The sequence below is a fragment of the Haemaphysalis longicornis genome, unplaced genomic scaffold (genome assembly GCF_048455015.1).
Source record: "Haemaphysalis longicornis isolate Haplotype H1 unplaced genomic scaffold, Haemaphysalis longicornis Haplotype H1 scaffold_2, whole genome shotgun sequence".
Classification (NCBI taxonomy): domain Eukaryota; kingdom Metazoa; phylum Arthropoda; class Arachnida; order Ixodida; family Ixodidae; genus Haemaphysalis; species Haemaphysalis longicornis.
Genome location: NW_027526295.1, coordinates 8,333,162 through 8,477,340, shown reverse-complemented (window position 1 = coordinate 8,477,340; position 144,179 = coordinate 8,333,162). Strand labels below are relative to the sequence as shown.

At 49.0% G+C, this 144,179-nt stretch overlaps 1 protein-coding gene across 2 annotated transcripts; it reads left to right on the top strand.

Annotated features, from left to right (window-relative positions):
• Nucleotides 1-26,165: 26,165 nt before the first annotated feature.
• Nucleotides 26,166-132,662, top strand: LOC144168727 (DNA excision repair protein ERCC-6-like). Of its 2 annotated transcripts, none has more exons than XM_077697673.1 (20): nucleotides 26,166-26,488; nucleotides 31,536-31,716; nucleotides 32,538-32,649; nucleotides 33,143-33,230; nucleotides 35,604-35,846; nucleotides 39,213-39,336; nucleotides 45,061-45,198; nucleotides 49,866-50,018; nucleotides 51,871-52,009; nucleotides 61,689-61,853; nucleotides 68,630-68,806; nucleotides 79,093-79,209; nucleotides 79,748-79,843; nucleotides 88,891-89,109; nucleotides 89,674-89,784; nucleotides 105,938-106,152; nucleotides 107,049-107,419; nucleotides 110,072-110,194; nucleotides 120,282-120,489; nucleotides 129,873-132,662. In XM_077697673.1, exons 1-20 carry the CDS (start codon nucleotides 26,464-26,466, stop codon nucleotides 130,276-130,278), a joined length of 3,411 nt encoding a protein of 1,136 aa, XP_077553799.1. In that variant the 5' UTR covers nucleotides 26,166-26,463; the 3' UTR covers nucleotides 130,279-132,662. The 2 variants fall into 2 exon arrangements, with proteins under 2 accessions (XP_077553799.1, XP_077553798.1); XM_077697672.1 differs by having other exon boundaries at nucleotides 39,210-39,336.
• Nucleotides 132,663-144,179: the final 11,517 nt, after the last annotated feature.

Genomic DNA, 144,179 nt, shown 5'->3' with positions numbered 1-144,179 from the left:
TGACTAATATTTGAATCCCATCAGCTGGCATGATCTCACAAACCAAATTTGTGCAATTATATATAAAATAAGTAAAGTCAACAGCACTTCTTAGAACGTTTTCAAGCAATTCAATAATATTTCTTCTATAGGGGTCTCAAACCGTGCAGTCATACTGAAGTTTCTAAAGAAACAAACGTAATTTAACGTTTGCTGGAGCATCGGTGAGTTTACGAATAATTAAACACATTTTACGACAGGATGCGGAAACATTGATTATATGCGACTTCCGGCTCAAGCTGGTAGTTTACGCAATAGCTTCGCAAGTAATTCCTGAGTTCCGGGTAACATATTTCCTGAATACGGACAAAAAAAGGTGGCTGATCCCTCTTTCAGAGGAATCGGTAAAACACGAAAGTTAAATGTGCCTTTACAGAATCAGTTGATTGTTTATTCTGCATGGATATGAACTTGCACATCGCTATCTATATTTCGTCGGTATGGCACCGCCAGACTTATCAACTTTACACACTGGATTGCACGCGCCGGAGCACTGCGTAAACCCCAATGAAACCACACGCGCTCGCAAAGCATGCGAACGAAACCGAACGGGTTGCCGGCGATTCATTTGGTGAACTCTCGGTCCGCTGCAGCGAAAGAGCGTGATTTGCGGGGCTGTGTTGTGGGTGTGCTTGGCGATCTACAACCTGCTGGCGCGTCGCTTTCGCAAATGTGCGACCACTGCGTCCCTGCTCCGTGTAATGTACGCCAGACGGTTGCGTTGCGACGTGCTCAGCTGGCGCCAACTCTCGGCGCTCATTAGCATCGTGATGCCCTACCTAGCTTCACCTCTCTTAGACGGCAGCACCGTCAAAATGAAGGAGGTTATTGAAAAGATGTATGGCGCGTTCATAGGCTCGTAGCGGAGTCGGTAAAGCGCCTGGCACCTCCAGTTGCTGCAACGGAGCACGCGGCTCGAATCCTGGCGCAGCCGCGTTTTTCTGGCGCTGTCATTTCCGTGGCGGATATGACGCCAGTCAGATCTTCGTGGATCCCAGCATAAAACATATAAATGTGAGCGGAGTTTTTGTCGAGAATATGAAGGGACCCATTTATGACTCCAGGTGATGATATGACTTCTGATGACTTGTGATGATGATATGACTTCTGAGAAGGTGATGACTTCTGATGATATTATCAGAAATCATGAAATTGTCTGTAAATATCCGAATCTTGGTGTGCTCGTTTGCAATGGAAACAATTCATTACAGAAACTTTAAAGGCAACAAGGACGCCCCCATGGGGACCATAAAAGTAAAAGGAGAGCGTCGGCTATTCGCTCCAATCCAACAAATAAGCAGTAATCAAGGCTGCAAGAAATAAGCGGGAAGTGTAAGAGGCAGTTTGTGATTTTTTGAAATAAATTTGGCCAGATGGCAGGTTTACCCAGTAAGTGCTAGCGGTGGGTCTGACCTGCATGTGTGAGTGATTAAAAAAAAACTTGAATCCCATTTTATGATGTCTCACATTTCAGGGTATACGGCCAGCATGCAGGCATTGTGTACGCGCACCAGTTGTTACAATCCCTCGACCAGTTTCAAAGCCCGTACTTATTTGGAAATCAAATCTGCTAGTGTCGAAATTAGCCCAATGAACTGTAAACAACTGTACCGACTGTACCGGAAATATGGAGCGAAGGACAGTGTAAAAATGCGCCTCGTTGGGTCTCTGTCCAAGTTAATTGCTATTGGCCTGCATGATAGCCTTCGTACGGCCGTTGAGAAAAGGTGATCTTGTTGTATAACACAATGAACGATGTAAAAGCCGGTAACTGCATAAAATTTAAATAACAAACAACGCGGCGCCGGTCGGTGTAAACTACTCCTGTTCTTGCCAGTTACATAAAATCGCTGGCTGCCGAAGTTGCACAGGTAAGTAATCACAAAATAACATAAAACAGACCAGGTAATGTGCTTAAAAAATGTTGACAGGTACGCCTAATTATGTTACTGTAACAAAACACCTACAACTATGCTGCCAATATTTCCGAACCAGATCGTATATCCTGCGTCGCAGAAGTTAAAACGCAAGTGCTCATTAAGTTCACGAAAGATGCGCTAACATTTGCCGCAACAATGCAAACACAGCCCTTGTACATCATATCAGAATGCGATGCACTGAGCGAGAGCTTGTTTGTGCGTAATCATATAGGGCGCTGCTACGCGGGCGCACGGTACGTTCATAGGAGTGCGGTTATGCTTCAAAGTAACAATGTTCTTGCTGCTGACATCAGGAAAAGAGCGAAGGATAGATTTTGTGCCATCGCCCCTTAAAAACCTGAAACAGGTGACCCACCCCGAACACTCCTGCAGCATTGCTGGACATGCACCAGTTTATGAGAAGCGCTCCGATGAGCTTGCGTCTACACAAACGTTACCGCTGCCGGCTGATTACGTCTTGCGAGATCAACATTCACGCCATCGGTACGCTAAATCGACATATGCTGATAGAAATTGCCTAAAATTTTCTCAATTTGTCACAACAGTTGTTTGAACGTAAACAAAAAGTACTATAATGTCGGATAAATCGCAACGCTCGATTCAAGTGACATAGTTGGCCGAGTGTCGGAGTGTCGTGCTTCCGAATGCAGAATAAAATGGTCGTCCGACACGGTCCATTTGTTGGATCCAACATGTCGGACGAAGAAGAAAACAGGCCTTACACACACGCGCACACCCGCGTTATAGTGAACTAGTGTGCCGCGGTGCCCTGCCATCGACGCACTCCCCGTCGTCGCATTCGCCGTGCAGGCTTGTGCTGAGCCCAAGCTCGGCTGCTCGGCTAAAGTTAGGGAGGGAGGGGTGTCGAGAGTAGGCGACGGCTGAAGCCAGTGCGCGCTTTCCGTCGTTCGCTCCCTTTCACACACGTACGCACACGCTCACGACACTTCCTCTTCCGCACCCGCTGCACTGTCGTTCCTTCTGCCCCGCTTGGCGCTTGCCGCTTGGCTTCATTAGAGAGTTTTAGTTTGGCGTGTTTACGCTCCGCTCAGCAGCTAAGCGGAGCGGGAGTGCGACTGCGCATGCGCTCTCCGCTTAGTGGCTAAGCGGGCTAGCGGAGCGAGAAGCACGGTCCGCTAAAACGCAGCCTCAGCGGACCGTCGCGGCCCGCTCCGCTAGCGCGGCGGGGCGATGCGGGCGCCCTCTCGCGCGCGTGCGACGACTTTGCCTATTCTAAGATGGCTGCCACGCCTGCGACGAGCGCCGCGGCTTCAGGCTCTTGTTTGACGCGCAAACCGCGAAAGCGGTTCTGCATCGACGAGGGCTTGTGCTTGCTGCGAGAAGTGGCGACTGCGAACCGATTTAAAAACTACACAGAACTATTCAAGTTCACTGCGACAAAACGCCGCGTTGGATCGTGGCCGTCGAAAAGGATTCGATTGGATCTGGAACGCAACTTTGTTGTCTATTGTGTGGCTACCGTCAAGTCGAAAATTTATTATCATTCATTGTAATTGACCAGTAACGCAATACGATTGCACGTGTCAATACGTAATAAACAAATAAGCTATACGTACTGGTTTTACATTGTTGAAGTGGGGGAATGGTTTTCGGTTCTGTTTCATTACGCCAAGCTTGGTCAGACGGCGCTGCTAGTCCGAAAGGACCGGTCCGCTGCGCATTACGCGTAACTAAAACTAGAAAACCTCTCGCCGCTCCGCTGCAGCTTAGCGGGGATACCCGGAGCGGAGCGTAGCGTAAAAACGCCAAACTAAAACTCTCTATTGTAGCGCGGTTGCTTCACTTTGAGCCGAGTTACGTTACGTATAGAATTTGCCTGTCGATTCCTTCAAACGAGGTATTACCGGGCTCTTCGGACGACAGAAGCCAGGTTACGGACTGCTGCAGGAACTCCGGCTCGCTCAGGGGCACGTTCAAATGTACTCAACCAGCTGATAATCGTTTAAATGAGGGCTTCGTGGAACGATATCAGCGAAAATTATAATTTCAAATAAACTACAGAGCACGAATAAAACATGTCATGGCGCTACCTAACAGTTATTATTATAGAAGCAGATCGTATTATAGAAGCAGATCGTATATATAGAAGCAGATCGTATAAGCTATTTGCGACTGACGCTTTCTAAATGCTCCCTAACGCTCCCCTTTCTTCTGACGCATCTCCTATTTGTAACATTAAATAACTTCAAAAATGGTGGCACAGACCAGTGCGACGATCGTTAGAGGTGACAGGACCAATTCCGTCGAAGTAACGCTTACACGAATCCGAATCGGTCCTTCGGTGTTCTGGGTGAGATGGTTACAACGATGCTTGGCTCGTTCGCTTCCTTGACGATGCGCGCCGATGCGCCCCTTGTTTCTCGTCGTCTTCCTTTTCATTCAGGACCGAAAGCACGGAACCATGTAGCAAAATATCGCTTCCTCAATCGCACAGAACCGGCATCTCTCTGAGTGCGCCTGGCGCGTGCCTAGCGCTTTGAATTTTGAGCTAGATTTTTTGTTAACGATTTTCTCGTCCAGCATTGCTAAAAACGGTTTTGCTCTTTAGCACGAAGGTTCAATCTTGAGATTCAATGCTATCTGCATAGGTTCGAATCTACGCGTCTCTTTCTCCCTTGTTGGTGATATTGCCACAACGATTAATATTCATTGACACGGCGAACGGTCAACACCCACAGTCATCTGTTCTTAAGCTCACCTCTCGTCATCTTTGTCAGTCCACCTTGGAAATCATGCATCATGGACCGACGGCCAGAGAAAGACGACGTCGTTCGCTCTCGGCAAGCGCGCGGACGCTGCTGTAGTACCCATCGAGTTCGTAGCAATAAAGCAATAACCTTAAATCACCAACATCCATTGTGTTATCGGTGTTAACGCAAGAAAATCACCAACATCCATCGTTAACGCAAGAAAATGGGCTGTTACACTACAAGAGCTTATTCCGGTTTGAAATCAAGGTGTTCCAGTTCCTTCTGGGCCATTCTGAGGCCAAGAAAGTCTCTATTGCAGTGATTATTGAAGTATTAAGAGAGGTCGGGAAATAGAATGACTAGGCTGCATGCTCAGGATGCGGTTGTCACGGCGGGCAGTAGGGCCGCATGGAAGTGCTCCACTCCCGTTCGGAGAATAGGGGCAGCAGGGCGCGCTGAACTAAGACCGCGAGCCGAACAATTATGCACAGTAGAAACAGTTATTCAATGCATGAAAAGACAAAGCAAATGTTCCCAAAATAAAACAACAAAATTGTTTGGAAGCAAAAATTGCAACATTCCACTTAGCTCGACGATACCGCGTGGGGTATTAGTGAGCAGGGCCGTCCCTGTGTTTCCAGCGCCCGCTAGATGCAGTGGAAACAAGGGGAAGCACGTGATAGACCCGCAGTAAGCTAGAATGTGAGATAAAAGTGTCAACAGGAAAGTCCCCCCCTTCCCCCCCCCCCCCCCCCCCCCCCCCGTCAACGACAGGCACTGAAAACTGCAAATACTGGAGGGGCGCTTGCATCGAGTGCAGGAAGGGAAATTGGGAGGTGGATATATCGCCTCCGACTGTCCCTCGACGTTGATCGGTTCAAATCCGCACGCTTGCGAATTGCTTAGACGTCGTAGGGGACTCCGGTGCAATCGAAAATGGCGGATGTGGCACGAGCCATGCGTGCACGAGGAGCGGGCTGTTGTTTTCCAGGAGTTTGTCGAGTGCTGTCCTTTTCCAGACGACGTGTTGTGTAGTGGCTTCGTGTAGGGACTGAGCGCGTACTTGGCACGTCCGAAGGTACTTGCTGGCATTTTTCCGGGACGTACTTGCCACTAAAAGGTTGCTCCTTGCAACCTGTACGATGACTTCGTTGAGAATCTGGGTGCCCCCAGTTCCACGGCCTCAGCTAATCTTGCCGCAAGTGTGCGGGCGCCCGGGCAGGTACGCCGAGTCCTGAGCGCGTCATTATAGCCTCTTCGATTTACGGGCGTTCTGGCAGCCAGTGGGCTGTCAGAAGCTTGCTCTCACGAAGTAACGTGCGTCGCCGTGGTTACGTAGCTCACGCGCCTCTGTGTACACTGGAAACCGAAAAATCTAGCAGCCAGCCAACCGCAACGGGCACTGAAGGCAGTGACCTTTTCTGTCGTCTGCTACGGTCCATTAGAACTTGCTTCGGGGCTAGTTGGAACATTACTACTTATACAACACTGCACTAAAACACAACACGTTTGAAATACATACTTAAAGTGCACTTCAAATATGCTTTGTATTTGTACATGTATTTCAAGTGCATTAAAAGTTGCTGTAGGGTTGCAGGCGCCAGCGACGCGGAATGTTTCAAACGGAGAGGGAGCGGTGGTTCCGGGAATAAGGAATGAATGATTTTATGGCAGCCAGCTGGCTCGGAGCGACCGGCCTCTGGGTCAAGTCGCTGGCGTGGGGACACATTAGAGAGTTTTAGCAGTCCGTCCGTTCCATCGCGTACGTAGCTAGCGTGTTGACCGGGACCCGTCTGGGCACTTGGAAATTCGTCACGGTAGGGGGATTAGTTCCGCCGGCCTGCCTTCGCCATGTCCGCGCCTCCTCGCCCTTCCTCCCCGCCCTTTCGCGCGTGCAGGCGCCGACCGGTCTCGGTCAACCCTGTAGCAACGTGACGAACGGAACGGACGGACTGCTAAAACTCTCTGATAGAGAGTTTTAGCAGTCCGTCCGTTCCGTTCGTTACGTTGTTACCGGGTTTACCGGGACCGGTCTGCGCCTGCGCGCGCGAAAGGGCGAGGAGGCACGGACATGGCGAAGGCAGGCCGGCGGAATTACTCCCTCTACTATCGTGACGAATGCCCAAGTGCCCAGACGGGTCCCGGTCTACCCGGTAGCAACGTACGTTACGGAACGGACGGACTGCTAAAACTCTCTATTGTCTCGGGCCGCAGCCGCGTCGTCGCGCTGTTTTGGTCGGCGCGCATGGTATGGTGCAGCTGTGGGAAAACGTTGGTAGTCCGGCGGCTTGAAGGGCATTCCGGGAGCTTGGCGGCAGCTGGTTCTGTGGCCCACTGCGTTGTTTTGGTTTAGCGGAATGGCCGGTTGTAAAACCATTCGGTCCGTGGCCCCGCCGGAGACGGGCAAGCTTGGAGCTGTCAAATGGGGTTAGACAGTGGCAGATTTATGGCGATAGTTCTCCCTTTGTTGGCCCGTCAACGCGCATTGAGGGCGCGCGGGGGTGTTTGTGTAGCGGCCCGGGGTGGAGGCAGGAGATGCGACGCCTGTGGCGGCCGCCGTCTCCTGTTTTCTCGCGTTGATTCTGGCGCGTGGTCCAAGTAACGGGGCATCGCCTGTCAACGGCGGAGAATCTTGGAGGCACGCCGGGTTTCGTTAAGACGGGCGGTTATGGGTTCCAGCTGGTTCGGAGTGGCTGTCTGTTCTTGGACGAGAAGCGTGAGAACAGACGACGCTTTCGTGGAAGCTCGTCGCTTGCACGTGTCTCCGCGGGTTTCTGAGTGTTTGATGTATTGGTTTTGCTTGCTTTTGACCTTTTCCTGTTTTTTTTCTGGTGAGAGAGAGTGTCCAGCGTTTGGGGGTTACGGGGGCGTTGCCCACCATGGTTTAGGCTCGTCCAATCAGGGTCCGTTCAATCAGGGTCCAATCAGGGTCCAATCCGTCCAATCAGGGTGCCAGGTGATACCGATTCGCCTGCGTATCGGGGGTGGAGTCTGAGTAACCCATCAAAACCACGAGACACGACGTCTCGTGGGTCGAATCCTCAAGGTTTAATTTGCTATGCACGGCCGGCGTATTGCCGGGCTAGCCAGGTTCGGCTAGGGAGGATCTCACCACTTGGGTAGTCTTAAGTCAGGGTCCGTCGCTGGCGGAATTGCCGCGTGCACAAAGTTGTAGCTGAATCACTTTATTTCTTTCTTTGTTATGTCTATCCGCAGTCTGTAAATATTCTGTAAATGTCTTCCTCACCAACTATCGTTGTCGTGTCAACAGTGCTGCGACCATGAAGCACCAACGCAGATCATCATCAAGAAGGCTTCTGTCTCTCGTCACAACATTGGCGTCTCATCGTAGAAGCATCAACAACAACGAACCAACATTTACTATTGCATATTCTCTATTTTTAGTAAATGTTGAAAATACTTTATTATAAATGCGGAAAAAATACAGTGCGTTTAAGTACCCTCCACATAGATTAAGAATGCACTGAACGTCATTCAGAATATATTGAAAATGTATTTCTTTCCGCCAAACGATCACAGTGTAAATATAACAAAATACACTTATCTAACTACATCTAGAGCAGCACTCTCAGTATGCCTTAGAAGTATGCAGAAGCATAGAAATATAAGTATACTCCGAATATATTCGAAGCATATTTCAAATGCATTTTACGTTTGTAGAACGAACATCGTAGAGATGCACTCTCAATGCAGGAAAATATTTTATGAAAATTCATTTTAAATGTATCAAAAAAAGCTTTGCCGAAATACATTTCGAGTACACTACAGGCGCTGTTTCAGCTGCTGAATCGTAAGATTCACGTAAAGCATATCTTAAGTGCTGAATAAAATACATCTCAAATGAATAAACGCACTGCAAATTTTTTCTCCTCGATGTTTATTTATCATAAAAGAAACTGAGGGAGATACTTTCGCTTTTAGCGCTGCCTAAGGCAGGCATACAAATAAACTCTGCGTATTAGAGAGAAACTCGGCGTACAAATATGTAAGCGGCGGTGTTGCAGCGCCATCGGCACAGCAAATACATCTAATTCAACGACTATATATATATAGTCGTTGAATATATATAGTCGTTGAATATACAGATTGGGCTGCCTACGAGACTATACGTGAACTTTTTTATTATTATTATTATTTTATTTTTTTTGGGGGGGGGAGGGGGGAGGGGGCGGGGGGCGTGCGGCGAGGGAGCCAAACGAGTGCTGTTAGCAATGAATCTGCGGTTCAGACCTACTTTTCTCCTCATTATCGTTTTGCCATTTTTAACAAAATAGAGAACACGCGCCTGGCGACCACACGGTTACGAGCTTCGGGAAAACGGGGGGGGGGGGGGGGGGGGGGGGCTAGGGGGGTGCGTTTCCGCACGGGAATGACTCCTCCGGCGACGTTTCGGCGCTCCGCTAGCGCTTCTGCACCAATAAATCTCCGTGGCGCGCCGCGCCGACTCGGGCTATCGATTACAACACGACTTCCGACCATGTTGAGTGCGCGGACCTTGCCCGACGCCGCAGCCTCCGTACTCATGTTTCCTCCGCTCCTCTCGCTATGTGTGTTTAGACCCTGTATTGGCATTCGTGAGCTACTGGGGGCCATGTGGCACCTATCTACATTCGCAACAACGTTCTTCAAACATAATTCACTCCTAGGGGTTCTTCTTCCGTTTTTTTTTTTTCTTTTTCTTCTCTCTCTTTCTACAGTACGCGGAATGCGGCACGTGACGTCATTCTGAGCCGCTGAGCGGACCCTGACTCTACCTTTCAAGTTTCCGCTGTTCGACCTTCGTATTCGTCAGTGTCTGCTTCTGAGAACCCCCCTTTCTTCTGCCTCTCCTTTTCTCCCCTCTTTCTCTATTTCTAATTGCCTCCTTCTTTATACTCCTTTTTTCTCCTGTTTTCCTTTTCCCCTCTCCTTGCTTTGTATCGCCGCTCGCCTGGGGAGAGACGTGTGTATGTGCCGCTGAGATTATTGTACATGTTTGCTTTCATTTATTTGGTTTCTTTTCTGGCAAGAAAGAGAGGTAGAGGGCAAAATTCCCCTCTCTCGTGAAGTGTGTATCGTAGAGCATATCCAGTCACTTGTAATTTTCCCTGAAGCAGACCAGACCACTGGTCGAAACTGTCGAAATAAAGTATTTGTTAGTGTTTTCCAAGTGGTCGCACCCAAGTTTTTGAATATTTAAACAGTAGCCAAGAATTCCTTCTCTGCTATATATATATATATATATATATATATATATATATATATATATATATATATATATATATATATATATATATATATATATAGCGAATCAGAATAGGAAATGAGGGACTCGTAGAAATAACACAGAAATAAGGATTGGCAGTCAAGAAGACCTCGGAAAGCAAAGGGGAGGTTGTGGTAGGCCATTGAATCAGATCAAGAATTTGGAAAGAAAGAAAGAAAGCGAAGAAAAAATGCCCGCCAGGTGGGATCCGAACCCACGACCTCCAGAATACCGGTCTGGTGCGATAACCACTACGCTACCGGCGGGGCGATTTTCTCCCCCGCTTTCTGGGGTATTTATGTCAATGTAATTTTTGTTCCTGTGCTTGGGGGTGGTAGCCAGCGCCACTCTGACTTCTCGGGGTGAAGGGGACCTTCTTTTTAATCCCCGCGCCGTGACTCGGCGCGGGGATTAAAAAGAAGGTCCCCTTCACCCCGAGAAGTCAGAGTGGCGCTGGCTACCACCCCCAAGCACAGGAACAAAAATTACATTGACATAAATACCCCAGAAAGCGGGGGAGAAAATCGCCCCGCCGGTAGCGTAGTGGTTATCGCACCAGACCGGTATTCTGGAGGTCGTGGGTTCGGATCCCACCTGGCGGGCATTTTTTCTTCGCTTTCTTTCTTTCTTTCCAAATTCTTGATCTGATTCAATGGCCTACCACAACCTCCCCTTTGCTTTCCGAGGTCTTCTTGACTGCCAATCCTTATTTCTGTGTTATTTCTACGAGTCCCTCATTTCCTATTCTGATTCGCTACATGCATAGCGAGGGCCTCTGCTCTGGCAGTCTTGGTGCCATAGGGAGCTTAAGAGGGTTCAACGCTGGTTGACCACTCTCGACATGTCGTAGACACTCGAGTCACGGCGCGGGGATTAAAAAGAAGGTCCCCTTCACCCCGAGAAGTCAGAGTGGCGCTGGCTACCACCCCCAAGCACAGGAACAAAAATTACATTGACATAAATACCCCAGAAAGCGGGGGAGAAAATCGCCCCGCCGGTAGCGTAGTGGTTATCGCACCAGACCGGTATTCTGGAGGTCGTGGGTTCGGATCCCACCTGGCGGGCATTTTTTCTTCGCTTTCTTTCTTTCTTTCCAAATTCTTGATCTGATTCAATGGCCTACCACAACCTCCCCTTTGCTTTCCGAGGTCTTCTTGACTGCCAATCCTTATTTCTATATATATATATATATATATATATATATTGTCGCGAAGCCCCCCGTCCCGTTTGCTTTTTATATTTTTTAGCATCCCTCTTCGGCCACCGAGGCCCAGCTTTTCTAAGAAACGCAGGCGGAGTGTGTGTGTCGGCCCGTCGGCCGACCGGGGAGACGCAGCTCTCGAAGGGGACCATCGGCGAATCTTGTGTTACACGCGCGCACTGGCGTCTCCGACCCCCGTTGCGCGCCTACGCGGGCCGCTATGTTCTCCGACCCTCGGTCTCGTTCAAACGGCCGCCTGTCTTTTCTCCTTTTCGAGTTTGTATACCTTTACTTTATTCTCCCCAGTAATTCTTTTGCCAGAAACGGGCGCCTTCGAGTCGGAACCTTGTGTCTGTGTTTTTGGTCCTTTTCACTTTGGCGGGGACATGTCTGATTGGAGCTAAGAAGCGTCTTCCTTATTGGCTGCGGGTGTGCCTTAGCCTTTTTCCACCCGGTCCGCACACGCTAGGATGCGCTTTTTCCCCCAATGCGTCCCCCCAAAGCAAATATAACGCGGCCCCTCTGGCGATTGAGGGCGAGACAGCGGCCTGCACCAGCTCACGTCAGAAACTCTGCCGCCGTCGACGTGCCCTCCCGCCGGGAGCCCTTCGCCCGCCAGCTATGTCCCGCTAAGTACTCTGAATCTATTGACTGTCTTTTTCATCTATGTAATAAGTGTAATTGTTTCAAGTTCGTATGTGCTAAATGTAACCCATGTCATCAGTAAAGTAAACAAGTTAACCTTAAAACTTCTTCGACGTCTCGACTTTTTCCTTCCAATCTTCATGCTACAGTAGCGGCAGTATGTAACCAAAATACTACGTTACAAAAGTGGTGGAGGTGTGTGGGCTCTTCGCGCGGGGGTTGGACAGCTTTGTAGTCAGAATCTTAACGGCACAGGCGTTCGGCTCTCCCAGCGAAGGAGCCCCGAAGAAGACCCCCATGCGCCTATGAAAAGGCTGATTTTGGCGCAGATCTCGCTATATTAGAGACTGCTGATATCCGTTTCCTCGGCTCCTTTCCACCGAAGTTAGGTTTTGTCTTGAAGCAAATACGGCAGCCACTTCGGGGTTTGGGGTCTGAGGGAAACGAGGAGTTGAGAGATGTTTCCGCTGCACGACGCTACTCGAAGTACAAACAAAGACACCAGCAGGGGTGCCCGGGATGCCGCGGACGGGGAGAGCTCGCAGGTGTGCGTTCTGCGAATGCGTCGGGTTGGCGGAAGTTTCTCACCACTACTGAGATTTGACTCCTTTCTTTGTAAGCATGTACGATAGCGAATATTTAGTTTTGAAGGCTTCTTTGTTAATTTATCATGTTTTACCTGTATCATTTCCGCTCGTGTTCCTGAACAAGTATGAATGTTTTTTTTTTCTTCGCTTTTATTGTTTGTATCGGAGTATTGAGCGGTTAGGAGCGTCTTATGGGTTCTGAAAGGCTTCGTGAGGCGCCAATGTTTATTTGGTATCATACTTCAAGTGCGCGACCACCAAGTTTTGACTTTTGTAGCTTTTATGTTTAGATGGTTGGCAGTTTTTCTCGGAAGTCATTTTTTTAACCGTTTTGTTGTGTTGGTTTCTAGCAGTTTTCTTGCAACTAGTTTTCGTAGCCGTTCCTCTGTGTTGTTTGCTAATGATTGAACAGGCACTTCGATCTACTTTGGGTGCATTTTGTCATCGCTGACGAGTTGGGCTGTTTTCGAAAGAGTACAATTGAATACAGAAATGTGCCGGGTTAAGTGCCCAACGGTTGCTAGTGCCCGTAGGCTTCCACTTGTTGGTGAGATATAACTCCAATAGAGTGAGCTCCTGTATATAATTTTATTTCTGTCTTGTAGTGCCTTCTTTTGAATTGTTTGTAATCGTTTCTGTAAGGCATTTACTGGAGTAGCGATTGTCGTAACAGTTTTTCTGGGTTTTATTTGAGGATTACTTTTCGTTGGCTAGCGGTTTGATTTATTTGGTGCTATGGTTTATGCAACCTGTGGTCCGAGGACACATTTTGTTTCGCGTCAAGCTCCCCAGAACTGAGTATGCGGACCGGCTAACGGAGCTGGTTTTTCGATCTTTTAGTGTATGAGTTTTAGAGTGTGCGTGCTATTTCTATGTTATTCACGGTGGATGTGTTGTTATTTTCTTAGTGTTGCACGCAAATGAAATGTTTTCGTCTGTGCTGCACAAAAGACTGTGCGCGCGTGAAGTGAAGAACGGAACTCCACTAAGTGACCGCGTGTGCATTGACTGATTCAGCGGAGATAGTTTGTCAACTCCTGTGTTTGAGTCGGTGTTTCTTCTTCTTGAGTTCGTATGCCATGTCATTTCAGTATCACTGTCAGTTGGCGAAAATGTGTTCTTATGTTTTAAACTTTGTGCACGAGTGAGGGCACTCTTTTTTCCGTCGGGGAAGGTGTCGCGAAGCCCCCCGTCCCGTTTGCTTTTTATATTTTTTAGCATCCCTCTTCGGCCACCGAGGCCCAGCTTTTCTAAGAAACGCAGGCGGAGTGTGTGTGTCGGCCCGTCGGCCGACCGGGGAGACGCAGCTCTCGAAGGGGACCATCGGCGAATCTTGTGTTACACGCGCGCACTGGCGTCTCCGACCCCCGTTGCGCGCCTACGCGGGCCGCTATGTTCTCCGACCCTCGGTCTCGTTCAAACGGCCGCCTGTCTTTTCTCCTTTTCGAGTTTGTATACCTTTACTTTATTCTCCCCAGTAATTCTTTTGCCAGAAACGGGCGCCTTCGAGTCGGAACCTTGTGTCTGTGTTTTTGGTCCTTTTCACTTTGGCGGGGACATGTCTGATTGGAGCTAAGAAGCGTCTTCCTGATTGGCTGCGGGTGTGCCTTAGCCTTTTTCCACCCGGTCCGCACACGCTAGGATGCGCTTTTTCCCCCAATGCGTCCCCCCAAAGCAAATATAACGCGGCCCCTCTGGCGATTGAGGGCGAGAGGGCGGCCTGCACCAGCTCACGTCAGAAACTCTGCCGCCGTCGACGTGCCCTCCCGCCGGGAGCCCTTCGCCCGCCAGCTATGTCCCGCTAAGTACTCTGAATCTATTGACTGTCTTTTTCATCTATGTAATAAGTGTAATTGTTTCAAGTTCGTATGTGCTAAATGTAACCCATGTCATCAGTAAAGTAAACAAGTTAACCTTAAAACTTCTTCGACGTCTCGACTTTTTCCTTCCAATCTTCATGCTACAGTAGCGGCAGTATGTAACCAAAATACTACGTTACAATATATATATATATATATATATATATATATATATATATATATATATATATATATATATATATATATATATATATATATATATATATACAGAAAGGTAGGTCATCATATATATATATATATATATATATATATATATATAAGACAACCCGCCGCGGTGGCTCAGTGGCTAAGGCGTTGTGCTGCTGAGCACGAGGTCGCGGGTTCGATTCCCGGCCGCACCGGCCGCTTTTCTGATGGAGGTGAAAAGCAAAAACGCCCGTGTGTACGAGATTTCGGCGCACGTTAAAGATCCCCAGGTGGTCAAAATTAATCCGGAGCCCTCCACTACGGCGCGCCTCATCGCCTGCGTTGCGTCGGCGCGTTAAACCCTACAATCAATCAATATATATAAGACAGCAATAAGAATTGGCAGTCAAGAAAACCTCGGAAAGCAAAGGGGAGGATGTAGTTGGTCAAGGTAAAGAATTTGGTAAATAAAAGTGGAGAAGAAATGCCCGCCACGTGGGATCCGAACCCCCGACCTCCAGGAGGTCGTGGGACGGATCCGAACCCACGACGTTCTGGAGTTCGTGGGTTCGGATCCCACCTGGCGGGCATTTTTTTGAACCCACGACCTCCTGGAGGTCGTGGGTTCGGATCCCACCTGGCGGGCACTTTTCCTCCACTTTTTTATTTAACAAATTCTTTATCTTGACCAACTACATCCTGCCCTTTGCTTTCCGAGGTTTTCTTGACTGCCAATTCTTATTGCTGTCCTATTTTCAACGAGCCCCTCATTTCCTATTCTGATTCGCTATATATATATATATATATATATATATATATATATATATATATATAAATCTAGAGAAAGATAAACTCACAAAGCGCGCAGAAATAGTATAAGTAAAGAGTCGGATACACTTGCTGTGTATCCGACTCTTTACTTTTACTATATATATATATATATATATATATATATATATATACAGTCGAACACGGATATATCGCACACGGGTATATCGAATTATTGTCTATATCGAACTCATAAATTATCCCCTTGAAAATTATGTGTAAAAGTATAGGAATTCGTACGTTTATATCGAACCGCATTTTTCCCCGACATCGGGTATATCGAACGCCGCGCGAGCTGGAAGGTGCTCTTCGGCGGTCGCTGCACCCCTGATTGAGGTTGAGGACTGGCTCGCGGAACTAATCCCCCCTACCGGAACGAATTTGCGCTTGCCCAGTCGAGCCCCCCTACCGGCCGCCGTAGCGTTAGCGAACGGAGCACGGTATGCTACATCTCTCTAGGCACACAAGCCCGAACGCTCGGAAAATGTGACAGTGTGAGGTAAGGATGCCCCGACTGCGCACGTTGTTTTTTTTTTTTTTTTTTTTTTTCGGCTGCGTACGTTCCCCTGCTTGCCGAAAAAGAATTTTTTCTCTCTCTCTCTTGGTCTGTCTTCCCCCGATGTCGTCTCGGGAAAGGGCAGAGGGAACGAAGGCGCTGACGGCCTCCTCCTTCTTTTGCATTTTGCTGCTGTTGCGGCTGTTTGGCGAGTTGTTCCGCACCTTTCGGAGATCACTGCTTCTCTCGGAGATGACGATCGCGAGCGCTTTGTTGGAGTCCGTTCAGAGAGCCTTGGAATTGTTACCTTCAAAGTTTTTGTGGTACGTGCGCGCTGTTCGTCTTTTGCGTGCGTGTTGTGCATTGTGTGCGTAGGCGCAGCGTACTGCTGGAATTTTGTAGTTGTGCAGCCTCGAAAAGATCGAGACCAGCGTCTTTAATTTCATTTCCAGGACGAAGAAGCAGGCCAAGATCAGCGATTTTTTTTTCACGGAATTAAAACGTCCTGTTGCGTCGTGAATGCGGAATTAGTTGCCATTCTTGAATGCGACGATCGGTAAGTGATCTTCCGCCATAGGTGAGGTCTCAGAGCCCATATTTTCTATATCGAATTTTTCATATATCGAACTATTTCGCGATCCCCTTGGAGTTCGATATATCCGTGTTCGACTGTATATATATATATATATATATATATATATATATATATATATATATATATATAGCGAATCAGAAAATGGGAAAAATAAGGAATGGCAGTCAAGAAAACCTCGGAAAGCAAAGGGGAGGTTGTGGTGGGTCATAGAAAGAGATGAAGAATTTTTTGAGTCGAAAAGAAAGTGGTGAAAAAATGCCCGCCGGGTGGGATCCGAACCCACGACCTCCAGAATACCGGTCTGGTGCGATAACCACTACGCTACCGGCGGGCTGTTTTCCCAGCACTTTCTCGGGTATTTATGTTAAGGTATTTTTGTGCCCTGCACTAGCCAGCGCCACTCGGACTACTCGGGGTGAAGGCGACCTTCTTTTTAACCCCCGGGCCGTGACTCGGATGTCTACGACATGTCGAGAGTGGTCGACCAGCGTTGAACCCTCTTAAGCTCCCTTTGGCACCAAGACTGCCACAACAGAGGCCCTCGCTAAGCATGTAGCGAATCAGAAAATGGGAAATGAGGGGCTCCGTGAAATAAGACAGAAAATAAGGAATGGCAGTCAAGAAAACCTCGGAAAGCAAAGGGGAGGTTGTGGTGGGTCCTAGAAAGAGATGAAGAATTTTTTTAGTCGAAAAGAAAGTGGTGAAAAAATGCCCGCCGGGTGGGATCCGAACCCACGACCTCCAGAATACCGGTCTGGTGCGATAACCACTACGCTACCGGCGGGGCTGTTTCCCCAGCACTTTCTCGGGTATTTATGTTAAGGTATTTTTTTGTGACTGCCATTCCTTCTTTGCCGTCCTATATATATAAATAAATATACATATATATATATATATATATATATATATATATATATATATATATATATATATATATATATATATATATATATATATATATATATATAGGACAGAACATAAAGAAAGGAAGTCCTCTCCCTGAAACGTCAGTAAACTTATTTTTATTTTCTACGTCTTTCTCGTTTGTCTCTGTCTCTACTAACCTTATATATATATACATATATATATATAAAAGCACTTGCATTTTGCCAGCGTTGTTACGACGGTATCGCTTTGGAGGCTTTGAAAATTTTCTTTTTCTGACAAATATTGTCCTTAGACGGACAACGCGGGCTATGCTTGCGAGGGCGACCAGCTAGGCGCCTCTCACTGCCGCTCACTACATCCCAGTGTTGTACGGAACGGCGTTCCTGGAACTAGTGCCTTTTTGGAGGAACGAAGTAACGACACCGTTCCATTAAGGGTCGGTGGAACTGTAACGGTAACTTGTTAGGCTTATGAAGGAACGGCAGGAACGGCGTTCCTTCTGGAAACGTTACATCGCTAGGATTTGGCTGTTTTTGATACCAAGGCTCGAGTAAAAAAATCGGCAAGTCGCTACTGTGTTTCTCTTCCTACAAGCGCGTAAATTCGCCCGCCCTTCAGCGGAACGTGCTTTCTCGAAGGTCAAAGGCAGAAGAATAACCACGCAGTGGGACGTAGCTTGTGCTCGCTTTCATGCCGGCTGAGCTTACGCGGCGTACGACAGGTGAATAGCGCTGCCGCGAGAATGCTTTCCACCTATCCCGGTTTGTCTGGGAAGGCCAGGATACGCATCTGGCCGATAGAATTGTTCCGTGCCATGGAAAGGTTTTCAACTCCGAGCGGCGCCGCAGGTACCTTGTGAAACCACCGTATCTGTATGTTGTCAGGCGTAACTACCGCATTAGTGCGCGCGAGGCATGGGTGCGTTGTTGTCGGAAGAGTTGCGCTCGCTGTGAGGTCATTCGAAGGGTCGCCGGCTATCAGTAGAGCTGGGCGCACCGCACTGTCTCGGAATATTGTACTGCTCGAAATTAGAGTACGCGCTGTTACGACTCAGCCCGCCGCTGGTCTTTGCTTCAAGACTCCTCGGCTGTGCAGTGATGGCTCCACTACTTGCGCCTTTCAAGCAGGCCTTCCCTGTCAGTGACTCACACTTGCCGCCGAAAATTCAAGCAAGCTGTGACAAGCCTGGATCTCTGGCGCCTATATATCGGCGCAATTAACCGTCGATGGCGTGCCGACGCAACACGCAGAGACCTGTCTCAAGGACACAGAGGCACCGCGACCGCTGCGGAGACCTCCTCTCTCCCATCTCGGACTCAGCGTGCGCCGCTACTACCGACTGCTCGCGAACTCTGGAAAGAGCGTTGTGTATGTGTGTGCCGTTAGTGTTGGGTGCACAATCTAGAGGGATCGCTTGTTTCTACCGTTAGCGCTTTGGGTATAAATATGACCCCTCCAAGCGCTGTAGTTCATTCGTGTTTGAGCAGTGAATCAATGCTGTCACTCTGCTCGAATCCTGTACTGTAACCTCGCCCGTCGGGGCATTGTTCTTTGTCTTCGGCTCATCTCTCGCTATGAAGTCAACAAGTTACGTTTTGCCTACGGCTTCTGGACTTCTTCACGGCTGCAACATTAGCTTACCGCTCGCTTCAAATCACGCTACCACACGTATGTCGGAGGCGACGAAGCTCGGCTCGGGTATGCCTACCCGTACGTAACAATTGGTTGTCAGCGGTCGGATGACAACTTCGTAACACCTAGAGCCAGCGGTGCAAGATCCAACACCATGGACGTCGAGGCGGCTTCGGACTTCGCAGAATTCACGGCGGTCAAGGGTGAGTGCGGGGACTTTTCTTCACTGAGTTTTACCAGGCTTCTGAGGATAGCTGGTAGAGCGTGTGTTTTTGCCGCTTGGGTTATTCGGGCAAAATATTTTTGGAACAGTGGGAAAGCAGTACTCTAGACCTTCAATGAATTTGAAGGTGTTGAAAAAACCGCAGTTGTTGGAGCTTGCAAAAGAGTTGCGCTTGGATGTTACGGACGCGCTGAGAAAGCCAGAGCTGATACCGGCCATACTCGCTGTTGGAGCTGACGATGATGAGCTGTCGGAATGCATTGAGCGGATCAATGCCAGAGACCGCGAAACACTGTCACATTGTGTGCGCGTTATCGGAACTTTTGTTACAGCGTTTCATATCTACACGTGCATCCACTGCTACACCCAATTTTAAACCCATAGCAGCGTGCACAGCGCAAGTGAAGGACCTACTGCTGGCGAAGAAACGAACGTGCCTTTCTAGTAGGATTTTCCTTTAACTCTTCCTGGCCGTCTTTGAAGTTCTGTGGACGCAGGAGTATCGTTCGTTCAAGGCTCAATCGGTCGTGCAAGACAACAGAATTTCCTAATTATATAAACGGGCTACAGACCGCAGGCCCTCCCAAGAGCATAAGCACACCTCCGCCCTCCGCCTTCCTTCCTTCCTCCCCCCCCCCCCCCCCCATACGGGTGCGCGCGGTTGTCTTTCTTCCTGAATCCACAACTGCTACGCATACATTCTAAAATGTTGCATGAAGGACATTTTGAGCAATCGTCAGCATTTCTTAAGTAACCGAAATTGACCGAGGAATTACTTTGCAATTTTTGCAACTTTGCAATTTTTTGCCATTCTATCCTGTCGTAGCCTGAAACCATGCTTCAGTTAGAGTGTACTTCAGTTTCAACATCACGGTCGCTGTCAACCAAGGAAACTGTGTCATTACTGTTCGCTTCATGCTGAAGCATGGTAGTCTTTGGTCTTTCTGTATGCGGGGCCATGCCAATACGCATGTTTTCTTGGTGCACTCCAGGAAACAAAATGCTGACTTGTTTCGGGCATCGCACCATGCCCGAAGGTTATGCTGGCTCTGCACAGCTGCCCAATCCTCCGTTTTCTGGTGGACCAAGGAGATTCCCAACATAATTTTCATTTCCCGCGTCTCTAACGAAAACTGCAGAACTCCTGTGCGCCCTATACATTCCAGAGCCGCCCACCATGCTCATGCAATGATACTTTTTTATCGTTTAGCTTTAAAACCGGCAGTGTGTACTCGGCTATAAAATGGCAGCGCACGCGTCAGCTAAAAAAGTATGTCCTTTCATTAAAGTTTGAAACCAAAATGGTTGGACCGCATTATAACTCTTTCCTCAGATCTCACGACGAAATTCAAAACAGCAATATTTTGCTCAGATTGCACAGAACATGCCTAACCGCAAGAGTATGGTCAGACATCGTCGTCTTTGCGTTACTATTTCTTCTTGCTAAATATAAAGTTCGATACAGCATCGAATGGTGAACATTGCAATGACTTGCTCTACCTCATCTGGGAGTGGTAACTACTGCTCCGGAAAAGTTACTGGATAGTACACGCCTTCAGGCAGACTATAGGGCATTTATGCACGAAGCATTGAAAACTTGACAGGTAATAATGCAACTATTTGAGAACACCAAGCTCATTACAGCAGACTCTACATTTGGGCTGCGCCGAAATGTATACCAGGTCCATTATGTTACAAAGCACAAGATTCTCATGTCCGCCTGGAGACCTGGTTGAAGCTTCGAAATGGACTGCGTTGACGTTGAGACTCAAAACAGAAGTTCAAATTTAAACTGGCATGACTTGACAAATGCCTATGGCTGAATTATTCCGCTTTGCGTGTGGACTGCTCCTGCCATGTTCGTGTAATTTTCGCCCTAACAGCGCTGTTATTGCGCGTGATGTCTGTGTGTTTATGGTTGATATTTGTTAAAATTATTGCTAGAGACATAATGCTTCTTGTATGTATAATTCATAGCCTCTCGTTTTTGAAAGATATAAGACCTGCGCTACACATAACGCAAGTGCATAGATTCGATGTATACTGCACAGAATGAGCTACATTGGCCTTATACTGCCCGCTACTGTACGGGCGTTGAATGCAAAACATTTTATTTTACATCTTGGACAAGAATAACTAAATAAAAAAATCTCATTCTTACGGCCTACGTCATTTTATTGCGGATGTCACACTCATCATACGATCATACTCCACACGTTGAAATAAAGTAAGTAATTGCATGAAACTATGACCGTTTAATGCAATGTCTGCACAAGGTTCCCGTGCGTGCAATGTACGTCCCGTATCACGGGAAGAGATTTGTACCACGCGGTCTGCGGATTTCCGCCCAGTTTACAACTTCAGCTGGCCAAAATACAATCATAATCAGCACCAATATCATGAGAGAACCTTAAAGGGCCTTTTAAAGACAAAATACAACTTTGTTCAATTGAATAGCAACTAGCCTTTGGTAACTCGCACAGCTCCATTCCAATCACAGGCGTTTTTTCAACCGAAGCAATGCAGCAAATGTCAAACATTTTCAAATTTAGCGCTGCAGTGAAGTGATATCGGCAGTAGTGGTATATATATAGGCCAGCACTAAAACGTAGTTATGAGTGTGTTAACTGCACGTTAGAATTCAAATGATAAGATCAATGGCCCTCTACAATCGCGCAATCATGTTCCTTATTGGCGGTGACTTAAGTCCTTGGGCGCCAATCGTACAAACAAGCTCCTGAACTGTCACAGTGAAATCGCGATGAAATGGGCGGGGATTCGCCATTGCTTCAAACGTTTAATTTAATATTGGCGGTGAGCGCGAACACTGGCGGCGCTGCGAAGCGCGCGCCTCCGTGACGCCGATTCTCGCATTTGTCGTCTGCTTCACTCAGGCTCGCTCTCCCTGCTGTTTCTTTGCGCTCAGTCAACGGGTCAACGTCTGATGCTTGTGCGCACCAGAATTGGCGTGCGGGTAACTTTTATCATAGTAATAGGCTTAAAATCGCATACACTAGCTCCTGGTGTCAGTTAAAGTATAGTTTTGGATACCGCTACGGAAGAAACATTGCCGGCGTCGCCCCATTCCTTGCGAAGCCGGTCCTGTCCGGAGCGCGAAGAGTCGGAGCTAGGCGTTAGCTTCTCAATTAAGCAATCTTTCGAACAAAAGGAACAGTCAGCTGCTAATAACCGACAACAGCGAAAATGGAAGCCCAAAACAAATTCTAGGCCTTCAAGGCTGTTGGCTTTAGCAGAAGGCATTACGATTCCGGGTGATCATTCCTCGTAACAATATGTAAGGTAAAACAGTTTTTGCAACCATGCCGAATGCTCGAACGTGCTGTGTCACATCACTTTACGTTGTCAAAGCATGAAAGTTTGCCGACATGCACTATGGGCTGCAAAAACTGTAGGTTGAGTTCCAAATAACCCACTGTGTATACAGGCGCGTGCTGATTTTATACCAGGCATCTAACCAGTATGTACGTTTATTGAGCAAAACGAGTCACGTCTACGTTAAATATACAGTAACACTATGTTTGTTCAGACCTGGAGGGATATTTCGGTACATTTTCCACAACCATATCTTCCCGATATTCGGAAAACTGCACTCAAGAGGAGGAGGAGTAGGAGGAGGAGGAAAAAACTTTATTTAACAAATAAATCGAGCCGGTTAGTGGGCTCGGTCCTCAGTCCAGGACAAGAGAGTAAAAATAATTTCCTTCAATTCATAGAACGCCATCCCGAGTAGAATAGGATTTGTTCTTTGCGCCTGGAAGGGTTGGAAAACAATAAAGAGCTACTTGGAATTATTATTCCTCGGTTTCTATTCTTGTAATATATGCAGGTATACTATTTATTGCGTTAGTTAGCGAGTATATCATGCCTTCAACACCGTAATCATGTCACCATTGTTCGGGTTGAGAGTCACTTCGTTATGATAACGATATGATTACGATAGAAATGCAGAGCACAAAAGTCGCTTTCGAGTACTGTGAACAACGTTGTTTAGGGCGCGATCGCGGTGGCGTAGCACCAACCTTCTCATTGTATTTGCATGTGAATAAACAAAGCACGCTGCGGATATGCACCTTCTTGCACGCAGCCGTAATGAAGGCCAATTTGTGAAGAAGGGAATGTATGCCATACAACATGAAGGAAATATACACACGATCTTTGTGAGCCTCCCAAACGTCCCAAAACCTCCTAATAAGACATTTGTGACGGCGCAGAAAAATTAATGTGTTGGGCAGAAAAACAAGCAAGAAACATTAATCTGATACAAGACAACAACAACGAAGAAATATAAGAAAGCCGCTTTATTTCCTGCTGTGCGATGCGCGTGTAGGGGCCGCTGCTTGGTACGTAGCATTAGACTGTTGAGTCTTCATAAGATCATCTACAAAATACTGCAGGGAAGCCTACGCATTTTGAATACTTATCGAGGAGCTCTGATCGCTGATCCTCGCGAATAAGCTAGAAAGGACGAGTTACACACGATCTTCTGGCCGATGATCTGAAGAAAGTTGTTCTCTATCTCCTCGTGTGTTGCAAACTTGGGGGGATACAGCTTGATATTATTCAGATGCGTCTGAAGCTTGCAAAATAACTGAGTCACTAGAAATACTCTTTTCAACGCACTACAGCAACAAAGCGGGCGATTTCTAGCACAGGCACTGCTGCCTCTCACAAGCGGAGTGTAGCAGACGACAGCGGCGCGAGTCCCTAAGCCGACGTCATAGCCAGGGGGCGCCACTCAAACATCTCACCGCCAATAGCGATTATTCCTTTGAAGTTTGCGATAAAACTGGTATCATTGTTATCGGGACACGGCAGACTTTTTAATGAACCAAACATGTATTTTATCTTCATAGCCTTTAAGGGCGCTTGCAAACTACCGCGCTTTTACCCCCCCCCCCCCCCCCCCGAACGAAAATCCTGTTGAGTCTTCATATGAGAGCATCTCAAAAATACTGTAGGCAACCCTACGCATTTTGAATACTTATCGAGGAGCTCTGAGCGCTGAACATCGCGAATAAGCCAGAAAGGACGAGTTACACAAAATCTTCTGACCGATGCTCCAAGAAAAGATTCTCTCTCTTTCCTAGCGTCTTGCAAACTTGTGGGCGATACAGCTTGAACTTCAGATGTGTCAGAAGCTGGCAAAATAACTGAATTACGCTTTGAAATACGCTTAATCCACTAAAGCATCAAAGCGGGCGATTTCTAGCACAGACACTGCTTTCCTTACAAGCGGAGTGTAGCAGACGACAGCGGCGTGAATCCCTATGCCGACGTCAGAGACAGGGGGCGCCACTCAAACATCTCACCGCCAATAGCTTCTCACCCAATAGGGACCGGGCAGTAGGATGGGTGGCGCCACCACTCGGCGCTCCCCTCGTCAGTGGAATGAGCCGGTGCATTGGACTACACAGCCTCCTGTTGTTTTTGTCGTGTTTGCTTCGTTGCTTTGAATGTTTTGGTGGTGTTGTGGGCGGACATGTGAGATGACACGAAGTCTAGACAGATTTGTTGGGTTCTTAGATGCAGTAACGGCTACGCAAACTTGTCGGACGCTTCTAAAGTTGGGTATCGGCTACAATGGTATGAGCGCTTTGTGCAGCGATCTACGCTTGGCTCCACCCGTTCTGAGTACGAATAAAACTACTATTATTAGTACTCATTTCTTCTTAAATGCACTAACGGCTACATAAACTTATTTGAAGATTCTAAGTTTGGGAACGGGCTACACTGACATGAGCGCTTTTGGCAGCGCTCTGCGCATGGCTCCCAGTGATCTGAGTAGGAATCAAACTATTACGAATATTAGTATTCATTTGTACCACTTTAAATGATCTTCGCTGGCTTCAATGACTACTGCTTCCACTCCAGCCTTAGCGCTGGGACACCTCGATTCGTGTGCTTTGAAGAGAAAGGCACTTGCGTACGAGATGGATCCGGATTACCGTGTAGCCGTAGAAATGTTGCGGTAGTTTATACTTTCTTTTGGTAACCGTGAGCTTTGTGCCTTCGTTTTTGTTGAGCGACATTGTGACAGCATGGGAGCCTGAATGCAGAAGTGGAACTCCCACGTTTGTGGTGGTCATTTTATCAGCAAAACTTATTCACCCACCCAACTGCCCAAGCTACAAACCATCCCTCCTCCCTTTCCCATTTTACCACCTGCGTAAAATAAATGCTGACACCGATAGTTAAAAATGTGGCAGTGTTAACGTCAGCCGGTGTTTTTTAATGCTTAAGTAATATTTACAGAGTACCTGAAAAATCGTGTAGTGCCACGTCATCGATGTCCGTTGCGGAGTTTTCTTTGTGGAGAATTGTACTCAGTAAAATCGTATAAGCTTTAACGTGATTTTTGGGGGCTGGCACTGAAATAGCGAGTGTTCAGCTACAAATACAGGTAACAACGTACACTGCGTGACACTCGATTCTGGGAAGTAAGGTGGAAATCTGTACGAAAGTGCGCCAGCCAGCCTGCCACCTAATGCATTGAGAAGAAAGTAAAACAAGGAGTGGGAGAAGCGAGCGTATACTATGCTCAACACCACATATCATACCCTCGGTTTTGTGAATATTCGGTTCCCGAGCCTTATCTCGCCTCGTAATCCTGTTAGATCATGCGAAAAAAAGCGCTCACATTAACCACAACGCAAACGCACATTAGACGCACGTATTTGCAAATTTTGTAAGTTATGTTTCGTTGGTGAACGCCCATTTAGCGGTCATTTTAGTGACGAACGATCTCCAGGACGCAAGAAAAAGCAATGGAAACTAATGAGACAGTTGCGAGTCAGCGCTCGTCTTGTGCACTCTTTTCTGTAGTTTGTCTGTTTGCGATCTAACGCTTCCACATGGACACCCATTTGATAAATACAAAGGTGCGTCTTGAGTTGTGCGACCTGGGAAGGGCCTATCAGATGCACTCCGCACGCACTGGGGTACGTCGGCGCCTTCCCATTCTAGCAGACGACGCGCGAGCTATGAAGCAAGGCTCGACGGCAGCGCCGTTAGTTTCGGCGACGACCGTTCCGGCCACGCCGAACACAGGGCGAGTATGGGAAGCTGCGAAACTGGCGAAACCACCAAGCCATCATCGTCATCATCATGAGCCACAAGCGACCTAAGGTTGTCGTCGTTGTGCCGCCCGCGGTGAAGCTGTCGTGAGCGTTTTCCTTTGCGGCGACATGGATGAGAGCCTTGTGTACTACACTTTGTTGGTGCCCCTCACTGTGCCAGTGGCGATGTTCTTCATGTTTTGGGCATGGATGGGCTTTCAAGCGGTCGTCAACAACTGACTCCGTTCCACGTGCGCGCCTGTTGACAGTAGCGCGACAGGTACATACATACATACGTTGGACTCCCAGTGCGACAGACTGCTTGCCGAGATGGGTGAGCCCGAGGAACCGCAAGGTACGTTCTCCTTGGCGAGGGGACTCGCACATCACCAATTTGATGTGCGAACAGCGGAGCCCACTCGACCAGAGTGCGCTCAAACATTGCAACACTGGTCGTTGTTTCTGGTTCTGGGAGTTTCGAAGAGAACGTAACGAAAGTCGGTGATTCCAGTGTAGGCTGGCTCGAGACATGCTAAAGCGTCGTCCCAAGTGGGAAGTGGCGACGAGTTCCGTCCGTTCCCTCAGCGATTTTCATGCTGTCCAGGCCATCCGGTTTTTAGCGGCCCGGGATCGCTTCCCCTGCCCCGATTCTTGGCGCTGAAGAAATCTGCACAGGTGTGCCGGTACAGAAATGCTGCATGAATAACCACGCAGCGGAAAATGACTTGTCGCAAACACCTTTGCCTCATCATGGGTGTTCGTGCTCTTAAATTCGTCCTTGTGGACTTGTAGTGGGACACGACACTTTCACTGCTTACAAATTTCGTGGCCAGGAGAAGTGAATAGTGGCATGGCCAGCAGGCTATGATTGCGATTTCCGTAGTCGAGATTTTTTCAGATCCTCGATAAAGTAGTTGGTGTTCTTGAGTGTCTTGTTAATGTTGTGACAGATGTCCCATTTAGATGTGTTAAAAGAACCACAAGGACTCGTTACACACCGGAATTTGGTTTGGCTGGAAAACTTAATGCCTGTACTGGGGAATAAATCTGGAGGCACAAATTTTGAACCACCGACTTGGTGCGGCATAATGTTTGTGCTGCTGGCGTTTGTTGTTAACCTTCCTCTGCGTAAAACAAAGTTAACATTTTTTGTAAACACCGAGTTTGGCCTAGAAAACCATTGCAATTGATGGCTGCTTTTGTCAGTCGGTCAACCAGTTGGGTGAATCGGTGCTGTTTTGTTTTCCTGGGTGTGTATTGTCTACACAATAGCACATCTTAAAGGATGGCAGGAAGGATACACGTTTGTATCACTCACTGGCCCAAGCTTCCACCCTCATCAACTCTGCAGAGAGGTGCACATTACAAACTGTTGGGCCAATAACTGTGGCTAGTCTGGGCTCGCTACAGACCTCAACACACTTGCTTGAAATTCGCGCAAACATAAAATAGCCTGTAAAGAAATGTTTCAGGTCGTCCTCGTGGTCCCTTTAAATACAACGCGGTAGCAGCTACGACGAGTTCACTGAATGAGAGAAGTTTGTTTTTGTTCAGTTGTTTGTGAGGAGGACTAGTCCTCGTCCTAAATGGCGGCCAGCAGCAGCCCCTGGGCCCTGGCAACATTTTCAGCCAACTGGACGTCTGGGTCTGAGTGGAGCTCCTACGGCTCATCATTTGAGATTTTATGGCCTTGTTGGGTGACAGGTATGCTTGGATCCATATTTGCTAAAGGGGGGGGGGTCGTCCAATTCTGTAATGGTTTCCCTGTATGAGACCATGCAGTCTCTTCCCGACCTCAGAAGAAGCTGCTTGTTGGCTCGGCATGCGAGTCTTTTAGCTGTGTTGTGAGCGGCCTTGTTACTTAGGGAAGAGTGTGCAGGTGCCCATGAAATTCGGACTTCTCTCAGGTCTTAAATTTACCAAAATGCGTCTTCCCTTGAGCAATATGCGCCTGTTAATAAACTGCAATTTTAGAGTCACTGATTATGAATTTAGCTGATGTGGAGGCCAGTGCAATGGCCGATTCCTCAGCTGTCTCGGATTTTGTGATTTCAACCGTTTCGCATACGATTGATTTACCTTAGGCATCTAGAGCAGCTATGGACATCGTATCGCACGAGTCATTATCTGCCGCATCCACATAGCTCATGTCCCGAGATTCTTCTCTTAATGGCTCGCTCTTGTCATTTTCCCTCGCTGTGTTCCAGGTGCATATTTTGGGGTAACAAATATTTTCACCCATCCACGTACTTCCTGCAGATGTCGACCTTGGTGGCTTGTTGGTACGTGTGGTTAATGCCTATAAAAGTGACTCTGTGGGCTTCCATAACTTCTTCCAGTGTGTTGAAGATTCCCTTGTTAGCCGTACAGGTAGGAAGCCCAAGAGCTTGCTTGTGTGCCCCCCTAATGATTTCTTCCAGTTTCGTCTTTTCAGTGGCTCGTAAATTCAGCAACATATACTATATGACTAACGAAATAAGCCTTCTCTAATCTTATGAGGTCTGCCTCCTTCAATCTGTAAAGCTCTAACCACATGGAGTGATTTTGCGAGTGATTGTGGGAGCGACGAACTACTTTTCACCGGGGACCAAATCACTCATCGAATCACTCAGTTCTGGGTCACCAGAAAAAGTCGCTCACCTCCCGGAAGTGGCCTCAGCGACTGGTTAGGGGCACAACTTCCGGCTTAGGGAGAGAACGAGGCGAAGGCAGGGCTGCCTAGAAAAGTACCGCCATCCGCTTACTGGTTTTTGTGACAAATGCACGCGTAAAAAAACCTTGCGGTGCTTGGCCGCAATATTGGGATTGCGTTTCGCTGTCGCGTGCTCGATCTCTCTCATGTGGCTGCCTCGGGGAGCGATTGGGACGAGCCTTTGCGGATCCCCGCTGCATTGCTCGTCCCATTGGACACAAAAATCGCCCCCTGTGGCTACCGCTCCTAATACCGGTTGTCAATCCTTGAATGATGGGCGCTGTACTCTCGTGATTTTATGGCTTCACTGTTGAGCCTATTTGCCTAGTGTTAAAGACCACGATACCTGATGCCTTTAACTATGGGAATAGTTTGGGGTTTCGGTGGGGCTTTTCCGTCGTCCACGCGTTGGCTGATAGAGTAGAAGCGCTGACTTCTGTGGCAAACATCTGAGACCTATGGTGGATACATAGTGCACGGCTGTATTTATGGTCGTAGGCAGCGTCGTGGCCATCACTACCTCCTGTGACTCCAGAGTGAAGTAATCCTACAATCATCATCTCTCAGTTGGACTCGTGAAAGCTGTGTGGGGAGTCGGCATTAGTTAACACATTCTTGCAGTACAGCAACAAAAAAACCAACCATACAAAAAACATTGCACTGAAGCTGGAGGTTGGTCGTCCTTCAGTTCTAGGAGTGCTTGGGAAGCCGGGCGGGGGTTTCCAACCGGGACAGGGTTTCTGCAGTCCACATTGTGAGCCGCTGCAAAGGTTACGGAGGTTTCCCTGTGTCCGTAGGCCGGAGTTCTGCGCGTGCAGAGTCAGGCTTGAAGCTGGCAAGGGGATTCTGCAGTGGGGCCATGGCGAGCTTTCTCTGGAGTTCTTCAACATGCACCACTTGCGAAACTCCGTGTCAGAATCTGGGTGGTGCAAGCACCAGTGTCGTAGCCAGAAATATTTGTCAAGGGCGGGTTATGCACTGCCGACAAAACAGAAAAAAAAAAAAGTGCAGAAGGAAAGATAGCCTGCACGCAAACGTTATTTAATTTTTGTTTGTTTACGATGTGGATTGTGAGCAGTGTTGGCAAAAAAGGCCGAGATGAGGGAAAGACACCGCTCGGAAAATGTCGGAGGGCGTCAGGACACCCCGGATGGCTATGCCCCTGGCAAGCACCTGTACCTTGTTGAAGCGTGTACTGGTGCAAGACACCTAGGGGACAAAAATTGAGCTTTGGTAGACATTTGCCTAGTAATGCAACGCAATAAAATTAAGCATGCTGTTCAAGTGAGCAAGCAATGATGATTTCCACAGTTCTTCCTTTCATGACTTGCGAACTTTCTGGCTTTCTGGCTTTCTGGCAGGCTAAGTGCCCTGCCCCCAGCGGACTGGTTTTTGACACATGAAGGGGTGTCACAAGGGGTGTGCTATGTTGAGTAACTCTGGCTCTCTCTGCTTGCCCGAGGCCATTGCAGCATGCCACGGCTGCTGTGTGCAGAGCTGGGCAAGGGCAGCAGAGGGGCTCCCCGATTGGCTCGCCCAGGAGGCATTTTTCACATGCACGGTGGGAAGAATCTTTGGAGGACCTCCGGAGGGCAGCTTTCTCTGGTGGGCACATGTGGACGCCAGTCAGTGGGGCCATTTTCATTGCTCTCGGGGGGGACGAGGATTCGGTGCCCCCCCCCCTGGTTGAGTAGAGCTGCGCACCAGCAGCTCGGGGTCCTCGTGTACTGACTGGCCTGTGGTGGGCTCCCCGAGGTGGTCGACAGCCGTTTGCACCATTCGCACCACCCTCGTACAACCTGCCTTTCGGACCGCCCACATCAGCTGCCTGCCTCTAGAGCCTTGCTTGCTGGAGGGGAATGTTAGCTGTGTCTTGGGGGGGTACAGGGGTTGCCATCAGTAATACCCCTGTCACACGGGCACTTTCAATCGCTGTTAAACTGAATCGCGATCGAGTTTTCGAGCGCGCTCGACGCACTGCCGCTGCTACATGGCCCGTTTCAATCGCGATCGAGAAGTTGCACCGGTTGTGCTCGTGTACGCCAGATGGCATTAACAATGTACTTGCGGCCGGCGTCTGGTAACTTCGCGTGGTCGTAGGTATACGTAACTGTGTAAATCTTACCGAACGGTTATTTCGGTCAAGTTATTTGACACAATTTGCGGCGTTAGTTGACGTAACCTTCTGTGCCGTTGCTGAGTGGGGACGAGAGTATCGCCGCTTTCGTTCGATCGCGCTTGGAAGCCTTGATCGCGCTTGAGAAACCAGGACTGAGTTCGAGTGGGATTGAGCTCGATCGCGATTGAAACTGCAGTGTAACAGCAGCCCGATCCGGATCGAGCTCGATCCGGATCAACTCAGTCGCGATTGAAAGTGCCCATGTGACAGCGGTATAAGCCTCTCCAGGAGGCTCATTCATAACCTGTGCCGTTCGAATGGGCATAACCATACTGTTGGTGGACGTTAGGACGCAGCTGTCCTGCCTAGTCCCTGTGGCTTTCTAACGGCCGGTCAAAAACGAGCAACTTGAGACCGGATGAATCTCACCTGGTCGGGGGGGCAGATTCGTGGTGCAGGGGTTCACTGACGGAAAGTGTATCTCTCAGCCTCCGCTCAGAGGCGTGGTGCACTCAGCCACCGAGTGAGTGAGGCTTCCGTCAGAAAGCTGAAGCTGAAAGCGTTTACGTCTTGGCTGGCCACCCCTTTCAGCGGCTGCAGCAGGCATGGAGGCCCCCGGGGAGCTCCGGGGCCTGGGCGTCTCCGTGTGCAGCCAGGCGGACCTGGAGCAGGGTGTGCTGGAGCAGGTGCAGCGGGCAGTGCAGCAGCAGGAAGCCGAGCAGCGGCGCCGGGCGCTGGACAAGGAGCGCGCTGCCGTCCGCAAGCGCATCGGGTCAGTGCCCTGGCTGGGGCTGAGGGGGTGGGGCCCTGGGGCACTGAGGAGACACGAGTGAGCACCAACTGCACGTAACAGCTTCACTGGTTAACCACAGACTTGCACTGCTAAGGCTGGACCAAGGCATGGGCAGAGACGGAGTGAACGCAGCACGAATGGTAAAGCACAAACCATCAGCTGTGGTTTTACCACACCTAGCCACCGAGACTACTATGCTGACTTGTCGTGGTTGGTTAGTTCCCAGTGAAGTTGTAAACGTGACGAGTCTGCTGTCAATGCATGGCCATCGGTGGAGGGGCTGTGGTTGTGACAGAAGGTGGCTGCGACTTGCTCGATGGAAACTATCCCAATGAGCGGCTAAGCATTAATTCTAGCATCACGCACCGCTGGTTGTCCTTCCTCACAGGCCAACAGCGCACAGAATTAGTTTTTCTTGCTTGTCGTGCCTGAAATAGATCGTTTGGAGTGATGCTGTTCTGTCGATGGTACAAGTTTGAGTGGCATTTGCAGCCATGGGCAACTTTTGAGCTTCTGGGCGGGCTATGCTAGAAACAAGGGGAGCACTTCTCACCACTGGCCCCATGCACCCGAAACTGGCCTGTGGTTGGCCCCCCTGCGCGGGGGCAGACAGCACGGGGGCAAGTTGGCAGGCTGCGGAAGCACTTGCAACTGCTGCCGTAAGTCATGAAGGAAGCATGAGGGACCTGTTTAATGTATCCAGGGCAAAAATGCAGCCGAGTTGAGTTTCTGTTCCCAGCCATGGCCCTTCAGCAAAGCCACCCTGTGTCCGAGAGCTGTGGCCGGTTCCCCTTGTGCAGGGAGTTGCGGCAGCGGCTGGGCCGTCTGGGCAAGAGCTCGGCAGAGCTGGCGCGGAGCCACTACATCCCGGCGGCCATCTTCAGGGGCCGCGATGCACAGGCCGAGGCACAGGTCGGTCTCTTCTCTCTTCCGTCCTTGTTTTTGCTGCGCTATTTTCTTTTGAAGGCGTCCACACGAGTGGGCAGGAGAGGTCCAGGAAAAACTGTAAGCAGCTGACGTGGCTGCCTGCGGGGACACATGGAAATTGGCCGTTTTCGAACCCCTTGTGCAAATGGTGCTGTGCCTGCCTTTCCGAGCGACGGAATTCAGTGGCTGCAACATGCAAGACGCATTTTGCACGGGGAGGAAGGAGAGCTGGGCTGCCACGGATGTGGTTTGAAGTTGCTCATGCATGCAGGAATGTATTTGCGATGCTGCCATGACGGCTCCAGCTGAGTCCCCTGGAGCTGTCCACTTGTGCAGGGTAGGGGTTTGGGCGAGTGGGCGCGTACGAGGGGCACAAGCACAGAAGGAGGGCGCTCGGTGTTTGCCCACTTGTGCTTCCCGCACACGGGAGGTGCGGTCGACCCTGCCTTGCGACCTGGGCGCATTGCCCCCACCCCAGGCGGAGCTGGAGGAGCTGGCGTCTCGGGAGCGGGACCTGGAGGCCCAGCTGAAGGACGGCGAGCACCCGGAGGGGCCCCACAGCGCGGGTGAGCAGCCGCAAAGGGGGCTCGCCCGCAGGGGCCCGAGCCTTTCGCCCACCGGCTGTTAGCTGGGAGGTGTGCGGTGGCAGCTGTGGCAAACGCTGGAGGGTCACACTTGCCCAGTCCGGCTGTGTTGTGCGGGGCAAAAACCAATGGACAGTGCGGGTCCCTTTTGCGATGAAAAAGATTGCATGGCGCACAGACGTTCCCCAGAGAACTCCTGTCGCAGCCAGCGCCACCGAAAAGATTTTAAACCATACTCAACAGTTATTTAGGTTGTTTTATAAAACATTGTGCCGCAAAATAAAGGAATGAAACTCCTTAAGGATAAATTTAACAAATCTGGTAAGCAGAGGCCGCCAGGGAGGCTGCTTACAACGGGAGCTCCTCAGCAGAAATAGGCACGGCAAAAGGCCAGCCCCGAACGACATGCCTCTCTTTTCGAGCATACACATACCATAACACCAGCCAGAAATTGGTCTCGCACACAGCTTACTGCGCTCTGGCAACCCCTTGGAGAAACAGGGGCTGAGGTGGTCGCACAAACTTGAAAAGTGTCCCCTCCTATGCCCTCCTTTTAGGTTAGGCTGCTGCTTAGGCAGGTCTATCTCCCAGGAGTCTTCAGGCCCTGGAAGAAGCAGCAGAAACTTTGACTGTGCGCGTTTACTAAGTAAGCGGCTATGCGTGCCTTTGGTTTGGTTGCGCCAATAGCTATGGCCAAGTCTAGGGGGCACCAACTGGACCCGTTTTTGCCCCTGAATCAAACCAAATCAGTTTATTCAAACATCCTGGGACGCTTAGGGGTACGGTCAAAAGGCCCAGAAAAGGCTTGACAGTGGTCTGTGCCCCCAACAAGGCATACAGGGGAAAGCGCGGCATATCGGAAGCACTCACAGTGAGTTTGCAGAACGCAGCTGCTCACAACATGGCCACAAAAATATAAGTAACAAAGGCAAAACAATGCCAGGCTTGAAACATGAGTGATCTGCCGTACACAATATGCATGAGATATAAAACAAACAAGAGTATATAAAAAAAAGAGAGAAGACAATGTGCATTACACCAAAACTAAATATGTGTAAGTACAAAAATATGTGATAAGAAAGTCTGGCTTGTTCAACAAGGTTATAAGCCCTGCCTAATTTGCGTTTGCTTTTTCCGGCCGTTCTGTTGCAGAAAATGAGCCAGTGGGTCGCACGGCCGTTCCCTTTTTTCCTAATTCTGCAGCTTGTTTCAGGGAAGTGTGCATTAAAAATGGTGCCAGTATGATTCTGCAATCTTTCGAATGAACCAAACTTGTGTTTTGTCTGCATGGCCTCTTTAAGGTGGGGGGGGGAGGGTATAACATAAGGGGGGGTGGGGGCAAAACAGTAATAGTACAGACATAACAAGAATACAGTGGCCTCCTTGTGGTTCCCATTGTGCCTGCAGGGCAACAGTGCGCCAAAGCAAATGCTTCCTCTCTGTGTTGCTTTTCACGACCTTCACATCCCTGCCACACGCACACCTAATCACCGTCGTTGTGGGTGATGGGGGGTGTTGCTTGGGAATATTTACGCTGGTGGCCTTCCAATCAGGAAACGCATTCACACTAGCTTCTGGTTTCTGGTTGAACAACAACGCTTACCAATAAACTGTAGAGCACTGTGTGAATCACTGGCATGTTGCTGTATCAATGAAGAGAAGGTGAAATACGCTTTGCAGAGCGCCGCCATGCTCGCTGCTACCTTTTTACGCTGTAATTCTCTGGTCAAGGCATCCGTTTACTCTTCATAAGTGTTTGCATTTCGCTCTTTGTTGCTCAGTTTTTTTATGATCAACTCTTACCTGCTTGACCAGTTTTCTGCTCGTAATTCAAAGTGGAACAGGATGACGCACAAGAAACAAGCAATCTGAGAGCACTGTTCATTTCAAAACAACACGTCTTATATTCGATCCTTCCTTTGTAATGCATGCGCAAAGCACACGACGGTAACGTTTGCCTCGACTTTACAAAGGAAGGATCAGTTACGGACGATGTGTCTGTTCAGAAATCAACGGTTGATAGAAAGCATTGTCTGCTTCTTGTCTGTTGTCTTGTTGTACTTTGCCTAAAGCGGTCCCGTCCAACTAGTTGAGCTTTCTCTTTCGCAATTCTTCCGCCTGGCCATTGTGCTGCTTGCTATTGAGGGGTACTGTGACTGGCCCCCAGTTATTTGCAAACTGGTTCAAAGGTGGGCGCCCGTGGGGACACTCCGCTCGGGGACGTGTTCATTGTGGAAGCAGGGCGCACTCTGCCAAGCCTCTGCTCTGTGGTCAAGGGCCCAGCAGCACAGGGGCTGCTGTGGGGAGTGTGGCTGCCTGAGCCAGGCAAGCCTGCTGCTGCTGCTGCTTCTGCAGGGGCCGTCTGCAAAGAGGAGGAGACGGAGGAGGAGATGCTGATTCGGACGGGGCAGATGACGCCCTTCGGGACAGCAGCTCCGGAACAGCAGCCCTCCACCTCCCGCAGGGGGCAGCAGCAGGTGGAGGAAGAGGAGGAGGAGGAGGAGGAGGGGGGAGGAGGAGGAGGAGGAGGATCGGACGACGAGTACCGACCCGAGGAGGAGGAGGAGGAAGCCAGCGAGGAGGAGGAAGCCCCCAAAGGTGAGGGACAGGAAGGCTTGGGCAAGTGGCCTTCCGTACTTGCACGATTCTTGCGCACCCCCCGATTGTAACACGCAATAGAATTCAACACCCGGAAACCACAGAAATAACTTGGTGCCGATTCTACCGTGCACACGAAATAAGGCCCCTAGCAGACGCCGCATAATTGCGCAAAACCTTTAATTGAACATAAATCGGCACACGCTGTGTGCAGCTTCCGCCCTTCCCTGAGGCTTTGCATTTAAACGAGTGCTGACACAAAATTTTGAAGGTGAGATAACTTCAAAGATTGATTGGAGTGAATGGATAGATCATCTGCAAAATATCAGCGGCAAATACAGCCTAGAACATATTTAAAATCAATTTTAAAGTGTGCGAAATGCCACCGAGCAGCCATTGGAGGACCTCACACATGTGACATTCCCGGGATGTAGAGTAAATAAACCACATCCAAACACGTCGCGAGTCGGTGTTGGCCGCTTCCGCACTGCTGGCGTTCTCGCCGGCTCGCTGCTCCGATCAGAGGTCGAAGCCCTTGCTCTCGAGCAACGAACGACCCGATCGTTGGCGGTGGAGGCGCCGGGATTTCGTTGGCTCACCGGGCAGCTGGCCACGACCGAAGTTCTACAGCGATTCCAGCCACTCTATTTTTGTTGCTTTTTGTTACACTGGACGCGAAAACACGCCAAAGGCACGAATAGCACACTGAGCGAGCCACACGGTCGTTGCGCAGGCCAGCGCAGGTAGCTCGAGCGATAGATTGTTATCGCTGCGCGAAATGGGACTCAAATCCCAAACAAAGCAGCACATATGAGAAAGAAGGTAATGATGCGATTGTGAATTGCTTTAAAAGTCATCACCTGCACCACTTACGACAGTGACGGGAGTGGCAATCGAATATCCGCCGCTGTGTTAAGCCTAACACATCTTAGGCATACCTGAAGGTAGACGGGCCGGCTGCTCTCAGCGTGCGTCTGCCCACCTGCTTCCCCAAGTATTGTGTGTCGTTCTCTAGCTGCAACAGCAATTTGCACTCGCAGCGCCTGCGTCACATCCACGGTCGCTTTTTAATTAAGCGCCTCACGAGATCAGTATGTGGGGGCATTCGCAGAAACTGCCGGCGACGCGGATTCGACAGTGCTACGGCAGCTCTGCTCTGTGACATCCGTCCGACGGTCACGTGGACAGCTTTGTTTATACAAAATCCCGCGTTTCACAGCACCCGCTGAAACCGGAACTGCGACTGGCCGCATTAACAATGTCTCTAATCAAACAACCGTCACACGCTGAAGCATATGAGGTTTTCACACGTGATAAGTAGGGCATTAGCTACTTATCGCAACAAAAAAACGATGAAAAATTTTTGTGTCAGTGCCCCTTTAAACATGCAATTCCTTTGTTTTCGTCAATTGCACTGATGCACGGGAAGCTGTGTAATTCCCTTGCGTTTCCGCGAAGATGATTACTCTGCGTTTAGACAAAGCCGCCATCATTCATTGAGCCCCTTCGTTTCAGGTTTGAGTTGGCGGCTTTGGTTTTGAGGTTTTTGAGTTTTGAGTCCAGTAGTAACGTGCAGGTGTGTTTGAACGCCTATTTTCATTAAAAAAGGTGCTTGTTAGAACTGTGCAAATGTGGTAACCGAGAGGGGAACAGCGCAAAACAGATGATGTGCAAGATGAAGAAAAAGGACAACCGCAAGCGCCGACTTACGACTAGATTTTACTTTTCGGCATGTCGCATGCTGTTGAACCCTTTTATAAGAGACATGTACTGGGAAGCAGTTTCTGTCTCTTATGAGAGGTCTCTTATAAGCAGGGTACCATGTTTTCGCCTACTGATCAACCCCTAGTTCAATGTAGGCTCCCCAAGACTAAAATAAGCACGAAAGAATGCTGCAGCATGTTAAAAAAGGTTTATTATAATTTGTTTGGCCCCAAAATTTAAAATAGTTCTGAATCTTTGCTTGCTTTATGGCTGTATTAACAGGGTTTAGGGTTTTTTACGACAGCTTCTTCAAGCTTTCTCTTCTTTCACTGTCTGCAGAGGAAGAAGCATCGTAGATGTTGAGTCTGCAAGCCGGATGAACAGCCAGAGCGTGCAGCTTCTTCCGATGCGTGCTCTGGCTATTCATTGACCACGCGTGCAGCACTCCAGATCTACGATGCTTCTTGATTGGGAGCTCATTGCAGGTATTCTTGGCTTGCGCAGACCTCCCCATGTGCGGTCTCACTTGTACGCTTCGTGGTAGGCTTTAACCACTTCTGTATGTTGCACCTTTATTGCGGGAAAGGATGAACAGCGGAGGGATGAAAAACAGGAGGGGTGAACAGAGTTGAGCTCTGGTTAGTTGGGTAGTTTGGTGTAAAGCAAGGCGAATGCAGGCAAGAAAAGGTTTACTTTCGGGTTGAGGAGGCAGAGTTGTGGATGCCATGGAGTAAGTGCACTCGAGGACAGCGGCAGTGCAGCAGACATGGCAAACACAGGAGGTGAGATTGGAAGTGAGCGAGAGACGGAGGAGGACGGAGGGGCGGGGCTCAGCCACTGCTGGCACGAAGGGACGCTGGCACTGCATAGCCGGCAGGGCAGCTGCTGCACAGATGCACCCTGCGCAAGCACCTCCGCTCCACTTCTTCCTCACCGTGACGATACTTTGGCCACAAACTGTGCCCTCTGTTTTGCTTCCGGGTGTGTTTCCTTGCCAGCCCAGCTGTCTTATGCGTGTTCCCAGCATGCTTCCTTCCCGCTCTCTTAGTCCATGGGGAGAGAGTTTCATCCTGTCGTCACTGAGGTACAGCTTTCTTTATTATCTTGATGTGGTTTGCCGGTTCCAGAGAGAATACCACGGAGGCAAAGCATTGCGTTTGCTTTCTGGGCCAACACAATGCTTGTCTGTGCATGTCACTGGCTTTCTGCATCGGAACACGCATGTACTGTTCAAGTTCTCTGCGGGGCACAAGTTCAGTGCAGCAGACTTGTGAAAGAACCCTGCATCGTGGCTGCCGCCTCTGTGGCATTTCTCTTCTGGGACGTGAAAAGGGGTGTGGGATCGATTGCTCACCCAGCAGAAGGACTGCAAGGTCGCAACAGCGGGGCCCTGGTTTTTACACCTGTGCCTGCCAGGCGGGGGGAACCAGTGCCGCTTCCTTGGAGTCTTTGTGATTCACACTGGGCGCGTATTTACTTGGGACTGGAAGAGTGCTCCGTGGCGGCAGGTACACCCCTGGTGCAATGCAGGATGCTAACTGAGCACGCTTGGGACTGGGGCTCGAGCCCAGGGCCCTGGCGCCCAGAGACGGGCTGCCGAGGCTGGGGTGTGTCGTCGAGCGAAGGGGTTCGAGCAGAGGCCCCCCCCCCCCCGTGCAGGAGGAGGGCCCAGCAGCCGCAGCCAGAAGAAGCGGCCTGCCGCCAGCGGCCGGGCAGGGGGCGGAACCAAGCGCCCGAAGAGGCTGGTGGACGACGGCAACTACGCCGCCTACGTCAAGCGCCTCAAGTGAGTCTGCTGCTGCACCCTGAGCTACAGCAAGCACAGTGCAGAGGACCCGCCAGCATGCTTTCTTTTCTGATGGGCCAGCTTGTTTGTTGTGGGGACGGCACCACTAGCCACACCTGCTCGCATGCGTACCAGGGAGAGGCGCTGTCGATGCGACAATTAGGGCTCACTCAAGTCATGATCCTTTCGTGATCATAGTGACGTGATTCACTGCGCTCTTGAAATTGCCTTGCCTGCATGTTGAGGAAAAGCAAAAGAAAACAAAGAAAATGTTGCGACTTACGTGAAGGCGTTGCTGCACTCCCAGTTAATTTTGTCTGCACAGGATGAATTATTGAGGCTCAATACTACAACCCAATTGTACTTTTGGCAGAAATTCGGTTATAGATTCGCAAACCTGTTTTGATCAGGGTTTTTTTATTAGGGGCGTGCGAATATTCGAAAATTTCAAATATTACTCGAATAATAAATATCTTATATTCGTATTCGCTTCGACAACTATGTATTCGAAACATTTAGAATAATCGAAAGGGTTCGAATAATCGGCTGTTATAGAAAATTTGGATTGATTAGTTTAATTAAGGGAAGGGGGGGGGATGGGCTTTCAGCTTTGGAAAAATGACCAACATTTCGTCTTTTTTAAAGCCACATATTCGGTTTCTACGTTTTCTATCCTGTGCGTTTGCAAAGTTTTTCCGCCGAAAACCGTCGCATGGTGGCAGAAAAATACATAAAAAAATAAAAATAAAAAAGCAAAAAAAACTGCAATTTTTGGAGCACTGTATCTTTGCAGATGAAAGGCAGATAAGCAGATTGCAACAAACTGTTTGATAGCGTGCAGCCCTGCGCATCTGGCCTTGCAATAGCAGAAACTCGGGGAAAAAAAAGTTGTTGAAATCGTCAGCTAAGCTTTGAGCATTACCCGGAAAAGCAGCTAGAATAGAGGCAGCGTTACTGCCATGTTTTTCTGTGCCTTTACTATTGTTTATTAATGACCGCGTTTTCTTGATGTTTGAGTGGGCTACATTGAATTCATTTCGAAGCTGAGTGCGTTAAGCAAGCTGGATCATCACGTTTACTTTGTTCCTGCACATTTTAAGTTTGCTTTGCAGCTCAACACAGTTAGGAGAGCGCCTTGCTTGTGCCCAAAGTAAATCCCTTTCTTTAATTGCGGCGAGTATTTCAGCTGACATCCAGTTGTTTTCGGGGTTTCGAGGTGTAATCTTGTATTCACGCGTAGCTTTTTCTCTGCAAGCATCAAAAACCTCAACCAAATTTTTGCAAATCTGGGGAGGAGGCACGGTGCTTAAAAAGTGAGCCCAATCGTACTGACCTACTCCTGGGATCGGTAACCGAGATAACCTTCCCAGCAGGGGCTTCCGAAAGTGGTCTACACAATTGTGTTAGACTACAACAGATGAAGTAATGGTCTGCAAGCTTGGTTTCTACGATAGCTGATTGTGCCACAAGGTCACCTGCCCGGATGTTAATGTGGTCAATGCAGGACGTTGCCAGCTGTCCCGATAAAAATTCCTCGCGTGTTGGTTTACGAATGAAGTCTTTCATGCCGCACTTAGAATATCAAGATAATCTGCTACTAACGGCATTGTAGGGTGAAGAGCATCAATGTTAATGTCACTTAGCATGCACACGTGTTCATCCAAAGCAAAAGATTATTCTAGGCTGTTCACGTTAGTTCGGAACGCTCGCCCTATCAGAAGAGATATCGCATGCAGCATAGAAAGAAAGAATGGAACATGCGCACACAGATAACACAGACCGGCGCAGCCGGGTGGTAAAAGCAGAACATAAACGAACAAACCCAGTGCGGCAGTATGTGCGTTTATGGGTAGCGTCTGGACGTTACGCCCCTCCCGCCTGGCTCCCTAACCTGCACAGGGGCATAGGTGAATGCATCAGTGGACGCACTCACTGAGCTGCCATGTTGGCCCTGTGAGGACAAACATTATCAGGGTCACTGCAAAGTAGGGGCAAAGTACAAGTGTGTGTGTTGGGCTGAAATGTGGGGCCTGCCTCGCTTTTGGGGGCTTTTCAAGTGCACACCAAGCGTGCAGTATGACCGTGCCCTGGTGTGGCATGACGCCCTGCCCAAAGCGCGCTGCAGGCAGACTTGCCACTCCGACCTCCCAGTTGGCTTTGGCCCAGGCCTTTTGTTGTTGGACCCCTCCGACCCGGGCACTCATTCGCACAGCTGGAGGAAACTTTGCGACTAGTCGAAGGGCGGCGTTGCGAACGGGCCCCCAAGTTTTCCCTTGGATGTCTTTGACAGGGTTTATGTGGGTCCTTGAAAAGCCCGTTTGCGAGGCTTTGAAAGTTCTGAAATTCTTACAGACCCCTGAGAATCGTTCGATTCCATGTTATTAATTTTTAACCCTTTGTGGTCCATTGTCAGGCCCTGCCTGAAAGCGCAACACGGCCGTAGCGGTCCACTGTTGCGTTTCACCTGACTTGGGTGTTAGAAGTTGAGTTTTGTGGTTTTTCTCACTGCGATAGTACATGCGCATTTCTCTTAGGTGAACTCTGTCCGTCATAGCTTTCTCCTTTGTGCACTGAGCTGCAGCGCAGTGTTGAACACGGGCCTTCTGGATCCCAGAGCGCTTTCACGTGCGTGCTGTTTGCTGAGAAGCATGGCCACTTGCTCCATCACGTGCACTCTATGGTGTGTAGTGCACTTGGCGGAAGCGATGACGACTTTAGTGATTACGTGCCTCCATCAGATGGTGATGACAGGGGTTCGACAGGAGCTGTGTGAGCTACGTATCTTGTCGAAAAGCCACGAGATGGTGGCAAAAGCTTTTTGTCTGGCATCTAGGGGCTTCCATTGTGAAAAGTTTGATGTTGAGCCCCACACAGCTGCGGAATAATGGCGAGAAAAAGCAGCGACACCTGCAGCACCACCGCAACCTTATCCAGCAACTGGTGGGTGATCTGAGGGCTGGAGCGAAAAAGCTGCATGTACTGAGGGCAAGGGAGGGCTAGAGGGGACGAGCCAAGCTGCCAGGCCGATGCAGACAAAGGAGCTGCCAGCAGAATGCAGTGCTGTGATTTTTTTCTTGCACAGTTTCTGTTTTTCTTTGCAGTTTTGGACCAGGATGGCCGGGTTAATTTCTTTCATTTATTTATTTGTTGATTTCAATGCCCTGAGGGTGTTACAGAAGGGAGTGCAGGGTTCGCACAGGTCCTTGAAAACCTTGAAAACCCTTGAATTTAGAAGTGTCAATTTCAAGGCCTGGAAAGTCCTGGAATTTTTAAATGGTCCTTGAAAACCCTTGATTTTTCCTGAGAGAATCAATGGCCCTGTCTTTTCACAAGAATTTAAAATGTTTGTTGTGGATTTTAGGTGTAAAAATGTAAAGAAGCATTGTAACAATCAAGTTTCAGTGTATTGCGTGAAATTACGAGTTTGGTGGATTGTCATTTTTACGAGGCAACATTGGGAGCAGCATTCCTCAATAGAATCCATGTCACGATACAATCCAGTGAAAGCCAGCTTCTCGTCTCTATTTTGCATGTTCCATTTAGTCTGCGGACGGCCGCTCATTGCATGTTTGCTGTGCATCATACGCTCCATCTGCGTTTGCTTTTATGTGCAAATGGTAGACGTGTACATACCGTATAATGCGGAATATAGGTCGAGGCGGAATATAGGTCGACCCCCTTACCTTGTAGCCGAAAAATGCAAAAAAAAATAATTAGGTACCAACCATTGTTTTATTGAGACTATAACTTGTTTCGTCTCAGATTACTAATTTAAAACTGTCTGAAGTATCGTCGGACGACTGCTTCTGGCTCGCTGTCGCCGACACAGCAGGTCGTCCTCGGTGCAGTCCAGGGAATTGCTTATGCAGCACTTCTTAAACACTCGCAAGACCATGTCATCGTGAAGCGAGTGCAAATCATGGGACACTCGTGTGCAGACCGTAGCGATAGCCAGTCTGTGCAGGCGGTAAGCAAACATCTTGGGGTATCCATTCGTAGAGACATCGCACGACGCTAGCGGGCAAAATCTGCCCCTTTGTACAGCAGCACAGGTGATCAGAGCAGCGCCCATGAAGCGAGGTCGTCCGAGCGTTGCATAGCGAGAGCTGCCCCTTCAGGTAACGCCGCTAGCAACACTTCTTGGTGATACCGAACTGGCGCAAGGCAGACGCGTCATTGGCCTGGGAAAACCCCCACCCTTTCTTTAAATGCTGCTGTGAACTGGCACCAAGTGCCTAAACTCATTTTGAGCAAGAAGAAAATAGCACGCACACACTCGCCGACAGCGACAGAAGCAACAAAACAAAGATGGCGTCGCGTCCGATTGATGGTGGTGGCGATGGTGCCTTTGGGGTTTGGATGGGCTCGATGGGCTGCCCGGTCGCCAGATGACAGCTGCCAAATGACTGCAATATAGGTCGAGGGGTGACTTTTCGGCAAATTTTTCTGTAAAAAATCTCGACCTATATTCCGCATTATACGGTAGTTCATCCTGCCTTGCAGCAACACTTGCTGATTTAATTTCAGCTCATACTCTTGCTGACAAAGCAGAAGATGCAGGCAACATTATGAAGTTTTGAAATCAAACAGCCTCAGCAAAACACCAAGAAAAAAAGAAGACCTCTAAATGCCAACTGTGAAATAAAAAATAAAGCTGGGGGAGCATTCACGAACCCGTTAGCGCCTATCTAAATGTGCATTAATGTGCTTAGGAATTGGCCAATAACGAAGTTTTCCATTGTGTTGAAAAAGTTATCCATAATCCCAGATAAAACATTAGATGGGGGCCTTGAAAATATGTTTTCTGGTCCTGGAAAGTCCTTGAATTTTTGCTTTTGAAGCCTGTGCGAACCCTGGGAGTGGTTATTAGCGTAAAGTGAGAAGAAAAAACATCAATTGCAGAAAACAAGAATGCAGGTAGTCGAGCATAGATGGAGTCATAAGGGACAAACGTGATTTTCAGTGGCAGCCTTAGATGAAGATTGTACCAGCTTTTGCAGGGGGCAGGCAGCAGCAGTATTGGCCGAACCTGAGGGGACAAAAGGAGCAAGTGAGTTGGTTGATCCTCTTTAGCGAATGAAAGCGTGCGTTTTGTGACACACTGAAAGTGCCTGTCCCTGTAAGCTGGGAAAATGATGATGAGACACTGGGGCTATGTACTGTCTTGCATGCTGCCGTATTCCCACGATTTCTTATCAATTGGAAACCTCCATCTTCCTGTGAACATTGGTGTTGTTAAGGTCCTCGAAAATGCACACACAGAGCATTTTCCCGTGACAAACTGGTGAATTTTGCCGCCTAAACCAGTGTGCACTCTGTTCAGAGTTTCTGCAGTAGCACTGTACTGTGGTGGGGCTGTGTAAACATTGGCTGCGTGTCATCCGCTGGTGTGGCTGCAAATGTCGTCCAAAGAAGGCGCTGTTCTGCCGCTCCTGGTCCACCCATGGGAGGCTGGCACACCGCCTGCTGCGGCCATTTTCAGCATTTTTTTTTACTTCTCTCGCAAAAACCGAGCACGCACTTACTTGCAAAGGAAAGAAACTGCAAACACCAGTTTCCTTAATTATCTTTTTGCGGGCCACTGTCGACAGATACTTGCCGCCTTGGCTTGACGCTTTTACGTCTGGCATCAGTGGTGGGCAGGGAAGAAGAAGTCCAGCTCTGGGACTGCAAGGTGGCCCCGTGAAGGAGCCATGCTCAGTTTGCACTGGGGCTGTCGTGCAGGGAGCACCGTCGGCAGAGGCTGGTGGAGAAGCACCGGCGGATCGTGGAGCAGGAAGGCTCGGAGGAGGAGGAGGAGAGTTCGGTGGAGCTGGAGGACGAGTTCCGCGTTCCGAGGGACATCTGGGAGCAGCTCTACAGGTGGGGGCCCCTCTGCCCGCCTTCCGTGTCGCTCTTGGATAGGAGGCCAGTGTCTGTGTTACTGTCTTAACAATACTGCGTGACAGAAACAAAGACTTAAACGAAGCACACACGACGAGCGCTGAACAGCGCTCGTCCTGTGTGCCTCGCTTAAGTCTTTGTTTCTGTCGCGCTGTATTGTTAAGATGAATCACCAACTAGCCCAATACCACAATTTGCTGTGTTACTGCTCACACAGCGGGCAAAGTTTGGCACAAAGGGCAAACAAAACCCTGGAAATTAAAAATTGAGAAAACCTGGAATTTTACCCTTCTCCTTGAAAGCCACAGAGAGAAGACCCGGTCATGTGACTGGGTTTTCGTGGCTTGTACCAGTGTGGCCTTGCATACTCCCCATCGCAAACGTGCTGTTTACAATTGAAAGCCCGCTTGGGGGCGCAGTAGTGCTGCTTCATAGACCCTTTGCAAAATGGCCCGAGCGCTAGCGGAGGAGCAGTAAGGCGTTCCGGCAACACTGTGAACCGCCATCATGAGGGAAGCGAAAACCGCCAAAAGGCAGCAAACGCAGAGCAGCTAATGTCTGCCGCGGCATAATGATGGCATGCTCTTCTCGTGAAGTGGTTTCTCCCACAACTGGTGGGAAAATTCCCTTGCTGCTCTTCCTTTGTTTGAAGAACTCGGCTGTTATTTGGTGACTGACGGACCCTAGAGATCCTACAATTTCAGCGTCGAATAACCGTTGTCTGCGATGACGAATAGCAGCAAACTAATGCAGGACTTGTTACTAACAATGAATACCCTTACGTGTTGTTGCTGTAAAATATTGTTTACTTGTAAAATATTGTCCTTCGTCTCTCTTGATTGCTGCAATCCATCTTTTTCTCGTCTGCATGTCAGTCGTGATAGGATACATGCACATCAGTTGTGCAAGTTATAAACGTGTGTTGTATCTTCCACCTGTATTACGTAAGCTGTACGATTCGTGCATTGTGTCAGGGGGTTCGCACTTACGTCGAGATTTATAGAAAAGCAGGATTCTAATTCAGTTCGAGTATGGCGTGGTCGCTGCACTGTACGCTAACGCCACGAGAGAACAGAATTCGCATAATGTAAAGACAAAAATAAAGTCCTATAGACCGCATTCCCGATATATACTGTCGTTGAAATGTTGTAACAAGCAGAGCGAAATACACCTCAGGCTCGAATTTTTGACTGCACTGACACAACTCTTTTGCCTGAATGTTTGCATTAGAAGTTCTGCAATCATGATCCGCACGTAATCTGCGAATCACATGCTCTTTTTACTCTCAATTTTATCAAGGAACGTTTTAAGCCTCTCTCTCTAACCCATGAGTTGCCATCTAACAACTCTCTATGATTTTTAGACATAGCTTTCACCTTTCATCCGAACCGCACCTGCTGGGCGTACCAGCCTAGCAGGGTCAACCTCTTCCCCGATTCCATTCAGCTCACTCTAAACTTGTTAAAAGAGGCATTGTGAAGCTCTGCTTCCGCAATGCCCTACATAAGTCGTGCCCCCACCCAATGGTCGATAGTTTGAACAAGCAGTCTTTGAGGCTCTCGAATGCTGGTTATCCCATGCACATACAGATATCGGTAGCGGAAGCTTTGGTCAAGAAGCATATGTCAAAACAATCTCTTCCACAAGAAACGTCATTACCCCCACCTAAATTCGCCGTGGTTCCGTATATTCATGGCGTATCGCACAACCTAAAAAAAGATCGGAGCACGTGCTAGTGTAAAAGTAGTCTTTTCAGCCCCGAAGCCCTGACCCTGAAACAACACAGCAGGGGCTGTGCTCGATCAGTGGGCACCTAAAGGGCAGGAGGGGATCGGGCGTTCACCAAACCCGCGTTTGGAACCAGAAATAGCGTTTGGCACATGGCTTGTGCATGTACTAGTGGCAACACTTCCCCCCCTCAGAAGGCCACTGAGTGGAAAGTGGAGTGGAAGAGCAAGCGGACTGTGCAAATGTTGGGGCATTGGAAATTCTCATCCCATCCTGCATGGGCCATGTTTGGTGGAGGGCAGCTTTTTCCACGCGGGTACCAGGTGGCCCTTGAAACCCTTGTAGCAGCCGATTTGGCTTCGCCCATGAGCTGGTGGCGATTTCTACACCTGGCAAACCTCAAGGTTAAAGAGGGCAGACGGGTCTTTGAGCTATTTTTTTTATTTTGTGAACCAATTTTAATGAAACTGCACAGCATTATGGAGTTCTTTGTGCTGATTTGAAATCTGCAATTATAATTTTTGCAAGTCGATCATGTTTTTAGGTAATTCATGATTAATTGCCATTATTTTGGGTCCCAATTGCAATTATAACCACTCCATACAGAATGAGGACTACCCCGTGGCTAGGCAGACAAATGGCTAAAGAATACAATGTCGGAAGAATTTTTTTGGTTCAGCAATTTTTGATCATTTTACAACACACTGAACTTCACTCCTCCTGTGCTGTGCCAGAAATGGCTCAGAGGTGGTGTCAATTGAACAAAATAATCATTTTCCAAAGCCTCCACTTGAAAAATGTTTCCAGCATTGTATGCTCCACACCTTTAGGTATGAGCAGCTGTACCTGCTCTGGGTGCCGAGATATCCAAGGGCAAAATGCTAGCGTAGCGTTAGAAAAAAAGTTCTGTTTCACCATTGAATTCCGTGCGAACTGAGCTGTAGAGTGCACTTTAACTCTTTCGTTACCGCGGGAAATTGACCAATTTTGAAGGTTCTAACAAAACATTTTTTTTGTGCTATACATATTGGTTAGGCACACATTGCAGTGACATAAAATGCAGATTATTCCACGCGCTTTCCAACGAAACCAGTTTTAATAAGGTTTTCCTAAATAATGATTGCGAAAAAAATTATCGAATTCGAAATTTTTGTCCACGCGTTGAAGAAAATAAGAAAAAGGAAGTTGTGTAGAATAAACGACCAGTAGTAGAAAAAATTTAGAATATGCATTTTGTAGGTAGACATTTAGAAAACCTGTCATAGAAAAAAAAATTGAGTTGCGCAGTACAATTTGTCAGATATAAAAGAAAATGTTAGCCCGCGTGGTGCCCGTGCAATGTGGTGAAGCCCAACCACTATTTCAAATTTTGCTATTTTGGATAGTTCTCTAGAAGAAATCTGGTGGTTTGACATTATTAAAGGCCTAAAGTAGCCTCCACGTGATGTAAAAACACCTTGACAATGATTATGACCGGCACAATATTGAAGGCAAGCAAGCGATGTGAAAAAAATCCACTTGGAGTTGAGAACCAAACTCTTTGGTGGATGCTTGTTGACGTTCTGATGATCACTTATCAGCCAGAACTTTTATTTGCGGTTTATTATCATGTTCTGACTCACTATGGTAGCCCTGCTTGCAGGAATAAGGTACGATGCGCTAGAATCGTGCCCCCCAAACTTTCACCAAGGCGCCGTCGGGCTGTGAAGCGAGTTTAGCTCTACGAGCCTACTACATTGCAGCGCCACCTAACCATCTTGAAAAGAAACAAATACAAGGCTGTTGGAGACTTCGTCAGAATAGACAGTACTACTAAGAAGCGACACTAGACCTCTGTAAATACCCTCGTATGAAACCGAAACTGGCCGGTGAACAGCTGGCGGTTTTTAAGGCCAATTGGAAGTGTTCTCCTCGTCTGAACTGATACCCGACGACTTGGTGTTATCGTTTGACTTTCAGCGGAAGCTCTTATCGCAGAAGCAAGGCGTAGATAAAGTGGAAGCGCGAGCGGCATGCTTGTTTTGAGGAGCAGTAGCGGGCAACGGAGGCGCCATGGCGAATGAGCTTGTAGTTGGGTTACTGCGTAGTAGCGCCAAATATGAATTTCGCAATGCAAAACCGAAACCGAAACTGCTGGAAACTGGTTGAAAATGACAGGCACACTTGCTAGACATGCGGTGGACCATCAGAAATAAGCTTTGGGAGAATAAAGCTGCCCTTTGCCCGAACCAGAGATCATTAGTGAATAGCTGGGGCCATTTTCAAGTAATTATCACCTCTCGACGCTGTCGGATTACAAAGCTGACCGCATTATTGGTATTTGACTTGCCAGGAGCCTTTTGACAAAAAAATATTATGGTAGTGCAGCTTAACCACGATCTGCATCCTTTTTTCTCAAGTGCAGCAGCCACGCCCCCTTCCTCAAAAATACACGCACCTCAGCTCCCAAAAAATGCCGTTAAAAATCTCAATGTCGCCAGAGCGGGAAAATTTAAACTGATTCTAAAAGGGCAGTGCCTAGACTAACCACTGGCCGCATTAGGTGTACGAGAAACAACTACAACATGTTGAAATAGGCAATATAAATCATCGATCACCGGTGATCGATTTGAATAGGTGTGGTAACGAAAGAGTTAAAATGCTATTTACAGTAAAATATGGTGCCTTAGGATGAGGAAATTTGCCGACTGATAGAAAAATAGCCGTGGATACCACAAATGCCATTTTCCAGAAAAGGATTTTTTGACTGTTTTGTGGCCCCAAAGGCGTGTCGGTATATCGTGTTGGGTCCTGGTTGAGGCAGGTTATGAAGCCAACTGGGCTGAGCTGCTTTGCGCTGGGGCCCGGACTGGTGAGGGCGGGAAAGGGAACGTGCTGCCCTGTGGTCATTCCCTTGCACACGCCCCACCCCTGCGCAGGTACCAGCAGACGGGCGTGCGGTGGCTGTGGGAGCTGCATCGGCAGAACTGCGGGGGCATCGTGGGCGACGAGATGGGCCTGGGCAAGACCGTGCAGACCATCGCCTTCCTGGCCGGCCTGCGGCACAGCCGCCTGCGCACCCTGGGCGACAGGTGCGCGCAAACCACAGCCCCTTGCTCACTGTTCGCTGACTCTTAAAAATGCCTCAGTGGCAAACGCGGTGAGTGAGGTGAGAGGGCGCTGCGTCAACTGGGGGGCTGTTTTTTGCGCGTTTTTTTACCTCCGTGGCAGCGCACAGTTGTAAGGGAAAACTGGCCCGGATGGCAGACTAGCCATAGTGTTCGGGTCCAGTTGTGGCTCAACTGAGCCAAGTGCCGTGACAATTGGCGTACCAGTTCGCAAAGGTTGAGCAAGTCGGCGAAGCAGTCAAGCAGCAGGCACAAATTGTTTGGCAGGGGAATAAAAGGTGTGTGGTTCGACGCCGTCCCAGTCCAGCGTGGAGGAGCAGTGCCGACCGTGGGATGGAGTGCCTCTGGCTCTGTTGAGCTGCTGTTGGTGTCCGCTGTGAGAGAATGCGTCCCTTTAGCAGCCAATGACACAGCTTCCACTCAAAATGGGCGCACAGTGGGCCTGCGCAGACAGCCGTCTGGCAGCCGTCGCTGCCACTTCAAAGCAGATAGGCCTTGCGGCTTTCGGCGCCGGTGTTGTCTGGCCCATGTCTAGCCCTTTCCACCTTCTCTCCCGACGGCGGAACAGGTATTTGTTTGTTTGAAGCAGACGGTCGAACGGCCGCCGCACGGCGTTGTTCGCCACCTCTACGGATTCTGCACTCGTTTTTCACCGTATGGAGGTCGACCTTTATGATGCTCGGAGCAGTCTTATTCACTGTCTTATTGCGTTCTTATTTCGGGTCTTATTCGCTGTCTTGGAAGTTTCTGAAAGGCGTCTTATACCCTAGGGAACGTAAGACCCCAAATAAGGCTGCCAATAAGATTAGACTGCGAATAAGGTGGTCTTATTGAGCTTCGAGCAAGCGGGCCGAGGTTTTCTTTTTTCTTTTTTTTCTAGAACTGTCCCTCTTGTCAATGAAAATAAGCACCAGTTTGACTGCTGCTAGCTGTTGATTTCCGGGAGTTGGTTGAACAAGAGGACTCGGTTAAACCCCATAGTGTACAGAGCACCAGTGCTGCCCAGTAACATGAATAACGACCTCAAAGTGCAGTTGAAAGCAAATCTTGAGGCTAAATAGTGTCCACATTTGTGCAAACTTTGGGAAATGGGCGATTATAGGCATTTAGGCAGAAGCTCTAAAATTAGCATTTATAGGCAGTATAAAAAAGCCACCCAAACCCTTCCTAACCTCTAATTCTTGGTCGTATATCAAAATGGCACAATAGGAGCGCTAGGAACAAATTGGGCATTTGCCTAATAACCAGTCTCTAGACATGACTTCCTGTGTGTTCGCACTTGGAAGAACATTGGAATGGTTTGGAATGCTTTCCACGTTTTCGATTGGTGCTGCGTGACTGGAAGTTGTATCGAGTATTGCACTTGGCCGAATATCAGTCTCTGATTGATTGATTGTAGGGTTTAACGCGCCGACGCAACGCAGGCGATGAGCCGCAGCGTAGTGGGGGGCTCTGGATCAATTTTGACCTCCTGGGGATCTTTAACGGGCACCGATATCTCGTACACAGGGGTGTTTTTGCTTTTCGCCTCCATCAGAAAAGTGGCCGCCACGGCCAGCAGTCCTTGTGCTCAGCAGTGCAACGCCTTAGCCACTGAGCCAACGCGGTGGGTTAACGTCAGTCTCCCTGTGCGAAAGGGATTGTAGACAGACTTGACTTGGCACCAGCTGCTCCTTCCTCGCTGCACTTGTGATTCGTGACCACTTCTTGAGCGGAGACTCGCTCCATTTGTGTCGCTCTCATTCTCTTGTGAACGGCAGCTGAAACGTCTTTGCTTGTTGCTCAGTGACAGAAAACTCCCCCTGTATGTCGACAGCTTCCGCGGCCTGGGGCCCGTGCTGCTGGTGTGCCCGGCGACGGTGCTGCACCAGTGGGTGCGGGAGTTCCACCGGTGGTGCCCCCCCCTCCGGGTGGCCGTCCTGCACGAGTCGGGCTCCTTCGCCGGCAAGAACAGGGTGGGCACTCCTCCCTCCCTCCCGCCCCCCTGCGCTCCTCCTGCATTAAGCATGGCTGCGTCGAGCGTGGCCGCTGCCGAAGGCCTCGAGTGCATTGCGGCACTGCAGTGCCACCTCGGATGCATTGTGCTGATTTGTGATGTTCGGTTGGTACAGTTAAACCTCGATGTGACGAACCACGGAATTTTTTGCAACTTCAAGTGTATGCACACCATGTACTCTCACCCTCTGTGTCACAAAGTCCCGTTTACCGAAATTTCAGTGTAATGAAGTTTCATGGAGAACTGGGCATGGAATTTTAGTTGTAGAAGTATACCGTATTTTCTCGCATATAACCCGCACCAAAAATTGAAAAAATTTGTTCGAAAAGTGGGGGTGCGGGTTATCTGCGAATATTCTGGGACAGAGGTCGGCTTCACGGCAATGCACGGCCTGCAATGCAGTCCGCATCCCCATCGTCATCGTCTGGTGCAAAGCCAATAAGAAGCCAACACAGGCCATAGACAGATCCCCTCCATAGCGTGTTTATTCGGACTTTTCGCATGCTTTGTTTGCTTTGGTCAACAGCGTCTGTTGCTGTGATTTGCGTGCGCCTTGTTGCGAAGTTGTTGGGCCCCCAAGTCAGGCGCGGCTGGTTTGCACCGTTGGTCAGCCTTGTCTGGTGAGGTACCATGAGTGGGTCTCGGCGGCAATCTTTCACCGCGAAGGAGAAACTGAAGATCGTAGCTGCTGCGGAGGAAATCGGCAACAGAGCTGCTGCGAGAAAGCACGACGTCGACGAGTCCTGCATTCGTGACTGGCGAAAGAAAAAGGCCTCTCTCGAAAGTGCACACAAGGAGAAGCGAGCATTTCGCGGCCCGAAGCCTGGCGCGTACCCCCTTCTTGAGGCGCAGCTTGTCAAATTCATTGAGGAGCGGAGGAGTCGTGGCCACGCTGTGTCGACGGAGATGGCGCAGATGGAAGCTCTGAGGTTGGCCCGGGAGATGAACATCCCACGCGAGTTTTGTGCGAGCCGTGGATGGCTCCAGCGATTCATGGCCAGGCACGGATTTTCGATGCGGCGGCGAACGACCATGTGCCAGCGGCTTCCCAACGCCTACGAGGAGAAGCTGTTGAACTATCAGCGTTACGTGATCGGGCTCAGGAAGGAGCACAACTACCGTACTTATTCGAATCTAAGCCGATAGTTTTTTTGAAATACTGATATATCAAACTCCAGGGTCGGCTTGGATTCGAGGATTTTGAAATACGCGCCAATTTCCAAGTGAAGTGGTGCACAGCTAGCGCCACCCAGAAAAGAAAGTATTGTAGCCATTACCAGACGAGCCAGTAGCCATTAAGGGCCATAGGCCGCCATTTTGAATTGTGCAGATAGTGGCCTGCGTGCGGTGTAGCGTTTGGTTTTGACAGCGCAAAAAGAAGCGGTGCCATTATAGCGATTATAGTGCCGCTTTTAAAAGAAAGGCTGTTTTAGCTGCGGAGTTGTCGTTGAACGTTCAAGCCGGGCGGGACTTCGGCGTGGATGAAAAAAATGTCCGTCGTTGGAGGACGCAACGGGAGAGGATATTTGCGTGCGCCGCAACGAGGTTGCCATCACCGGACCACGAGAATGCCGTCACCATGAAATGGAGATGGCATTGGCTGACTTCGTTCAGACGCAGCGAGCAGCTGCCCTTCCAGTAACGACGGAAGTGCTCCAGGCAAAAGCAAGGGGGGAGCTTTTAAGGGAACGAGGCTTATCGCGGGCACACCTCAAAGCCAGTCGGGGCTGGCTACAGAAATTCATGAAGCACTTCGGCTTTAGCCTCCGTTGTCGAACCTTAATCGCCCAGAAGTTGCCCGGTGATTTTGAAGAGAAACTAATGGAGTTCCAGCACCGCACCTTCATGTTCAATAAACGTGTTTTCTTTTTGTGAACGCTGACCTCGCCTTTTTGTTCGGCCTACATTCGAGGTAAGTTTTTTTTTTTTTTTCGCGCCATCTGACTTTCGGGGGTCGGCTTAGAATTGGGGCCGGCCTAGATTCGAATAAATACGGTACTTGCTGTCCCAGGTGGGAAATGCCGATCAAACGCCCGTCTACTTCGAGATGCCCATGGACACCACTCTGCAGAAAAAGGGCTCGAAATCTGTAAGCGTGCTGACGGGCGGAAACACCAAACTACGCTGTACAGTAATGTTGTGCGCTTTGGCGGACGGCACAAAACTCCGCCCGTATGTAATCTTCAAGCGCAAAACGCTACCCACTACTCCACTGCCACCAGGGATTGTTGTACGGGCGGAAGACAATGGGTGGATGAACAGTGACCTCGTCGTTGACTGGCTTCGCACGGTCTGGGAAAAAAGGCCAGGCGCCATGTTGGCACGGCGGTCCATGCTGGTGCTGGACTCGTTCCGAGGCCACTGCACTGACGCAGTGAAAGCGCGCCTCGCTGACAACCGCACGGACCTCGTGATCATACCCGGTGGCATGACTTCCATGCTCCAGCCACTGGACGTGTGCCTAAATAAACCGTTCAAGGCCCACGTGAAGCGGCTGTATGCTGAGTGGATGGCCGACGGCCTTTACGCCCTCACACCGACGGGACGCGTGCGGAGGCCAGACATTGCGCTGCTGTGCCAGTGGATCGTGGATGCGTGGGGGGCGATTCCGGCCGACATGGTGCGCAAAAGTTTCAAGAAGTGCGCCATCAGCAATTGCTTAGATGGCATCGAAGACGACTGGCAGCAGCCTCGGATGGCAGCAGCGACAGTGGCGAGTCTGGCGATGATTGAGTGAAACGGAATCGGCGCTGACAACGTTGCGGCGATCGTTTCGAAATAAAGTTCTCCTGTAAACGAGATTGTGACTGTGCAATTGTGACTTCCTAAACGAGTTTTTTTTTTCAGGTAAGCATGCGGGTTATACGCGAGGATTTTTTTTCTTTTTTTTTTTGGGAGTTCAAAGTTAGGGGTGCGGGTTATACGCGAGAAAATACGGTATCTTGGGAGACGCAAGTGCCAAAACGGGGTCTCAATAAAATGCGAATGGTGACACGGGCCGTCCAATGCCGCGGATGCAGCGAGCCACAGAGTCTGTGAGGGAGCTCCTTGCCTACAAACTGCGTATGGTGCCACCGCTTTACCCTTCGTCTGGGTTCGCTCACGCTTGTTGGGTTCCATCGTTCCAGCACGCATTTGCGAATATTTGTGAGCCTTGCACGCGCATTTTTTTCACGCCCGCATACGTGATTGCACAGCGGCGGCGGCGGCTCTCCTGCCTCAGTCAGAAAGCAACTCGCATTTCACACAACAGTGCGAGGAGCCTGACCAGTATTGCCAATGAAGAGGCACCACCCTATGGCAGGAGCTTCAAAGCGCTCGGGGATGCCGGCTGTCTCCGCCAGAGACAATTAGGCTCACCACCGTGCAGGATATTTATTTATTTATTCAGGTTACCCCTAAAGGCCCTCTAGAAGAGGGTATTATATGGGGGGGTGGGGGTAGGGCAGTACAACATGGTGTGAAAACAGCAACAAATGAAAAAGCAGTACTACAAGATACAATGCAACCTGACAACCGCAACAAAATGCAAAACATGAATACGGGCAGCAATTGCATGGCGTTATAGAATAGTTAAAAAGAGAAACAAAAACAAAACAACAAAAGCAAAAAAAATTGAGTTAGTCACCGCAGTGCGCATGAGCTCTAAAAACTTAGCTGAGTCTTTCAATGTCAATGTCAATGTCTTTCTGTGTCAATGTCTGTGGAAATGTGGCAATGTCTTTCTCGGTGGCAAGAAACTGAGGTGGCAAGAAACTTAGCTGAGTCTTTCTCGCTGGCAAGAAACATTTAACGACATAAGCCAAGTTGAACACCAATGATTAATTTTGGGTCAGATTGCAGAGCTAAGCGGTCAGAATCAGAAGAAATGTTACGGTATATTATGCAGTCATCCGCAAAAAGTCGAACGTGTGAAGATAAAAAATTCGGTAGATCATTAATATAAACCAGGAAGAGTAGAGGACCAAGAACACTTCCTTGGGGTACACCAGATGTTACCGGTAAAGAGGAAGAACAAGCATTCATAGCAAAGGTGAATTGAGACCTAGAGGAAAGAAAAGCTTTGATCCATGCAAGAACGTTAGGGTGAATGTTAAGTTGTTCTAGTTTTAGTAGTAATCTGTGGTGAGGAACGCGGTCAAAAGCTTTAGCGAAATCTAAGAAAATTGCGTCGACCTGGCAGCTAGCATCCATAGATTTGTGAAGATCATGAAGAAAACCGGCAAGTTGGGTGTCACATGAAAATCCCTTGCGAAAACCGTGCTGAAAATTGAAAATGATACTGTGACGTTCCAAATAGTTCATGACTTGAGCGTGTATGATATGCTCCATGAGTTTGCAAATGGTACTAGTTAAGGAAATGGGCCTGTAATTTAGCGGTGAGGAACGGTCACCCGATTTGAAGAGGGGGAAGACTTTAGCTGTTAGCCAATCTTGAGGTAGAGTTCCGGTAGACAAAGACTGTGAAAACAGAGCACATAAGAAGGGGGTGATGCTGAATGATATAGATTTGAGAATTTTATTATTGAAGCCAATATCATCTGAGGTGGAAGAAATTTTTAGTTTCTGTAAAAGGGACAGAATACCTGCCTAACTGATGACAATTTCCGGCATGACTGTAGTGTCAAAGCTATGCAATATGGGTGCGGATGAAATGTCTTCTCTGGTAAAAACTGAGGAAAACGCCTGGTTTAAGACCTCTGCGCATAGAGATGTGGGAACTGACGCGCCATGGTTATTGCTTAGGACTATATCAGGATAACATTTGGGGTTAACAACACGCCAGAATCTGCGTGGATTATTTGCAAATATAGATGATAAATGATTGTTAAGGAAATGGCGGCAGGTAGATTTTAAGAGCGACTGATATTCTTTATGGGATTTTTTGTATTTCGTCCAAGAGGTAGAGGTATCTGTTTGGACAACCTGTTTATATAAGTGCTTTTTTTTGTTGTTCAACCGTCGGAGCTGCTGAGTAAATCAAGAAACCGTGCTTCGGTTTCTCACGGTGAGAACAGGTATAAATTTATTGATAAGACCATTAAGTTAATTCTTTAACAGCAACCAGTTTTCTTGAATGGTGCGCTGGAGGTGACCGGGTATGCATTTTTCGTAAAAGGCTGATAATTCATTATTGATGCCATCAAAGTTACCTCTGTTATAGCTCCTAATCGATTTGTTAGTTCGAATTTGATGGACGCTCTCGTAAGCGGCGCATATGATGTTTTACGGTGAAAGTTTTACCCACGTTATCCGCTTTTTCTCTTCATTGCCCCTCTCGTTTGCCCCTCGAGTGAAGTTTCAGCGAGCGGTTTAAAGCGGTCGCTGCAGGAGCTACCCGCATCGCGCGGGTGGTCTCCGCGGCTGTGTCAGCGCGCCTGGGGCTTGCGGGGCGCGTGTTTGCGGGGAAAAATCGCTCCATGCGGTTCACGCTGGTGCCCGTGTAGACGATTAAGCTCCGACAGAAACAGTGTGCCAGGTGCGTATGCGCGCCAGGTTTTTGTTTGCAGGAACTGCTTCACGCGGTGAAAACTTCATTATAACCATGAATTTCAACGCAGCGAAGTAAATTTTACCAACTTCGTTACAATGAGGTTTACAGTTGAACCCCTTTATAAGAGACACGTACCGGGGAGCAGTTTCTGTCTCTTATATGAGATGTCTCTTATAAGCAGGGTACCATGTTTTCACTTACTGATCAACCCCTATTTCAATGCAGGCACTATATGACTAAAATAAGCTCAAAAGAACACTAAAACATGTTGCAAAAGATTCATTCTAGGTAATTTATGTTTGGCCCCACGAATTTATGAAACGGTTCTGAATCTTTGTTTGCTTCATGACTGTATTTACACTGTTTTTTACAACCAATTCTACGAGCTTTTTTTCCATTCCTTGTTTGTGGAAGATGAATCGTAGATGTTGAGTTCACAGGCCTGATGAATAGCCAGAGCGCACAGCTTCTTCCACTGTGTGCTCAGGCTATTCATTACGCTTCCAGGATTGAACATCTGCGATGCTTCTTGATTTGGAGCTACGCGAGTGGGAGAGCCCGCATGTGCGATTGCGCTCCATCCAATGGATGGCAGTAAGCTTCAACCACTTCTGTAAGTTGCATTTCCATTGGCAGGGCTTCTCATCGTCATTTCATAGCTGACTGAACCACTGTGTGTTTGCTGAAGTTATAATAAATAGCAACTGCAGGCGTCTGTCGTCCACCTGTGTTTCCAGAATGAAAGCAACTGCAATTAGTGACCGGTGGCACTGCATCTGAAGTTAAAATGTCTGTTACAAGCGAGAATATTGGTTAAACTTCAAGGATGACTTGTCCCTTATAACTAGGCTTGTGCGAATATTCGGGCGCTTCGAATATTCGAACGAATATTACAGTATTCGAATTCGCTTCGACTCGAATTTAAAATTTCCGATATTTCGAAGTATTCGGGATAAACGAATATCAAAACTTCGTTCAAGTTTCGGTTTCGTTAGGCAAGCCGCAGTGCCATCGACATCAGTCCTACATCTTGACTACATGTGGAGCCAAGACAAGCTAAGCCACATTCAAAGCGTTGTCGCTTCGTCGCAGCCTTCGCGCATGTTCGGCAGGGTAGTCGAGACTCCTGTTTTCTTGATTCAAACAATGAAATTGTTCCCACTGCAACAATGGGAAAAATTTCGGCTCTCGCGAACGGGCCTGCGCGGCCCGGCGGATGATACAAACGAGCCGGCGAGGCGCCCGACTGACGAACGAGCGAGAGACGGTGACGTACGGGCTCTTTCTCTAGGAACGGCCGAGCTGTTGTTTTCTGTTCGCGAAAACGCGCCGCGGACTCCACAGGCGCGCTGACGCCGCCGCGAAACCACCCGCACGCTGCCGGCCGGCCGCGGCAACCAGGCGGCACCTTTGGTAGCGAAGTGGTGCGGGGCGCTCGAGCCACCGCTTCTAACCTCTACTTAAGATACCGCTCAAAGCACACACGAAGTTTCTTGTGCGGTAAACGAGCTAACAATGTGGGCGAAAATGGTGCTATAAAAAATCATCCGCGCCGCGAGTGAAAGCGCCTATGAAATATCTGCCGAGGTGCTAAGCCTAAACGTCTCCTGTGGAGCCAGCCAGCTGTCTCGAGCGCTTCGAAACTGCCGCCCTGAGGTGCACGCCTTCCCATTGGCGCCAGGCTCCTCCCACTGCCACGCGCGTCATTTTCTGACAGGGGCACAGGCGACCGCGAGCGCGGAATCGCCGAGGCGGGCGTTAAAATCGCGCGTGCAACACCGACGCGCATGAATCGCGTGCAAAAACGCTCCTGTAGTGAGCTTGGGCACCGCGAGTGAATAGACGAAAGTCCAGAAATTACCGCTCGGCGACATGGAGGTTAAGAACAAGCAGAAAAACGTCACGGATTTCTCCATGCGAAAGTAAGAAAAGAATTAAACGAAAACTTTTTTAAGTGCTCAATTTCTTGGCCTGTGTTGGTTCATACGAATTTCGGATGATACGAATATTTTTCGCGGTCCCGCGATATTCGTATCATCGAGATTTTACTGTAGAACGTTTTTACCGGAATGTCTCAGTGACACCTGACAGCTATTCGAATTCGCTTCGAAAGTATTCGACCACTAGGACTATTCGCTTCGAATTCGCTTCGAACTAAAATATCACTATTCGCACAAGCCTACTTATAACCAATCTTCTACATCCGATGTCTGTTATAAAAGAGGTCAATTTAATGAGAAAGATAGGGCAGCCAACCATGTGGGTGAATAGTGTCTCTTATACCCATTTGTCTCTTACATCCATGTCTCTTATAACGAGGTTCAACTGTACCTGTATTCCCACCTGTGCTATTGATTAAACTTCTACAGGGGATGCTGTTACATTTGGATATAGCAGACTAGTTTGAAAAGTCCATTGTGGGACTTCTTCAACAGACTTTTTAAGTGCAGGCCTATTCACTTGCAGTGTTTGTATTTCTAATTTACAATGGTGATCAAACAGAAACAATTTAAAACAAATAAAAATAAGTGTGCTTCAGTGAAAGGGAAATTTTTGCTTGCCAAAAGCTATCACTGTCAAGTGCATGAAGTCATTCACTTGCAATATGTGTAAGTGTGGTGTCGTGGCAGTCAGCTGATAGGATTTAAAATTTAACTGTTAGTGCAACAGGTCAGATGCTTATATGGGAAAGGTACCATAACCTAAAGAAGAATGCGTAAGCTTGCATACCGTATAGGCGGCTTAGCAACAAGACCTGTACTTGCACTTTGCTTATGTTCCTGGGAAGGCTATGGAAGTGGTAGGGGGGGTGGAAGAAGTGAAAGGGCAAGGTGGGTAGGGTGCCATGCAGCAGGAGCACAGCAAATGTAAAGAGACTCGTGCGTGTGATTGTGCGACATGTTTGACACGTCTCAGGGGGATGAAACCGCCGAAAAGTCTAGGTTTGTTGGCCTGCAGTACCGACTTGCGTCGGCTGGAACTGAGTCTTGAGAGATGACTCCTATTGTTTCTGTTGTGTTTTTAACGGTTGAAAAGTCCGTCCATGCGCTTGTTCTAGCAGACTTCACCTGTGATTCCATGGATGTAACAGTATTTAAATGGTTCATATTTCTTTTGGAGCAGGCTGAAATCATGGTCTACTGCAACGAGGCTATGCTGTACCACCAACAAACCGACAGGTGCTTCGGGCGCCTTTGAGTGACACACGAACAAAGTTTCCCGAGAAAACTGTGCAAGTAGTGGGGCCCCACACATGGAACCGGTGTGCGCTGGGCGCACTTTGCGATGTGCTCCAGCGTTCCGCAGAGTGCCGTTTGCTAGCCAGGTTTTACGTGTGGAGGGTAACGGATGGTGGGCGTTCAGTTGCGGCAACAGAGAGCAAAGTGCATAGATGCCCAGTGCGTTTGCTGACCGCATCTATTTCAGCCAACTTGCTGTCCAGCAAAACAGGGGAGCACAGGGTAGAGCACAGCACTATCCAATCTTTGTTGTGTGCTTCCCATTGCGGGCGAGTCACTGCATCTGCAAGGATCAGGGGCCCCGTGCTGTGCAGCAGCCGGGTCTGGGCTGCTCTGCCCTCTTCTTCTAGGTTAAAGGGGTTGCAAAGAGAAAATGCATTTGTCTTTGCTTAATTTTGTCTGCTTCATCGGCCTTTGAAGAACATAAATCCCAAATATTTTCACAATTCATTGCTTCTGGAATTTAGGAGGCGCCTCTGAAATTGTCCTTCTGAGGCGCATCGCAAGCTACCATACGCACGTCGTCGGTCGGCAGCGCAACTAGAGTGACGTCACGTCAAATAACATTCGAGAGTTCAACGCGTTCAACGTTCTTTGTGTTTACTGTTCTGTAAAGCTGCAAACCCGATATTTTAAAAATAATGCATCCTTTATTCGTTGCCAAAAAACAGTTTTCTATCCACGTGAGCTGTGTCGTGACCGCTTCAGTTGTCTGGCAACCATTGCAGCAGAACTCAGACCTACTGGCTGTTTGTACAGTTTGTAGCTAGTTTCCCTGCTAAATTTCACGTTCTTTTGCCAAATTCTTTTGCCAAATTGCCAGCTGGCCAATCTTGCGTGTCTGAGGCCCATGTCAAGGGTTATCTGCTCAAGCGTATGAAGAAACGCACCGCCCGTGTGTGCAGGAGAGCCTGGTGCAGCAGATGGTGAAGGATCGAGGGGTGCTGGTGACGTCGTACGCGTGCGTGGCTAAGCAGGCCCTGCACAAGCACGACTGGCACTACATCATCCTGGACGAGGGGCACAAGATCCGCAACCCTGACGCCCAGGTCACCCTGGCCTGCAAGCAGGTGCCGTAGTGTTTGTTCCAATCTAAGCCGAAATACTGATACTCCAGGGTCGGCTTGGATTCGAGGATTTCCGAGTGAAATTGAGGGAAGTGGCGCGCAGCTAGCGCCACCCAGAAAAGAAAGTATTGTAGCCATTACTAGACGACCCAGTAGCCACTTGAGGGGCCATCGCTGGGGCAACGCCTCCTAGAAGAACTATGCCTGGAACGTGAGCCGCGAACTCGCTGCCCTACCCTCTGATTTTGCTGTCCCCCTTCGGTACGAAGGCTCCTGTAAACACGCCGGCCCGTGGCCGCCGGGGGCAGAGCGGCCCGTTTCGCGAGGAGACGACAGCTTGCCGACCGCGCTTTGTCACCGCTCCTATATGCAGACGACAACACTTAAGCGGTTTCTTTATCGCTGTTGCGAGACAACAAATTGCTAAATAAAATGAATTCCACTTTCTTGAAACTCATTTTTTCACGTGAAACAAAGCTTCACACGAATAGCGATATAGTATCGTCTGCTTAGAGCACCAGCTTTGTGTTGGTTTGCGGGAGGTTTTTCGCCGCCTGTTGTTGCAGAGCTTGCAGAGCCAGTGTTCCATTTGATTTGAGCAGTAATGCGGGGCTGTTGTGTACCAGGCTGCTCATCGAGCTGCCGACGGGAGCAACAGGGAGCGTCATTTCTCGAAGTGCCAGCCGATATCTCCTTGCGAGAAAAGTGGCTGCATGCAATAATTACGAGACGCCTTTTCCAGCACTGCAATCAGGGACTGCTCGGTTGTATGTAGCCGGCACTTTCGTCAAACTGACTTCAAGAAAGACTTCACGAGGCGGCTTCTCAAGCCCGGTGCAGTGCCCCGTGTGTTCGGTGAACCGGCTGGGAACATTGCGGAAAATGTCGAGAGCACCGCAGTGGCCAGTGTGTCTGTGAGCCCGACTGTGCCAACCGTACCTGGCAAACTGGTTCCGTGCCTTCCACAACCGGAAAATACGCCACTGGCAACTGTGTTCGGTGAACTGGTGACGTCCGTTCCACAACTCGAAAGCACGACTCAAGGCACAGCGCGAAAGCATAAACGTACTCCCTCAGGCGTTTCTTTGGCACGCGGACAGCTAGGAGGCACAAACGATGGGCCAGCCAAGTCTCCGAGGCTGAACCATGAACACAGTGACGACGACAGCAACATTCAAGGCAGTGATCTCACAAACAATCTCGTCCAACTTCAGCAAGTGGAATTGGGTGCAACAGCCGAGGGTCCCGGTACGTTCAATGCGACACGAATGGGAGTGGTTTATGCTAAGCGTTCACTCAAGACACAGACACCATTCAAACTCTACCCCTCGACGTACTTTGTCCACTGCAAGCGATGGCGCGAGAGAGAGCGGGCACTCAAAACAAAAAACGAGAGACTGAGAAGGACAGTGGATTCGTATAAAGAAGAACTGCTGAAGCTGAAAGAAGCCACGCACGTTAGTGCATTTTTAGAAGCGACGTCCGATGCCGAAAAGGGCAATGCAAAGGCACTCCTGATCGTTGACCTGGTCAGGAACTACCAGAAGAAAAAACCACAGTGGTCAAAAACCACATTGAGACACAGCACCATACTGCGAAATTTATCCACGAAGGCACATGAGTACTTGCGCTCCGAAGACCTCCTGAAGTTGCCCTGCAACAAGACCATCCAGAAGTACATGGGCGCAGTTTCGGGAGAAGTTGGGTTCACTCAGCTAGTTGGTTGCTGCCTTGAAACAGAAATGCAGGCCCTTGGAATGCCACAATCAAAAGTTTGTTCGCTGACCATAGACGAAATGCGAATACGCCAGAAGTTGCAATAGTACCACAAACAACGGGACGCTTTCATTGGCAACGTCGACAAGCTGCAACACCTTGTCGAAAGCTCGCAGGATCAGTGCCTGGCAAACTCTGTCCTGTGTTTTTTGCTGTGCAGCCTCCACGGACGATACAAAATACCTGTGGGGTATTTTTTCACCAAGGGGTGCACAGGGGAGCAGCTAGCAGAGGTCACGCGCCACGTGATACAGATAACGTCGGAGATCGGCTTCGATGTCGTCCGCCTTGTCACGGACAATCGCAAGGTTAACGTGACAGCCATGGAAGTTCTGTGGGACGGAGCGCTGCACATATCCGCTCCGCACCCCGCGGATGCCACGAAGAACATCTTTTTGGCTTTTGATCAGAGCCACATCATCAAAAATGTAAGGTCCCAGTTCCTGGCAAAAGATGTTGGCAGAGAAAAAGAAATATCATCAGTATACCTAAACAAGATCTACAAAATGCAGAACTCAATAGTAAAGCCAATCAGGTTCCTCGCGAGAAAGCACCTGTACCCCTCAAGCATTGAGAAGATGAGCGTTAAGCTAGCCGTGCAGTTGCTGTCAGCCGCAGTAGTTGGAGCCTTGAAATATTTCAAAGAGCAGGCAGGGCACACTACAGATGTGGAATTCGCATCCGCAGGTCCTACTATCCACTTCCTGGAAGTGATGCAGAAATGGTTTACTTTGATGGACGTGAGCAATTGCCAGCAGTACGTTCATTGCAACAACATTGATTGCCGCCCAGTCACTGATATGTAGACGACGAGGGGCTCGATTGGCTGGAAAATTATTTTATCGATTATGTGGAAGATCTGCGGGAGGCAAGCGAAGCTGAAAACTTCTTCAGCAAGGAAACGTGCCACGCCTTACTCTTTACAACACAGTCAAATGTTGGCGGCATACGACTCCTGCTGACTGAGAAGAAATTTAAATTTGTTCTCACTCACAAGATGTCGAGTGACCCTATAGAGGCCATATTTGGATTCTTGAGGCGCAGTGCAGGATGTGATGATGCCTTGGATGTCAGGAGCACAACATGCGATCTCGAAAAAATGCTAAAAACCGGAATCGTAGTCGCTTCCAGTGGCAGCACCGTGCAGGGTTTGGCGACATTCACGTCAACGCAGCTTCTCCCAGTTCAGCAGGCACGCTGTATGAGCACACCAACCACAGACCTTATTTTGAACAGAGCAGCAACGCGTCTGTGGGAGCACTTGCTGTCAGACGGGCCAATTTTCTCTAACCCCGACGTTGCCAGCCTGGCAATGATAGGAGGTTTTATTGTTCACGCGGCAAGCGAGCGCGTAGCCTGAGCTGAGTGCGTCGCAATGCTTCAAGCACCGAACAGCAGTGCTCCAGACCATGGCCTCATAACGCACCAAGACCGCGGCGTTCTTTACTACCCGACGCAGGAACTTGTCAAAGTTCTTGTAGGCCTGCGCAGATTTGCTGACTACGTAGTTTCCCAAAGACGGTCAGTAAAGAAGCCTCTTGAAATGTGGTACCGGACTAACCGCCGGACGCTACCCCCACCCCACCCTAAGCTGACGCGACGCGAAGCAGTGGTGTTTAGGCAGCTGCAAACACGTGCGCTGATGACTCCAGTAATAGCTAAACACATATGCCCGGAGGTGTACCCCAGTGATGTGTGTGTGATGTGCAAGAAGGACAGGGCCACGGCGGCCCACATCCTGTGGGACTGCAGAAGACACCCGAGCGAGGCCAGTGCTGCAGAGACGTTCCCGCCGTACCTTGTCAGTGCGGCGGCGTGCAAAGACTACGTCATACAACACATGGCCGTCCAGCAAGTGTCGGACGCCCTCGAGCTTCAACGCCCGAAAGTGTCACCCCCACCCGGGGGTAGGCATGAGTAGGTGACGGAAGCCGATTGGCCGGCTGACACGACGTGAGGCCGCGTCGCGTTTGCAGGACAAATAAAGATGTTTTCTCTCTCTCTCTCTCTTGAAATGCGTGAAGAGGTCCGTACAGGAGCTCATGAGCCTGCCCGTCTTGAGCTGCGGCAACATTGATTCGGACCACCGCAAGGTTCTGCTGGAGCTAAGCGCACGAAAGCTCGTCAAGCCACTTTTCGCCAACTATGCACAAGGGAAAACCAACACGCATGCTAACGTGAAGTTTCTTCAGAAAAAGCCTTTGTCAAGAAAAATTGTGAAATTGTAGGTGTGCGCCTGCAGTCCCTGAGACATACGTCGTGCCATATAGCACCAACTCTTTCTGCTCAAAAGTGTCTGGAATCCTCTCCAGGTTCTGGGATGAACAATTTCACACACGTGCTGTTGTGGTAGAGCGCGCACCTTTGTCAACAGTGTTTGTGATGCACGTGAACAATATTGCGTGAACACGTACTAAGCCATTCCGAGAACAATATTTTCTTAGACTGAAGACTTTGATTCTCGCGGTCATCATGTGTATCTAATCTTTTGCTGTTTTTCTGTTTCGTTCACCTTATCCTCAATTAAATGTGCTCAAATTGGTGTCTTCCTTTCTTCTCCACCACGCGCGTATTATTTGACAGCACACCAATCTTGGTGTGTATACCGGATTAGGTAAACGAAAGAGCATCAAGACGGGGGGGCGCAGGCCAAGATAGGCACGGTCGAAGTGCCTTCGGTTCGCCGAGCAATGACTAATTTTTCATGACTGCTAAGCGTCGTACCGCAACAACCACAATGGGACGGCACATATACCGAGGCGCGAGCACTCACGGACCGCACCTCGGCAGACCGCCCGACGTGGTTCAGCACGAAAGATCGAATGACCGAGTACAGCGAAATAACGAAGGCCTTCTGCTTGGCTCGCAGAACTCTCCCGCCCCGTGGCCGAGGTTGATTCGAGAACAAGACGTTTTATTTAGACAGCTGCAGACTGGCTCGCTACCCAGCCCGTTACTGGTGCAACGCATGTACCCTGAGAGACCGACACGTGCAAAGGCTGCCGAGGAGAGACGGCAAGCTGCACGCACATGCTGGGTGGTTGCACCAAACACCCGGAAGAGGCCTAGTCAGGAAGGATCCCACCGCGACTGGAAGTAGCCGCAGGGAGCAAAAACCCGGAATATCAGCACTGGGCCGTCCAGCAGGTCATCGAGGCGCTAGCACCTACGGCAGGGGCCCGGCGGATTGGCAACGGTGAGCGGCCCATAAGGAGTATAGAGTGGTTCACTTGTAAGCAATATCGAAGTGCCAAGGAAAACACATCGTTATAACCGATAATAGTTATGAGTGGTTTGCTGGGAAAAAAAGGTCAAATAGAGCTCAGAACATTTTATTTGCATGCGAGCAAGGTTGTACTACTGCTTATTTGAAGAAAAGATGCCATAGTCAGTCAGGTTTGTTTGCTTCACGCAAAGCTGGAGCACATCTTTTTCAAGAGCAATCTGTAGGGGCTTCACCTGGCTGCACTGGAGCCTAGCTGAGTGAAAGGTCCTTGGTGCAAACGTACTCCCTGCGGGACTATCATGTGTTGGGATTTCTGTGAAGTCACTATTTGAATAGGCTGTGCAACTGCGTCGTCAGAGTTGTCGCTTTCACCGCTGTCGGCAGCACGTATCCGCGCATAGTTTGCCTCTTCAGTTAGGCACTGGGACGTTTCCAAAACATCAGCCCTGAATTCCCTTCCGCGAAAAAACGGAGGCAGTTGAAGAGGCACCCAGTGAAATTCAATGCGGTGCGGACGTGACACAACCGGTGAGCAGGCGAACATAGGCAAACGCATGAGAGAGCGACGCCGGCACCGGCAGCGCGAGTTCGCCAGCAGATGCGGGGACGGTGCCAAAGTGGTGGCGCTGAGAGGGGGGTTCGGAAAGAAAACTGCTCTTCCCCTCCTCTTGCCTTCTTGTAGGCGGCGCAGTGTACGCGTTTTCTGAGGGATGCCATCTGCGCAAAGAGCCGGCGGCAGCTCGAATTTTCGGTGCGCACTGTGACTGGATTCAATCGCTGCATCCGATATTGTGACACTCGAGCATACAAAAGTGGATGGTGGCATAGTTGTTTGTCGTTATATCCAGTAGATTGTTACATTAGGTTGTGCGAAGCACCCATGCCGGCAACCTTTCTTTACTTCTCCACTGGTTACATGGGGATCCGCAGGATAACGCTACTTGTCTGTGCCAAGCAGACTGTACCCCAACGTGAGTGGGATTAAGAACAATATCTCTGTTGACACCACCGTTGAGAGTCTGGTTGAAAGGGAGCAGGCGATGCCGGCCAGTTTCTGCGGCGTGCGTGCGCAGTGGAACAAGCCGTGCCACGTCCGTGGCCATTTGCAGTGTGGCCGAGCGAAGAAATTGACAGCTAAACTTTTCAGGGAATGCCATCTGTATGGTGTCGTTCGACTGTGTACCTACGCTGCTACTTTGAACAACGCAGCAAAGTGAGGGTCCCTAGGGGCATGGGAATGGGGGTTTTTGCTTCTGAAGCTTCGTTGAAGTAGTTTGGATGGAAGCAAACATTTAGTGATTTCCTCAAGGAGAATGGAAACTTGCAACTCGTCAAGCATGCTTCAGTGACTATCCTGTAGGGAACTCCTTTCAGGGGCCCTCCCGTGGGGCCCACCACTTCACGACCCACGCACTTTAGAGCCGTTGGGCACGGATGGGAAAAGCTTCGCAATACATAATAATGTTCACAACGGGTTTTAGAAATGTGTCATCTCTAAAACGTTTGCTTGCTAGACAGCTGGTGCCATCTAGAGAAAACTGGATAAACCAAACTGCGTTTCTTCTTCAATCTCAGTAAGGGAGGGATACATTTGTAAAAGAAGCAAACCAGGCCGTTGGGAACATCTGTGTGGACGCGTGAAACGTTTCCTGTCGTACACGATGCTTTTTTATGAGCCCGTCGGTGGCATGTTCCCTAGGAATGTGAGTGGGTGAGTGCCCCTTCCAGGAGCCGCGTATTGTGTGCCAGTGTCGGACAGCGCGATGCCTGCCTGCAGTTCCGCACCACCCACCGGCTGATCCTGTCGGGGTCGCCCATCCAGAACAGCCTGCGCGAGCTCTGGTCCCTGCTGGACTTTGTCTTCCCGGGCAGGCTGGGCACCCTGCCGGTCTTCATGCAGGAGTTTGCCGTGCCCATCACCCAGGGCGGCTATGCCAACGCCTCCGACGTGCAGGTACGCCCTCCTCTTCTCTTCTTCCGCTCTGATTCCTAGGATCACAAACCATTCAACACCTGGGATGTGCAAAGCTGCTAATGTCCAAATTCAGCCTTTCGAGGCTCTGAATGTGCCAAGCCTTTTCATCATCGTTTTTTCTTTTCAAATTCCCAGAAGTTCTCTACTTCTCCAAGCCGTCAGCCTTATCTGGTGGGTTGAAGTCAAAATGACTCACGGTGCCAGCTTGTTAAAAAGCGCCTCACATAAGACAAGTCATTAGTCTCATTCCTGGCAGTCTCGTCTTGCTGCCCCGGACAGAACTACCAAGTGACTGGCCAAGTAGGCGGGCACATTGTTGTTGTCGCTCCTGCACTCGCAGTTCACCTTTCTGCCTTTCTGCCCTCTTTGGCGTTTCAGTCTTACGATTCTTTTTCTCAACAAAAGACATCTCAACAGTAGCAGGAGACAAGAGCTGGAATGCTGGGGCTCACAATTTAAAAATTGCACGCTTGCGGGGGAGCGCCACCTGCTGAACGCAAAACAAACCTTCTTGCGCCATAAAAATGTTGCTGCGTGCGAACAAAGCACAAACCGTACTCCACACTCCTTCCGTGCTCTTTGCGGTTCCGGCTGGTTTCGGCGGCGTGCGAACAAAGCACTAAACGTACTCCGCACTCCTCTGCTCTTGTTGTTCCACGACTTTGCCATTACGCTCCGTGGTTTGTTGTTTGGCTGTGTTCCAACCTTTTTTCGAGCTCCTGATGTGCGCTGTGCAATGGGCCAGCACATGAGCTACACAGGCAGATTAAAACTGGAGGTGGTGGGGCATGGAAACCGGCACTTCAGTGTTGACCCAGTGCGTGTGCGCTACGGGCGAAAACGAGAGGTTTCTGGGCGGTGAACAGCGATTGCCACGTGTTTCGTGGTCCCAAAGACGGGAAGTTTCCCGGTGTCGGAAAAGAAATTTTGGAGGGCCTTGATGGCATGGAAGACAGTGCGCTGTGGGCCGAGAACAAATGTGAAGCCACAAGCGACTTCAGTGAGGAGGACAGCTCCATGGCGAGTGAAGGGCCACTATAGCATGTTGGGAATAAAAAAGTAATTTGGTTACATAATTACCTACGTGTTTTTATGAAAATGGTAAGGCCCTGAGAGCGCTTCTCTTGGCAACTTTATTGCATAAAATTTCAACTTTTAAAAATCTCTCGCAATTTTTTCCCCCATAATGAACCCTCCCCCCAAATTCATGCCGATTTTTCTGGTAAAAAAAGGGGGTTCATTACGTGAGTAAATACGGTATACTAAAAGGTGGCATGGCAATTTGCGGTGATGCAGGGTCAGTTCCCAACGCAAGAAATCGCATCGCAGTGTACGTGCCTTGTTACCGTCTCTTTGAACACTTGCACCCATCTCTCAGGGGCCGAAATGCCCAAAAAGCTCCAAACTTCTGGTTTCTTTTCAATGCATGGTCAACTGGTGAAGTGAGCGCCTTCTTGTAAGAGGCTACAATGGTCATGAGGGCATTTTTGGCTCGTTTGAATTTTCTTTTTTAAAGCCCATGGATTTAAAAAAATGATTTTAAAGGATTTTATTTTTTACAGCATGTCTCGACATCCTGAGCACGAATACGCAATCAGGTCTCTCCCTTGTGGCTCACCATGTTTTCGCGATTATAAGTACCCCCTTTTCTGTGCGCAAGCGCACGTTGTCCTAGTGCACTTGCTCTCCTTGGTGTGGCTTGCTCTTGCTCGCTCTGTTCCCTTTTATTTCCTCAACATTTGCCACATGAAGCATTATTCTCCACACCCGTCTCATCTGGATGCCAGAGCAAGATGCCAGAGCAAGATTTTCCCAACCTCAGCGTCGGAGTAAATATGGTTCCGTGTATGTTGGGGACCACACAGCACATTTTGCCAATCGTCTTTCCCCGAACATTTTGTTATGAATCCTCTGGAAGGACCATGAAGGGCAACAACTGTGCCATTAGGGAAGCTGCACCCGTATCATCTGAGGAAATAATAAGTGTGTGTTTTTGTTAAATGACTCGGTAATTGTTTAGACTAATTTTATGCGAGCAAACACTGTATTGTGGCGGTCCTGCCGCACTATTCACTTTGTAAGCTTTGGCATTGAGCAGTAAACACGCAGATCTGACAAAGGCATCCTGAAATATTGCTACTGGCAGTTTGGCCTTGTGGGGGGAAAAAATTTGTCCTCAGAAAGCGAGGCACCAAGTGTGGAAGCAGAGGTGAAAATGGCTATGTTTATGCAGTCCAAAGTGCAATGGCTTTGTAAATTCTTTTTATGTGAGGTCTTGGCGGGGACATTTCTGGTTTTGAGGTCCACTTCTGCCTGTTTATTGGGACAAAAATACGGGAGTCCCAACGAACAGTCATGTCCCGTTTTTGCAGGAATGCATAGTTTCGATATTGGTGCCAAGCAAGTTGATCAGACCAAAAGTGTGCCGACTCGCTACAAGTATACATTACAAACATGACCTTAAGTGCTCTCAAATATTTGTCCAGACAGTAAACTTTACATCTATTCTTGCCAGAGAACGCCTAGAAGTTTCTAGCCGAAAATGACTTTGAAGAGGAATTACTTTACCAGTTGACCATGCATTGAAAAGAAACCAGAAGTTTGGAGCTTTTTGGGCATTTCGGCCCCTGAGAGATGGGTGCAAGTGTCCAAAGAGACGGCAACAAGGCACGTACGCTGCGCTGCGATTTCTTGCGTCGCGGAACTGGCCCTGTGTTTTCCTGGAGCCACAGTTCTAGCGTGACGCTTTTTTTTTTTCACATTGTGAACTCGACGTGGACATCAACCTGCTGTGTCGCTTGTGCGGCTGAGCTTTCTGCATAGTGTGAAGAATTTCACGAGTGAGTCTTGTGGGATGAAGTTGGGCTTAAAGGGGCCCTGAAAGGCGTTTTGAGCACACTAAATGAACTAGCGCAATCGTTAGATTGGGTCGTCAACGCCATCTGTGCCAAGTATTACTCTTTTACGCGCAGCGGAAAGCTCACACTTTTGTTGCAAAGTTTGTCGCTTTTTTCTCACCCTTTCCTTCGTGTTTTTGGACGCCGCCATCTTCACATGTCTACATCATCGATTCCCAGATGTTCGTCATGAGCTAGACATCCTGCTATTGGGCGGCTTTTTCACGCACTTCCGGCAAAGAGATGAGTCGTCTGCTCAGCGTCGGCTCACCGGCTGATCTGCCAGCGGAGTGGAGTGCTTGGACATTTTACGACAAACGAAACAAGTGTAAACAAACGCTTAACCGTTCTTATTGAATGCAACACGGCCATAACACGACATGGATATTCTCTTACCGGAGTACGTCCCATAAAGAAAGCGTTGAAGCCCCGTGGCACTTCTTTCGTGCAATCGCAGAGAACGCCCTGAGCCGAATGCCCGGGTTTGACGGATACATTTTTTTCCACTTCAAAACAATCCAGAGATGCGTTTCGAACGAACACAACGTCACAACATGCGTTGCAAGTCTGAACCGCGATTGACAGACGATGGGTTGCCTCCTCCTGCCCATCGTAAATTCGGCACTCACCTCGCTCGCGGTTTGCGGGGACGAACAGCAAGTCACTCAACTCTGGCGCGCAAGCCGAGATGGCTTTCAGCCACGCACAGTGCACATACCCCATGAGAGGTTGAGTCGTACGTCGCTCGAGAAAGATAATCCAGACCATGGGAAGCACTATCCACCCGCAGAAGTACAACGTCGCATTGCATCGCGAAACAAAGACGTCCACAACACACACACACCATCGCCTCCTGTAATGTCAAACGCATCTCGCACTTCCCAATGGGAGTGGGTGGTACGCCTGCAGTGCCCACATGTCGCGAGGTGGGGCCCCGAGCTGAACCGGGAACACGCAACTGTAACTGAGTTCTACAGTGGTTTGTGCCTTGTTGTCAAGGCAACCGATGTTTGAGATTCTCAAAGAAGTGGCGCTCGCTCCAGCGCTAGAAAGCTCAGAGCCGCGGTGGAGCATGCTTTGCCAACGTTGCCGCTCTCCACCACGCGTCGCCCCAAGCTGAACTGGTCACATGATTGAAGGGTTTTGTGCACGGGTTCTGTATCGATTTAAAATGTCTTTTTCACATGCCGCCGGCAGGAATTACGACCGCCGCAAAATAAGACCCGGCACATCTGATACGGCACTTTTTGGATAAACAGTGTCGGTGCATCAAAGGGAACGAGCGCACGATCTTCCCCGTACGGCTGTGAGTTCGCCGCCGATAAAAAGTCACGTGCCACCGATAGCAACTGCACCAACGAACACCGCGAAAGGGCAAGGCCAGGCCGCCGCACACATGCGGCCAGATTTTTCGTTCGGTTTTCCAGCCTTGAGCGAAGTGCGGGATTCATGGTGTCAACAAAGCTTGCCCGTAGCAGATGACGTAGCAGCGCAATAGCGGAAGTACGTCACCGCTGCGGAGCGCAGCATCATGGGAGGCAAGGCTCGCGCGCCGTCAACAGCGGAGAGTAAGTCGAAAGGAGGAGGAAACGCGGAGCGACGATAATGCGCGGTTTTTGATTTACGATTTCTCAGCTAATACTCATCGCTTTAACAAAATTCTTGCGGGAGGAGATTGCAAATACATTGCTTTATTTGGGTACATGTACATCCATGCATCGGCGGAAGGTATTTCAGGACCCCTTTAACAAAATTAGAAATACACCAACGAAGAACCCAAAGCGGGGCCTCTGAAATGAGCACGTAACCGAGCTGTGAGTGCGAGTGTTCCCTCAGCCGGGAGGAGGGCTCAGTGCAAAATGTAACTTTTATATGACAGCAGTCCTCTCATTAAAATGTTTGCTGCCAACCTCAACCTTTTGTTTTTTGAACGTGGCTGCCTCCCACGATGGTGTGTCCCGTTTTCCGCCTCCAGGAATATGGTCACCCCGTGTAGGTGTTTTTTTGGGAGGCTGTAAACATTTATTTGCTCACCATGACTTGCACGCTATAGGGGGCAAATACTGTCAGGGTTTATTCACACAACCACCGCTCCACGACCTCGACTACTCCACGACTTCCCGCCGAGTCCCGAGTTCCCCCGCGCACACACACACCGCACCGCGCCCAGAGGGTGCCACCTACACCACCATCCCTCGTGGATGGATGTCCTCACAGCCTGCCCCCCCCTTGAACTGTGAAGCAGCCGCTGACCACGGGGGGTGGTACTTGAGTAGCTGGTCCACGTGAGCAGTGCCACAGGCTCTGCCTGTGCTTGGGTGGACCAGCTTGAACGTGTTCGCGCCGAGACGCTGGTGGATCCGAAATGGTCCTGTACGCCTCGGCGCGAGCTTTGACGAGACTCCCCTGGCAGCATCGCTGAGGATGTGGACGTCGCGCAGCACGAGGTCGCCTTCTTTCAAGGTAGTGGCCCGGCGCCGTTGGTTGTAATAGTGTTGCTGGCTGTCCCAGGCGCGTTGTTGATGCTGTTGTGCAGCAGCCAAAACCTGTGCCAAGTGGCTCTGGAGTTCTGCGGCGAAGGTATGAGGGGCTGATGCGGCCGGCTCGACATCATGCTTCTCTTCCGCTGGCTGCCACAGGGTCTTCAGCTCCCTCCCGTAGCACAGGAGAGCCGGTGTGTAGCCAGTGGCCGCGCTCACAGCAGTGCGCATGGCAAAGGCAATTTCAGGGATGTGGAGGTCCCAGCTCTTGTGATCCTTGCAGTACGCACGTAGCGACTGCTTAATCGTGCCATTGTGCCGCTCTACCATTTGCCCCGCTGGCCTGTACGGGACAGTGTGGCGTTCTGCAATGCCCCACTGCCTAAGCAAGCTCTTCCACAGTCTGCTGACGAAGGGCTTCCCATTGTCGCTGGAAATAGCTGTGGGCACTCCATGCCTGCAAAAGACCTCGTGCATTCTGCTGGCTATCTGCTGGGTGGTTGCTGCTCTCAGTGGGAACAGCTCAACAAACTTCGTAAACTTGTCAATGATGACGAGTAGGTACTTGTTCCTGCGTGGACTGGTATGCAGTGGACCAATCAGATCCACACTTAGCTCTTCCATTGGTGCTGCTGGCCACTGGCTGGCCATAAATCCCTGTGGCTTCTGGCGGATTGCCTTTGTCCTCTGGCAGACCTGACAAGAGCGGACATACTTGGACACATCACCACGCATGCCCAGCCACACATACTTGTCAGAGATGCGTCGCAGTGTCTTGAAGAACCCAGCGTGGGCACTTGTTGGATGGTCATGGCCCATTTGCAAGACCAAGGCGCGAAGGTGAGCAGGCAACCAGGCAACTGTACGGTCGCCACGGCTCTGCACTAGAAGTCCTGACGACTCAATGCGGGACGTGGATGCCAGATCCCCCACACGGCGGCTTTCGGCATTATCTTCCTGCAGGCATTCACCTTGGACAGTCCTTGCTATGTCCCGCAAAAGGGGGTCCTTTTGCTGTTCCTGTGCCAGTTTCTCCGCACTATTCACGACAGTCAGGTCTTCAATGGCAGTCACCAGGCAGTTGTCGGCAAACTTGACTGAGCCTTCATCCGAGTGCAACTGAAGTGGGAACAGGGTCTCGGGCAGACCCTCAGCAACATCATTAGGGCTTGCTTCAACTGGTGCCCGGCTTAAAGCATCGGCTGGTATGTTAGCCTTTCCACGGCGGTGTTTGATTTTGCACTGGAACCCCTGAAGGCGCAGCACCCAGCGTCGCACCCGTGGAGATGCCTGCTCAGTGGAAAACATCCAGGCCAGTGATGAGTGGTCACAGTGGATTTCAAATGCTGTGAATTCCAAGTAGGGCCGGAATTTGTCCACAGCCCATACAACTGCCAAACATTCCCACTCTTGCACTGTGTAGTTAAACTCGGCATCTGACAACCCTCTGCTGATAAATGAAACTGGCCTGAGAATGCCATCCTGCTGCTGCAGTAGCACTGCTGCTATGCCAGCACTGCTGGCATCTGTCTCAACAACAAATGGGGCATTTAGGTCGGGCAAACAGAGGACTGCACCCGTTGCCAATGCTGTTCGGAGAGTTGTGAATGAATGCTGTTCACTGCTGGTCCACTGCCACTTTTGTTTCCGTTTCAGCAAGTTGGTCAATGGTTTGGCGAGGACCGAGAATTGTGGAATAAAGTTCCTGTAGTAGCCAGTGAGGCCCAGGAATGCCTGTAGCTGCTTGACGTTAGAAGGTTGTGGGTAGTCGGCGACTGCACGTACCTTTTCCGGGTCTGGTCGGCACTCGCCGGGGGAGATGACGTGCCCCAAAAACGTGAGGGACTGTCTGCAGAGTTGCACCTTGTCGGGGTTGATTGTGAGCCCTGCCTGCTTGATACGCTCCAGCACCTCACGGACATGCACCAAATGGTCCTCCAGCGTTGGAGAGTACACCAGCACATCGTCGAGGAAGGCCATGGCGCACTGGTGGTTGATGCCGTCGAGCACTCTGTCCATCAGGGCCTGGAATGTGGCAGGCCCTCCTGCCACACCAAACGGCATCCTTGTGAACTCGAAGGTACCCCTGTGGCATATGAACGCAGTCTTCTCGATGTCTTGTTCCCTTAGTGGGATCTGGAAGAACCCTTGGGAGAGGTCGAAACTTGTGAACCATCTGGCGTTACCCAGCTGGGCCAACAACCAATCGCTGCGTGGCATCGGGTACACTGGGACCTTGGTTCGGGAGTTCAGGGATCGGTAATCTATGGCCACGCGGTAGCCCCCCGACTTCTTGCCCACCAGGACCGGTGCACTTGTCCAGCGGCTGTTGCTGCGTCTGATCAGGCCTGCACCCAGCATTTCATCCAAGCAGGAGTCCATGATGCCTTTTTTCTTGGGGTTGACTGGGCGCAGCTTCGTGCGCACAGGGGCACTGTCACCTGTGTCAATGGAGTGCTCGACCAGGCTGGTGCAACCTGGAGACTTGGTAAATAGTGCCCCATACTCCTCTAGCAGAGCCTCAAATCTGCCTTGGCTGTCTGACTGCTGTTCCGAGTGCACCGCCGTGCTGCAGGTCATCACAGTGTCCGAAGGGTGCTCGAACAGCCATTCGAGGCAGTAGGCACCCTCCAATGGTTCAGGGGTGGCCCTTTTGTCAGCCTTCGCAAACGGCACTACCAGCTGTGGCTCCATGCCCACGGTCCGCCCTCCGAGGCCAATGTGCAAGGATATGCCCGTGGCCGTCAAGAAGTCCCGGCCCAGCACAACATCCTGGCACAAATCAGGAAGGCACAAAAATCTCTGTACGCGACAGCCGCCGTCCCACTCCATTTGGCACCTGATGGAAGTGGTGCTTTGGGACCAACCTGATGCCAGGCGAAGTGTCCGCATTTCTCGCTTCCCTTTGGCTCCAGCTGAGCACGCTGCGCTGATAGCCGGAGGTCCCAGAAGGCTCACACTGGATCCTGTGTCGAGCAGCGCGCGGAACGTCCCGTTCCCGATTCGCACCTCCAGGATTGGCTCCTTCTTTCCGGCCGTAGATGCAACTTGCATTGCGGCGCCGTAGACACTCACCGGGCCTGTGCCTACTGGCGCCAGTTTCCCGGGCACTGTGCCTGGAAGTGCCCTGGCTGGCGGCACAGGAAGCAAACGCCACGGTCCTGTGGGCGTCCCGTCGCACAGTTGCGTGCGATGTGGCCGACGCCACCGCATCGCCGGCAAACAATTTGCTGTCGTCCCGCTGCTGGTTGCTGTGGCAGTGCGCCGCTGGGCGGAATGGCGGGCCACCTGTCGCGGTGGTACGAAGGCTGCACGGCAGCGGGGTGGAGCGGCCACGCACACGCGGGCGCCCCTGCTCCCACGAAGGAGACGGCGTGCTGGCTCATTGTAGCGACGTTGGAGACGCCAGGGGCCGTATAGGCCAGGTCGCGCGCGACCTGGTTGGTCTTGGGCGGCGGGGGCCGATACTGCTGCCGGCGCCGCGCACGTTCCATCAGGCCGTCAGCCGCGGCCGCTAGCTCCTTCAAGTCCTTGAAGGTCGACCCAGCTGCCAAATCTTGTAGGTCGGGGTGCATTTGGCGCAGCACTCGGTCGACTTTCTCCGAGTCCGGCACGTTTTCGCCGATCCTTTCATAATAGGCGGCGACGACGTAAATAAACTCCCGCAGGTTTTCTTGCGGGTGCTGCGTCCGTTCGTCCAGCTCCTGCTTCAGCCGAAGCTTCTCGTCGATGGACGCGAACTCTTTCTTGAAAGCTTCGGCGAAGCCGTCCCAGCTTTCAAAGGGTCCCGCGAAGCGGTACCAAAGCTTTGCGCTCCCCTCCAAGGCCGTCGCGATCACCCGCCGGACGCGGTCTCCCGTCGGTATGTCCGCAGCCACGCAGAAGTTTTCGACCTTGTCCAGGAACTCCTGCGGTGACTGCAGATCACGGAATCCTTCGAACTTGGGCATCGCTGCGGGTGCTGTCACGGTCGCTGGCCGCGCTTCGGCGATACCGGCGCGAACAAAGGGTGCCGCCATGTTTACGCTTGCCGTCGAGGCGGCCGGCACAGCGGCGGCCATTATCGCGTCGCGCACTTGCGCGGCGACGCGCTCCCTTTCCATAGGGGATCCGTTTGTCTGTTGCAAAAGCAACTGCACAAATTGGTCCGTTATAGGCTCCATCCCGGACGAGCCCCCACTTGTCAGGGTTTATTCACACAACCACCGCTCCACGACCTCGACTACTCCACGACTTCCCGCCGAGTCCCGAGTTCCCCCGCGCACACACACACCGCACCGCGCCCAGAGGGTGCCACCTACACCACCATCCCTCGTGGATGGATGTCCTCACAATACAAAACAAAAGATGAGACACTGTTGTAACAATAGGAGATACATCGGGGAGTGGGCAGTATCTACATGTGGTAGCACGCACAAAAACAGCAGTGAGGTTGCTACAATTTCACACCAAAAAATGGCATTCATAACAGGTAAGAGTGCACAATTAAAAAAAAGCAAAGAAATGGGGAGCGAAGAGTGAGTGGCTTGCCCAGGTGGTTTTGTGCATCTTTAAGTGGCTTTTGGGCCGATTTTTGGCTGTTGAGACGTCTGTCCCTTGCGGAGCTGAAAAAGGTGTCTCCTCTAGGCCAGGGACGGGCGAGCCGTGAATTTGAGTTTCCAAGTGAATTCGAAGCAGATAGTGATTTGGACGAATAATTTCAAATCGAATATGTTGAATAGTACACATCGCAAATTACAAAGGAAGAAGCTTGATCATTGCAAAGAAAGACCGGCCGCAGTTGCAAGCAGCCATTCTGGCCTCCGTCTCAGATGGGCAGTACAGCAGCAGGTGTCGGGGCTTCCCCTTGATGGCGGCCGAGTGGAAAGGGCCCTCTTGCTGTCGGCAGGTGCAGACGGCGTACAAGTGCGCCACGGTGCTGAGGGACACCATCAAGCCGTACCTGCTGCGCCGGATGAAGGACGACGTCCGCAGCCACCTCCGCCTGCCCAGCAAGAACGAGCAGGTGGGCTGGCCTCTTTCCCCCCGCTCAGCTATTTGGCAATTCTCTCTTCGCAAAGGGCTGCCCCTTCAGAGGGGCCTCCCAGGCAGCTGTGCTCAGTTTGCCAGTACCAGCCTGTGGGGGCTCCAGCCACGAAAGACGCTTCTTCAAGTGAAAGGACGCAAGAAATGTTCACAAACCTTGTGACGAAATATTGGCAGTGGTGGCACAACGTGTGACCACTGCCACGAGAGGCCTGCTAACTGCACACGGGCATTGAGAGGACGAGACAGTCAACCACAACTTGAGATCTGACAGCGTGGAGAAGTTGCCAAAAAGCGGCCGGCCACTGCTTCAGCTGAGGTGTGGGTGTGGGGGAGCTGGTGCATGGTGGAGTACCCAAGTGCAGGGACTGTCCCTCGTCTTGTGCTGCCCTTCGATACTGGGCCACCGCTTCCTCTGTAATCTCTCAGCTTGCAGTAGAATTTTGCGATTAAGCGGCCAGCACCACCGTTGCCGGGAGTCTTGTGTGGCCTGTGCGTAGCAAGCGCCTCCTGTGCAGGTGCTGTTCTGCCGGCTGACGGACCACCAGCGAGAGCTGTACCAGCAGTACCTGGACTCTGGGGAAGTGGCCAACATCCTTACGGGCAGGCTGCAGGTCAGTGTGGCATCTGCTCCCACAGTTGTTTTTGAGGCTGCCTAGTGCAAACGGTGGCTTGCAGACGGTGTCGGGATATTTGCCAGTTGTTCTGCTAGGGGTCCCACAATTTCAAGAGAGTCACAAGCACCACCTGCTGCCTAGTTCCTCACAAGCGGTCAGTGGCAGCAACGCCAACCCTGCCCTGTCCGATGTCCTCCAGCGTTACATTTGGCTGCACAGGTCTGCGAGAAAATGACATTTGATGATGACAGCAGTGATGAGCGGGAAACCCACACAATTAGGAGGTGATAACGTAAATGCAACAACCGCAATGTTTTTAAAACGCGACTCTTCAGATGAGAAAAGTGTAGCCCCGTTTTAATCCAGGGACTCTCTCACCACAAGCAACCAATCGATATCTGGGTAGCAGCAGACATGGCGGAGCTTTGCAAAGGGGCTCCTTGCCCTCTTTTTCCTTATAACACAATGTGCAAGTGAAAATTACTGGTTTACTCGTAGGTTTTTTCATTTCATTTCATTTATTAGTTCCTTAAGGGCCCGAAGGCATTACATAAGGGGGGGCAAATACATATAGGGAAGACAACAAAAAAGAAAGAAAAGAAAAAAAAAAAAACAAAAATAGTGACTGACATGCATCAGTCAGCACAACTAACAACAACAACAAAACAGAAAAAAGCAGATCAGAGAAAACTAATACCAAGTTACCAAATACACATGTTCAGTTATAGGACATAAAAGCACAAAAGCGGTGTGGTGTGGGTGTGGGTGAGCTGGTGCATGCACTATACAATCTGTTATTGAATCTCCTCCTTCAGTGACGGACCTCGGCAGTCAGGGCTGCTCATTTGCTTGCCGGATGCCCTTCATGTAACCGTCATTTGGTGTTCTTCCGTAGCAGTCAACCAACAGCATTCGCATGTGCCGTGTGTGGCAGGGGTGCGGGCTGTGGACGCAAGTTGTCAAGCCTGGCAGTGGAGTGGCTCACGCTGGCAACGCTTCTGTGCCATGTCCGATTTCGCTGCTCTGCTGTACTGCAAGTGCAGAGAAAGTTGCCTTTGTTTCGTGGAAGTAAACATGCATAGGGTTTTTCGTTTTCACAGTTTTTACACTTTTTAAGGTTGAGGGAGGGGGGTGGTAAAAATCAGGTGCTATTTTTCAAGCTGAGAATTGGTGGAGAATTGAGCTTTTTGTGGAAACATTCCAAAGGTTTTTTTTTTTCTGGTTAAATGTATGTATGTACTAAATTTATTTTTTTCCGGTGGTATCATGAGCTTCTTAACTCTTTCGTTACGGCAGAAAAACGGCCGATTTTGAGTGCTTAACAAAACTATTTTTTTCTCTTGAGCTAGTGGACACATTTAGCATTGCTATGCATGTAATTGTAGCTTATAGATTGCTCTTGCAAACACATACGAGCAGTTTTGTGAAAGGTACAATTACTTACAGTTTATTAGTCAAATAATCAGAAAAAAAACGCACAAAAAAGTATACACGCAACGTATATAGGCGATTGTAACGAGCCTAAAAATTATTTTAGGAATTCTAAGATATACAAATTGTTTCTACATTTCTTCGCTATGATTCAATATATATATCAACACTGTACACCAAGTTTTGTATTTTTGTGGGCCCCTCAAACTAGCGGAACTGACGGCTGTGCCACTCCTCAAAGCCATTCGTGTGTAAGTCGGTCATGCATCGAAGCACACTTTTTTGTGTTCCGACACAAAATCCTTTTCACTTGAGTGGTAAAAAACTAGAAAAAAAATCCAGCACTCTTGAGAAGTGTCGCACATCGCTCCGTAGCGGTAATCTGACACAAGTGCCAGGCTATCATGAAGGTAATAACCCGATATGACGCGACGCATTTGGCAAAATATCCCTACCGTACGTTGTCCAGACCTTACACATCAATGTAAAGCCACAGTCGTCAGATAGGAAGCCTGCTTTGTTTATAAATACAGTGGGACGCCGTTTTCACACAACTCGCCACTACCGCGGGTTCAAATTTCACTCTTGGCGCGGTCTCTGCACGCGAAATATCAACAAAATATAATCAAATCGAAAAATGAGTTGTCAATAAATACGCCAGATGGCGTTAGTTGTCTGACAGGTGCCGTTTTTAGCTTTCGCGGGACGTTTGAAATCACCGGAACTCCGTGTCTGATAGACGCCATTTTCACACAACTCGCCACTATTGCGGGTTCCAATTTCACTCTTGGCGCGGTCTCTGCACGCGAAATATCAACAAAATATAATAAAATCGAAAAATGAGTTGTCAATAAATACGCCAGATGGCGTTAGTTGTCCGAGAGGCGCGGTTTTTAGCTTTCGCGGGACGTTTGAAATCACCGGAACTCCGTGTCTGATAGACGCCATTTTCACACAACTCGCCACTATTGCGGGTTCCAATTTCACTCTTGGCGCGGTCTCTGCACGCGAAATATCAACAAAATATAATAAAATCGAAAAATTAGTTGTCAATAAATACGCCAGATGGCGTTAGTTGTTCGACAGGCGCGGTTTTTAGCTTTCGCGGGACGTTTGAAATCACCGGACACCGGCGTCCGATGGCCTATGGCGCCGTACTGAAAGAGTTAAAGGACCCCTGCAACGCTTTTCTTTGAGGTATTTTTCAGACTTTACATCTGTTGTTTGTGTCGTGCAGAGATAGACACAAAGAGAATTATCAGGATCTGTGCAGAAATGAAATAATCATTCCATTTTTAAATTTAAAAATACTGTAAAATTGACGGCTGTTCTCTCCGTGGAAAACCGAGGCACTGCTGCTGGTTTCCCACTCTCTCCGATGACAGCGTATTGCGGGACCAATGAGGGCTGCAAGGAACGCCGCTTTCCGGAAGTTTTGGGGCCCTGGCTGCCTGCCCTGGGAAGTGCGGAGGAAAAAGTTTGCGCAAAAGACGAGAGAGAGGACAAGACGAGCGCAGCCTCCAACTGCATTTTGCGTGAAATAACAACACACCGGCGTTGCCCTCTTCCCTATCAGCAGCCACACCACCCGATGAGGTGTAACAAGAACCACGTGTCGAAAACAACAAACAAAACAGCTCGATAAAATAAGGTACCTAAACAGTATGCACCAGATAACAGACACTACTTAGACTGTGCACATCAACACATGTCGCACTTGAAATCAAGGACGAACAAATAAAATCAGAGCCAAAAGGGCATAAAACCACTAAGAATAAAATTATAACATAACATGGGTAGAACAATCGAAGTGATGAACAACACAGCTCGCATTTCCAAAACTTATGAGAAGCTAAAACGAATCAAACTTCGATACTACACAAGCTTTTTAACAAGCTTTTTGACATGAGCTGTGTTGTTCATCACTTCGATTCTTCTACCCGTGTTATCATCAGACTTGGCAGTAATGAAATTGCAGTAATTAGAGTAATTAAATTATTATCCCTCGTACCTGACACGCGTAGCATTCGGCAAATTGACCGCTCTTGACTTGCTACAGCAGCGGCACTTCGTCACAAGCTCCACTTGTAGATTCACAGAAGGCTGAGAAAGAGTCGCATATACTGGATTTTAAAACAGAAGATGCTCACAAAAAAAGAAGAAAAAAAAGGAGAACCTTGGCTCGGGTGGGGTCGAACTACCAACCCTCCATTCGAGTGACGGGCAAGGTGCAAGAACTTCACATACCATGCCTGGGCATCAACGAGTACCTGTGTGTGTGTGCAGTTCTTGTCGTTTTTCAGATATTCTGGTTGGGCTGACGTTTGTTCATTACAGACCAGTCTTGTTCAATACAAACCGAAAAAAGAAAAAGGTGTGGTGTTGCTTTTAGGTGAATGGAATGGTGCTTCCCAGTGAAGAGCACGTCCCCGAACGTCGAGACGCTTGGGCCGGACTGAGAGCACCGAGTCTGCCGTATGCTTGCCGGTGCTGAGAGCAGAGAAAGCGGCTCATCGTAACACGGCTTGGAAGGGCACACGAGCGCTGAAAGTGTCTGCCCTTGCCACTGCTTCCTTTAAAATGTGCCCTACAGCATCATTTAGGCTCGTTAGGTCGATAAAGTGACCTGTACAAAATATTGCAAGTTCAGCCAATCGTAGGGTGTGCGCGTTGCGCTGTCATAACCGGCGGCTTCGGGTGTGACGTAGGCAGTGCCGCATTTGCTTGTGTTTGTAGATGTAAAAAGTGAACAACTTCCTTATTTCGGCACCGATCCTGATAGTTATTTTTGCATCTGTATCTGAGTGACATGAAGAGCCGATGTACGGCCAGAAAAGTACCTGCAAGAAAAGGATTGCAGGGGTCTTTTAGCACTAATCAAGTAAAATTAGGGATCTTTATCACCCAGGTAACAGGGGGACATCAGGGTTTTCTGGAAAATAATCTAAATTTGGTGTTTCTTTTAAGGTTAAGGCATAATAAAGACAGTGAGGAGCATTGATAGCCTCTGAAAGCTCCAAGTTCTTTTTGTTTGTTCACAAAATGGGTGATCATTGATTTGCTTACACGTCCTTGTTTACACTATCACGTGCATGCGTCACATGTCAGTCTCCACTTGAGGGCCAATCTTTGAGCATACCATTCTCGGAGCATCACAGCGTTCGTCCACAAGGCACAACAGTGTCAGTGTAGCAAACAGGGGAGTTCGACTGGTGTGTCATGGGGCCTGGGTAAACTCGTCGTGAAGAGAATCTGCGTCATCAATCAAAGGAATTGGGAAAGGCCTGCAGTCACCCTCAGTAAATTCTTGTGGAATGCATTCTTCCCAATTTCTGTGAAGTGCTTGCTGCTGTGGGGGGGGGGAATGTTTAGCAGTGCGTTCCATTCTGAAGCGAGTTTTGAGCAAACTCGAATGTGGCTCCACAGCCGTAGAAATTAAGATGAACCATCACTGGAGTTCGCTCGAGCCCAAAAGTTTGCCACAACGCAGGGTAGCTAGCGTGTCTGCCCCGCAGACAGAAAAGGGGGTTGGTTACAGGTTTTTATAGTTTGGAGAGAAATTGGAGTTAATCTGATTCTCCTGAAACGTGCTTGGGGTGTGAAAATTGGGACAGGCAACACTCAATGTACAGTGGGTGTGAAGCTGTGTATATTGTCACAGATGGCGGCACTGGGACCTTGACAGGAGCAAGCTCGCCGAACACACGCCACCAGCGTTCTCTTCTTCTGCCACCTCGGCGGTTACAGGTTGCTGATGGTTGGGGATTGCTCGTTGCATCAATGGCAATGCAGGCAACATTGCAGCGATCACGACTGAAGAAGGAGACGAGGTTCTTGCGCCTTGTGGAGCAGCAAAATGCAGGGCACCTCCGGAGAATGCCAGGGGCGAACAAGCAGAGCGACTCGCACAAATGGTCGCCAGCGATGGTCATCTGCAGGGCTCTCGTTGCTGGAAGAGTCGGTTCAGATAGAGGACATCTTGGGTCAGGTCTGGGCAAGCGACTGCAACACCACGCCCTTTCCCCACCGAAACAAGTCTATCTTGACGGCGATAACGCGATACGGCACAGTGAATTTAGGAAAATATCCTCGCTGCATGCTGTCCAGACCCTACGCATGACAGTGATAGTGCAGTCATCACATATAATAGGCAAGTTTTGTTTATAAATACAGCGTGGTGTCAAAAACGAACCTTCCCTGGAAGCACCAGTTGAAGTCCGAGGCTGTTGAATGGGAGAGTCTTCTTCATCAGAACTAAAATCTGGAGAATCCACACTGTTACTGCAGTCATCACTGCTGCTGGGGTAACTTAAAATCAGCAGCAGCGGGGGCCAAAGTGCCTCAAACCGCTGTCCGCCTTTGTACAGCACGCAGTGAAACAGGACACCATTGTCGCCCAACTACCTCGAGTTCAAATTTCAATCGCCATGCCGTCTACCCACGCGAAATGTAAACAGACGGCAACGAAACTGAAAAAGCGGTTTCCAATGAACACGCAAGATGGCCTCACTTGTCCGAATAGCACCGCTTTTAGTTTTTGCGGGAAGTTTGCCGGGTGAACGATGGCCTATGGCGTGGTCACAAAAGAGTTAAGTGACCTGCCTGACGACCTTCTACGATATTTGAATGGTTCTAACGCGCCCCGATTGCAACGCACAGGTAAGCTTACTGATGAAAATTCGGAAAAAAAGAAATCAGTTCTATTCTATGTGCAAGTGAAAAGAGATGACATCAGGTACCTCAACTGTGGCAGCAAAAACTTCTCGTGCTTCATAGAATTGTTTATCCAGCTCCTGCTGGCATTAAAACTCAAGCGGAGAACTTTGAAAGCTGAGTTTGGTTTGGAGCGCTATTGTAGCACGCATGCAAGTTCCCAGGCTACTTTCAGCGAAAGAAAGTCCGCGTCAGAATCTGGTAAATCTTTCGTTCTCCGTGCGCGGGGGGCGGGAGGCGTAACACTTCACTTTAGGTGTGTGCGAATACCGAAGAGTAACTGCTGAATCGAACATCAAATCCAATTCGGAAAAAAAGCCGAACATCGAATCGAATACTGAAAATTAAGTTTTTTGTCAAGCCTAGATGTTTCGTAGGTTTTTGTGCAAAAACAAGCTACTTCGCATGTTTGGGAGCCATGCTGTTCTCTTTCAGCCCGATGAACGCATTTTCAAACTTTCATTCGCAGCAGTCCAGTTGCCGAACCACTACGAGACTTCACGAATCCCGAGTGGACACAATACACATTTGAAAACCGACTCGCAGAGGAGCGGCTAGATTGCTCCTCGTAACTCGGAAGCGAGCACTCTGCGGGTGGGAACAGCGTGACGCGAAAACACGGCACAGCCGCAATCACGGACCATGATGACGCACTTCTTGGGGAGCACGTGGGGAGCGTGAGGCGTGAGCGGAAGGACCGCTCACGCAAGTGCACGAGCCTGCGCTGTCCCAATTGGTCTAGAAGCGAAAAGTGGGCATGCAGCAACTGCGTGGAAAGAAGCCAGAACTTGGTGTCAAATCAGCTGCCACAGACGCGACAAAAGCAGCGGCGATTGCTTTACGGGAAGCTGCCCTACCATTCAACAATCCAGTTGCAGAATTCAAAGGATCTGCCATGTTCGACGGCGACTGCATGAAGGAAAGATCTTATCGAAGCAATTGCAAATTAGTACCCCAAGCTGCAGGATAAAACTTACAGCCTCTGCATTTGGATGAAACTTGCCAAGCAGATGGTGTAGCAGCAGAGCGTGAGCGCGCACCAACATCTTGCGTTCACAGAGCTGGGCACACACGGAAAATCCACTCTATTCGATTCGTATCCGAATATTCGAGAATTCGCACAGCCCCGCTTTATTTAAAATCGGTAAAGCGCACCTGGTTTGAACATAATCGCCCGTGAAATGAACTCGCTGCGAGTAGTTGGCCCACTGATCTGACGTGCTTTTCTGCTCGCCTCGAGCCGCCGCTGGCCATCTGCAAAGGGTGTGTCGCTCTGCCCTTGTTAGGTTTGAGCCAGGGGGGAACTGCTGGACACGGCTGCCGTGAAAGGTTTGCGCCACCCGAGAGGGCTGTGATCGCCAGCTGAGGGGAAGGGAAGGTGCCCTCCTGAACGGCGCCTGACATTCAAATCTCTTCACAGGCCCCCCTTCCTCGCAGCTGGCTTGGTGGGGCCTGGGACGCCGGAGTAGGCAGCCACACTGGCCGCTCGAGCACCCAAGTGCTTTTCCCGCTCCGTCGGTGAAAAATCACAAAAGTCCCAGCTGTGGGCAAAGAAGCGGTGCGGTAGTCGGCCATGGCCTGGACATGAAAAACAAAGAGGCCAGCGCTGATGCTCGACTTGGTGACGCAACGTCAGGAGGCAACGAAAGGGAAGCACAGATGGGAGGAACGCCAGCTGTGTCTGCCCATTCCTCGTCGAACAAAAGCCGAGAGAGCTATGAAACGTGCACTCTTCCAGTTGAAACAGAATTTGATTCCGCCTCTGGTGTCCCTTTACTTTCATGGACGAGTGAGCTCAGTGGACGTGCGGGTGCCTGGTGGGTTGAACTCCAGTTGAGCTGATGTTTTGGCGCGTACAACCTGAGTTCAAGCCCTAGCAGTGCCAACATTTTTGCAGGACATGTGAATTCCTTTTCACTGCAAAATGTCTGCTTGGCTCCATTCTACGCACTCTCTTCATAAGTGCGGGTGACCTGGTATCTTTTAGGTTGGTTTAGGGCGGCGCGTGGCATCTCAGCACATTTTAGGCTGAGTTTAAAGGGGTCATGAGGAAAACATTAAGGGTTGTTGATTTGAAAGGTTAGGTGTTTTATAGTTCCCCCAGCGCTTGTCCAGCAGTCAACGATGCTTTAGTCACTGAGAAATCAAACGGTATTTCGTGACGTGAGCAACTACGTGTTCAGGGCAGATGCTTGAACGATTGTTAGTACGACTATGACTGCAGCGAATGGCCAGACGTGTTTTTTTTGCCTCGTTTACCGTTTGTCGCCTAGGGTGGTGCCACAACACTGCTTATGACCATTGTCCGCACTCTGTTTGTTTTTGACCAGATTTGTGCCTTGGAGATGTTTGTTAGGGTTGATAGTACTCATTTCGTGAAAGATTGAGTATGCTTGACAAACCGAGTCACAGAAGACAGTGTCGCTTGTGCCAGTTGGCCAGTGTAAGCTCATTATGCCAGGTGGCTGTGCAGCTATAATCGGCATACATAGTGCGTTTAGCATGCACTGGTGCTTCGGTGTTTACGTGAACTTTTGCAACTTCCATTGTCTACCCAGCCATTCTTTCTGCTATAAAAAGACTGTGCATTACGCAAGTAGCTCGTTCCACAAGCCCCTGCCTAAGATGCGTTTGCTTTTGACGGCCTCAGCCAATTGCACAGCTGCCCATAGGTCCTAGCGTGGGGAAAGTGCTGGTAGGTTGCGCGGCCGCTCTCTTGTTTCCTAATTATACATATAGCTTATTTGACTGAAGTTTTCATTTCATGTGGTGTCAGTGTCATTCTAACGAGGCAGTCTTCTGAATGAGTCGGGCTTGCATTCTGTCATCGTGGCCCCTCTAAGTTGAGCAGTGGAACTGGCAGTCTTAGGCTGAGCCCCCTTCCCGCTGTTCTGTGGCAGGTGTTTGTGGGCCTGACCAACCTGCGCAAGATCTGCAACCACCCTGACCTGTACGATGGGGGCCCCAAGGTGTTTGGTGACACGGACACAAGCACGCTGCCGGCTGACATGCGCTACGGCTTCCCGGGCCGCTCGGGCAAGATGGCCGTTGTGGAGTCCCTGCTGAAGCTATGGCACGCTCAGGGGCACCGCGCGCTCCTGTTCACTCAGAGCCGGCAGGTGGGTGGCACCGTCGCAGGCCAAGCCTCCTCTGCTCACTGAGCCCCTGTTACCCCCCGCCGGAACTTCTAAGGACGTTCTGCTGTGACGTAGAGCTTGCTTTTGGAACTGGGAAACAGTACACCAGGCACTGTCTGCTGTTGTGACCTGTTATGAATGGGCCAAGGACCACGCAGGCAGAGAGCCAAACGCTGGTTGGCAGGAGGAAGGTGGGGCGTTATAGACGGGGCGGTTTTGGTTCACACGGAAGCACGGCCAACAGTTCCAAGGTGCACGACACAGTAAGTCCGAGGGCGATGCCCGATAAGTAAGTGGGCTCACGTTCCGTTGCAATGCCTTCTAGTGGCCCCGACTGAAGGAACGGCAGCACCAGTAGCCAGAATGGCGGTGCCCACATGCGCTCTCGAGCCTTGCCGGGGGGGGTCTTTTCGACGTAACCGCGCCCTGTTCCACCGCTCGGCTTCCAGCCGCTGCCGTTCCAGCTTCCGCGAAGCTGGCTCAATTGCACGGTCAATTGCTCGTGTGGCCATTGATCACAGTTTGGTGGGCGACTCCCTCCTGCAGATGCTGCTCATCCTGGAGCGCTTTGTGAAGGAGCAGGGCTACAGCTACATGCTCATGACGGGCTCCACTCCCATCGGCTCCAGGCAGCCGGCCATCAACAAGTTCAACCAGGTGGGTGCAGGGCAGGAGCATGTGTTTCTCGCAGGAGAAGCCTCGAATGAGCGGTGGCCGCTGGCCTCTTACTGTCTCCTTCGCCGTCATGGCTACAGAGCCTCGTAGTCTGCACTGGTTTTCATTGTGACATTTTACGGTCACTGGACCATGCCCGTTGCAGTGCGTGCTTCGCTTCCTATGCATGCTCTGGCTGCGGGGTCAGGTGCTACAGCTCTTGATGCCGTCAGCCCATCTTGGCAGCCAGTGTGGGTCAAAGATAAGGCTTGCTGGAATGCACAGCGTCACGCGCATGCTGTGTTCCCACGTCCCGGGGTCTCCACGGTGGGCACCTCACTTTGCTGTACGGAGGTTTGTGCTTTTTTCTGCGGGGTCCAGCTGTGAGGTTTTGTTCTCTGGGCAGGTTTCAGTGGTCCTTTTGATGACCCCAACACCCGGTTGGGGACACTGAACTGTGCACTAGCATAATGCCGTGTGCTGTGAGAAGGCAAGGGAAATCGCAGCTCACCAAACGCTGGTGCCCAGCTTGCACTAGGCACTGGGACTGCAGCTGGCAGGGGCTGTACTAGCTCGTATGAGTTGATCCTGTCGTGTGGTTGTGCATGCAACCGCTGACACGTGCTAGCCGCCTCGTCTGGCACACGTGCCTTTCAAAGGCTGCGCAAAGTACCGTATTTATTCGAATATAGGTCGACCTTTTTTTTCCGAAAATGTGCTTAAAAATTGAGGGTCGACCTATAATCGTGACCGAAGAACCTCGACCTATAGTCGTGATCAAAAATGGCGAGCGCACCGAGCGATCCGTTTCTCCGTCGCGCCCGGCGCTCCTCAATTTGAGGCGGCAGCGCGGAGCATCTAGAACAAAGACAGGCAAGAAAATAAAGGAAAAAATAACAAAACAATCAGCGTAAGAAAACCACCCACAGTCACTGCCGGCTATCGCGCATTACCTGCGGCCGAACCGGACACGAGCGAGCTGACGTACTGGCTAGAGAGCCAGATTGGCTTGGCTTGGTGTCTTCGGAGCCGCGGTAGCGGCTAGCGCGAGGTGGGGGTAAAGGTGACTTTCGCCACCTAGCGTAGCCACCTCGTTAACGGAACGGCGTTGCCTGCTTCGCTCGCTGTCTCTACTATCTCCCGTTCTCCGTTTCATGCGCTTTCTTTGTGTTTGCTTCGTTGTGATTTCCGCACATAACGTTTTCTCGTGCGCATTTCGCTATGTCACGTCGGACTTTAAGCGGCGGGTGATCCTGTTTGCTGAGAACTTGAACAACTGCGCCGCTCAGCGAGAGTTAGACGTTAATGAAAAGCTGATCAGGGGATGGCGGAAAACTTTTTGCTTGTAGGGGACTGCGTCGTGCGTTTCGTGGCCCTACAATTGGGAGGCACGATGCTCTCGAGAAAAAACTCCGGCTGCACGTGGAAGAGGAGCGTGCGATATTCAGACCAAAGCTCAACAGTTAGCGCTGCGAGGCAGGATTGGCCGTTCAGCCTTCAAAGCCAGTCGGGGGCGGGGGTGGGTAATGAACTGCGGCGCATGCGGCGCAAGTTCCGACGACGACGCAGTGTGTGGCTCCAACTAGTGAGGTGACCGCGTTGTAAATAAATGGGAGTTTAAAAAAGTTTCCTCAAGTTTTTTTCTTAAAAGTATGGGTCGACCTATAATCGAATATATTATTTTTTTTTTCGGCGACTTCAATTTTCAGGGGGTCGACCTATATTCGTGCTCGACCTATTTTCGAATAAATACGGTAGCAGCCACTGGGGCACACTGTCCACTGAGCCAGTCCACCCAAGGCTGGTGGAACTCCAGCAGGTGGCAGCAAGTTCCACCGTGCGGCCCTCAAGGGGGAAAGCTGGCCTCACTTCTACACTCACGGGGATGCAAATGGGAAAAAACATGTGCTTTCTTATTGCAGTTGCAAGGACAAATTTCATTCGTGCACAAAACGACTGTTTTCGAATTTATTCACATTTTCAGATCTAAAGGGGCCGTGAAGGCAACATACGTGCTCGTTTTATTCAACAGATGTGCGGTTTTTATAGGACCCTCAGCGCTTGTCCGGCAGCAAGCAATGCTGCATTCACTGTGAAATTAAGCAGTTTAAGCCAAAATTTAAATTTCCCTACTCATTCGTGTGTTTCGTGACATCAGCATGTATAGCACATGTGCCAAAAGCAAAGGTAGTACCATATTTACTCACGTAATGAACCCACTTTTTTTACCAGAAAAATCAGCATGAATTATGGGGGAGGGTTCATTATGGGGGAAAAAATTGCAAGAGATTTTTAAGAGTTGAAATTTTATGCAATAAAGTTGCCAAGAAAAGCGCTCTCAGGGCCTTACCATTTTCATAAAAACACGTAGGTAATTATGTAACCAAATTTCTTTTTTATTCCCAACATGCTATAGTGGCCCTTCACTCGCCATGGAGCTGTCCTCCTCACTGAAGTCGCTTGCGGCTTCACATTTGTTCTCGGCCCACAACGCACTGTCTTCCATGCCGTCAAGGCCCTCCAAAATTTCTTTTCCGACACCGGGAAACTTCCCGTCTTTGGGACCACGAAACACGTGGCAATCGCTGTTCACCGCCCAGAAACCTCTCGTTTTCGCCCGTAGCGCACACGCACTGGGTCAACACTGAAGTGCCGGTTTCCATGCCCCACCACCTCCAGTTTTAATCTGCCTTGTAGCTCATGTGCTGCTGGCCCATCGCACAGCGCACATCAGGAGCTCGAAAAAAGGTTGGAACACAGCCAAACAACAAAACCAGGGAGCGTAATGGCGAAGTCGTGGAACAACAAGAGCAGAGGAGTGCGGAGTACGTTTAGTGCTTTGTTCACACGCCGCCGAAACCAGCCGGAACAGCAAAGAGCACGGAAGGAAGGTTGAAGTACGGTTTGTGCTTTGTTTGCACGCAGCAATGTTTTTATGGTGCAGGAAGGTTTGTTTGCGTTCAGCAGGTGGCACTCCTCCGCAAGCGTGCAATTTTTAAATTGTGAGCCACAGCATTCGAGCTCTTGTTTCCTGCTACTGTTGAGATTTCTTTATGTTGGAATGCGTTTTTAGCAATTGTGCACGTACTGTATGGTGATATCAAATTACTGCAATTATCTAGGGCATTAGCAACCGTGCGGAGATAAAAACATATTCCCGCTGCATTTTTTTATTCAGTCACAAAAAAGTAAATTATCAAGAAGACAAGTTGGGGGAGGATTCATTACGCGAGTAAATACGGTATGTTGACCGAGACTGCTGCCATCTCACAGACGCCCCCTTTTGTTACCCCGTTTGTTATTGTCCGCATTCCTGAGTGGCGCAGCAATACTACACAAGGGAAGGGTAGAGATGTGCCTTAAAAGTTTTGGCATTAGGGGAATGCTTGGGGCCCACAGATGCTGGTACAGTCAAATCTCGGTACAACGAGCACCACATTAACAAACTTCTCAGATTAGCGAACATTTAAAAAAAATCCCAAGCTGACTGCTTATAGTTTTAATGTAAAATTATTTGACTACTACAAACGTCAGAATAGCGAACTTTTCAAAATAACGATCGTTACATTTAATTCCATGCCATATTAACAGTACCTCAGTTCTACGAACTCATATTTTGAGGTTCGGGAATTTCAGTGAAATGGGTAATCGGGGCAGCCGGAGCTGTAGGCTTGCAGAAGACATGGCAAAGCGCAGTAAACGGACGCCTTCCACCTTGCTCCACAGGAACCGCGAGCCAATGAGAGAAGAGTGAAGGAGGAGCAGAGAAAAGAAAGTAAAGATGACCGTTTTAGGCGGCTGGTGCCATGGACATGCGCAAAGGTTATCGAGGCCTGGTGCCATGTGTGAGAAGAAAAATGAAACGCAGAAAGGAACTTTTTTTTTTTTTGGCCTATCATTTTCGGATGCCACTGCCACAGACAGTGTAGAAGCCCAGCTTATAAGCAAGGCAATGTGGTAAGAACACGGGCTGGCTTTTTTTTTTTTTTTTTTTTCCTCTTCCATCCGCTACTTGTGTTAGCTGTGCTGAATGCTGTGCTGAAGGTTGCCACAACCTGGATGTTGTGTTTATGAGCACAACATCCAGGTTGTGGTAACTTCTGGCGTCACCTGGCTTACTATCTCCAGATGTTCAAAACGGGAAAAGGGTGGTTGCTTATCTGCATGCGGTTCTAATGGCAACGACTTTCCACACCCGAGCGTGCGGAGGTGGAGGGCTGGCCATCTTCAGAGGTGTGTTGAGAGCAAGGGCACTTGTGGGTATCACGGGAGTGAAAACGGGACACACGAACTAAAGAGTGCCTATTTCTTTTATTTTCTCTATGAGTCTAGGCTGCTTCAGATGGCTGAATCTAGCTTCTTTCTTTCTTTTTTTGTGACCCTAAAACAGTGCCACAGCTTCGCCAGTCGATCAGAGGACCCACTATAAAAAACCTCGCTATAAATGTATTGGGTTTTGGACCACTGCATTATAAGCGGTACGCTTAGTTCCATGTGAGGCCTACCAGTGGCCAGGAAAACCCGAATTGTATCCGCACTATAAGCGGTTACGTTATAGTGGTCTACACTGCTGTCCTAAAATTGGCGATTTTCACTACAACGACCTTCCAGAATAACGGGCAATTTGCCGCTGCCCCCTGAAGTTCGTTATGCCGAGATTTCACTGTACTACAGTTGAACCCAGTTATCGTGAACTGCAATATGCGCCACGATTAGTTCGATATATCCAATAGTTCGAAATAGCCAAACCCGCCTCTAACGAGTTTTTGTTGCGAGTTCGCAATACCCAGGCGAGAAAAACAATTGGAGGACCAATTGGACCTATCGGGCACTGTGCGTTGTGGTTGTCATCTTCTCAGTGGCAGGTTCGGTCATGTGGGGTACGCTTCGCGTTGTGTGGTTGTCGTCGTGTTCAGGAGTCAGTCACGTCCAGGTTAGATCGGGTCGATGGGCTGAGGGCATGTCGGGAATTATCGTCTTCCGCGAGTCGTTGCGCCCTTGGAGGGTTTCATTTTTCCGCGGTCATGCAACTTTACCTCCAGAGGTTGCTGCTTTTAGTTTCCCCCGCATGGGCTGGGGGACCTTCCACGTGGGAAATCAGCATTGCTATGGTGGTTGGGAAACTGGTATGGGTAGGGCGACGGCGATCGGTTGAAGCGGGCTGGGCCTCGGTTGGTGTTGGACAGTATTCGTCGATCTCAGTAGGGCGCTGGCTGGGTCAGGGGCGTGGTGCGTCGGTGGAGGCACCACGCAATCCGAGTCTCCTGTACGGGCAGTGACGATAGATGTGATCGGCCTCTCAGCAGTGGTAGCATAGTGGACGATTATCGGGGGTTCGCCAGACGTCCGTTTTGCTCGAGTTCTGGTTTTGGGTTGCACGGGGTCGTGCGGGCGACAGTGGACGGTGGTATGGCAGGGCTTCTTGACGACGGGTTCGATCAGGGCGGGGTCGACGAACAGCCGCGGAGTAGGTCATAGCTTGTGGTTCTTGGGGTACCTCGGATGGCGTAGAAGTCCCCAAAGATAGTTGAATTTCTTCCCGGATCATGTCGCTCATAGAGGTGACTTGGTGTTGGAAAGAGTTTCCGCAGTTATTCCCTGACGACTGCGCAGATTGTCTCGAGTAGTGTATCGGAGCTTATAGCCCCGGCTCCACTCGCCTCCAAAACCAGCGCATTGACTGGGCGGTCGTACTGCCTTGTTCGGATTTCGAGCATCTTCTCCATCGCGGCGGCCTCAGGTGCGAATTCGGGCATGATCTTGGGCACGTGAGGAGCTCTTGCTTTAACCCTCGCATCAGACACCTTAGTTTCTTTTCCTCCGTCATTTCTGGGTCCGCACGGCGAAAAAGTCGCTTCATTTCCTTGACGAAGATCATGACCCCTTCGTTGGGGTGCTGCGTTCGAGTTTCAAGCAAAAGCGCTGCGCGTTCTTTTACTGACCATGGTAGTAAAGGTCTTAAAGGAGCCATGAAGAGAAAATACAACTTCGTTTAATTTCAAAGAACTAGGATTCAGTATCTCACTCAGCTCCATTACAGCCACAAAAGATGTTTAAAAAAAAAAATCTGACCACATCTGACCACTTGCTCGTAAACGTATCAGCGCCCATTGTACGGCTTAGAAAGCACGATAAACCACCATTGGGTTGTTTTAAAGATTATTCTCGTGCAAATGATGTAGCACTTATACAGTACATGGAAAATGCTTTCAATAACTTTTGTGACGAAGACGTTTGCACTCTCTGAAATAGTTTTAAGAATATGTGCCACTTCTGCATAAGTAACTTCATACCTAATAAGTGTAAAGGCACCTCTAAACAGACACCCTGGATGACGCGTAGTACAGTTAAACCTCGTTATAACGAGACGGGCTATAACGAAATAATGGATATAACGAGCAAATTGTAATTCCCCTTGAAAGTCCCCATAGAAACCAATGTATTTAAAACCTCGTTTTAACGAGGTAAAATTTCCCTGTTACGGGATATAACGAACAAATTTCGTTGAGAAATCAAATTTTGAGCTAATTTTACAACAGTGCGCAACGCGGATTTGAGACAGTGCATGACGCGGCAACTGTATTAGCAGTTCAAAACTCCCGCCACGCGCCCGAAGCTGGCTGGCGCGCCGTGCGTACGCTGCGCCCGCGAAGCCCCCACCCTCCTCTCGCTGCGCACGGCATGCAGACAATGGGGCCCTTCGATTTAGTGTCGGACTCACCGCGGGCTCCCCGAGATGCAGTCCGACGTTCGATTTTCCCACGTATCCCTATGGCTTCGGGGAATCCGCGGACTATCCGCGGTGAGCCCGAGAAGAACCCCAATGCACACGGCGCGCGCGGTTGCGTCGCCTTCCTCTCCCCCCCTGTTCGTATCGCCGACGTCGCTGCGTAGTTGTGTGTGCGTGTGTTTTGGCAGCTTTTATCGTACTGCCAGCGTGATTCGAACAACGCGAGTGCGACAGGCGGGAAGCGAGAGCGAAAGACTATCACGCTTGAACAGAAGACGGCTAAGATAAAAGCCGTCGCATCGGGCGCGAAGGAAGGTAAGGTGCACTCCGTGGTAAGGTGGCAAGAGACTTTGACGTGTGGACGAGTACGCTGTCCACCATCCTGAGCAACCGAGAGTCCATCGTCAGCGCTGTTGCACATGGCTTGAAAAGAAGCGCTAAGGACGGCGTCGGAGGCACTAGATGCGGTGGACGTGCTGTCGCTACTTCGGTGCGCACGAGGGCGGCAAAGATGGCGTGAACGTAGCGGCCGCAGCTGAGGGAGCCATTGCTCGCATCAGGAAGGTGCATCAATGTTCAATTATCAATGTCCAATTACGGACTTTTTCGTAGGCAAGTCTGTTTGAAATACGAGTTTTGAACTGCAATAAAGTAGGTTCGTGACTTTTCCTTTTTACCTCCGGAATGTGTTATATCGCCGTGCAGCAAGATGCTATTTCGCCCGCTTTTTGTTGTAGGTAACTGCAATGCATAATATTTGCAGTAAATGTTGGCTACGTCTATAACGAAATATTGGCTATAACGAGCAAATCGCGGCGCCCCTTCAATTTCGTTATAACGAGGTTTAACTGTATTATCCACCTTAAGCGAAAAATCAAGCGACTCAAGGAAAAGCACGCTCCGTCTTATCTTATAAGCCATGTGTGCGACAGAATTTCACGCTAACTTAACAGCGCGAAGGACTATTACTTTTGTACAACATTGCCTGACTTTATTAAACATGTGTCCCCCGTAAGGGACACAACGGAATGACGTCGTTCCCTCCCTGCAGTTACTAAGTGTTCTTCACCACGTGTAACACGTTCCATTGCCGATCATATTCCATTCTTGTTCACAAACATTCGAAGTGCTCTTTCCAAAACCGTCCCCCTTTCTTCACTTATCGATTCTTCATCAGCAGCATTTGTAATATTAACTGAAACTTGGCTCAATGACACTGTCAGTGATAAAAATATTTTTGTTTGCGCATCAGAATTTAACTTCTTTCGCTGTGATCGGTGCCACCGAAAGGGCGGTGGCGTACTTATTGCCGTGAAAAGCGATCTTGTTGTGACCGCTATCACAATATGCACTTTTCTTGAATGCGTGTTTGTTTCCTTCAAGTCTCCTGGTAATAATGTTATTATTGCCGTCTTTTACCGTCCTCCTGATATGGGCTCCTTGTTTACGACCGAATTTTCCCGTGTTATAAGCGATATTTATACCCGTTTTCCTAATGTCACACTTTTTATTTTTGGTGATTTCAATTTTCCTGCTATAAACTGGAGTGATCTAACCGTTTCAAACAATAATACTGAGGCACACACATTTTTGCAGACTTGTCTAGACTTTTCTCTAACACAACTTATCAGCTTCCCTACACGCTGCTCGACAACATCTTCTAATATTCTTGATTTAATTTTAACGAACGATCCCGATGCTTGCTCAAAAATAAAATCTTTTGATGGTCTTTCCGACCACGTCATTATTACTGGAAACTTGATTCGCCCAGTGGTAGAAAGAATGTCAACTAACAAAATTATCAGGTGCTATAACCGAGGCAACTTTGATGGTATGAACTTGGCATTATCTTCCTTCTATGAGCAATTCATTGATGGGCATCTCCACCGTACAATTGAAGAAAACTGGCTGCTGTTAAAAAGTAAACTTCTTGGTCTAATTGACAAATTTATACCCGTACTAACGATGAGAACTCGAAGCACGGTTCCTTGGTTTACGCAGCAGCTCCGACGTTTGAACAATAAAAAAAAGCGTTTATATAAGCAGGCCGTCAAAAATGATAATTTACACTCTTGGAATAAATACAAAATATGTGATAAAGCATATCAATCATTGCTAAAATCTACCCGCCGTCATTTTTTTAGCCATCATTTATCATCGATCCTTGCAAATAACCCCCGCAGGTTCTGGCGAGTTGTAAACCCTAAAAGTAATCCAGACATTATCTTAAACGATAACAACGGCGTTTCAGTCCCCGATTCTGAATGCGCAGAGCAGCTAAATCAGGCTTTTTCAAGTGTTTTTACAAGAGAGGATGTTTCATCCGCTCCCATTTTAAATAGTTCATACGCTACAACAATGTCGGAGATTACTATCAGTGAAGCTGGTATTTTGTGCCTTCTGCAGAAACTGAAAATCTCTACAACAGCCGACAATATTGGCTTCAATAATAAAATCCTTAAAGCCATATCATTGAGCATCAGTCCCTTCTTAAGCGCTCTGTTTTCACAATCGTTATCTACCGGAACTGTACCTCAAGACTGGCTAACAGCTAAGGTTGTCCCTTTCTTCAAATCTGGTGACCGCTCTTCCCCGCTGAATTACAGGCCCATTTCCCTAACTAATACCATATGTAAACTCATGGAGCATGTCATACACAGTCAAGTCATAAACTATTTGGAAAAACATAGCGTCATTTCTAATTGTCAGCACGGTTTTCGTAAGGGTTATTCCTGCGACACCCAACTTGCCGGTTTTGTTCACGATCTTCACAAATCCATGGTTGCCGGATGCCAGGTCGACGCGGTTTTTTTGGATTTCGCTAAAGCTTTCGATCGCGTTCCTCACCACAGATTAATGCTGAAACTAGCACAACTTAATCTTCACCCGGATGTTCTTAGATGGATTAAAGCTTTCCTATCCTCCAGGTCCCAATTCACCTTTGCTATGAATGCAAATTCTTCCTCTGTTCCGGTAACTTCTGGCGTCCCCCAGGGTAGCGTCCTTGGTCCTCTCCTTTTCCTTGTCTATGTTAATGATCTTCCCAACTCTGTATCTTCTCAAGTTAGACTGTTTGCAGATGACTGCGTAATATATCGTACCATTTCCTCTGATTCCGACCGTTCAACCTTGCAATCTGATCTGGACAAAATTAACCTCTGGTGTTCAACCTGGCTTATGTCACTAAACGTTTCTAAAACGAAGTTTATGTCCTTTACTAACGCTACTAACCGTATTCCCACTTATTGCTTCTTGAATAATGCGCCACTTGAGTTCACATCTTCTTACAAGTACCTTGGCCTTCACTTTCAGCAGGATCTAACATGGCAGCATCACGTCGAACTTACTCTTGCAAGCACTAACCGTTCGCTTGGGTTGCTAAAACGTAATTTAAAACAGGCTCCATCACAGTTAAAAAAGATTGCTTTCACCACTTTAATTCGCCCTAAATTGGAGTATGCTAGCGCCATTTGGGACCCTCATCAAGCCTACATCGTATCAAATATTGAATCCGTGCAAAACCGTGCTGCTCGGTTTATTTACTCTGATTATTCTTCCTTTTCCAGCGTCACTAACTTGAAAAACCGTGCTGAACTAGTTGATTTGGCCGTGCGCCGGAAACATGCGCGCTTATCACTTTTTCACAAGCTTTATAACCACCCGTCACTGCGTGAAAGTTTTTTTGAAAGCCCCTCTGCTCTGTTTCCACGACGCGATCACCCCAATAAAATTAAACGCCCACAATGTCATTCACTTCGTTTCGCACAATCATTCATACCGCGCACCATTGTTGAGTGGAATGACTTGCCAGCACATATTGCCACCGAAAAAGATTCTAATAAATTCTTGCAGCTCTTACACACTACGGCCAATAACTAGAATTTTTTTTTTGTAGTTTTTACCTCTAGCATAAATTGTGGTAATAGCTTGCATACATTGTTCATGCTCTTGCTGCAGGCTATTTCTGCATACGCTGCCACTTGTTATGTTCTCTGTTCTTTGTTTTTGCGTTATATTGTTTTCTTTTTCAGCCAATATTATGGGCACAATAGTGTCAAGCAAATTTTTGAGGTCTTGCGAGCCATGTTCGAAATTTATCTGATTGTTTAACGACTGTACAACGCGGTATGGCTGTAGGTTGTATTTATTGTCTCTTCCCTTCGTTGCGACTAATTACTGGTTATAATGCGTTTTGTATTTTTGTTAGTAATTTTGTATAATGTTGTCTTGCCCCCCTCCCCCCTATGTAATACCCTCGCCAGAGGGCCTTTAGGGGTACACTGAATGAATGAACCTGAAAAATTTTGGAATTATTTAAGGGGGAAAAAAACAGCCCTTGTCAGAGCTGTCAGTTGATGGAGTATGTATTTGTGATCATGCGTCGATTGCAGAGCACTTAAATAACTATTTTCGTAGCGTTTTCTCCAGCTCAGATTTATGTCTACCGAATGTTTCAGTTTTTGCCGCCTCTGATGTATCCTTTATTTCCTATGCTGGAATTGTTTCTATGCTATTAAACCTAAAAACTAAAACCTGTTGTTGCCCTGATGATATCCCGAATACATTTTTGAGGCGATATGCAGAATCCTTGGGAAAGTTTCTTGTTGTTTTGTTCCGTGCTTCACTTATGTCTGGTATGCTGCCTGATGACTGGAGGGCAGCCCGAGTTCTACCAGTATTTAAGAAAGGTGACCGATCCCTGCCCCAAAATTACCGGCCTATCTCGTTGACACCGTCTTGTTGTAAATTGATTGAGCATATTATAGCTAACCATATACTAGAAAACATAAAAGAACCTTGGCAGCATGGCTTCAGGAAAGGATGCTCAACAGTAACGCAACTAGTAACGATAACTCATTCATTCGCTTCAGTAGTTAATAACGGTCAAATTGATTCAATTTTTCTAGATTTTAGCGAAGCATTTGACAAGGTTCCCCATGACAAACTAATTTTAAAATTAAGAGCAGTAGGCCTATCGGAAATGGTAATCAGCTGGATCTCTAGCTGATCTCTAGCTGGATCTCAGCTGGATCTCTAGCAACCGCATACAGTGCGTGACTGTTGGTGCACAACTATCGGGCTGTGTTCCAGTAACTTCAGGTGTACCCCAAGGAAGTGTATTAGGACCCTTGCTTTTTTTACTGTATAATAATGATATTGTGTCTGTCGTGGTGCGTGGTGTTAGCGTTCGATTATTTGCAGGTGATTGCGTTTTGTTCAAGAGTATCTCCTGTGCCAACGATCAAGAGGGGCTTCAAACAAGCCTTAAGAACATAATGAGTGGTGCAGGGAGTTGGGCATGGTGCTTAATAATGAAAAATCCGTTCTTCTTCGCATAACTCGTAAAAAATCTCCCATTCCTTTCACATACACGCTAAGGTCTTCCCCTCTGAAGCAGTTCACTAACCATAAGTATTTAGGCGAAAAATTTACCGACAATCTATTCGGGAATTCACATATCGACAACATTTGCTTGTCTGCTCTACGCAAACTCTGCTTCCTGAGGCACAAACTCTCTAAAACACCTTCAAACGTAAAATTACTTGGCTATCTCTCCCTTATCTGCCCTAAATTGAATATGCCTGTATCGTATGGGATCCATTCGCCGATTCTAACATTTAAAAACTTAACAGGATTCAAAGGAAAGCCTTTAGATTTATTTTCTCTAAATTCTCCCCACTAGACTCTCCCTCTGACCTTATGGCAGCTAACAATATTCCACCCTTTCAGATAAGAAGGAAAACATTCCGCCTGGATTTTCTCTCTCAACTTGTTAACAACCAACAGGCCATTGACGTCACACTGTATCTGTCCCCTTAAATGACTCGACAAACGCGCCATCACCACCCTCATTTCCTAACACCATGTTTTGCTAGAACAGACATATAAATTCTCTTCCCTCGTACCATAGCCGAATGGAATTCCCTTACAGATCCCATGTATCATTCTCAGTGATGTTTGTTGTTTTGTTTCTTTGTACTATTCATGTTCTCATTGTATTTCCTGCTTTGATACTACGTAACCACCCACCCTGCATGGACCTTCAATGGTCCGCAGTATTTAATAAATACATAAATAAAAGAAAACATGCCGGAAGGTTTCTGCGTCGTCCCACCTGTTGAAGATCCGGATGCTATGAAGTTTCTCCAACCATTCTTCTGGATCTTCTGCGGGGGCTCCTCGGAATGATGGCGGTTCCCGTGGTTGCAGCGGTCGTTCTTTTGGGTCCGTCTGGCAGGAGACAAAACTCGGGCGGGAGGCCTTGCAGTCGGCGGCTGGCTCTAGTTGGACTGGCTTGGTGGTTGTTGGTAGCATAAAGGGTGCATACCCCGCACCTCCACCAGATGTCACGTAGCCAAAGACGACGCAGCTGTCTTGAAAAAAAGAAAAGAAGTTTATTGGAGCGAACTTGTGCTCTCCCAAAGAATACACAGGCAGCGAAACAGCAGTCAACGAAGTGACGCGCGTAGACTGGTGTCGGCGATTCGAATGCCGCGGCGTCTGCTCTGCAGGCTTTTATCTTTCGGCGCGAATGTTTCTCCAACTGTCAATCTGCATCCAGAACATTGTAGATCAAAGCAGATTATTCGAGGCTAGTGACATTAGTGTGAAATGCTCTCCGTATCAGAATGAGATAACCCGTGCAGCATAAAAATAAAGGATCGAACACGCGCTTCGCTTGCGACACAGATAACACAGCCGGGCGTGTCCGGGTAGTAAAAACAAAACATAAACAAACCCAATGCCTAGTTCGCAGCAATAGTACTCCAGTGATTGCGTACGTGAAATTGCAACCTTTGAAATCCTGTTTAGAGTCCCTTTAACGTGCGCCGAAATCTCGACATATCATACATACTGATATGTCGATACATACATATGTCACACATACATACATATCGTACCTCATTATGATAATCATGGGTTGCACCCTCACCGTGGGCTGCAAGTGAAGTGGCTTCGCGAAGTGGCGCAGCCGTCTGGGCCGCTAGGTTGGCGGGACCGCCGAAATCCAAAACTTGCTGTGCAGAGTTGATGATGTATATATTGGATGACAGCTTGGGAATGTAGAAACAACTTGTACAGTCTACACCCGTTACAACGGACCCTCTGAATCCGGAAAAAAACGTCCGCTGTAGCCGAAGTATGCAGGGGGGGAGTATGAGCTCTAAAGTGGGTACTTTGACCAATATTGCATATGCATAGTGCATACACTTTGGTCTTTCTAAATGCCTGCAACATCTCTGCGCAGTGTTCGCGCGAGGGCAAAGAATCGCATAAACACCGTTTCCAAAGTCAAAGTTTAACCCCGGCACTTGGAGAAGGCCTAGCGCATGCGGTCAAGAGTGTAAAGACGCATGATAAGCTGAGCAAATAAAGCAAGAATATAACTAGGCGCAATTATTAACCAGCTATAAAACATCAGTCGTGGCCATCAACATTAGCTAGGCTCTTTTAAATCCCCTCACGACGAGGCAGGTTTCCCGAAACCGTTCGTCAAACAAATCGGATTGCTGCCTGATGTTCCCTCAAGGCAGCTCCCACATTTTTAGCGATTTTAGTCTGGTCATTGAAACAGCTGTAATGAAATAATCTAATGACGGTCGGCTGTCAGATCGAAAGTTAGACCAGTTGGACTGCGCACGGTTACCGGCAGATTGCACACAATGGATGGGGAACAACCCCCCTACTTGAGGCATTTCTTACCTTTTTCCCCGAACGGAATGGGAACGGTGCATGCATGGGAATAATAAGCCGAACTTCACTGAACCCGAGTTTTTTTATTACATAAAAAAACTGACGAGGGCAGGCTCACCTCTGAGTGCACCACTTCGAGCATTCGATAGCGCTGTTGTTCAATCTCGCCGGAGTCGCGTTTATCGGCAGCGGCCTTGTTCTTGACGGTAGAGCGGACTGTCTGCTTAAACAGGCCTGTACTATCTTGATCACAGTTGGGGTGAACACGGGAGCGCATGTCATTCCGTGCGCCTGCCAGCGTTCCGGGTAACTTCGCACGCATGCGCAGTTCGTTTGCAACCAAGCTGTGTGTTCATCGCGTGCATCACATCACCAAGACGCCGGCTTGTCGTCTGCTATGCCGAATGTCGTCTGCTCTCCGCTTTTTGGTTGCGTGAGCCGAGCAATCCATTGCGTTGTGAAACTATTTCTAGCAGGCTGCGCTGAACAACTTGCTAGTTTCATCATAATAAACAGGTCACGGAGTGAGTGTTGCTGGTAAACATGAACAATTTTATTGGCTGTAAGCAAGGAGAAAACAACCGATCTTTTCCTGGATCTTTTTCTCCCAAGAAAACAAAGTGTTACTTTTTAGCAAAGGCCGCACTGATTGGTAGCGTGTCATTACTCTGCCGGCCGCAATAACTGCGGAAATCCGGGAAGGAAGTGACTCGTAAAGAGCCGACACACTTCCTGGATCGGCTCTTAAAACTTCCAACTCTAGCGGAAACTAGTGGAAAGAAAAGGAAAGTAACAGGCTAACAATAGTTTTACAATGCAGCAAGTTGCTTGGCTCGTGCAATCAAAGAGTGGAGAGCAGACGATAATCGGCATAGCAGACGACAAGCGGGCGTCTTGGTGGCGTGATGCGTGCGATGAACTTTTAGCCTCGTCGCAAACGAACTGCGTATGCGTGCAAAGTTACCCGGAACGCCGACAGGCGGCTCCCGCGCACGGAATGACGCGCTCCCGTGTTCACCCCAACTGTGATCAAGATAGTACTTCTGACGATGTCAGCCTGTTTTTCCCCATGTTCAACAGCGTTAATTACGCTTAATTTATCCGACAGTGAAATCAGCTGCCCTGCCACTCATGCCGCTGGTCGCACAAAAAAGAAAGCCACTGGCACTGGCTTGGCTTGGCTGCGCCAACGACCCGGCTGCCAGCAATGTTGCCAGACATAAGTTTTCTTGCCAAAATAAACAAAGAAAAAGCACATCGGGTGCCGGCCCCGCGGAAGTCTGCTATAAATATTCAGTCGAAACAATTTTCGCCTAAAATTTAGTCTGTTGTAGCCGATAGTCTGCTCTAGCCGGGTCCGTTATGAGCGGAGTGGACTCCATTTAAAATGCATGGGGACCAGACAAATCAACAGAAACTGTCTGTTGTAACCGAAAGTCAGTTGTTGCCGGATCCGCTGTAACAGCGTAGACTGTATATCGTAGAATTGCTAAAATAATTTTTAGGCTCAGTACCTACACGTATTGTGGGTATACTTTTCTGTGCATTTTTTTGTTTATTTCACCAATGAACTGTGAATAATTGTACCTTTCACAAAACTGCTCTTGTGTGTTTGAAAGAGCAATCTATAAGCCACAATTTGATGCATAGCAGTGGTAAATGTGTGCAGTAGCTGAGGAGAAACGAATAGTTTTGTGGAAGCACTCAAAATGGCCCCTTTTTCCGCCCCAGGACTCGTCGGTGTTTGTGTTCCTGCTGACTACGCGCGTGGGGGGCCTGGGGGTGAACCTGACGGGCGCAGACCGGGTGGTGATCTACGACCCCGACTGGAACCCCAGCACAGACATGCAGGCCCGTGAGCGTGCCTGGCGCATCGGCCAGAGGCGGGACGTCACCGTCTACCGGCTCCTCACCGCGGGCACCATTGAGGAGAAGATCTACCACAGGTGGGTGACCCACAGCGGAGCGCTGCAGGTTGGCAGGTTCCTCGACCCACCTGTGGAGGGAGCAGCCTCGCGCGGCTGACTTGAATGGTCGAATTTGCGTAGCAACGGCTCTTCTGCTCACGGGCGAGCACCCGTTGATGTTCGAGGCGACGCAAGAGAAGTGCAGCTACCATATTGACGCGGTTGTAGGCCGACTCGAATGTAGGTCGACCCCCGCAAAATTGCATCTCTCAAGAACAAAGCGCGCACAGAAAGCAGCCCCTTTGGTTGCTGCTGTGAATGAGTTTTTCGGGCCCAGGGCACCCGTGGCAGACGGGAAGTGACACGAGCACGTTGCCTTGTCCCCTCTATTAAACTTATTGGTGTTTTTTTGTGAGTGCGATATAACCGGGTTTGACTGTACCTTATATTGCGTCACACATAATTTGCGAGTGCCTAACTTAAAAGAGTACTTTTAACTTTTATGCTGTAAGCAACAACTCTTTGCCCACTAATGATGAAGATCAAGCAGAAACTGGTCCGCAGTCAGCGTAAAAAAAGTTGCAATGCATTTATTTCAACCAGTTTTGGTCACCCACAGCACAGATAGCAGTTGTGGGCAATGCCGGAAGGTATTATATCCCACTGTTCAGGCCACAGATCTGCAAGTGGTCCCGCATGGTTTATGCGCTGGTCCGCCCAGGCCTGCAGCAGCAGCGGGGCACAGTAAATTTTAGGAGCGATTAGTGGGCACCTGCTGGGGCTGCGGTGATCCGCCATAACCGGGGAACCGGCTGAGGTTGGTGAGAAAGGAGCCGCCTAGCACTGGACGGGCTGTGCGTTCAGTCATGTCCACAGCTGTTGCCGAGAGGGACATTGGTGGCCGCGCTCGCTGAGCCCCCTTCCTGTGCGTGCAGGCAGATCTTCAAGCAGTTCCTGACCAACCGAGTGCTCAAGGACCCCCGGCAGCGGCGCTTCTTCAAGAGCAACGACCTGCTGGAGCTGTTCTCGCTGGGCGACCCGGAGCGGAAGCGCACCGAGACGAGCGCCATTTTCTCCGGCACAGGTTCCACCCTCCGCAGGCCCAAGAAGAAGAGCAAGGGGCCCAAGGGGGCAGCCCAGGGGGACGCCAGCACTGCCCTGGCACCTGACAAGGTGCGGCAGATGCGGGAGCTTGCACGCCAGCTCAGTCAGCGCATCGCCTCTGCAAAGAAGCCGGGGGCAAACGGCAAGGAGGGGGAGAAGGTGGGGAAGAAGGAGGGGAAGAAGCACAGGGCGCATCGGACCAGTGAGTTCCCATGTAGTTCCTCCCAGTAAGCCTGCTTCGTGCCAACAGTTTCGCTTTCTTTATGAATCTCGCTGATTCTTCCTAAGAGAGCACCAGAAATAAACAGGCCAATACAGTAATAGACGGGACAAGCGCTTGTCCCCTTTATTCTTTATGTGTGGCTGTTTATTTTTTTTTTGCGCTCTTTTACAAACAGATATTCCTTTTTTTTTTTACCTCATTGTGTGTGGCCTTCTTAGGCTGCGCTCGTTCAAGTGATAGAAGGGAAAAAAAAATTAGAACTATTTGACAGGACGGAAGAAAAAGGCAGTGTCATAATTCTGGTACCATTTAAAGACGGTTGCATGAAAAATTACGGGAAGCTTCTTGCATCATTTTGCATGCAGTTGCACACAGTAGTAGTACTGTTACCACTGGTGGCTCTCATGCCATGTGGTGAAGCACATTTTCAATTCTAAGCAATCTCGGGAGAGTGCGGCAGCTTTCGTTGCTGGTGGCAACAGACCCTCCCCACGTGATGTCAAAACTTCTTCAATGAGTAACTTTGCATTCATGGCCTGCACATGATTCCCAGACAAGCACACGTGTTTAAAAACTGAATTTGGTGGCGAACGCATGCTATCAGTTGATCATGCTTCAGCTGTCGAAATTTCCATGGGTGAGGCATTGTCACTGTCACTTTCTGACTCACTGAAAGCCTTGATGGCAGAGATGGGCCAGGAACGAGGCCAAACGCTTTCATGGAAGAGCAACAAGAATGGTATGGTGACAAAAGCGTCCGGCGTTGTAGCACCGCTTGACTTTTCCTCAAAGAAAGGATACCGAAACTTGGGTATTTTGTAGGGGTGTGCGAATGTCAAATTTTTCGAATACGAATCTAATACGAATATCTAGCTTCGAAATTGAATCGAATATCGAATGATTTAGACTTTCAAAACCAACTTTTTTATCTCATTGTGGTTTTTGATTAACATTAACACAGCAACTGGAAGTGCTTGTGTGATAACCCTATAAAATTTCATATTATTTCGGAAACTTTTTTATATAAAATTTTTTTTCTTTTCGACCGGAAGGCCAACCGTGCTTCAGCATCTGTTTCTGGCTTCTTTTGTGCGTCTGTCTTTTTCTGTCGTTCGTGAGTTTCAGAATGCACTTAGATAAAAGAGACGGCCAGGACCGGAAAGAGGATCGCTCGGCCGATCCAATGGTACCAAAATGGCCGCGCCCGGGGGCACTGTTTCGGAGATAAAGCTCTCCAAAAATTGCCCTTTTTTCGCCCTTTTGCGCTGACATTCTGTCATCGCGGCTGGCAAAAGTATTTTTTACGCCACTTTGCGACAGTATTCGGCGGAAAAACATTGCAAATGCACAGGATAGAAAGCATAGAAGCCGAAGATGTGGCTTTTAAAAAAAAAACGATGTATTGGTCATTTTTCGAAAGTCCAAAGCGGTCCAAAGTCGAAACTAATAAATCCAAATATTTGTTAATAGCCGATTATTCAAACCCTTTCGAATATACGAAATCTTTCGAATACATAGTTTTCGAAGCGAATACGAATGTAACATATTTAATATTCGAGTAATATTCGAAATTTTCGAATATTCGCACATCCCTAGTATTTTGTTCAAACAGACCTCGGAAGAGGGGACATTCTTTTCTATGATGAATAGACAAAGGCACGTGTGGAATTGCTTACAGTTGGGTAACTGAGTAGTAGTGTGAAAAATTAATTCTGCAGTGGAATAATGGTATCAGGGGTGCCAACAGGACATTTCACAATGTCGCAATGGCAGTAAAATCATTTCGAATTGAGCTTTGCTAACTGTGGATACGTTTGTTCAGCCGACTCGGTTGGTTATTCAGAGTGTAAATCGGGCGTTTCACGATTGGTGCTCCAGTAGCAGCAATGAAATGCCGATGTGCTGTATGCCTTCTTCTCTGGAGCAGTGGTCCTGGTCCACTTGTTGCACCTAAATGACACAGATTTCCAAAAATCGGTTTTTGTCGTCTCAATGGAAATGAAACTGATTCTAAACGAGCATCTAGCGAGCTAGCCGCTGAGTGACTTCACTTGTCAAGCAGGATGAGAGCAGGCATTAAGGTCGTCGTTCAGCACCACCATTCTTAAAAATTGGCGAGGTAGCAAGGGGGCTAAGTCCTGATGTGGTGCACTTTTCACATGTGTGAACATTTCCGTTTTTGCACTTTGATTTAAAGTCTCAAACTCACCACAGGTGATGGTGCACGGGTAGTCCAAGAATTCCCCCCACCGTAGAAACATGGAAAAAACAGATTGCCTCTCGGGGAATCCGCATTTTGTCGTGTGGCTGACCCTGCTTGTCGTGCTGTCTTTTTTTATCCCAAAGGACAAGTGGTTAGTGCTTGCCATTAACCGTTTGGGCATGCTTTCCAATGAGGTAACCTAGCCAGGTCAAGTTTGGGTTAGCTGGTTTGACTCGACTCGCACTACAGCACAGAAAAGAACTCATGCCGGGACACGGAAGGGAACATCTGCAGCGCTGCGTATGTCCCTTTCTTGTCCTTTCTTGTCCAAGCAAAGAGCCGAAGGACTGGGCATGTTTTGTGGAAAAGCTTGCACTGTTTGTAGGGGGAGCCTTTCTGAGCAGGGCTGAGCAAGCCTCTCTGTGCAGCCTGCCCAGTTGTGGATGGCGAGCCCATCGGCCACGTGGTCAGGCAGGCCGTCTACGAGCAGCCCGCAACGGAGGAGCCCCAAGACGACGACTACGTGCTGCGCAAGCTCCTCAAGAAGTCCGGTGGGTGTTCACTGGCCGTGGACCAATGTGGGCACACAGTTTCCCGTATACTCGCGGGAAATCTGCAGTCGCGTGCCATAGCAGGAGCGCCGTTGCTTGCCTGCTTGGCTGGACCAGCCGCATAGCTCCTTTTCACTCCTGAAGCCATTACAGTCTACGCTCGTTACAGCGGATCCGGCAACAACGGACTTTCGGTTACAGCAGACCATTTCTGTTGGTTTGTCTGGTCCCCATGCATTTTAAATGGAGCCCACTCCACTCATAATGGACCGGAGTAGAGCAGACTATCGGCTACAACAGACTAAATTTTAGGTGAAAATTGTTTCAACTGAATGTTTATAGTGGACTTCTGTGGTGCCGGCACCCTATATGCTTTTTCTTTGTTTATTTTGGCAAGGAAACTTATGTGTGGCAGCATTGTAGGCAGCCGGGCCGTTGGCGCAGCCAAGCCAAGCCAGTGCCGCTGGCCTTTTTTTTTCTTTCTCCATGCGACCAGCGGTTGAGTGGCAGTCTTAGCTGATTTCACTGACGGATAAACTAAGCATGATTTATACCCCTGTTACACGGCAGACCTAATGACATTTAGAGCAAATGTCATTCGCCCTAAATGTGACTAATTCGGTGCTGCACGAGAACACCGAATGACATTTGAGGCAAATGACATTTAGTGGCTAACTGAGGTTCCGGACCTCAGTTAGTGGCCAAATGAGTAGCCTCGACAGCAGTAGCGCATCACTAGACAGAAAAATTCAGTAATAAACCAAAGAATACTGTTTCTAAAAACTGTTAGTAAACTTATATTTTCTTCTTTGTGTTGTTGTTCAAATAAAGAAAGACAAACAAGTACTAACAAAAAAGAAAATCTCATCCCCAGTGCGCGCGCTACCCTAATCCGGATTTTTTGAAGACTTGTCTCGGCTTGTGTTGTCTACTGATGTCACCTAAATCGGTGGTTTTCTTGTTTTTATTTTTTTTAAATAATCCTTTGTTACGTTTTTTCAAAACTATTACGTGTCAAAACATTCTAGATGGTCTTGAAATGTAATTTTGCGGTTTTGCGAGCTTGCTAGTCGTCACCGCTATCACAATCAAATGACATTTGTTTCGCTGTGTAGACCCGCGTGGCCGAGCCGAATGTCATTAACAGCTAATGTCATTCAGCTTGAATGACATTAGATTTGCCGTGTGACAAGGGTATAACACTGTCGAACACGACAAAAAGGAGGCCGACATCGCCAAAAGTACAGGCCTGTCTAAGCAGACGGTCCGTTCGACCGTCCAGAACAAGGCCGCTGCCGGTAAACGCGACTGCTGAGACAGAACAGCGCTTTCAAATACGCAAAGACGCACTCAAAATTGAGTCTGCCCTCCCATCTTCACAGGTTTTTTATGTAATAAAGAACTCAGGTTCAGTGAAGCTCGGCATTTATTATTCCCATGCATGCATCGTTCGCGTTCCGTCCGGTGAAAAAGGTAAGAAATCTGCCTTTTTCGCTGCGGTGTGGTGCCCTCTTGAGGTAGCGACGGAAAGCAGATTGGAGGTCAAGGTTAGCGCGGTGCGTCGTGGTTCTTGCCCTTGGCGTGAGCGCATGGTTTTTGGACTTTCGAAGAGAAGGTAGCTTTCCGTCTCATCTAGTCGCTTTTTTTTATCTTGTACTTTCCTTGACGACTGCAACTTCACCAGCATGCAATCGCCAGGGCAACAATTCATTCCAGGAGGCTTTCTTGCCATTACTTTCTAGCTTTCTTGCCAATGGCTGGACGGACTTGGCCTGGTCGACTACCCATAATACCCTAGTTTCTAGGCGAACCCTCAGGTTCGGCCGCTTCTGCGCTCGGAGCACAGTGCTCCACTATGCACCGTTGGTCAGCGTAAGCACGAGAGGGCTGCTTGGCGGCCACATCATCGCTGACATGCAATGCTAGAGAGACTATCTCTTCAGCCATTCCTACAGACCTACCTGCAACTGCCTTGGGCTGCATTACATGAGCGGCCGTACCCTAGTTTACACTTTCCTCGCTCAATTCACTGGAGCTCCCCGTGGCAATCACATTTTCGGTACTCGACATTTGGGGACCTCCAGAAACACAAGATGCAGTGTGCGCGACACCAACTGCATCCGATTCCTCGCGCGATTCCCGTGCTGCTGCATCCTGCAAAGCAACTGGCCGCTCGCCCTCGCTCCCGGAATGTTCTCCGTCTCCAAACGCGGCGACAATGGGCTCACGCTAAACTGAAGCCAGCCCGAGCCCCTTCAGAGCGGTTGATTTAACAACTGCGTTGTTCTTCCGCTCCTTTCTGTGCGAACCCTCGCGTTCGGTCGCTACTGAACCACCGTTCGCGCACGAAGCGCCGTTGTCTGCCACACACTGTTGTGTGATGCGAGGAGTAGCGAGGGGCTCATCGGCCACATGAATGCGAACATGCGACGCAGCGGAGCCTGTCTCTCTTGCTATCAGCTTCTTCACGGACATGCGCACACTCTCATTCCCCTTTGCCTGCCTGTCATTTCCCAATGCAGCCTCGAGCGTAACACCTTCCTTCACCTCCATCTCCATTTCGGTGAAGTTTTCCACGCGGGATGCTTCACTACCCTGCTCCACGGTTGCAAGAAATCTGAATGCCACGAAGGAACGTGCGCCACTATCCTCTCTTCGCCTTTCCCGCATGACTCTGATCGTGCCGAATGCCTTGAAACAGGACGCTCACACACGTGCAATGAATGGGTTCCACCCCGCACATCTTTCGGTGTACTGGTGCACCCCAGTCCACTCTCTCCCTCAGTGCTGAACATTACCCGTTGAGCAATCGGTGAGGCTCAATGGGTCAACGGCTCAACATTGTTAGCTCTCTTAAAGCGTTCACTCTTGGAACGTTCCACCGCTAACTCAGCCTCAGCGATTCTCAATTTTGCCTGCAGTAGTGCCTTCTGCTCAGCGAACGGCATTGCAATGCTTGCTCTTTCTGCACAGCTCATATCCAGCGCTTCCTAATCCTCATTATCCCGTGGCTACACCTACCGCTAGATGTCATGGTGAACCGCAGACCCAGCATCAAGCGAGGCACTGACCTGCATAGCTCGGTGCCTGTAGAGAAATGCCAGACCGGTGCAGATGGGGTGTCCATTTATGCGCGGCTCCTTCCGCCGAGGTGTCCACCAAACCATGGCCCGCTGACTTCTCGCCTGCCGACAGCTCGCTGCTCCTGCCGCTCCTCGATCAGTGGGCTGCTGATGCCTCCACTGACCGCTGGTCAAGCTGCTTCTCCGCCGCTCAGCAGGCTGCTCAGCAGGCCGCAGAGATTGCCTCGGTCTCCATTGAGAAGCGCCGCTCGAGCCGCTTTTTCACCTGGCTGGCGAGCTCACTGCTCCCGCCCATCTCGTTCAGCAGACCGCAATTTCTCCGCGAGAGGCCCGTCTCACCTGCCGGCTGGCTGAGTCATCGCGGTTGAAGGTCCTGTCGACTGCGCCAGTTATCTTCGCGATGTTCTTTTCCCTGGGGCTTCTCCTCTAAGCAGCAGCAGCGCTGATGATCTGACCCAGGTATCCTCAACCGACAAACCCAGCCTCTGATACAAAACTGTGCATTTATTTACAGCCCAGCGGGCGACTAAGAAACAGTGCTCGAGCAGAGCCCGAATACGACGGGCCGAGCGCTCCGGCACCCTGACCGCGTCTGTCTGTCTTCATCTTCCGTTCATCATGCCGCTCAGGGCCGGGGAAGGGGGAAAAGCGAGTCCTGTTCGTCAGGGCCCATCCCCATGTGGTGGCCGTTAGGACATCCGGTGCGAGCAGGCGCGGCCTTTCTCAAAATGTGTGGCGTTCGAAAGCACCGCGCAACACGTTTTTTCATTTCCGCACTGCTCTTCCCAGGGCCCGCGCCAGTTAGTGCGTCGAAGCGGCCGACAGAGGGTCCATCGTAACGAGCGTAGACTGTATCAGCAAAAAAACGGGAACGTCTTTTTTTTTTTTTTTTTTTCTTGTTTGTCTAGCATTAAAGGGACACTGAAGTGGACTTGTCAAGCTTCTGTTTTTGCCTGCATTGCATACACGCTCAAATAAACACAGTTTTCATGGTTTAGCCGGTAGGTACGGTGGTATTTATTTTATATAGCCTGAATGAAGAAAAACTACCACGCGCGGTCTGCTGTCGCCGCAGTAACCAAAGCAGTGATGTCCATACACCCGCCGCGGTGGCTCAGTGGCTAAGGCGTTGCGCTGCTGAGCACGAGGTCGCGGGTTCGATTCCCGGCCGCGGCGGCCGCTTTTCTGATGGAGGCGAAAAGCAAAAACGCCCGTGTGTACGAGATTTCGGCACACGATAAAGATCCCCAGGTGGTCAAAATTAATCCGGAGCCCTCCACTACGGCGCGCCTCATCGCCTGCGTTGCGTCGGCGCGTTAAACCCCACAATCAATCTATCAAATCAAATCAATCAGTGATGTCCATACGAGGTGCTACTGTGATTGGACAAAGTCCAAGAGTAGAATTAATCCATTTTTGGTTTTGTTTCTGTGAAATAGCATGCTTGGCATCTGGCATTACCGTTGGCTGGGCATTCTAGATATCCCAGTAATCGGCATACCATGCTTCTGCAATGTTGTCGGCTGTAAAACGCATCAGATAAGCTCCCAGCACAGCTTGAAATCGCAGGGTTCATGCGGGTCCTTGAAATCCTTCAAAACCCTTGAATTCAAAAGTGGCATTTTCAAGGGCCTTGAAAGTCCTTGAATTTTTACAGGTCCTTGAAAACCCGAGATTTTGAGTGAAATTAAGAAGATGACCACTCTGTGTACGAAGAAATGTATTCCTACTCCGTAAATTTTCACCACATTTTTACAAGAAAATCTTTGCGTTTCAAACTGAATACACTTAGCAGATAATTTTAAACACCACACCGCGCTGAAATCAGTTTCGGTTTTGAAGGGCCTGGCTGCACTGAGATCAGTTATGGTTTCAAAGGGTCTAGCTGGATGGATCTAGCAATCCATCCCTTGGTGTTTCTTTTGGGAGTTGCATTGTTCCCTCTCGTAGCTCGAACGTTCGGCGTGGTTTGGGCGGCATGTAATGTGTGCGGTTGAAATTACTGCACGCAGGGAGTGTGAGTTAGGATAATGCCTGGTAAATTCAAGTTTCAATGCTTGTGGCTGAACAATGACAGTTATAGGCACTGGCTTGCACCGGACCCGGCGAATCCACATCGGGCGAAATGCAAGCCTTGCACGAAAACATTCGACATTGCTGCTATGGAAGAGTCGGCACTGAGAAGTCATGCGAAAAGCGCCAAACACAACGGAAACGTGAAGGAAGCAGTGAGTAGCACCATGAAGAACTTTTTGGTGCCCTCGCTAAGCGAGCAGTCCGTGGACCCACCGCCATCACAGTCTACGGACTTACACAGTGTGTGCAAGAAGCATGAGCTAGTGACTGATGCGGAGATTTTGTGGACCCTAAAAGTAACTACACCGCACTATTCCTACAGTTCCTGCCCACCGACAAATTACTCATTCAGAAGAATGTTTCCTGATAGCGAAGTTGCCCGAGCCTTCTCCTGCGGAGAGCAGAAGACTCAGTATGTCGTGTGCCATGGCCTCAGGCCTTTCTTCTTAAGTTCCCTCCAACGAGGGATAGACTTGCGCGATTACTACGTTGTCCTCTCAGACGAGTCGTTGAATGAACAGAAGCAGATGGACATGCACATAAGGTACTGGGATGCATCACATAAGGTCGCCATGCGGTACTTCACGTCCGAGTTTATGGGCCATTCAAAGGCAGAGGATATCGAAGAGAAGCTGCTGGGTGCCTTGGGAGCCTCTCCCACTAGAGAAGATTGTTCAGCTGTCGAAGGATGGACCGAATGTGAACTTGGAAGGCTTTCAGGCTTCTACAAGAACACCTGCAGCAGCAGAATTATCAAGTTTGATGCTTAGATCTGGGCAGTTGTGGCCTGCACATTGTTCACAATGGATACAAAGCAGGTGTCGCAGCTAGCAAGTGAGGATTGGATTTTCTGCTCCCAAGTCTGAGCACGTTGTTCATGATGCCCCAGTTCGAAGGGAGGATTTTACAACTGGTGCGGGGCAAGTTTGTTGCACATCGGTGGGTCGAGAATATCCCATTTCTTGAACACGCTTTGCTTCTTTGGCTTGATTTCAGGAAGGACCTGGAATCCGCAAAGAAGAAGGAAGTGAATCTTCCAAAATGTGCTTCCTTTCAATGCTTGTCTGACTTTTGTGGAGATTCGTTGGTGCTGGCAAAGCTCAAGTTTGCTCGTGGGGTTGCCATGATGCTTTAGCCTTTTCTTGTGGAGTATTAGACCGACAAGCCGGTGGTATTGTTTCTGTCAAAAGACCTTGAAGGTGCAGTGAGAAAGCGGGTGACAAGATTCGTTAAGTGCTCACTTCTGTGCTCGTCAAAAGGCGTCACTGGCACGCTGGAGATTGATGTGGATGACCCGAACAACCACATCCCCCTGGAAAGAGTGGACATATTCTGAAAAGCCCCAAAGTAAGTGCAAAAGATGCATTTACATTTAGGATGTAGTGTAAAGAGTTCCTTGTTGCTGTAATGAAGAAGGTTCTTGAGAAGAGCCCTCTACGACATTTGCTAGTAAGAGGCCTTGGTTCGCTGGACCCCAGAGAAATGTGTTCAAAGCCAGATGAGTGTCTGGAAGGCTTCAAGAAAGTTTTGAACTCGCTTACTGCGGCGGAAAGGGTCAGTGGTCATCAGAGAGACACTGCACTTGCACAATATGCTGAGCTCCTGCAAGAACGAAGGCACGACTTGCAACAGTTTGAAAGGACTTCGGACTCTTTAGACATGTTTTTGTATGACCTCCTGAAGATCAGTTCGTCATACAGTGACCTCTGAAAACTTGTCCTGAGTCGAGGACAAGTGAGTGTAGAGAAAGGGTTCTGTGTAAATCGGCAGGTAGCTGTGGAAAACATGAAAGAACTTTCCTATGTCTCTATGTGATGCTGCAAGCCAAGCAGGCGGCATTCTTCATGTACAAACCACACCGGAACTCGGGGCATCTGTCGCGTTTGCCCGCCAGCACTGCTCAGCTTCCTTGGAAGCCAAGATCTTGAAGAATCGATGCAAGTGAGGAAGCGCTGCATTGATGAGGAGGTTGAATGCTTGAAAAAGAAACTGGAGGTAGCTGCTGCTCAATTAACAGCTTCAGCGGACAGAAAAGGCAAAGATTACGAGCGACCTCACCTGGACTATCAAATCCAACAGCCCAAGGAAGTCTGCCAAAAGCGAGGCGCAGGAAATCCTGAACATCGACCTCGAAGTCCAGAAAAAGCAACCGTGAGTGTTGAATGAGTGCTTGTTTGCTGTATATTTGTCTTGTTCAAAATGTGAGACATTGAAAAGGTGATGCTAATGTACTTTTACTGTGTAAAGTGAGATACCTCTTAAGATGTTTTCTTGTGCAACAAATAATACATCGTGACGCATTGAAACTTGTGTTTTGTGGAAGTAAGGCCCTCAACATGCTGGCAGGGCCTTGAAAGACCTTGAAAACCCTTGAATTTTTTTCTTTGATATCAGCATGAACCCTGAAGTCGTAACGATCACTAGCCAAGGTGTGTGTACACAGTGGACAAACGCCCTCCACGTCACCGGAGACACTCAAATGCAATGCACTTTTTCCCCCGCCTCTGGAGCTTGCCTGGCTCATGTGTGTATCGTAAGAGGAATGTTTGCACCAGGCCAAGGGTCGGCTGGTTCGGGACTGCACCCACTGCCCGCAAGCAGTCGGTGTTGAAGGCAACAGCACTCCAACGAGAGCTCGCCGGCCTCGCGTCAGTGTCAGCCTGCACGCATTCTGCGAACTCGCTCGTGGAGCAACAAACTTTCAGCGCAAAAATGGTGAATTCTGTATAGAAAACATTGCCCAAAAACAAACAAATCAACTTGAAAAAAAAAATGTGTTATTGGTGATTCAGACTTGCGAATTGCAAAACAACAGACCTAATGCTCCAGGCCAACGCCGCCTGTATAAACATTGCCTAACGCGTCGCCCGCTTTCCAATGGGACCGGTAGGGACGGCTTAGTTCAGGCACTCATCCCGTATGCGGTGTGCGCCGGTGGACCTTACGTCACTGCTGTTCGCCCACTTCTTACAGCGTCTGTCTGTCAGCTTGCCGGCATGGGAGCACCGCCTGGGGAACACTAGAAAAACTGTCAACTATTTTCCATAGTTTCTGAGAAGTGGCGCTGGCTAGTGGACATGAAAGCACGCAGGAAGGCTACGGAGTGGGAAAGGGTAAGAGACAGCAACAGGAGAGTAGCTATGTGGCCATTTTTCACTCGCACGTTAGGCAGCATTGTCCAGACCACTTGGCCACAAGCCAGTGTTGTCAGGCAAGAAATTCGGAGTATATATTGTATAGCCTGTTTACATTTTTATTTAGTTTTAGTACTCCAAGGAGCTTAGATAACTATTTCTTGAATAACGCGTTAAACATTGCCGAAATTCCCCCGAATATACCTCGTCTGTAGCAACTGCATTCCTTAGGGACAAAAGCAATCACAAGTGTGTGGTCGTGCTGCTGGCCGTTGTGCTGGTTCACCCAGTGCAAAAAGTGCTTCCCGCACCCTGGTTTTAGGCTGTATGATAAAAGTAACGGTTGATTTTGATTCCTCAGTACCTGCATTAGCTTCACTGATTCTTCTCCCTCCTTCGATTGGCCTCAGATTTTTCTACCAGCACCCCAGTCAGCAAAGCATTACATGTGCGCTTGTGTGGAGCTACTTGGGCTTAGAGCTTGATACTGTCTACAAACTAACAAGCTAAAGGCACATTCTTGCAGGCACACACATGTGGTGGCTTAGTTTCAAGTGAGAGAACACCTTGCGATGGCACGCCAGCGGCTGCCCGACTAAATGCTGGGATTCTGTCAGAGCCGTGCAGTAGCACAGTCAAGCCAAGCAACCTTGCTTCAGCGTCATGTGAAGTGTCATGGCAAACCGGCAAGAGAGGAGGGCAGCTTTAATTGATTCTTCTAGCGAATGCAGTGGCGTAAATGCAGCGGGAGGTTGAAACATGGCCTACAGACTCCAGACTACAGTGTGCGCTAGTAATCCCGCAGTGTTTGCAAATCACTTCAGTGTCCCTGCAAGCTTCGAAGTAACATACCTGACAAATATATCTGTCTTTCAGAGCTATTGATGAGACGGCTTTAGGTAATCAATGGCACTTGAGAGCCTGCTTGCTGAGCTCTGCCAAGGACAAGGGGGGCGTTTTTCCTACCCAGTGCATGGCAGAAGTGCAGTGCACCCGGGCACTGGCCCCAGACCCTGGTATGAAATTGTGTGGTTGATTGGTACCCTGTGCATCTGACACACACTGAAGGTGCACTAGTTGTGAAACTTCCCATAAAACCGGTCCACGGCTGGCTACCTGCTCTGGGGCGGCCAATGGGCACAAGCATGGGGCGAGTTGACGAGCCTGCCACCTGTCCACAGAAAGTTGAAGAGAAACTGTGTAAACTCAAGTAAACACTCCCTCTGTTTCCCGATTTGAAAATTGAGCCTTATTTTGTTGAGTTTTTGTATTGAGAGTAAGTGCGTAACAAAGTTCGGTTTCTGTGGTGATGCTTTGGTGATGCTCGATCTCAGACATGGGTAAATGAATGCGGATATCTGGGAATGAGTATGTCTATTGATGTAGTATTGCAATTTCTCGTTTGAGAATTTTTGCTGTTTCTACGCTTCTTGCATCTTCTTTGTTATCACTTCCTTTAAGTTGTTGTTCGTGCTGGCCATGTGGCTCACTTGTTGTTCACAACAGTGTTGCTACAAGGGTGTTTTTTTTTACGTGTGTGTTAATCCCGGTGCCACTGGTCCCTTAGGAGGGTTTGTATAGCACTGCAAGGCGAAAGTAGACTTGTGCGAGGGAATAGTAGCTCCGAGGGATGCCCCTTCTACTAAGCTGCTGCACAGAACGAGCCATCCGCGATGATAATTGTGATGAGTGTGTACAGGTGAGAGATTGGTCCCGCTAGTGGATGGCTATTCATGCAGTTCTTCCTGTGGTGCACAAGAAAAACTCACCATACGAATGAGATATTGTGTGCAGGGGGCGTGCACTCGGCGATGAGGCACGACGTGATCATGGAGTCGGCGGATCCGGACTACACGCTGGTGGAAGGGGAGGCGGAGCGGGTAGCCCGGGAGGCCGTGCAGCGGCTGCGTGCGTCCCGGCGCCGCTGTCTCTCGGCCGCCTCGGGGGTGCCCACTTGGACGGGGGCCCATGGTTCTTCAGGAGCACCTTCGGCCGCACTCAGGTGGGTCCTGGGCCACCATGGCATGCCTCAGGGTGCTGCTTTGAGCCCACGCTTTTCCTAGCGCAAGTCCTTTCAGTGATGCCTGCAAGGTGGCATTGTTATTGCCTGCTGGGAAGGTTCTTCATGCACAGTGCACAGGTCACAGAAGAAGTGACACGGAAACCATCAGAACAAACATAAAACAGGCACACTCACAGTTTCTCATCTTCTCTCATTTAAGTGACTTCATCCCGTTTGTTCTGATGGCAGTCAACTTTTTCAGCGAAAATTTAAATCAGTGTTGTGCATGAAGATTGTCGAAATACCTACTAGCCCACCTGTTAGCAAGACTCCTTGATTTCTGGGAAATTCACTTCCGGCAGCCTCTGAGATTCCGGAAAGGAATGACGGGGCCAGACGTGCCACCTCCTCGACTGTGCTGGCTGGCAAACCAGAAGAAGTGACGCTGCTGTACTTGTACAGTGCGCAACACGCTTGCCTGCAACAGCGAGTGTGACCACGGTCGAGAACTCCGCTTCAACGAAAATTCTGCTGTAGGCACGTTTTTTATCCAAAGAAACATGATGTAATTGCGCACCACTTTTTCTAAAGATTGCGTTATGCAGTCAATGATGTGGATAACGTATGGGGGGTATTTTTCGTGCCCTTTTGTGGTTTATTAGGGCATATTTCAGCTCGGAGAATTTCCGCTTTAGTGAAATTTTTCACGCGTGCCGCCAGTTTCGTTGTAGCGGGGTTTATGTGGGAACTGCTAAAACAGACTTTTGACGAACATGTTGGGGACAAAAGGGGTGGGCGTAGACTTCAGAATGCTGCAGTAGTTTTCTTTCGATCCTGCTCGGATGAGGCAGCATAGGGCTGAAAGTAGGAAAGCGGTGCTGTACTCGGGCATGTTGCCCTCTGTACATGCGCTGGCTCGAAAGGCCACCAAGTTCACAATTCTGTTTGCAAGGCACCTGGGGAGGGCAGGAAAGCTTGCACCAGGAAACGGTATCCTGTCATGGAAAGGGGGGGAAGACATACTAAGTTGGTTTTCAAGCTCCTGCCACCATTCAGCTGTCATGCACCTGAAACCACTGTTTTAGTGCGTTACTTTTCCTCGTTTGTTTAGAGCTCATTGCTAGCGCTGTGCAAACAGTGATTTTTAGTTTCGAAGCAAATTGAAACAGTTGCATATCGAAGTGAATATTTTCAAATTACGAGCGAATGTTTAGTGATTCCCTGTAAGAAAACTGGAATTTATCATTTCTGAAACATGCTCTTGTAGAAAAATAAAAGGCTCGCATAAGGCAGAAATAAAAAAGCTATTCTGTAGCTTTAGCTCTATGGGGTCACTTTTCTTCTTAGGTGGTGATCTCCACCATAAGTGCTTCAAAATTAGCGGATAAGGCAATTGATTTTGGCCAGTTCTGAATTAGAGGGGAGGAGGTACGGGAGAGCATAGGTGATCCGGCTAATAACGAATGCTTGAACGAGGCGGAGCCTATCTGCTTCCTTGAGCCCATGTTTTTTGGAAGCGATGCGGCGAAGGAGTCCGATGGTTTGGGAAACATGTGAAGAAAGGCGCTTGATGTACTCTGTGTTTGAACGATTACGGTTTATGACTAGGCCGAGGATTTTGATTTGTGGGACAACTGGCACAGGCTTTGAATCTATGTAGATTTGGATGTTGGTAGTTGTGCGGTTTGCGCTCTTCGGATTGAGGAGAAGTAGTTCTGATTTAGATGGGGAACATTGTAGGCCGGCTATAGTGGCTCCCTCAACCATGGCTGACGGTGCTGCTTGGAGAGTCTCCTCTAATTGTGCGTCACTACCTCCGCTTGTCCAAAGTGTGATGTCGTCTGCATAGAGGCTAAAGTGTAGGTTGGGAATGCAATCTAGAGCCTTTGGAATATGAAGGAGGGCTATATTGAAAAGGAGAGGGGATAGCACAGCTCCTTGCGGAGTGCCTACTGGGGGTAGGTGAAGCTCGCCTGATTCTAAGGTGCCTAATCGGAGGGTTGCAGTCCGCGAGGAAAGGAAAGCTTTAACGTAATTGTACGTTCGTAAGCCTGGGGAGATAGAGGAAAGGCCATTGAGGATTGATTGATGTGAGACCCGGTCAAAGGCTTTCGTGAGGTCTAGTGCTAAAATCTGATCTGATCTGATTGTGGGGTTTAACGCGCTGACGCAATGCAGGCGATGAGGCGCGCCGTAGTGGAGGGCTCCGGATTAATTTTGACCACCTGGGGATCTTTAACGTGCGCCGAAATCTCGTACACACGGGCGTTTTTGCTTTTCGCCTCCATCAGAAAAGCGGCTGCCGCGGCCGGGAAACGAACCCGCGACTTCGTGCTCAGCAGCGCAACGCCTTAGCCACTGAGCCACCGCGGCGGGTTAGTGCTAAATCGCTGCTGTGTCAGACTGTTGGGGAGAAGAAATGATGTCGTGGTAGAGTTGGAGATGTACATCATTTGTCGAGAGTCCGGCACGGAAACCGAGCATGGTGGAAAACAGGGCGTTGGTTTGGTTTACGTGTTTGGTGAGTCTGGCATGTATGATATGTTCAAGCACTTTTCCGATGCAGGAGGTGAGAGAAATCGGCCGGAGGTGATCTAAGCTTAACGATTTTCCGTGCTTGGGGATGAGTGAAATGTTCGCATGTGTCCATGACGCTGGTAGTGTGCCTTCTTTCCAGTGTTTGTTGTAGAAGTGTGTGAGTGTTGTAATGGAGTTGTCATCAAGGTTGCGTAATATTTTTTTAGTTACTCCGTCTCTCCCAGGAGCCGAACTGGTTTTGAGAGTGAGAAGAGTGGCTCGGACCTCTGCTTCAGTTATATCCGCGACGAGGAGTGCGTTGGGTGTTCCTTGGTAGTCTGGTAGGGGGTTACGGTCGCCAGTAGGGATGTATTTTTCTTGAAGCGAAGAGAGGAGTTGTTGTGGGGTACCTGGGTAGGAGTGGACAAGCTGGGCCATGCGGTTGGTCAGAGCAGTTTTGGATTTATGGTGATCGATGAGGTGATGGAGGAGGGACCAGGTGCGCTTCATGGTAAGGGTACCTCTGAGCTTGTCACAGATTTCTCCCCATCGGGCTGAGGCTAGTTCTGCTGCGTACTTTTTCGTTTTGTGACTTAGCTCTGTAATTTTCTTCCTGAGGCGCTTATTATGTTTATTTGTCCGCCATTTTCGCCGAAGGCTGCTTAGTGCAGTCCATATATTTTTGAGACGGGAGTCTACCATTTCAGCCGGGATTTCAGGGTCAAGCGGCTGGTCGTGGGCTTTTTTGTCTCGAAGGAGGTCGGCTACCCATGTATCTAGGGACTGTACTGTAGAGGATTCAGTCAGTTGTTCGTTGCGAGTGGTCCTGAAGGCGTGCCAGTCTGTTATGTATTGTTGTTTGTGTTGGGGGGCATAAGTGCGTTGAAGGGGGATGGTGAGCTGGATGATGCAATGGTCACTTCCAAGAGTGTGGTCTATGTTGTGCCAGTGTGCATTGGATATGCGATGGGTAAGAGTGAGATCTGGTGTTGTGTCTCGTTGCACACTATTGCCAAGTTTGGTTGGTATGTCAGGAGGGGTTTCTAGTGTGAGCCTGTGAGAGCGAAGGTGTTCCCAAAGTAGGCGGCCTTTTTTCGAGATTGTAGGATAACCCCAAGCTGTATGTTGGGCGTTAAAGTCGCCTACTACTTTGAGGGGGTGGCTTTGTGCCTCTCTCTTGGCTAGCGAAAAAAGTTTGTTGAAAGTGTGCGTGTATTCTTTGGGGCCGGTGTATATGTTGAGCACGTGTAGTCGGGGGGAGGACGGAGTTTTGGAGTAAATGACGACCATGTCGTGAGGGATAGGAACGCTGTCAAAGTGCACTCGCTTGGCTGGGACGTTACGGTGCACTAAGATTGCGGTGTATGGGTTACGGGGGTCTTGGAAGGATTGGTAGCCACCTAGTTTGGCGTGGGGACCAGGTAGGGCTATTATTGAGGGGGGTTGGTCGGACGAGGCAGTTAGCATCTGTAAGTTGGCGCGTTTCCGTTGGAGGCCGCGACAATTCCACTGCCAGACTAAGAATTCTTTATGGGATGGGGGCATCTGTAATGGGGACGTCTAATACTGGGGCTACCGGAACGTTGATGGTGGTAATAATTCGCTGGAGGTAACTATGCATTTCCGCTCTTATTGCCTCTATGGTTCTCTGCATGGCCGCCTGGTTGCTAAGCAAGGGTTGGTGGAGATTAGTGTACTCCGCTTTCTGTTCTTCCAGAGTATGTTCTAGCCTCCCGAGACGTTCCTCTAGCTGCTGAGGAGGCTGGTCCGGAAGTTCATCTTGGGAGACGGAGCAGGCTTTCCGTTTTTGTGGTGGGGAGGTTGAGTTCTCCTGCTGGGAAAGGGGAGCTGAGTGAGACTGATTTTTTAGCAAAAAGTTTTTGCGCTTGAGAGCAGCGTTTTCCTCTCTGAGAGATGTGATTTCAGCGCGGATAGTCTGCAGTTCTCTAAGTACGTCTGCTATGGATGTACCTACAGGGGGGTTTTGGGAAGCGTGTGGGGGCTGGGAGCTGGGAGGGGCGCTTGGGCTGCTCACCTTCTGGAACTGTGAGCCAGGGGGTGACTTGAGGCGTTGGCGCTGGGGATCAGAGGGAGTCCTGCTGCCTGTTGACTTGTGCGTTGCGGACTTGCGGTCTTGGGCTTGTAGTGGGGGGAAGGAATCAAGTAGTGGAGGGTGGCTTTGGGACGCGGCTTGCGCGTAGGAGAGCATCCGTGGTTTGGGCTGGTAGCGGCGCGGGCAATCCGACATACCTGTAAGGTGGCTTCCTTCACACACTATGCAGCGTGGGTTGCAGGGGTGATTTTCATGAGCGTTGGTAGCGCCACAGCGAGAACAGCGGGGTACAGTTTGTTGGGTAGGGCACACGTCTTGGCGATGACCCGTTTTCCAACAGGTGATGCAGGCTTCGGTTTTGCGCCGGAAGGGTCGGCAGCGATAGGTGGCGGCCCGGTACCGAACCCAATACGGGACGTGAGGTCCGTCGAAAAGTATTTGGGCCATGTTGGAGCTGTTCAGTCGACGGACGTCGAGGATTTTCAAGTGGGGGTTATAATTGATGATGCTGTGAGCGATTTGTTCAGGAGTGTCCGTTTCTGGGATATTGAAGATTATGCCCAAGGAGGTATTTGCCGGGGCCGGAACGTGAGCCGCGACGTCATACCGATGTTCTCCAATGAGCAGGGAGGAGATTCTAGAATAATTCATTGCACGTGCCTCCGAGGGAGTACTTATTACGATGAAGTTGGATTTGGCTTGAATGCGTATTTGATCCTCACCATTAGGTTCAACATTTGCGTGCTGTTGAATTGTATCCGCCAGAACCGCAAGGGAGAGCTTGGCGAGGGCTAGTCCGCCTCTCGGACGCAAAACAATCTTGACGTCAGTCGCAGGGAGGGGTTCGACTGGAGTTATTCGACGCAGGGGCTTTTTGCGGCCTTTGCGTAGAGAGCTTGTAGAGGTTGCTGGGAGACTTGCCTGTTGGGATTGTCTCTCGGTACAATGGAGAGCTTGCTGCTTGCTTCGTATAGTTTTCCAGCCAAATTGAAGCAGTTCGTCCGGGGTGATGGGTCCACCGACAACTTTGCTTTCCATAGCGGTGGGGCGGGCAACGAGTATCAGGGAGCAGCTGGCCGCCTGGCGTGCTGGGGGCGAGTACAGCCGTGGTGCTAGGCCTGGTTAGGCCTAGCAGTGCGAGCGACGTGGTCCGGTCTTCCAAGGCAATTCAGAACTGGCCAAAATCAATTGCCTTATCCGCACAATATACAAAGCTGCTCTGCAACTCCCACCCGGCACCTCCACTGCCAGAGGGTGTACAACGGGTTTCCAATCTGCGTTGGGTGCGTTTTTAAAAATATAAGATATTTTCACATCTATTAGATGTACAAACGTCACTTTTGTCAGCCCTTTGATTTCTTTGCTTTGTTTTTTTGTTGTTGGTGGTGGTGGTGTTGTTTTGAACAGTGAATTTTCTCTAAAACTGACACCCGCAAGTTCCTGGTTCAGTGGTGTCATGCACTGAAGATGTTAATTGCCATCTTACTCTCTCTCTTTCTCTAATTCTTTTTTGTAAATTGAACCTTTTACACAGATATGTGTCTGACTGCCGTTAGTAGTTTGTATTCATATGTGTTGAGTTGCGTTGTTTGAATTGCATCCCCCCCTATGTAATGCCCTTTTGGGCCTTTAGGGTATTCAAAATAAATAAAATAAATAAATAAACACTTCCCAAGAGCTGATAGAGGCGCACCGGATGAGCCAACTAAGCCGCCTAGCCAAAACTAACCCCGGCAAACACCTCCTTCAACGCCTACAGCTAAATGCGCCTATTATTAGAGATCCTAAACTCCCCATACCCATTGAAACCCACTCCTGCCTCAAAGTACGTCCCCTACCCCGCAATATGCTTCCTCATATTCACCAGCGCCGCAGAGAGCAACGAGCTAGAGCCTTAGCAGAACGCTACCCCATATGGCCCGCCACGGTGTACGTAGATGCCGCCGAGTACCGGCACAAGACCTCTTTCGCACTGCCGATCAGTAATGCCCCCAACGCCCCCCCAATCAACTCCCTCACAATTCGTACCTCGGAACCTGCGACGGCGGAAGAGGCGGCAATCGCACTAGCCCTGTCGCACCGGCCGACCCCTGAATTCATATTATCCGATTCGAAAACAGCCATTCGAAATTTTGCTGCGGGTGCCATCTCACCCCAGGCCCTAAAACTTCTTATGCAAAATCCACCCACCACACAAGTAGAACTGATCTGGACTCCTGCCCACACTGGGCTTGGAGGCAATGAGGCGGCTCATGCAACGGCCCGAGCGCTCACCTCCTGGGCATACCCCAGCCCCATTGCTTCCCACGGAGCCAGGTCAGCTCGTGACAGCCTCTTGGGCTACCACGACATCACCATGTATTACCGCCTCTCTCGCCTCCGATACCCCCCCGCCCACCCTTCCCTCAGCTACACGGAAGAACGACTCTGGAGACTCCTACAAACAGAATCTTTACCCAACAGAGCTCTCCTTCACCGTATTCACCCCTCCCTATTCTCCTCTCCCAACTGCACATCATGCGGCGCGAAGGCCACTGTGCAGCATCACATGTGGGCCTGTCCCGACGACCCCCTACCCCCAATCACCACCCCGGAGCTATGGGAGGCGGCGCTGGGCTGCTCTGACCTGACGACGCAACAAGCCCTGACGGACAGAGCAGCCAAGGTCGCTGAGCAGCCGCGGCTGCTGGCCACCCGCCCCGCCTAACAGGGCCCGATTTTAATAAAGTGTTTCTCTCTCTCTCTCTCTCTCAAAATTAGCGTGACGAAAACTGCTGTAAACTGAGATTGAAACATTCCTCATGAAGTTTCATGCACGTTCGTGTCATTTCAAGAAAAGGAACTCTGTGTCGAGGCATGGAAAATTAGCCTACCGTATTTACTCGAATATAACATGCCTTCGATTGTAACACACACCTGTTTTTCGCAGTCTAAAGGGGAAAAAGTGCTATGTCCTCGATTGTAACGTGCACTAAACTTTGATTATTTGATACAAAAATTCAACTTTTTCTCACTTGGAACAAGCAAGGTTTGTTCCAAAGGTGGCACACAATGAAATGTGCCGGTTATCGCTGGCAAGACGGTCCAGGGCAGCGCCGTTGGACGGCACCGGCGGCACATTATCGCTCGTCGTCGCTGTCGGATGACTCCTTCTCGCTCTCGACGGCCCAAAGCATGTCATCTTCGGTGCCGTCCATAGCATTGGAAATTCCGCACTTCTTCAAAGCATTGCTCACTATGGTAGGCGGGGTCGTGCACCATGCATCCTTCGCTCATCCGACGAGTCTTGCAGAGAGGCACGCTTGATCCGGTTGCTTGGCGTCAGTTCATGGCCATCACCCACAAGCCACTCGCACTGCACCGGCCCGGGCTGGCCGAAAAGCCCGGGCCCGAAGTCAATTATCGGCAGGCCCGGGCTGGGCCCGGGCTCAATGCTGCGGGCCCGGGCCGGGCTCGGGCTTGAATTCATAGGACCGGCCCCTAATAGTTCCATCGCGAAGTGTACAAAAGAGCATTAAAATGAATATTCCGAGTTTATTTTTACACTCTTCTTGCGCTTCTTACACTGCGCTAAATTAACATTGACGAAGACGAAGGACAGTGGAACATAAAATAACATAAGGGGAATCTTCTGTTCCACCGTCCTTTGTCTTCGTCAATGTCAAGGCGGCCATGACGCTGCCGCCGCCGGGGTGATCCACCAACCCCCAAGAAGGCTGCTGGTGCAAGCACAGTGCCAGTGTGCAAAAAGGACTGCACAGTGCACAAAGGCTGTTGAACAGAGGGGAATTTGGCCCCGGTGTCAAAGCCTCTTGCACCTCGGTGGAAACAATGGGCACAAGGGGAAGTCGAACAGTGGGCAAAGAAACCAGACTACGTGGGGTTTTCACCAGAAAAACACTTCATTCACAGTTTGCTGTGCAGAAGTTGCATGGCGCACAAGGGAGTCTGTATGAAATAAAAGTGCGCACTTGGATAAAAACGAGACGCGGAGATGAGGAGGTTTTGCAAAGTACACATGCCATTTGCTGCCAAATACCGTGGGACGTGGACTTCTTCAAAAACTATTTGCGAAAGTCTCAGCAGTGGTACTTTTTATAGTTATCAAACTTTTTTGGGCACGAGGGATAAAAAGTATTTTTGAAGAAGCTATTTCAGCCTGAACATGGGACAATCACCCAGCTGTGTTTCTGGTGTCCGCTGGTACAACTGGTCTACACTGTAGAAGCGGCATGGAAAGTTTGGCCGTCCCAAACGTTTCCCTGTTTGTTCAGCTGCAATACACCTAATTCGCAGGTAAGGACACTGCATATAGCCCTTGCATTTACATGCTCATCCTGCCAGCAATGAATTCATAACCACCCACTGTGGCACCAGCACACTTGTGAGCACACCAGCACACTGGGAAGCCAAACGCATTTCTGAACACCTATTTGAACACGCTGCGTTTTACGTGCAGTAGCAAAGGCCGTGACAAAGATTAAACTTTCTGCATGACTCAATCCACAGTACCTTCCACGAGACAAGTAGAATTCACTTTTGCCCATCACAGTGAAACTCTATGCGTGCTCCATGCAATGTGGGATCTTGGTACCAGGTGTCCTGCAGGCTCCTCGAAGGGGGTGAAAATTGGTCGCTCCGCTACGGCGTGCCTCATGGCCCACTTGTCTAAGATCATTTTGCGGCGCCTGCATGGAAGCGTTCATCAAACGTGAAGGCGCATTAAAAATGCCCCTCAGGTAGAAATGTAGAATTAACAGGAACCTGGTAACAGGCTGGTCGGTGGCCTAAAGTGGCCGTCTGTTCCACGCAGGCCGCGTTTTGGCCAGAAGAAGGCCGGCAGTGCCACCCTCCCTGGGTGCAGCGGCCCGCAGCCATCGGCGGGGCCCTCAACGTCATCGAGTGAGCTGCTGGCCTGCATTCGTGCCCGCCAGCCCCTGCACAGCAGCAGTGGCCCAGCTGAGGAGGCCGCGGACAGTGTGGACGCCTTGGGGGCCGCCACGGAGCACGAGGAGCTCCTGTCGGACCTGCAGACGTTTGTGGCCTTTGGGGCAAGCGTGGACGGCCAGGCAACTACGGCCGAGGTGTTGGCTGCCTTCCGGCACAAGGCCGCCGGCCGGGCGCCCCTCTTCAAGGCCCTTCTCAGCAAGATCTGCGAGTTCGGCCGGCGGCCAGAGGACGGCCAGGGCCTGTGGAGGCTGAGGCCCGAGTTTCGGTAGTTGGCAGCAGGCTGGCCGAGCGTGTAGTCCTGTTTGACAGGGGGTGCCCCCCACACTCGGCTTCGAGAATGCAGATTTAGCCTGCACTGGATGCTCTGACAGGTGACAGTGACAGTAGAAGGGACAGACGTTGGTGCACAAACTTGCAACTGGTTTGTTGAAGGTGTTGGTGGTTGCATATCATTGACACATATGCATTCGATGGTCTAGCGCAGTCTTTGTGGAGCAAATTCAGGGAGATGTTGGCTTCACTAAGCAAATCTGTTGGGCAAGTTGGTGCATTATGATTCACAGAATAGAGCGCGACTTGGACAACGACGGTAAAGAAGGATGAGAGCGCTTGTCCCGTCGTCCTTCTTTACCGTCGTTGTCCAAGTCGCGCTCTATTTTGTGAATCAAGATATTGGCTGGCGTGTGGGGTCATGGGCCATCAGATTTCTTCTTCAGGAAGGTCGCGATGCCGAAAAACAAATCCAGTGGCCCCTGATCCCATGTCACAATGAATCGCATGCTTATACCAGGGTTCGCACAGGTCCTTGAAAACCTTGAAAACCCTTGAATTTAGAAGTGTCAATTTCAAGGCCTGGAAAGTCCTGGAATTTTTAAATGGTCCTTGAAAACCCTTGATTTTTCCGGAGAGAACCAATGGCCCTGTCTTTTCACAAGAATTTAAACTGTTTGTCGTGGATTTTAGGTGTTGAAAATGTAAAGAAACATTGTAACAATCAAGTTTCAGTGTATTGCGTGAAATTACAAGTTTGGTGGATTTTCATTATTACAAGACAACATTGGGAGCTGGCACTTGTCAATCCAATCCATATCTCGATACAATCCAGTGAAAGCCTTTTCTCTATTTGGCGTGATTTGGCATCTTCCATCTAGTCTGTGCCTCATACGCTCCATCTACGTTTGCTTTTACGTACAAATGGTAGACGTGCACATAGTTCCTCCTGCCTTGAAGCAACACTTGCTCGACTTAATTCCAGCTGATTCTCTTGCTGACAAAGCAGGAGATGCAGGCAACATGAACTAAGTTTTGAAATCAAACAGCCTCAGAAAAACACAAAGAAAAAAGAAAAACCTGTAAATACCTGCCATGAAATACAAAAAAAATAAAGCTGGGGGAGCATTTACGAACACTTTAGCCCCTATCTAAATGTGCACTAATGTGATTAGGTATTGTGCAGTAAAAAACGTTTGCATTGTGTTGGAAAGGTTATAAATAATCCCAGATAAAACATTAGATGGGGACCTTGAAAATGTGTTTTCTGGTCCTTGAAGGTCCTTGAATTTTTGCTTTTGGAACCTGTACGAACCCTGTTATATGTAATGAGCAACACTTTCAACAAACAGGTTGCAAGCTCACTCACTAACATGTATGGTTTGTCCATTCCGCTGTCCCTGTCACCCATTAAGGTACGCAGCGCATGCTAAGTTTGAATTCAAGACTCTGCTGACTAGCCCCTAAACGAGCCTATGTTGGCTTGGAGAAGAATTCTGGAAAGACACGGCTGTCCTGAAGTTAACATCAGCTGCCCTGTTCCCAGGGATATAGACACGTCACTAGAATTTGGGGCCGATGGCGCTCCAACTATTGATCAAAAAAGAGCACACAACTGCAAGAGTGTGGGAGATCTTTGTGTGCCACTCTTGTTCCATGTGCGAACGGAAGGCACGAGTTGCACGTGTTCTTATGTTGCCCAGGGACATTTGACCGAGCATCTGCTCCCTGCTGTGTTCTCAGGGTGAAACTGCCAGGTTGCTTTTTTTTTGTTCTTAAATGCAGTCTTTGTACATTGAACCTTTTTACAGTTCTTTTGTGCGCGCAATTGTGTACATTGTTAAGCAACACTTGAAGGTAAGAACGATAAAAACAAGCACTGTTTAACGACGTACAAGAACCACCTAGCCCAGCTGCCGATTCTACTGAACGTGATTCTTTGTTCTTGTTCCAGCTAAGTAGTAAATAATGGGCCAAACCTGGAAATATAATTGCAAGCAGTCAGTAGGTTGTAAGTCGGAATCGTTTCAACCCGAGTTGGTAACCACTAAAAGTGCTGTGATCAAGTGAAGCCATGACCCGAGCCGAAAGTAAAAAGCTAGTAGAGATGCACCAATGAGATGCTCTAAAGTGGTCAGGGAAAAACAGGGCGGCTCACACACGAGCCGTGGGTGAGCCTGGAAGAGGGCGTGTGTGGCCGCCTCACCTGTGCCTGCATTGTGGGCTTTGGCCGCTCAAACGGTGGGCCTGTCAGGTGCTTGTTCCCGTCTAGGACATGGTCTTGGACAAAAGTTGCCGCTGCACCGTGATCCTGGGCAATCACACTTCTCACTTGCTGTAACCACTATCATGGGGAACAAAATAAAATGACACTTTTCCACCAGTTTGTCTATGGCACTTTCATTTTGGGCACCTTTCTTTTTTGCAAGAGCTGTGTGGACAATTTGAACGTTTGAGCACTTCACGACCACTGTTTCCAGTATTTCAAACATCAGGAACCACAAGCAATACTAACGACGTACGTACTAAGAATTTTATTTGCTTTGCTGCTGTTATTATTTTCACGACATGAGCAAAGCTTGTGTCGAACAAGTGTGGGGTAAGCATGGGCATTTTTTCAGTACCGTCACTCTTAGCTGCCACTGCCCCAGTATCAGCACTCATCATTTTCATGTTTTCGCTGAAAGTAGTGTTTACGTCGTCCTTGGACAACGTAAAGTCGAAAGTAGTGTTTACGTTCTTATCTCCCTGTACAGCAGCTGCCTCACGGCGCTTTTTTCTTGTTGGGAGGTGTGCTTGTAATTATTTAGATTGGGTATTTTTTGTGAACTTGCTGGTGCACGCCTTGGTAAGCCTAACGCATTGTTTTCTGCACGCTGCTTCGCCCCGCTTTTTAAATGCTCCTAGAACTGTAGTGTTGTCGTTTAATATTTTGTAAGCTTCACGTTGTCTTGCAGTTCGTGTGCTATCGGCTTTACGCGCCTGCGTTCATTGTCTACTTGTGCCTCGCTTCTTCCATGCCAAGCCTTGTGTTCTGATTCTGGCGTGGTGGCTCAATTATAAAACGTGGGGATCAGTATTTTCCACCGTGTCGCGCCGTGGCTAACGAGGTAGCTATCTTTGATGTCATGCCAACGCAAGCGACGTAGTGTCAGCGTGTGCACGAATCTAGTGTCGTCAGGTAGCGCACGGCATCATCAAACGCAATCCGACCTCGCATGTAGCTTCTGCAATTTTTCCCCCGGGGCAGTAGTACTATCGCCGAGAAATGTATCCTGACTATTCCGCAGAAACGATCTGTGCACGCGGCGCTGCAGAATCCGTGCAGGGAGCGCAGCTTCACTTTCGTGGGTGGAGCCCAACTGCCTGTCCAAAGATATCTACTCAAGATACCACTCAAACCATTCGCTGACTGGCTGGCTTCTTGTGCAAGGAGGCTCAAGCTCCAACTGTGCAAGCATGGGAGAAGTGCAGCCGATAAGATCGCTGTGTGAGCTAAGTTTGGAAATTCTGCTAATACGTAGTCCTTTAAAAGTATGGTGTGCGTAAGGTTAACAAATGGCAGTTCAGTTATTGTTCATCTATGCTCGGATTTGTTGCTTAGAGTACCATTGTGCTTTCAACTTGGAAAGTCTTGATGAAATTATAGGCAAGGCTTAAAATTACTGCTTGGCTTTTATTTCCCTTTCCTTCACTCCAGTACCTTTCGCCTCCTCTAACCTGGTTAGGCAACAAAACTTCCTCCTGCATCTGCTTTGAGTATGTATTTTGACAGGCTCGTTCCTTCTTTACTCTTGTGTTTGGCTTGGTTGGAATTGAACATAACCAGCCACAATGCTTTCATTCACTCTCGGCAGGATGGGCTAATGAGGATGATAGCTTTATCTCGGAGGCTTGCCGTCTATGCACAAATTCCAAGTGGCTGCGACATCTATATGCCCATCCCAAGCACTCTGCGGAGTTCAACTTGACACTAATGCTTGTATTCGCAACTGGTGAAGCGTGCTTAAGCATCTACTGTCCAAGCCTTTGGGGTAGTGAACAGGAAGAGTTTCCAATTGTGAGGAGACGTTTCACATTCTATTATTGCTTTTGAACTCCGCACTGTGTAAACTGTTTTGGAAAATTGCTCAAGAGAATTTACTTAGTGGTAAGGGGCATTATAAAATGTTCCACATTTCATTCACAATGATGCAAGTCTCGTCAGAAGCCAGCTGCTAGAAAACACATTCACGGGTTGTGTGCCCATTAGGTGTTTCTTTTTCTTCCACAAAGCGGGCACCTAAACAATCCTTTGGGGTAATGGTTGGTGTCGAGCATGACATTGCCCATTCCCGAGAGTACCTCTTAATAGTACCTTGTGCAAGAACTGGAGCCAAGGCCACGTGCGTGGATGTGAATGTCTGTCGGTGTTTGTGAAAGTTGCAGTACAGCTGGAAGGTGTATGGATCATGGGTGGCTTTAACAGTACAGTTGAACCCCTCTATAAGAGACACGTACCGGGGAGCAGTTTTTGTCTCTTATAAAGGGGTATTCACACGTCGGAGCGTTTCAGCGGAGAAATCCGAGGGAGGTCATGACGTCACTGCAGGCGGAAGTTCCGCTCGGCCAACTCCTTCGCTCACACGGAGGATGCATCTGTCCGATTCTGTCGGACGGACATCAGTGTTTGCAGTCACCTATCTCTAAAGCAGAGCTGCCGTAGCACCGCCAATTCCACTACGGCGGCAATTTGTGCTAAAGCCCCTACGTACTGATCCTGTCAGCCGCCAAAAAATTGGCCGTAGACGCGATGTAGGCGCTGCCGCGGGTACAGAATGGCGCGCAAGGCAGTGGGTGGGGATACGCGCGCTGGGAGCAGCCGGCCGGTCCGCCTATGCCACATACAGATGTTAGGCTTAACACTGCGGCGAATATTGAATTGCCGCTCTCGCAAGCGGCGCACATGGCGATTTTAAATGCAGAGCATTTCTTTAACTCACGATGTCACCCGGCGCTGGCATGCCTCGGCGTCCGCAACAGCCGTTCCAGGTGCGCCCTCTCCCCCACTCCTCCTCTCCCGCATCACGCTACCCTCCTCGCTCTCAACAACAGGTCCGCACCCCTCCCCCTACACTATATAAAAAAATAATACTTACCGGCGCCTGGTTTCGATACCACGACCCTGCGGGCGGAACGCAAGGTATGGTGCTCTACCCACTGCGCCACAAAGCCGACACAGAATGGAAGGCTATGAACGCGCCTTATATCCTTGACTCATTCAAACCACGTCAAGAAGCTGCTGATACAACGCATTCACTACCTGTGGGCGGAACGCAATGTACATGGTGCTCTACCCACTGCGCCACAAAGCCGACATGGGAGGCTACGAACGCACCTTATATCCTTGACTCATTCAAACTACGTCAAGAAGGTGCTGATACAACGCATTCACTACCACCAACTCCACAAACACTAAACGTTAACGCAATACACCCACCCCCTATGCGACACATTTACTCGAGTCCCCCTCGCGGGGAGATGGGCCCTTTTTTAATGCAACTTTCCATCACATCATTACCCCCTTTCTCGTATGTGCACTGTGTAGCTCTGTTTGCGCCTGGAGAAGCGATAACTAGCTATCGCTCCAGCTACGTGCGCCGGCCTGCGCCACTTTGCGGCCGCGGCCGCCGCTCGCCCAGCGACCGTGCTGGTGGTTATACGCGGCTCGCTCAGTGCGCCTGTCGTGTGTGCGGCGCATTTTCGCGTCCATTGTAATAAGAAGCAATAAAAATAGAGTGCCTGCAACCGCTCTAGAAATTGAGTCGCGGCCAGCTGCCCGACGAGCAGACGAAATCCCGCCGCCTCCGCCGCCAAGCATCGGATCGTTTGTAGCTCGCGAGCAGAAGCTCCAACCTCCGATGGGAGCGGTGCGCTGGAGAGAAACCATGACGTAGGGGTCACGTGATGCGCACTCCTAGGAGCCAAACAGCGGATTTCTCCTTCGTGTGAATACCCCTTAAGCAGGGAGCCATGTTTTCACTTACTAATCAGACCAGAGTTCAATGTGGGCACCGTATATATGACTAAGCTCAAACAAACGCTACAGCATGTTGCAAAAGATCTGATTCTAATTTATGTTTGGCCCCCTGAATTTATGAAACAGTTTTGAATCTTTGTTTTGCTTCACGACTGTATTTACACTGTTTTTTACAACCGATTCTACAAGCTTTCTTTCCTTTCACTGTTTGTGGAAGTTGAGTTTACAAGCCTGATGAATAGCCAGAGCGCAGAGCTTCTTTCGCTTTGTGCTCAGACTATTCATTACGCTTGCAGGACTCAACATCTGCGATGCTTCTTGATTGGGAGCTATGCCAGTGGGAGAACCCGCATGTGCGGCCGCGCTCCAATGGATGGCAGTAAGCTTCATTTCATTTCATTTCATTTATTCATACTGCAGGCCAAGATGCTGGCCCATGCAGGGAGGGCAGTACAGAGCAAGAATTCAAAGAACGCATGAACAGGATGCTACCTATAACATGTCACAAAAATTTACAAATACTTGACTTAGCACAACCGCGACATAAGAACAACACAATAAATCGCAGTGGGGCAAAACGCCTTGCCCCAAAAACACAGCACTAATATAACAAAACAGCAGGTAAATTTTCTTACAACGACAAGTGGTCACAAGCCTAGGTTTAGATTGGCAAGTAGTTTTCCAGTTCTTGTAAGAAGTTTCTTGATTGTAAAACCTCAAGGGGGAGGGAATTCCATTCGTTAATGGTACGCACAAAAAAACTAATTATGTGAGAATTTGTTTTTAGAAAATATTGGCGTAATAGAGAGTTTATGTCTGTGTCTTGTTTTTCGGGCTTGAAGAGAAGTTACGTAACGAGGTAGTTTAAGTCCGAATTTCCCACTTATGATGCTATGCAAAAACTGGAGACGACAAACTTTGCGCCTGCGTTCTAGCGAACTGATTTTATTTCTAAGCATTAGTAAGGTTGGGGAATCCTGTCTTTTATATTTTCAAAAAATGAATATAACAGCCTTTCTTTGTACACGTTCCAAATTCATAGTGTCCTTTTTAATATGAGGGTCCCAAACAACCGCCGCATATTCGAGTTTCGATCGCACGAAAGTGTTATAAGCTAACAGTTTGGTTTGTGCCGCCGCCTTTCTAAGTCGTCGCTTCAAAAACCACAGTTTGCGCAAAGCTGCTGAACACGTAACGGAAATATGGTCTGACCAAGATAATTTATTACTAAATGTAACACCTAAATATTTGTATTTTTTAACTTCAGTTATCATTGTGTCATTTAGAACATAAGAAAATACACTAGGTTCTTTTTTCCGTGTTACCCGAAGCAAGACAGTTTTTTTAATGTTTATTTCCATACCCCAAAGTTTACACCAATAGGAAATTGCAATAACTGAATTTTGCAAACATGAGTGACTGTTTGGTGACGCTATTTGTTTAAAAATGACATATGTACATCTGCAAATAGGTTAATCTGCACATTATCAGGGATTTTGTTAGTTATGTCATTTATATATATCAGAAATAAAAGCGGTCCTAGTACGCTCCCTTGTGGTACACCCGAAGTTACTTGACGGACACTAGAGGAACATTTGTTAATTTCTACAAACTGTTGTCTATGTCGGAGGTAAGCCTTAACCCATGATATGACATTTGAAGGGAGCCCAATGCACTCGAGCTTATGAATTAATTTTCCGTGGGGAACCTTATCGAACGCTTTACTAAAATCAAAAAAGAGCATATCAACTTTTCCAGATGAATCGAGCACTTCCGAAATTTCATGAACAACTGACACAAGCCGAGTTGAAGTAGACAGGCCCTTTCTGAACCCGTGCTGTATTGGAGACAAGACGTTGTGATCTGACAAGTACTGACGAATGAAGCCTCCTGCAATATGTTCTAATAATTTACTGCAAGTGCTTGTAATAGAAACTGGACGATAATTTGACACTGTGAGGTGATCGCCCTTTTTATGAATGGGAGCAACTCTTGCCTTACGCCAGTCGGATGGTATCTCTGCTAATTGTAAGGATAATTTGAAGAACTCAGTTAGAAATTCACATATCTGTTCCGCGTACCTTCTTAAAAAAGCGTTCGGAATCTGATCAGGGCCTGCTGACTTCGTACCGTCAATATTCAGGAGCATATCCAAAACACCTTCTCGAGAAATTGCAATATCGTGTACAAAAGACCTAGTTGAATTACATCGCTCAAATTCGTCCATGTCAGAGAACAAACTGCAAAAGTAATCATTAAACTGCTCAGCCATACTAGTGGCGTCTTCTACAATTTCATCGTTAACTTTTATTTTATGTATCACCTTTTTTTATTTAGTACCGAAATACCGCCAGAACTTCTCCGGAGCGTTCGTAATGAAATCAGCAAGGCTATGACTGAAATATTTTTCTCGTGTGGTTTTCACTTTTTTTAATAATTCAATTTTTAATTCTTTGAGACACGAACTCTCTCCTTCATGTTTCTTTTTCATTCTTTTGAGTTTTCGCTTAGTTTGGATGATATCTCTATTTATCCATGGGTTGGATCGAGGTTTCTTTACCCCCTTCAATGGAATAAACAGTGTCCCTGAACTTTTGCCACGTTAGCTCGACATCATCATGGACAATATTAAGGTGTAGGTCCAAGTGATCAATAATTGATTCATCATCTGCGTTAGCATAATCCCTAACCTGAGATTTTTGTCGAGGTCGTCTGACATTCACTTCCATTGTTGACGTAAAGGAAATCAATTTGTGATCTGAGATGCCAGGTTCAATTTCAACCATCCCTTCACTGAACATTTCACTGAGCAATAGGAGGTCAAGAACGGACAAGCTGTTGAAGACTGAAAGTTAGCATAATATCAACAAGTAGATCACAAGAAACACTGTGCCCATAACTCCAATTTTTCCAATCGATTTGTGGCAGATTAAAATCACCAGTAATTATTAAATTTTTTCCCCTGAACTTGAAAAGGTGATCGTATAAGTGCTGCATAAATTGGTCATCGGCATTTGGTGTCCGATACACTGAACATAGTATGAAAGACACACCCCAAACAGAGACATTCAAAAACAAACTTTCGTGGTTATCAATCTGATCTAGCTCCCCCACATCAACACCATTTTTTTACAATAACTGCGACGCCACCGCCTCGCCAACACCTATCTCTTCTAAACAGCTGGTGGTTGGGTGAAACAATTTCACCATCCTGAATCCCTCCGTGCAACCAAGTTTCAGATATAACACATACATGTGGATCATATACTAGTAAAAGGTCTTGCAGTTTCTCTATTTTATTGACCACACTTTCAGCGTTCAAAGAGAGCAGACGAAGTTGGCGAGACCGTGATTGCTATTCCGCATGTTCTGATTGTATTTCGGCGTTCCATTTCTTTTTGGAATCAGTTTTCGCGTGTTTTGTGCATCCATCATCCCAGAGGTACAAGTCGTCGTCAATGCTAATCTTATCGTGAATGAGCTTGACTTTTTTGCCATTGTCTTTATCTTCTTTCGCACTGCTCCAGAGCAGCCGACGCTTGCGCAGTGTTTCTGCGCAGTAGTCATTTTGCAACGATATTCCTGTTCCCTTCAACTTTCGTGCGTTTTTCAAGACGGCTTCTTTTTCACAATAATCCTGGAAAAAGGTTATAACTGGCCTTCCTGTGGTTGCTTTTCCTAGTCTGTGAATTCGCGCCACTGATGTGCAGTTTATTCTCAACTTAGCTTGAAAGACATCCTGGACCACTTTTTTCCTTAGCGTCTTTTCTGTTTCATTTGGACCCTCGGGGATTCCAAAAACTACCAAATTTGAACGGCGGCTACGGTTTTCCAAGTCAGTAACCTTGTCTCGGTGAATTTTTAGCATTTTCTGCACAGAAGTTAGCGCGATGTTTAGCTCTTCGTTCTCGTGGCTGTTTGCTCTTAGTTCAATCATACTGCCCTCTAAGTTATTTAAACGTTTTTCGAAACAGTGTACCGCTTTCTCCGTGGACTCGAGCCGTTCTTTCAAAGAACTAATGTCGTCTCTAATTGCCTGTTGACCCTTTATTAATTCCTGGAACATTTCTTCGACGGTAGGACCCGAGTTCTCTTCAACGTCACCATAAATGAGGAGCTTACAAGCATTCAAACACTCGTACGCAATACTTCTACACACATGTGGGCACGGCAATACAACCAGAAATCTATCGTCACTACGTATTGTAGTACAGTTAAACCTCGGTGTAACGAAGTCGGTAAAATTCGTAATTTACTTCGTTACATTGAAATTTCGCTACATTGAAATTCGCGGTTATAATGAAGTGTTCATCCCGTGAAGCGTTTCCTGCAAAAGAAAACGTGGCGCACATACACGGCCGACGCACTGTTTCTGTTTCTATCGGAGCATAATCGTCTGCGCGGGATCAGCGTAAACCGCATGGAGCGTTTTCTCCACGCAAAAACGCGCCCCGCAAGCCACAGATGCACTCATGCAGCCGCGGAGACCACCCGCGCGATGCGGGTAGCTCTAGCGACCGCTTCTAACCGCTCGCTGAAACGCAGCTCGAGTGCAAACGAAAGGGGCATGAGAGAAAAAAAAGCGGATAACGTGAGCGAAATTTTCACTGTTAAACCTCATACGCGCCGCTTACGAAAGCGCCCATCAAATATTCTCCGCGGCGTCCTAATCGTCTGGCCAGCCGGCATCCCCGAGCGCTTCGAAGCTCCCGCCATAGGATGCGCGCCTCCCCATTGGCGAAACTGGTCAGGCTCCTCCCACTGCCGCGCGCAGCGCGAGCCACTTTGGGTGAGACAAGCCGCCGCCGGCGCGCAATCGCGGACACCGGTGTGAAAAAAAACGCGCGCGCAAAGCTTATAAGGATTACAAATGCTTGCTGGAACTATGAAACCCAACAAGCATGAGTGAACTCGAACGAAGAGCAAAGCAGCGGCATGCGGCGGCGGCGGCTACGCCAGAGGCGATTAGGCTTACCATCGCAGATGATATTTGATGGGCGCTTTCGTAAGCGGCGCGTATGACGTTTTACAGTGAAAATTTCGCCTACGCTATCCGCTTTTTTTCTCGCGTGCCCCTCTAGTTTGACCCTCAAGTTGCGTTTCAGCGAGCGGTTAGAAGCGGTCGCTGGAGCTACCCGCATCGTGCGGGTGGTCTCCGCGGCTGCGTCAGCGCGCCTGTGGCTTGCGGGGTGCGTCTTGCGTTTTTGCGGGGAGAAAACGCTCCGTGCCGTTAAGGCTGATGCCCGCGTAGACGATTAAGCTCTGACAGAAACAGAAGTAGTGGGCGAGCCGTGTATGCACGCCACGCAGTTTGTAGGCAAGGGACTCGCTCACAGACTCCGTGGCTGGCTGCATCCGCGGCGTTGGGCGGCCCGTGTCGCCGTTCGCGTTTTATTGAGACCCCATTTCGGCGCTTGCGTCTCCCGAAATCTACCTCTACAACTTAAATTTCGTGCCTAGTTCTCCATGAAAATTCGTTACATTGAAATTCCGCAAAACGGGACTTCGTTACACAGAGGGTGAAAATACATGGTGTGCATACACTTGAAGTTACAAAAAATTCCGTGGTTCGTTACATCGAGGGTTTCGTTACATCGAGGGTTTCGTTACATTGAAGTTCGTTACATCGAGGTTTAACTGTATTGTAACTGACCTGTACAAGAAGAACAAGACGCATGGTCAGCGATGTGTGCCGAGCGCTTTCGCCGTGCCCACTGGTAAGTCCATCGTGCGGTGCTGGCTTTGTAGGAGTTGAAGCCGCTGACGTCAGGAAACCGTGACTTGAAAGCATCGCATCAACACTTCTGTAAGTTGCATTTCCATTGGCAGGACTTTTCATCGTCATTTCATAGCTGACTGAAATACTGTGTGTTTGCTGAAGTTATAATAAATGGCGACTGCAGGCGTCTGTCGTCCACCTGCGTTTCCACAATGGAAGGAACTGTAATTAGTGACTGGTGGCACTGCATCTGAAGTTAAAATGTCTGTTACAAGCGAGATTATTGATTATAGTTCAAGGATGACTTGTCCCTTATAACCAACTGTCTTCTACATCCGATGTCTGTTATAAAAGAGGCAATTTCTTGGGAAAGATAGGGCAGCCAACCATGTGGGTGAATAGTGTCTCTTATACCCGTTTGTCTCTTACATCGTGTCTCTTATAACGAGGTTCAACTGTAAAATGACTGCTGAACATACTTTTGCCCTGGTATCAATGAGCAACATGTGAGCATTGATAAGTGCTTCACTGTTGACATTTTTGTTACACAAAAGCAGGCCATGTTAAGGCCCCCTGGCAAATATTCATGAAAAACACTGGACAAAAAAGCTACCAACACATGGAATCCAACACATGGAAACCATGTTGATCACGGCACCTTTCCTAGTACTTCAGTACCGTTTATCAGCGTTGTGTTTTTTTTCCCCAACTAGTAAACTATCCCAGCGTTGTACCTTAAACCAGAAATCAAACATCTGCCAAACTTCCGTGTCTATGCAAAAAGTGAGGAGCTCTACTTTCTGTGCACTGTTTGTGCTGTGAAGCTCCATTTCTAAACAAAATACCAGGGTTCTTCTGGAAGATGCACAGCATTAAAACAACAACAAAAAAGGAATAAGCAAACGATACTTTCTTGCACTACACTAGAGTCCTGCGGGAAAGCCAAACCAGCAAGTGATCTTTTTCTACAAAGCGCTGCAGAGGAGCCAAGAAAAAGATTCCTTTTTGCGGACAGCAAAGCTACGCTGGAAAGCCAAAATGTGTTGTTTCTGTTACTGCAGATTGCTGCAAGACGGGCATGTATTGCAATAAGGCATTTATGTTCACGCAAAGATTTATGAACCAGGCTGGTGGGGTAACAAAATCATTCAGTGTGGTTACAACAAAATGTGTTATGAAAAATGATATAATACTTTTTGATATAAATAGCAATTAAAGGTATAAAATGGTTTTGACACTAGTTAAGTGGCCTGTTGGAAATCATTGACAAAACCTAAAGAGCAACATTTCATACAGCTCCAATTGTGAAATAGCAAAGCGTGGTTGGGACCTGAATTCAGCAGGCATGCTCCAGCTGAGAATGTATAATTGCAGAGTAAAACAATTATAAAGGCCTAGGGAAAAGGTGAGCTTAGTTCAGTTACCACCAAGGTATTTGGTAGAGAGAATATAGTTACAAAAATAAAGAAGCAACATGCGAAGCTTTATTTTCCCCGTTTTAAGTTTATCAGCACTGAGCTTCATGTTCTGCATGTCCCATTGAAGAATGTTACACCTGCATGCACTCGGCACATCACATTTTACGGTATAACACAGTTTACTTCGAACATAGGTAAATAAGAGAATATTGCATAAGCAGTTCATTTATACGTGAAATAGAAACAGCAGGTTTTTTAAAACGAAGCCCGTAAGTGTGCTGAATGAAAGGGACCAATGATGAGTTTATGTTGTTACTATTAACAAATTTCAACGACCTTGTCAGAAACACCCCTTCCATGGAGGGACTGTGTGTAATCATAAGATTTTTTTGATAAAAGGTTGTAAATGCCCTGTAAATGTATGTCAAAAGGTGTTTTAACACCCTAGTCGTGGCCTGTGAGTCACCGGCGCTTTTTTTCTGTTGTTTAGATGATCAAGGGCTGTTGTACGGAATCCACCTTCTCTTCTCACTTTAATCACCATCTTTCTTAGTCACTGCATTCATGCGCTTGGTCACGGAGCTAGCAAGCGAGGACGAAAGTCGGCACCAACTATCAGCCGAGTTCCTTCAAGCTGGGATAATTGCTGGAGAGGCTAAACAATGTTTTTGAGATCCCTAACTGAGAGCTTTCACTTTTTGTTTTGTTAAAGAACATTTAGGCAACCCTTCAAGAACTGCCCAA

Excerpts from the sequence above, each read along its gene's own strand:
- LOC144168727 (XM_077697672.1), top strand. The coding sequence starts at position 26,464 with ATGGGTGAGCCCGAGGAACCGCAAG. Across the intron at positions 89,110-89,673 it reads TGTTCACTCAGAGCCGGCAG|ATGCTGCTCATCCTGGAGCG; the intron begins GTGGGTGGCACC and ends TCCCTCCTGCAG. Across the intron at positions 110,195-120,281 it reads CAAGCTCCTCAAGAAGTCCG|GGGGCGTGCACTCGGCGATG; the intron begins GTGGGTGTTCAC and ends TATTGTGTGCAG.